General features: G+C 39.8%; 1 protein-coding gene across 1 annotated transcript; it reads right to left on the bottom strand.

Annotated features, from left to right (window-relative positions):
• Positions 1–17,874: 17,874 nt before the first annotated feature.
• Positions 17,875–126,447, bottom strand: LOC140494708 (guanine nucleotide-binding protein G(q) subunit alpha-like). Its single transcript, XM_072594220.1, has 7 exons — positions 125,852–126,447; positions 56,716–56,900; positions 43,315–43,469; positions 33,650–33,778; positions 31,127–31,256; positions 30,634–30,787; positions 17,875–25,448 (listed from the first exon to the last, which is right to left on the bottom strand). The coding sequence occupies exons 1-7, from the start codon at positions 125,985–125,987 to the stop codon at positions 25,258–25,260; spliced, it is 1,080 nt and encodes a 359-aa protein (XP_072450321.1). The 5' UTR covers positions 125,988–126,447; the 3' UTR covers positions 17,875–25,257.
• Between the last annotated feature and the right edge of the window lie 12,079 nt (positions 126,448–138,526).

The raw sequence follows: 138,526 nt of genomic DNA, 5'->3' as shown, positions 1-138,526 counted from the left end.
AAGAGACCTTGGAGTGCAAGTTCATAGCTCCTTGAAAGTGGAGTCGCAGGTAGACAAGATAGTGAAGGCTGCGTTTGGTATACTTTCCTTTATTGGTCAGAGTATTGAGTACAGGAGTTGGGAGGTCATGAACAGGACATTGGTTCGGTCACTGTTGGAATATTGAGTGCAATTCTGGTCTCCTTCCTATTGGAAAGATGTTGTGAAACTTGAAAGGGTTCAGAAAAGATTTACAAGGATGTTACCAGAGTTGGAGGATTTGAGCTATAGGGAGAGGCTGAACAGGCTAGGGCTGTTTACCATGGAACGTCGGACGCTGAGGGGTAACCTTATAGAGGTCTACAAAATTATGAGGGGCATGGATAGGGTAAGTAGGCAAAATCTTTCCCCAGAGGTCAGGGAGTCCAGAACTAGAGGGCATAGGTTTAGGGTGAGGGGGGAAAGATATAAAATAAACCTAAGGGGCAACTTTATCACGGAGAGTGGTAGAGGAAGTGGTGGAGGCTGGTACAATTGCAACATTTAAGCGGCATTTGGATGGGTATATGAATAGGAAGGGTTTGGAGGAATATGGGCCACGTGCTGGAAGGTGGGACTAGATTGGGATATCTGGTCAGCATGGACAGGTTGGACTGAAGGGTCTGTTTCCAAGCTGTACATCTCTATGACTATGTCCTTTTCCACAGTAAATATTGATGTAAAATACTCATTTAGCATCTCCCCCATCTTCTGCGGCTCCAAAGGCTACCTTGTTGATCTTTGAGGGGCCCTATACTCTCCCTAGTTACCCTTCTGTCCTTAATGTATTTGTAAAAACACTTGGGATTCTCCTTAGCTTTGGCAAATAGAGTTTTCTCATGTCCCCTTTTCACCCTTCTGATTTCCCTCAAGTAAACTCCTATTGCCTTCATTCGATCTATCTTGTCTATACCTGACATATGCTTCCATCTTTTTCTTAAACAAACCCTCAATTTCTTTAGTCATCCAGCATTCCTTACAACTGCCAGCCTTTCCTTTCACCCTAACAGAAATATACTGTCTCAGGACTCACATTATCTAATTTCTGAAGGCTTCCCATTTTCCACATCCCTTTACCTATGAACATCTGCCCCCATTCAGTCAATATTAGCCCTCCTCCAATTTAAAACTTCAACTTTTAGTTCTGGTCTATCCTTTTTCATTTTAAAACTAAGAGAATTATGGTCGCTTGCCCCAAAGTGCTCCCCCATTGACACCTCAGTCACCTGCCCTGCTTTATTTCCCAAGAGTAGATCAAGTATTGATAGTGAAAGTCTTTTTCCTCGGAAGATGACGTCAGCTTGTATGAAAGGGCATAAGTACAAATTGAGAAGTGATAGATTTAAGACAGATGTCAGAGGCAGGTTCTTTATGCAGACAGTGGTAAGGGCGTGGAATGCCCTACCTGTTAATGTAGTCAACTCAGCCACATTAAGGCGATTTAAGCAATCCTTGGATCAGCACATGGATGATTTTGGGATAGTGTAGGGGGACGAGCTGAGAATAGTTCATTGATCGGCACAACATTGAGGGCTGAAGGGCCTGTTCTGCGCTGTATTGTTCTACGTTCTATTGCACCTTCTCTCGTAGGTACATCCACATACTGAATCAGAAAGTTTTCTTGTACACACTTAAATTTGTCTCCATCTAAACTCTGAACACTGTGGCAGTCCCAGTCTATGCTTGGAAAATTAAAATCCCCTACCATAACTAATGCATTATTCTTACAGATAACTGAGATCTCCTTACAAATTTGTTTCTCAACTTCCTTCCGACTGTTAGGGTGCCTGTAAAACAATCCCAATAAGGTGATCAACCCTTTCTTATTTCTAGGTTCAACCTAAATAACTTCCCTGGATGTATTTCTGGGAATATCCTCCCTCCGTACAGCTGTAAGGCTATCCCTTATCAAAAATGCCACTCCCCTTCTTCTGTTTCCCCCCTTTCTGTCCTTCCTGAAACATTTGTATCCTGGAACATTAAGCAGCCCATCCTGCCCATTCCTGAGCTACGTTTCTGTAATTGCTATGAAACCCAGTCCCATGTTCCTAACCATGTCCGGAATTCATCTGCCTTCCCTGTTAGGCCTCCTGCATTGAAATAAATGCGGAGTCTAGATTAATGTGGTGCTGGAAAAGCACAGCAGGTCAGGCAGCATCCGAGGAGCAGGAAAGTCGACGCTTTGGGCAAAAGCCCTTCATCAGGAATAAAGGCAGGGAGCCTGCAGGGTGGAGAGATAAATGAGAGGCGGGTGGGGGTGGGGAGAAAGTAGCATAGAGTACAATAGGTGAATGGGGGTGGGGATGGAGGTGATAGGTCCAGGAGGAGGGTGGGGGAAGGTAGCAAAGAGTACAATGGGATAGTGTAGGGGGTCACAGGAACATTTCTCCGTTCCTCTGACTAGAGAGACCCCTCGCACAATTGATCCCTTGAAACGTGACACACCCCTCATAGCATTAGAGCCAATCTCAGTACCAATCTCGTGCTATATTCCCCTGAGAATCCATCACCCTCTACCCTTTTCCAAAACAGCATACTTGTGTGAAATGGGGTAACTACAGAAGACTCCTGCACTACCTGTCTACCTCTCTTACCTTTTCTGGAGTTAATCCATCTATGTGGCCATATCTGTCACTTTTCTCCCTTCCTATTACTGCCATCCATCACATCCCCTTGCTCTTGTAAATTCTTCATTGCCTCGAACTGACTCTCCAACTGATCCATTTGGTCTGATAGGATTTGAAACCAATGGCATTTATTGCAAATACAATTTTCAGTGACACGTAAACTCTTCCCGAACTCCCACATCCGACAAGAGCAGCATCTCACTCTACTAAAGGCTGTTTTTGCTTCTTTCAATCTACTCATCCAGAAAATAGCACAGTCTTTTTCCTCTACAAAATACTGCTCCAGACTAACTTAATACTTATAGCTTATATTTTGAAGTTTAATCAAGAGACATAGCTCAATAAAACAGATAATCAAGAAAGAACCCACTGTACTCATTACTGCAGACTTACTGTAAGACCACACTTAAAAATATTCACTTACCTGTTTCTGTGCTGTGATCACTCCCAAACAGGTTCCTCCAAGATCAGTTGTGAATTTCACTGTTTGGGGATTTTCCCAGACGCACTATATCCAGCGATACATGAATTCAAACAGCAAAGGCAGTAACTGTGCAGGTTCACTGCTGTGTCAGTTAGCAGTGTAGGTTTCTTTTTCTCTTTCTCCTGCACTGACCTGACCATGTGCTGCTTTTGTCTGTTCCTCTCCCTTTTAAAAGTGCTGTTGTTTGACTTTTTTATTCTCCAAAGTTCCAAAACAATGCAACAGCATGTAAAACAGTAAGTGCTGCTCCTGGAATTAGAGGAAATCACCCCCAACACCTGAAATACCTCAAAAAAAAAAAAGGAACAGGCGTTACAGCCAGAAATTCTTCCCATCCTCCAACTTGAAGTGCAGACCCGAACCAATCCATCAATAACACCTTTCAAAAGGATGGTATCTGGCAAATCTGATGACAACCAATAAAAAGCAGAGGCAAAAGTCTTTTAAAATGTCCTTCAAACAGAATTTAGAAATGGAATATTAAAAACAGATCTAACTAAAATAATGAAGCTTGTTAATCAGCAAGAAACTTGAAATAAGTAATTTTGTTGAACCAATGGCCAGAGACTTCTAAAAAAAGTCAGACAATGGAATCTGGGATAAATAATTTATAGAATATCCCATGAATACAGTCACAGATAATGGAGATCAAAAACTACCAAGAACTGGAATGGTTGCAAGAGGAACTCTTAGGCAAGTGGAGATATCATCAACGGGGAATTAATGTTTAAATGAAGTAACAAGTGCTGTGACAGTGGGTGTTCAAGTGAGACCTTTCAGTAACAGCATTCGGAGAGACCTTGCCCCCTCCGCGTGATGCCAGGGGTTGCTCCCGACAGTGGGAGGGATTTTCAGAGCCCACTGGACAGCTATCACATGCCTCAAGTTGGGCAGCCCTCAGCCAGAAAGGTGCCACAATCTGCTATCCTCATTGGGTGCACGGGGATTGGAAATTATCCGAACAGCAGATTGCAATCTGTTGTACCAAGCAACAAAAGAAAACAAGAGATCAGCTCTAAAACTGGGAAATTGGAACATCTGGACAATGATGACCAGACTCTCAGAAAACCTCCAGGACATCAGCAACTCTCGGACATCAGCTGTCATAAGTAACGAGCTCAAAAGACTCAACATGGACATAGCTGCCCTCCGGTAAAATAGGCTGGCAGAGGCAGGCTTACTGAAAAAGGAGGACTACACGTTTTACTGGCTGGGGAGTGGCTCTCATGAGCCCAGAGAGCATGGAGTCGGCTTCGCAATAAAAAACAGCCTGATGAACACAGTAGAACCAGGCAGCAATGACTCAGAGCAACTCATGATTCTTCGCCTCAACACCACTGCAGGCCCAGTCAGCCTTGTCAACATGTATGCCCCGACACTGTCCTCCAAGCCAGGCACAAAGGACAAGTTCTACGACAATCCTGCAACCCTCATTAGCAACATCCCTAGGAAGGAGCAACTTGTTCTTCTAGGCAACTTCAATGCCAGAGTGGGTGTAGACCACTGAGATGACCCCCGCCGTTGAAACCAAACATGTTGCCCTAGCTAAGTACAAGAGGTCAATTAGCAGGAAGAACCTGCAGATTCTCAGGGCTGCCAGGAACAAGACTCAGCAGACTGCCATGCATTGCGCTAACGAGTACTGGACATAGCTAAGCGAGGAAATTCCGACGACCACTATAACGGGGAATATTAGGGGAACATACAAAGGCATCAAGGCGGCACTGGGACCAGCTCAGAGCAAGACAACCCCCTCAAATCCTGTACTGGGGAAGTAATCACAAAGTCCAGCAGATGGAGAGGAGAGTTGAACACTAGTCTGATCTCTACACCAGAGAGCATACAGTATCCACTTCAGCACCTGATGCCATCACTTTCTTGCTGACCATGGATGAGCTAGACGTAGAGTCATGAGTAGAAAAGCTCAGCAAAGCAATTGACAGCCTGGCTTCAGGTAAGGCCCCGGCTAGCGACAGGAATCCTCTTGATCCGATCAAGTGCGGCAAGACTAGCTTACTGCTCATTGCATGAAGTCCTCTGTTAGTGCTGGCAAGAAGGAGCTGTACTGCAGGCCATGATGGATGCCAAGATCATTGTCCTCGACAAGAACAAGGGCGAGAGAAGCAACTACAGAGGCATCTCTCTCCTAAACACTGTCAGCAAAGTATTTGCTCAGGTTACCTTGACTCACCTACAGAAACTGGCAGAATGTGTATACCCAGAGTCACAGTGTGGATTCTGAGCTAAAAGTAGACATTATATTCTCCCTTTGCCAACTGCAGGAGAAGTGCAGAGAACAGAAAGTGCCCCTGCATATCGCTTTCATCGACCTAACCAAGGCTTTCAACCTGGTCAGCAGAAAGGGTCTTTTCAAGGTTCTCCCTAAGGTTGGTTGCCCACCAAAACTGCTGAGCATGATAGAATCCTTCCACAGTAACATGAAGGGAACAGTGCAGTTCAACGGCAGCTCTTCTGAGCCCTTCGACATCTGCAGCAGCATCAAACAAGGCTGCGTCCTCGCTCCCACACTTTTGGATTTTTGTTGTGCTCCTGAAACACGCCTTTGCCACGCAACAGAGGATTTACCTACACAGTAGATCAAATGACAGGCTCTTCAACTTGGCCTGCTCAGAACCAAAACAAAAGTGGGTGTGGCACTCATCAAGAACATGCTGTTTGCTGATGATGCTGCAGTTGCAAGACACACCCAGCAGGAATTCCAGTTACTGAGAGACCACCTTTCGCACACTTTCAAGGATTTTGAGCTATCAGTCTGAAGATGATGAGCATCCTGGGACAGGACACAGTAGCACTGCCAGTCATGACTGTTGAACTATCGACGAATATGAACTCAATGTCATCCATCAGTTAACCTACCTTGTCTGTCCTATCACTGATAACCTCTCCTTGGACACAGATCGACAAGAAAATCAGGAAAGCAGCCTCAACTCTTGCTAGCCTCACAACTGGAGTATGCACAAATCCCAAGCTGACAGTGAAGACAAAAATGTCAGCTTGGGATTTGTTCATTGTTAAAGTTCACTTGAGAATGTAACGTTAAAAAAAAGTTTTGCAATTTACATATGGAAGAACTGAAACTAACATGGTCATTCTAAAAGATGACAGACTTAAACAATCCAGGCCTTTTTCCGATATACAAATTCAGTTAAATCACACTTTAAACTATTGCTATAAATTCCGTCTTACAATCTTATACTCCATAACCACCTGATGAAGGAGCAACACTCTGAAAGCTAGTGCTTCCAAATAAACCTGTCAGACTGTAACCTGGAGTTGTGATTTTTAACTGCATGATAAGCATGCTGCTGTACAGCAGTGAAACGTGGACTACATATGCCGAACAGAAGACAAGACTGATCACCTTACACTTGAGGGGCATCTGCCATATCATGAGCATATCCTGGCAAGACAGTGTCCAGCACAGCGGTCCTATCTTGCACTGGTCTTCCCAGCATGTACACTTTGCTCAGACAGCAGAGACTGATGGCTGGGCCACGTCCACCACATGGAGGAATGGCCACATCCCAAAGGATATCCTCTATGGAGTGCTTGCATCCAGAAAGAGACCCACTGGGCATTCCCAGCTGCACTACAAGGACATCTGCATGAGGGACATGAAGGCGCTTGATATCGTTACAGAGTCCTGGGAAAGGCTTGCATCTGACCACATGAGATGGAGAAGCACCCTGAACCAACACCTCAAAACTGGGGTAAAGAAGCTGATGAGCGCTGCACGAAGGAGTGCCACAGCTCTAGCAGATCGATGACCACATACAGGTATGGCCTCTGCAACCGGGACTGTCACTCCAGCATTGGTCACTTCACTCACAAGTGACGCTTCTTCAGGGAAGCGGAAAGCCAGGACGAGGATGCAACCCACAGTCAGCCATGACCAAAAGGGGCCTCACTCACTCATAGCAAGATTTACAGATTATCTGGTAGTAGAGATAAAAATTGAACACTTGCATTTATATCACAGCTTTTATGAACTAAGGACAGTTCTAAGTGCTTAACAGCTAATGAATCCATAAGACCATAAGACCATAAGACATAGGAGTGGAAGTAAGGCCATTCGGCCCATCGAGTCCACTCCGCCATTCAATCATGGCTGATGCGCATTTCAGCTCCACTTGCCAGCGTTCTCCCCGTAGCCCTTAATTCCTCTAGACAACAAGAACCTATCAATCTCGGCCTTGAAGACATTTAGCGTCCCGGCTTCCACTGCACTCCGTGGCAATGAATTCCACAGGCCCACCACTCTCTGGCTGAAGAAATGTCTCCGCATTTCCGTTCTGAAATGACCCCCTCTAATTCTAAGGCTGCGTCCACGGGTCCTAGTCTCCTCGCCTAACAGAAACAATTTTCTAGCATCCACCTTTTCAAAGCCATGTATTATTTTGTACGTCTCTATTAGATCTCCCCTTAATCTTCTAAACTCCAACGAATACAACCCCAGTATCCTCAGCCGTTCCTCATATGCTAGACCTGTCATTCCAGGGATCATCCGTGTGAATCTCCGCTGGACACGTTCCAGTGCCAGTATGTCCTTCCTGAGGTGTGGGGACCAAAACTGGACACAGTACTCCAAATGGGGCCTAACCAGAGCTTTATAAAGTCTTAGTAGTACATCTCTGCTTTTATATTCCAACCCTCTTGAGATAAGAGACAACATTGCATTCGCTTTCTTAATCACAGACTCAACCTGCATGTTTACCTTTAGAGAATCCTCGACTAGCACTCCCAGATCCCTTTGGGCTTTGGCTTTATTAAGTTTCTCACCATTTAGAAAGTAGTCCATTCCTATATTCTTTTTGCCAAAGTGCAAGACCTCGCACTTGCTCACGTTAAATTCCATCAGCCATTTCCTGGACCACTCTCCCAACCTGTCTAGATCCTTCTGTAGCCTCCCCACTTCCTCAGTACTACCTGCCTGTCTACCTAACTTTGTATCATCGGCAAACTTCGCTAGAATGCCCCCGGTTCCCTCATCCAAATCATTAATATATAATGCGAACAGCTGTGGCCCCAGCACCAAACCCTGCGGGACACCGCTCGTCACCGGCTGCCATTCTGAAAAAGAACCTTTTATCCCAACTCTCTGCCTTCTGTTAGATAGCCAATCCTCAATCCATCCCAGCAGCTCACCTCGAACACCATGGGCCCTCACCTTGCTCAGCAGTCTCCCGTGTGGCACCTTATCAAAGGCCTTTTGAAAGTCCAGATAGACCACATCCACTGGGTTCCCCTGGTCTAACCTACTTGTTACCTCTTCAAAAAATTCCAACAGGTTTGTCAGGCATGACCTCCCTTTACTAAATCCATGTTGACTTGTTCTAATCAGACTCTGCTCTTCCAAGAATTTAGAAACCTCATCCTTAATGATGGATTCTAGAATTTTACCAACAACCGAGGTTAAGCTGATTGGCCTATAATTTTCCATCTTTTGCCTTGATCCTTTCTTGAACAAGGGGGTTACTACAGCCATCTTCCAATCGTCCGGGACCTTTCCTGACTCCAGTGACTCTTGAAAGATCTCACCCAATGCCTCTGCTATTTCCTCAGCAACCTCTCTCAGAACTCTAGGGTGTATCCCATCGGGGCCAGGAGATTTATCAATTTTAAGACTTTTTAACTTTTCTAGCACTATCTCTTTCGTAATGGCAACCATACTCAACTCAGCCCGGTGACACCCTTTAATTTTTGGGATATTACTCCTGTCTTCCACTGTGAAAACTGACGCAAAGTACTTGTTAAGTTCTCCTGCTATTTCCTTATCTCCCATCACTAGGCTCCCTGCATCAGTTTGAAGTGGCCCAATGTCTACTTTTGCCTGTCGTTTGTTTCTTATGTACTGAAAGAAACTTTTACTATTATTTCTAATATTACTGGCTAGCCTACCTTCATATTTGATCCTCTCATTTCTTATTACACTCTTTGTTATCCTCTGTTTGCTTTTGTATCCTTCCCAATCTTCTGATTTCCCACTGTTCTTAGCCACTTTATAGGATCTCTCTTTTTCTTTAATACATTTCCTGACTTCCTTTGTCAGCCAAGGTTGTCTAATCCCTCCCCGGTTAATCTTTCTTTTCTTGGGAATGAACCTCTGTACAGTGTCCTCAATTATACCTACAAACTCCTGCCATTTTTGCTCTAGTGTCTTCCCGGTTAGCCTCTGCTTCCAGTCTATTTTAGTCAGTTCCTCTCTCATGCCCTCATAATTACCTTTATTCAACTGTAACACCATTACATCAGATTTCACCTTCTCCCTTTCAAACTCCAGACTGAACTCTACCATATTATGGTCGCTACTTCCTAAGGGTTCCCTTACTTTAAGATCTTTTATAGAGTCTGGTTCATTGCAAAGCACTAGGTCCAGAATAGCCTGCTCTCTTGTGGGCTCCATGACTAGCTGTTCCAAAAAGCCATCCTGTAAGCATTCCATGAATTCCCTTTCTTTAGATCCACTAGCAACATTATTTACCCAGTCCACCTGCATATTGAAGTCACCCATGATCAATGTAACCTTGCCTTTCTGACATGCCTTCTCTATTTCCCGGTACATGTTGCGTCCCTGGTCCTGACCACTGTTAGGAGGTCTGTACACAACTCCAATTATGGTTTTTTTTGCCTTTGTGGTTCCTCAATTCCACCCACACAGACTCCACATCATCCGACGCTATGTCATTCAATACCATAGATTTAATTTTGTTCTTAACTAACAAGGCAACTCCACCCCCTCTGCCCACCTCTCTGTCTTTTCGATAAGTCGAAAAACCATGGAGGTTTAACTGCCAGTCCTGACCCCCCTGTAACCAAGTCTCTGTGATGCCTACTACATCATAATCATTCACTATTATCTGTGCCATTAATTCATCGGCTTTGTTATGAATGCTACGAGCATTCAGGTAAAGTGCCTTAATGCTAACTTCCTTATTAGAGATGTTGTAAGTCATATGTCCTAAGTTATCCTTGCTTTTTTCTGCATTCTCAGTCTGCCTCAATTTTAAATCCGCCTGGAAACATGCTATCCTGCTGCTTATCTTTCCATTTACCTCCATACTCCCTGTTGCTTTCACTTTCCCTTCCCCCCAACTCAGAAGTTTAAAGTCCTACTGACCACCCTATTTATCCTCTTCGCCAGAACATTGGTACCTGATCGGTTCAGGTGGAGACCGTCCCAACGGTACAGATCCCCCCTGTTCCAAAACTGATGCCAGTGCCCCATGAAGTGGAATCCCTCTTTCCCACACCAATCCCTTAGCCACGTGTTTACTTGCCTAATTTTCTTGTCCCTATGCCAATTGGCACGTGGCTCGGGCAGTAATCCGGAGATTATGACCCTTGAGGACCTGTGCTTCAATTTCCTGCCTAGTGCTTCGTAATGCCCAAACAGGTCCTCCACCCTAGTCTTGCCTATGTTGTTGGTACCAACGTGGACCACAACAACTGGATCCTCCCCCTCCCGCTCCAATATCCTTTCAAGCCGGTCAGAGATGTCTCGCACCCTGGCACCGGGCAGGCAACACACCAATCCCTCTGTAGAGATGTCGTAGTGCAGAAAATGTGGCAGCCAATTTGCAGATAATAAGGTGTCTCAACAGATCATCTGTTCCATTGTGAGCCTATTCCAGACTGAGGAGGAATTGTGGGAATAAGTCAGCCACACCCCACAGGAAATGGAAGACGACTGAGAGGAAGAGGAGCTGCTGAGTGGGTAATGAATTCAGAGTTCTGTGTTGGCATGAGTACCACTGCCGCTGAGCCTGAGTCAAGGACGATGTGATGCTGTTGCTGAGTTTCCTCCAGGTGCTCTTGTTTCCTTCGACAGTCCAAAGATGTGCAGCTTAGGTGGACTAGCCTTGCTAAATTGCCCACAGTATCTGGGTAAGGTGGGTTAGTCATGAAAATGTGGAGATAGGTCAGTGTGGGATATTCTTCTGAAGGTCAGTGCAGGCTCGATGGGCTGGATGACTTCCTTTTGCACCATAGGGATAGTGCTTCGATGCTGGAGATCTGAAGCAAAAATAGCAATTGCAGGTGAATCTCCGCAGATTTGGCAGCTTCTGTGGATAAAAAGCCAAGGTAACATTTTTAGTCTGGCATTCTAATGAAGAGTCACTGGATTTGAAACATTAACTCTGCTTTCTTCCCACAAATGCTGCGATTTCCCATAGAGATTTACCAGTAATTTCAGTTTATGTTTCTGATACTAATTCCTAGCCATGATTCAATTGAAAGCACTCACTTAAGTGAAACCTAACATCATGTCCTGCTCCAGATATGATTGCTATTTAGACTGCTGCTGAAGGAGCACTACTGTGCTCCAAATACCAACGTAGCCAAGATACGTCAGCGAGATGCAGGAGACCGGATGGGACTAGTCAGAGAGAAAATGAAGTTCTCTCCCCAGACCCCTGGCTAATATTTATATTTTCTAATCAATTATACCCCTCTGAAGTAAATGTAACTTAAACGTGGTCCTCCTGGACCAGAGATAGGGACACTACCACTGAACCACATGAAACCAGAGAATGTACAAACTCCACATAGACAATCACCCAAGGTTGGAACTGAACCCAGGTCCCTGGCACTAAAGCTGCAGTGGTAACCACTGAGCCACCATATCACCCCAGAGCTGCAGTTCTTCATTTTATTCTGGCATTTGGTATATTTAGAGCTGAAAATGTGTTGCTGGAAAAGCGCAGCAGGTCAGGCAGCATCCAAGGAACAGGAGAATCGACGTTTCGGGCATAAGCCCTTCTTCAGGAATAAGCTTCTTCGGGCTTATGCCCAAAACGTCGATTCTCCTGCTCCTTGGATGCTGCCTGACCTGCTGCGCTTTTCCAGTAACACATTTTCAGCTCTGATCTCTAGCATCTGCAGTCCTCACTTTCTCCATTTGGTATATTTAGTCTGGAACATAGAATTGCAATTTATCTTTTTGTAGAATTGCAAACCGAGGTATAATGCTGAAGACTGAATTTGAAAGCCCCCAGGATTACAACATGCAATTAAAGTTCATCTACTGATTGAAGCACAGGTAGCATGTCAATGTTTTGATTTCAGCATCTCACCAGTGCTTACCACTATTAGTAGACTGGTTACAATAGCAGGCGGCCAACATGGTAAATGTCTAGCATAGCTCAAAGTCAGTCTGCACTGACTAAACCTCACATGGACTTTATAAAGGAACATGATTTGCAGCTGGTACAGATGCTGGCAGCCATGGAGAAAGTGACAGGATGTTGCACTGTAGGGAGTAATTAAGGTGGGCAGAAGAGAAGAAAGAAGTTTTAATTCAAATGGAGGCAGGTGGCCCTCCAAACATGTTCAGAAGATAGTTGGAGCAACCAACCCTTTAGGACAAGGGTAAGCCTTTTTCACTGGAGCGTAGGAGGTTGAGGGATTTATGAAGTAATGAAGGGCATAGATAAGGTTGACTATCTGAAACCTGAATACAGGCTGAAGTAACTAGTTGTTGTGGGGGACCACTTAATACATGTTCTTGCTAAGTTAGGCAGCAATAAAATGGCTTCTTAATGCAAATAACATGACAAAATAGCTTCCAGGGTGCAAACTGACAATTCTGCTTAAAGTTACATAAAATGGCTTTTAACCCTGCTAAAGCTGCACAATTGACTTGACCACTGTCTGTCTCTACAGAGACTAGCAGACAATGCTTCCTTTACAGCATATAAATAACTAGATAAGACATTACTGGCCATCCTAACGGACTTTCAAGTGTAGGTGCAGAGACTAGGTTCATGAGGTAAGAGTAATTTGGATATTGGAAAACAAGGTTGGTTGCAAGGAAATATTATTGGGCTAAGTTGCTGTCAATAAAACCATTTTGTTAAATTGACAATTGTTTGAATGACCTGTACAATTGTGGCCTGTACCTCTCTAAGAAAAGTATAAAAATGTCTGTTTTAAGCCACGTGTGCAGTTCCTCAGAGGAACACGGAAGTGTTTAACCTTTGTTTCTGGATGATCTGTGTCCAGCCGTATTAAATAAAGTCTGAAATCTTAAAAGGACCAGACCAATTGAGAATGTTTCTTGACCAATCGAGAATGTTTCTTGACCAATCACGGAACACCAATAAATGTTAAGAGGCAACGGTTAAATTATTTCTTTTTAGAGATGGCCACTGCTAAGCATGTGTGGCACAAATGTTACTTGTCAGTCCAACCTTAGTTATTGTCTCGATCTTACTGCATCTGAACATTGCTTCATTATCTGAGTGATGAATGGTACTAAAAATTGTGCAAGCATGGATGAACATCCCCATGAGCTTCTGATGGAGGGAGGTTCATTGATGAAGCAGCTGAAGATGGCTCAGCATAGGACATTACCCTGAGAAACTCCTACAGAGATGTGCTGGAGATGAAATGACTGACAACCAACAACCACAACCATTTTTTTCTATTTGCAAAGTGCGACTCCTGCCAATAGAGAGCTTGCCTAAATTCCCTCCCTTTGAGGAAAAGAAAGCTCTGTCCACTCCTGGTATGGTTACTCCATTGCACATTTGCAATTTGGATAAGAATGGAAAACACCATACATCATACTTCACAGTTTATCACAGGCTCAGTCTGTTTTAGTGAGCCCCTAGTCCTCCCATCATTAATGTACCTTTTGTCCTTGCACTCTGTCAACTCCAGCATGTTTGATCTTTCTCCCATTACCCACCCAATTCATTTATTTATTTAGCCACCTGAGGCTGAGGAATATAGCTTAGTCATGCAGGATCTCTTCCCCCTGCATTGAAATGGTCAATGATCCACCAAACCTTGCCATACTATGGTCTGTTGTTTCCAACCCTTACATGTTGAGCATTCCACCACCCCCCCCCCCCCCCCTTCACTATTATCCTCAATGCATCCCATCATATTGCCTTAAATCTTGTATGATTACCCCAGGACAGCAGCTGTATATGGCCCTGTATGCTCCCTTAAGACTAAGATACAGTCATTTGGGTGAAGCACATTCCGTGTGTTTACCTCATACATTGCTGACACATGGTGTAGGTATGACATTGATTTAACACTGTGCCATACAGCCATCTTTCTGCTCCTTGACTGATCACTGCTGACAACTATGATATGCTGCCTGCATACATGTCTGCACTAAAAGGCAAATCAAGGCACAATGACAGTGAGCCTGTAATTGCAAATGAGGTGGCAAACCACAATACAGCAAGGGAAAGCAGAGATGCTGTCAGAATCCAATTAGGTACAAACTGAGTGCTAAAAAGAACAAGCAGCCCTGAGAAGCAGCCTGGCTCAATTGATGAGTTGGAAACTTGTTCTGGACGTGACATGCAGCTGAAACATTTAAAGAAACTGTATCAGTGTAGCACTGAAGTGGAGAACCACTTGCCAAAGGATGGAGAACTGCCATGATGTGGTGAGACTGGTGCACGCCTGATGCCAATCTTTTGGGAGAGGGGGCAGTTTATGTTTCAGCTGTGAACTTAAGCAGAAGCTTGTGTTTCCCTGATAAGAGGCAAAGGTCATTGACATCCCGCTCTCCTTTGCATTGACACCACTCCCCCACCCCCCACCCATTACAGATGGTGCCTGACCTGCCGTTCCCAGCACTTATTTTCAGGATCTGCAACACTGCTTTTGCATACATACAGCATTAAACTTTTTTTTTTGGCAACATTTTGCTTTTGCATATATACAGCATTAAAATTCTTAAGTTTATATTGCTAAACTTCTTTCAATCCTTAGATAATCTACTTTCAGTATAACTACAACGCTAATATTTTCTTTAAGATCTGGCTCATTGTTTTGTTATCCACAAAAGTTAAATATTTGATTGCATGACAAATTGCTAAAGTTTAGATTTTGCTCTTCTTTCTTTCACAGAAAAACTCCAGTGTTAACTTACGTTTGACTAGCATTCTAGTTGGCTGCGAGGTGTCTCCATCTGTAGCCTGATTTATACTGAACAGTATTACTTGTATAAAGTTGTTCTTTGGATGATCATACATTGCTCATTAAGTCACTACTCTTATGAATGCCTGCATATCACATTTCCTTGCCTATGGCAAATATCCTGGCAGGAAGAATAAAGAAGCACGTTTTAAAAAATGAGATTTCAGAGATTTGAAATGCCAAAGGATCTGAGTGCTGTCATACATTGTAATACATATTTGTATAGTTTTGTTTTTTTTGGACTCTAAACTGAAATGGATATTGGGCTGCTATAATTGGAATACCAGGAATGTTATGCAACTTGAAAATCAAGTGTTGCATATATTGTTGATCTATGCAAAGTATCAGCTGTAATGGGGTGGAAGTGAGTGTGTGTGGTGGGGTGGGGGGGGGGGGGGTGAATCACATTGAAAATCTTTCCAGTTAAGAACATTCAACCAAACAGCCCTCTGGTTCAGCTAGAGATTATTAAAACGCTTCACGTAGAGGTGCTAAGGGAATGGAAGAAACATCCAGAACATATCCATCTGCCCCTCATGTGAAAAAGACGCAAAAAACCAAGAAAGCTTAAAAGTTTAATACAAGAAAAGCTACTTTGATCAACCATTGAAGGATGACTAACTTTACAGACAACAGCATGTCATTAGAAAAAAAAAGGTCTATGACAAACAAGGGGCTGAAAGATTACAGTCATGATCTTATTGGATGATGGAGCAGGGCTGATGGACCAAGTGATCCACTCTTTCTCAAATTCGTATGTACATATTGTGATAGTGCTGGGGTTTTAAGAGGTTATTTCATCGTTGTTCTTAAAAGAAAGGTTTTAAGACAGAAGAATATCCTTGCCAACTTTTATTGGTGCACCATCAAGAGCAATCTGTCTGGATGTATCATTACCTGGTATGGCAACTGTACCATTTAAGATTGGAGACAGTTACAGAGAGTGGTGAACTCAGCACGGACAATCAAAAAGGCAAACTACCAGGCCCGCTGTCAAGGAAAGGCCACCAGCATTCTCAAAGATCCATCCCATCCTGCAATGTTTTTTCTATAACCTCTACCATTGGGGAAAAGGTACAGAAACCTGAACACACACACATCAGTTGGTTTCTAAACAGTTTCTACCCTACTGCTGTTAGAATTACTGAATGGACTCTCAAACTCTTAACATTCACCTACACCTGTTTTTGTTTTTGTCACTGTTTACCTACTATTTACTATTATGATACTTAAACTCTGATCTGCCTGCATTGCTCGCAAGACAAAGCTTTTCACTGTGCCTCGGTACACGTGACAATAAATTCAATTCAATTCAGGTTCGGAGCTGTTCAGGTGGAAAGCCAGTAAACAGCTTGAGGGGCCTTTTTTTAAAAAAAAAGTTGGAACAATAGAAGCAACCAGAATGTGTGGTCATATCCCCACAGAACCAGAGTCTTAAGTTTCTGCAGCAATTGTTGCTGGGATCTCAGCAGGGGTGGAAGGCAGTGACCCTCTTCAGTTTGCTACCCTCTGTTTTCTCTGGGTGCTGTTCCACTTGGGTTGCTGGAGTTGCATGTGAAACAGTTGCGTTTTCAGAATTTACATTTTGCCAAGGGTGAGTATATAGGATGTTATAATATTGGAATAGTTACTATTTTGTCACAACATAATCTATTATTCTGTTAAACTTTCCTAGTTCCTCTTTCTTTTGTTGTATGCTAACTATCATGTTTTAGTAAATTACTTAATGAGGAGTAGTTTGACCAATCAAATTGCATCTGGAACACATTACTTCACATTTACCTTCAAAATTAGTAGTAATTTGGGTCTAGGCTACCTTCTTAACATAATATTTGAGTGGTCTGGTCTGATGCATAATATCTACTCACATGAACTTCACTTTAAGGGCAACAAAGTATCAAGCACAGAAGTACAAGTCTATCCATATTCCCAATTTCATCTTTGGCATTTCACATTAAGATCAATTGTATGACCAAGCTATGAGCAACTGATAAAAACTGACATCTAAAGATTTATCACTTTGTTTTTGGAAATCAAGAGGATGTTGTGAAATGCTGCACCAGAAAATTCAGAACATGTAATATGACTGACAAATGCACCATAGCAGAGAACCTGATTAAAAGCAGGGAGTCAGGCAGACTTGCTAAATCTTTAAACAAGTCCAAACACTCAATGCAGAATAGCAGATGTATACAAAATACGGTCAAAGTTAATGACATCAGTAACTTCCCAATTAAAATGCTTTGTTTAAAAAAAATTGTATGTATATCACATGCTGTAAAGATCAAATGTACAATTTAATTTTACACCTAGAAGAGCTCCGCACTCCTTCAAACAGATATCATTTACTAAATAAAACTAAGTAAATGGAGACAAAACATTTCAAAATAGAAGAGGGAAAAGATATTTCAGAACAGCAAGATGAAATGTTTTAATGAGAACGGGCAAAATGTTCCACGAAACAAAAATCGCTGGGGGGGGGGGGGGGGGGGGGGGGGGGAGGTGGGGTGGGGGTGGTCATTCAAAATAATCAATGTCTACAAACATTTTCCTTTGCATATTAAGGACAAGTTTAATAGGATAAAGTTGCCAGTAAGATAATGATTGTAATAGGGAATAAATAAGTATCCACAACCAATCCTACCTTTCGTGTCCACAAAAACAGTCACCACACTTCATAGCATTGAGATATTTGAAATGTGAAATCTTTTTCTTCTCTATCAGCAAGTATTGGCTTCTAACATTCTATGTAATTGTGCAGTAAAATAATGACAAATTGCAAGCGATATAGGAACAAAGTTTATTCCAATTTCAAACAGAGAATTTCAGGAGAAGGATATGAAAATCAAGTCCATGTTTCCATGAAGGTCAAGCAACAGAGGTCAAATTAAACTATTACAAAATTATGGCCGAAAAATACTGTATTAATAACCAGTAAGACCCTTCTCAGGTAATTATTGTACAAGATTTGTTTTACTTCAAAAACTAGGCCCCTCCAAAACAACAATACATGCATTAAAATGACACAATTTAAAAACAGCAGATATAGCTCTTAAATAGTTTAAAGTTTCCTTTTAACAGGACTTAATATACAAGTCCAACCTAAATTTCCACCACATTGGCACTTGTAGAGAGTCTGGCACTACAAAGAAGGGACTTGGCACACTTTAATTCATTATTCTACATAATTTACATTTGGTTTACTTAAAAAAATCTGTGAAAGATCAGTAATACATATTTTAGTTCAATACACCACTGCTGATGGCTGCCATGCTTCAATTTTCTTCAAAAAGTTACAAGCATAAAAATACACAACAAAAGATGAAGTTTGAAGATTCCACCAAATGAATACTAAAATGTTAACAACCCAGGTTTATGACAGAACATTTACTTTGCATGAAGCCAGGACATTTACAGAGGTATAATATTCATTCTATATACAACCTTACTGAAGCCCATGACAACTTTTCAGCTCAAAATGCATTATTCCCAAATAACTGAACAGGCTTATTTTTCCACATTTAGTTTTTAGTACCTTAAATATAGCAAGGACGCTTCTATGATTCGCTGTGTTTAGGCAAAGTCTTGTCAGATTTTTGTTTCCATAATCTCCCTTCCTGCATATATCTCTGTTGACGATGATGCCCATTAGTGTTACTTGCTGTCTAGGCAATAAGCTGCAAAGAAAGATTTAAATTCTCCTGTCACCCCATTTTGTTGCTTACAAAACGTCCCTATTCAGCAATGCAATTTGGAAACTTAAGACAAAGTAGTTATTTTGTGGCTCTGCAGGAGCTATAGGTACCACTTTCTCCATTAAAAATGGAGAGAGATGATGTACTGCGTGTTTTCTTCCACCAACTCCTTTCCAAATGGCTAACTAAAAATGATACGCAATTGTTTGCTTATCATCATAGCACAAAAACATTCAAATTCACATCTTATTACTAAACTTGTCAGTTAAATTCATCCATATGTTTTGCTTCCTCAAATGCTATGTTTATAATAGTTGCGCCCACTAACACCACCACACTCTACAGCCTCAGTCCGACTTGCTCTTTTACATTTAAACTCTCTCTTTATAGTCTTCAAACATTGCGGAATGTTGCCACATTCACATTTAGTGCTGTTCCCTTTTTAACATTGCAAGGAAAAAATGTGCTATCCTAGCATTCGTAATACAACTATAAAACCAACATTCAAACAATATGGAATTTCTAACGCAAGATCAATCTTAAATGTCCCTGTGAAAACGAGCATAGCCAGGCCCCTAATAATTAATGCTGTAACATCAGTGTACTTAAGCACATGACAATAAACCTAATTCTAATAAGCAGAAGCAAAGGCTAAATCCAATAAAGAGAGAACAGGAATGTAAAGACGACTCTGGAAAATAAGGCTACCACAAATAAAATTAAATTGAAAGACACCAGTTGGTAAACTAGGAGCACAAACTAAATAAATACTCATTCCTCCATTCTTGCCAGGAACTTTAAATTTCTCCCCTTTTTTACATATCTTTTCCATGCAGGACTGTGGACTTCATACTTATTCCAAGATTGCACAAAAATATTCCATTTTGAGACACCAAGTTACATACAGGTCAACCAGATTATTTATTTATTTCACTCTTTCTAATGGGCGAATTCCTCGACCTTCATTTGGGAACTCTTCATAACATGTCATAATAAAATTGAAAAATTCCAGGTACAGGCCAATGTTCCAACACTCAAATGCAGTGCTTTGAACTCTAATCGAAAGTTAGTAACTCCTTTTGCAAAAGGCCATTTGGCACTTCATTAGTAGATACCTTTCAACATAATGTTATACTATAAACATTACAATCTAGTTCACAGCAAAACATTCATCTGTAAGTTACAAGGTGTAAGGACAACTTCACGCACATTAATTAAACATGGTAACTGACTTAAGCTGTTGACATGAATTTGTTGTTCCTCATGGAACAGACAGAGCGGAGGTGAGGGAAACGAGATTGATTAGTACTTTAAAACTGCAAAACAAATGAACTTTTTCAGCAATTATTAATCCACTTTATAAAAATGATTATTTGGCAATTGACAAGGTAACAAAAAAATTATGGTTTTTAAAAATGTTAGCCCAAATAATTGTAAAATAGGTTTTAAGTTGCACCATTTTGTGCTTTTAAAAAAGTCGTTAGTTCAACAAACTGCATACTCGAATTAAGGAACATAAACATTTAATTGATTTTACTTTGTAATAAAGGTTTTCACATATTACAGAAATAATCCCAATCCTCTAATATTTGCCTACTTGTACACAAGCATTGTTTCATATTTAAACAAAATACTCCATCACAATCTAGACATTTCTGATTAACTTGTTCAGGGATGTGACTGTATACCTCTGGAGCAGGTATGACTCGAACACAAGCCTTCTGGCTCAGAGGCACAGATATTACCACTATGTCACGAGAATCCCTAAGCTAAGAAATAAGCAAGCAGTAAAGAACCATAGTACATTCAGTTAACATAGCTACTCAATCCCCAATTTCCCTAAATATTCACAGAATAGTGGCAAAAGCAGAAGCTCGCGATAGTGAAAGTGATGTGGAAAAATAGCCTAGACAGTTTTCATACTGTAGAACAGATAGCCAGGAAGATTACTACAATAATGCAATTACTAATATGCCAGTATATTTTTAAAAATCAAACGTTTTCTTGTTCTCAAATAAAACAAATTAAAATAGGTTTTCTGACAGAAGCTTGGTCCCCTGGTTTAAATACAATACAAAAGAGACATTTCCCATTTAGTTTCCTATATTATGCAAGCATATGCTACATATATTTTATACATTTTTTGCAAATCTGGCTAAAAATTAAAACTACCTATCGCCCTCAATTTGTTAAATTATTTTTCCTTATACAGGGACCCATATTCACAAAAGTAAATGTGCAAAAAGTGTAAATTGGAATCCCAACACTATGCATTCTATGTAATCTTTTCTGACTATGGGCCCATGTTCTCAACAACATGCTTGCAAGTTATGCATAACAACAATATTAAAACTGCACTGAACCCAGGCCAAGTATGGATCACCCAGTTAGTTTAAAACTTGCGTTTATTCTTAAAACTCTTGCATCCAAAGTGAAAGGAATTTTTCCTTGGAAACTCTAGATGACAATAGGTATAAAGTGAATCAAAATATTATTTACACAGGTTGGCTGGCTTTAAAGATAAAACAAGTTACACTTATTTGTCAAATATTAAGAGTGAAAATTAATGCTTTGCTTACATTTGAAAATATTAGACTTTAATTCCAACTGTGACATATATATGCTGACTTCAACTGACTAGCCCTGACTGGAGGTGGGAAACTTATTCAAAAGCTAAATGTTCTGAAACTATCAAATCCACAACTACTGCAAATAAACCTCTTTTTAAAAAAAAGTCAGTTTCTCCTTTCTAAGGGACTTGGGAAGATGTTGGTCAGCTACTTTCAGCTAAAGGTTCACCAACAACCCAGAGAAGATTGCTTAGGATTATTCAAAAATATTTTTTCTGCCCTTTGAGAATAAAACAAAACTGTATGCTCACAAATTCAGCCTCAGAATTTTGCTTTCACTGAAACAAATAGTTAATTTGAAATAAATTATAGAATTGCTAGATATTGAAAATATTAGAACATAATGCGACCGCTGAAAGTCTGCAATAGTAATCTGAAACAATATTATCCACCACAAATTTAAATTTGTTCAATAGCATTCAAACAAAACATGTATACACATTGTACACAAGATGATACTCATTTTTAATTAACTCATTACATCTGAATGGGTGAAAGGATTGCCACCATTTAAAAAAGCACGGTGGGGAAAATAAGCTCCTGCTGCATTAAATTCTGCAAAAGTCAGCTCTAGAAATGTGGACATCGGTAGCATGAGGGCAAATATCTAAAATGTATCCTCAATTATAAGCATGCATATCCCATTATGTGGTATGTTTAGCTGAAACAATCTATTGCATGCTAACAAGTAAAACTTTTACTGTCTGTTAAGATTTTAGACATTTAGATTGCTTGCAGTCAGGATAACTATATTTTATCAGTTTTGAAATTTTATTGAGCAAACCTAGTTTTCCACAAATCGCGATTAAACAGACCCACATCCCTTGGTTAATTAAAATTTCATTATGTTTTGAATTCACTCTTGAATTGCACAAATGTCTTATAGTTAAATGTGATTTTTTGAATTGTTACTAAGTTTAAATATAAGGGGAATAAAAGAGAAATCAGAATAACAATCTTTGTTCTAGCCCTATAGAATAAAACTTCAGGGTGTATATTACTGGCAAAAAAAATCATTTTGGGATTAGGTAAGGCACTCCTCTGCTTTACTTCATTGCCATAAAATTCAACAAAGATAAACACTATCTTATTTCTCCCCAGACAATTTCCACATTTTCATTTTAAGATCATTTTAATTGGGCAAAATTAGGTGTTCACACAGTCTAGTCCTGTCAAAACTTCCAAGGCCTTTCATGTAAACTTAAGAGTAAGGAAACCTCACCAATGCCATGTTACCACACTGGTTTATTAAAACAATGGCATTTAGTTTTTACAGAATAGTTTTGCAGGATATTGGAGTGTTTAGCAATGGTATGTAGTGTACACAATATTTGGCTGTTTTCGCAGTAGTCTAAGTAGACCAGAGACATATAAAACTTAGCAAAAACAATCAGAATTCTCTAACATCAGCCCTCCCTGACAGTAAGGTGTTTTAAATGAAATCAAGTGTTTATGGCAGGTATTATTCCCACATGCAAAAACTCTGGAAACAACTTTTTCAAAAAGCTCTATAAATGTTGCTTTGGCATTTCCAAATTCCTTAGATTTTCTGTGGGTAGGCCCACAAGATCTTACAAGTTAAATGGTACCACATTTATACTCTTATATGCATCTGCTCATGGCATACGTTTAATTTTAGAAGATCCTTTTCAAAAAGGGCACTGGGCTGCATTATGGTGAATGCAAAATCATTATACTCACCAAAAATAAAATCAGTAATATAAACATGGTTGTATTACCTGATTTAACAGTCAAGTACTAATCATATTTTAATAAAAAGGAATTAATATTAAGGGCTGGAATGACAGGTTCTTGCTACCACCTGTTTTCACACAGATCTGCCAATCAAAACCTTTAACACTTATCTGCTCTTCCATGCAATATGAATAAACTATTAAGTAGACATGACAATATTTTGAAACCAAATAACTCTCTCACCATTACATTCCATTATATCAAATTCACAGCTGACAAAATCACAATTTCAACCACATTTGAAATGATGTCTACAATTTGAGATTTATTTAGTTCTGAATCATTAGTCTGGAATTCCATTATTATAAAATAAAACAGAAAATCAATTAGCAAAGATTATATTTTTGAGCAGTGATACTTGAAAAAGCATTTTAGATTATAGTCAAACAGCAAAATGCTGCAACTTTCAACAGTTGATGCTCAAACTCATCCTAATCTCTTTAACATATCCCAGTTGCTTTAGTGTGATTAAAAACTATTTAGTACTAAATCAATTATGATAATTTTGGATATGAAGCCCTTTTTGCAGCCAAATGCCAGGGCACCCCTGCTGAAGTCAGTAGGTACAACGAAAAGGCATCATTAAGGTTTATACACCAAGTATACTGAATAGGTGGCAGCATGATGATTTGAATGCAGGATAAACATGCATCTCCAACTACATTAAAAGAAAAAGAAAAGCACAGATATCAGTTTTTTCTATAGATGCCATCTCTACCAAACCACAGTATTTAAACCACGAGTGTGGGATGTAGCAATTGTACCAGAAAGGCTGCCTACAACTTTTAACATTACAAAGTAGTCCTGATATTTGTTTGGCGAGGTCAAACCTTCTCAACTTAAGGTACAATATATTTATGGCACTGTGCAGCATGTATAAAAGCCATTCTTTCACTTTTTTACAGAGAAATCACACAAATTAAGAGCTGTGTAGTGCAACTTTCTTGCCACCTGCATTCCTATAAAACATAGAGGTCTTCTTTTCAAACAGGCCTGATATCATACCTATGTTTTAAAAAAAAAATCTGTAAAAGTACCTGACCACATTAAAACTAACTTGCTATTAAACACTTTCAAGGTTAAAACCCCTCATCTGAAAAAGAAGCATAAACTTTCAACTTCTGTTTAGCAAGTCACCCAAAAAAAACTCCACAAATTGCCACTGTAGTGTACAGCAGTTTAAAAAAAAAATCAAAGTTTGGCAACAGCTGAGCATCTGTAAACCAACTCATACAGAAACATTCTAATCTGAAATCAAGCCTAAGTATACTGGTCCATAAATTAGATAAATACACTTATTTCTTTATACTAGATTTGGCTTCATTTGTTTGCCAAGTAATCATTATTTCCACATCTCAGGTTTCTAAGTACTTAAGCCAATTCCACCCCCCTCCCAGTTTCCATGATATTTGCTCAACCTGCTAATGCTTAGTGAGCTCCCATCTTTGTAGTCCATGGCTGAAATACAGCAAGTAGCAAACTATATGTATAACATCAATAATTTATTTTTAAAAAAATCAAAAAATAAATCACAGTATCAATACGTTCTCATTGATCAGAAAAAAAACAAATAAACCAGAAACAGTACATCAATTATGCAAGTGATGGCTTGGTTTCTGTCAGACAGAGCCCTGAAACATCACCACTGTGCATCACAGAGCATATCTGTGATCAGACAGCAGAAGGAGCAGAAGGCCAGCAAAACTGAAAGAGCAGAGGGGAGGGGATGGCATTGCATTTTGATTTTGCAAGTGGAATAACACCTGCTATTCTTCATTTGAACAAGCATTAGAGAGATTGTAGCTCAAGCCAACTATCTGTTATACAGCTAGTTATTAAGTGATATTGAAAATATGGAAATGTAGATTGGCACCCAAAAAGATGCACATTAAAAAGGTGTCTCCCTGCCCCTCCCCGATCCTGCATTGAATAAAACCATTTTCTTGTTTTAGAAGAAGCTACAACTCTGTGGACACACACAGACAAGAATCCAGGATGACAATTAGCAGTTTGCAAACTTCACAGATCATAACAATTGCGGTCATTATGGTTTAAATTTTCTTTTCTCCTTTTCTCTGGTCTGGTCAGACCAAATTGTACTCCTTTAGATTCAGCTGCAGAATTGTATCTTTGACAGCTGCAAAGACGAAACGGATGTTCTCTGTATCTGTGGCACATGTGAAGTGAGAGTAGATGATTTTGTCACTATCAGGATTCAGGTCAACAAACATCTTCAGAATGAATTCTCGTGCAGCCTGCGCATCTCTCTGTGGACCTATAAAACATAGACAAAATGGCAATTTTCTTTCCTTTGTCCATAGGTTCAAGAAAATAAGGTAGTACTGTTCTTAAATATTACCTAACATTGTAATGCCTGATACGCAACCAATAGTTTCTTAATAATGCATAGCAATGTCATCTCAACTAAATTACTGCTTTACAATGTTGCAGTTCAAATTTTGGGAGGCTGAGCCTAAAAGGTGAATTCCCACTTATTTTGTAATATGCAGCTTTTCTTTTGATAAACCCCACCTTCAGACATTGCATTCCATGCATGTGGAAACTAACTAGTGAAGATGTAAAAACAGCATTGGCACACACAGCATCATAACATGCATGTTTGACAATGCCAGCAGAGCAGTTTGCCTCCTGGCCCAAAAGTCACGTTGTCAAAAAATACCCAGTTGGAAACAAATCATCTTTGCTGTTGGCAAATAGATTCTGATTGGTTGAGACATTGCCATTTTCTGCTTCATTGCACAAGACAGTCACCTCTCCTCTTGCATTGGAACAGGTGCAGTGCCTGCATGTGCTTTTTTCCTGTCTGCGAAGAACAGTGTGTACATGGAGCTTCCAGTACATTTAAGGAAACCAAACGGAGTCTAAAATTGGTTTTTCAGCATAATGCTTCATGTAGTGTGGGGAAATAGATGGTGACATCTTGAAAAATGCTCATATTACAGAGGTGGTGGTGCTGGATGTCTTGAAAAGCATAAAAGTGGATAAATCCCCAGAACCTGATCAGGTGTATCTGAGAACTCTGTGGGAAGTTAGGGAAGTGATTGCTGGACCCCTTGCTGAGATATTTGTATCAATGATAGTCACAGGTGAGGTGGCGGATCAATGGAGGTTGGCTAATGTGCCGCTACTGTTTAAGAAAGGCAGTAAGGAAAAGTCAGGAAACTGTAGACTGGTGTCCTGAGGGACAGGATTTACATGTATTCAGAAAGGCAAGAATTCCCATGGCTTTGTGTATGGGAAATCACGTCTCACAAACTTGATTGATTTTTTGAAGTAGTAACAAAGAGAATTGATGAGGGCAGAGCAGTAGATGCGATCTATACAGATTTCAGTAATGCATTCGACAAGGTTCCTCATGGTAGACTGGTTAACAATGTTAGACCTCATGGAATACAGGGAGAACTAGCCACTTGGATACAGAACTGGATTTATACAGAAGAGGATTGCCTTTCAAACTGGAGGCCTGCGACCAGCGGTGTGCCATAAGGATTGGTGTTGGGTCCACTGTTTTGTGTTATTTATATAAATGATTTGGATGTGAGCATAGGAGGTAGAGTTAGTCAGTTTGCAGATGACACCAAAATTGGAGGGGTGGTGGACAGCGAAGAAAGCTACCTCAGGAGTACAAGATCTCCACCAGACGGGCCAATAGGTTGAGGAGTGGCGATGGAGTTTAATTTAGATAAATGTGAGGTGCTGCATTTTGGGAAAGCAAGACTTAGCAGGACTTATACACTTAATGGTAAGGTTCTAGCGAGTGTTGCTGAACGACGAGACCTTGGAGTGCAGTTTCATCATTCCTTGAAAGTACAGTCGCAGGCAGATAGGACAGTGAAGGCGCCATTTGGTATGCTTTCCTTTATTGGTCAGAGCATTAAGTACAGGAGTTGGGAGGTTATGTTATGGCTGTACAGGACATTGGTTAGGCCAATGTTGGAATATTGCGTGCAATTCTGGTCTTCTTCCTATCAGAGGATGGTGTGAAACTTGAAAGTGTTCAGAAAGGTTTACAAGGATGTTGCTAGGGTTGGAGGATTTGAGCAATAGCAAGGGGCTGAATAGGCTGTTGCTGTTTTCCCTGGAGAATTGGAGGCCAAGTGGTGTCCTTACAGAGGTTTGTAAAACGTTAGCGAGTTTTAAGAAGATTCGTAGCTCAGGTTGAGGTTCTGGATGTAGTTTGGCCGCTGAGCTGGAAGGTTTGTTTTCAGACATTTTGTCACCATTCTAGGAAACATCGGCAGTGAGCCTCCGGATGAAGCGCTGGTGACATGGTTTGGGTTGGTGATGTAAGATCCAACTGGAACTCTATCAACAGACACACTGACTTGGATCCCAATTATCATCCCCTGAGAAAAAACAGGAAATGACATCACGACAGCAAATGGCATCACCAATCCAAGAAAATCTAAGCACAAATAGAAAGCGGGTCTTGTCACCAATGTTTCATCTGGAGGCTCACTGATATTACTTAGCATGGTGATGAAATGTCTGAAAACAAACCTTCCAGCTCAGCAAGCAAACCTACATCCTGGTTTATAAAATCGTAAGGGGCATGGATAGGTCTTTTCCCTGGGATGGGTGAGTCCAGAACTATAGTGCATAGGTTTTTGGTGAGAAGGGAAAGATTTAAAAGGGACCCAAGGAACAACTTTTTCATACAGAGGGTGGTCTGCGTATGGAATGAACTGCCAGAGGAAGTGGTGAAGACTAGTACAATTATAGCATTTAAAAAACATCTGGATGATTATATGAATAGGAAGGGTTTAGTGGGATATGGGCCATGTCCTGGCCAATAGGACTAGATTAGGTTAGGATATCTGCTCGGCGTGGACCAGTTGGACCGAAGGGTCTGTTTCTGTGCTATACATCGCTATGACTCTACTCAGAATTATGGAACAAATGATGTCCAATTGTAGATTGATATCTATTATTGAACAATGATGAGACTGTTTCCATGATGGGGCTGGTTTTGGTACAATCAACACTTTGCTTGCCCCAGACAGCAAAAGTGATTTACTATTTGATATATGTCTGTCTTTAGAAAGCGTGGCATATGTATCAGGAATCACACCAGCACTGAAAATACTCATTACTAGGCATAATTCCTTGTTGGCTTGACAGTAGCATTCATTAATGGCTAACATCACATGTTATTATGGTAGGAGCTGTTGCTCAAACATTCAAAATAGTTTACCTTTCAGGGTATCTTGAGATAGACTGCACTTATCAGGACTAAAAGTGACAGTTTTAGGCCTATTCATAATTCTGTGCAATACATAGACAGAAATGATCCAATCATAGTGGCCATTATCTCTCAGCATGGCTTTGATTCGCCATATATTACCATAGAACTAACAGCAAACAAATGGCTCAGGTCCAATTTACAAGGTTCCTAATAAAGCCAATGTTATAGCACACTGAACTGTAGGAACCTCAACACCAGTTAAGGTAAGTTTGCGGTAGACAATAGCAAAGAACTTCCTGGCTAATTTCTTAACTAGGACATCAAGGAAATGGAGCTTATTTGACAGCTCCGTTTCAAAGATGAGCTTGAATATACAAGATGGAACCCATTAAAACATGAAGGAAATTCTTAAATGCAGCACTATATTCAAACATAGCAAATCTATTAGAAACATGGAAGAGGTAGGAGATTTGAAGACAATTTTCTCATGGATGTCAAAGGTGTTTGTGCTGGGATCCATGGCAACACCATCTAGTTGACATACCTTGCACTGGTAAAACTGAACTAAGAGTTGCACAAGTTCAAAGATTCTCAAAGGTAGCTGGTTTAGATCACCATGTCACGGTGCTGTGTACAAATGTCTATGGCATCCTTGAGTGATACACTGAGAATAGGCTAACAATGTTAGATGTGCACATGAACAGTGCAATGTTATCAATGAATGTCTTGTATACTCTTGGCAAGTATGAAGGAACCCTTCACTACATATATAGAAAACTGGTTATAGCAATTCACCTAGCCATATGGCCAGTTCATGTTGCACAGAACCAGTCATAAATAAGCTCACTACTCTTACACAAGTCCAGCAAACCTTTTCCTTTTAAGCAAGACTATCTACTTATGCTGAGCAATAGGTAAAATGGATACAAATTTGGACAAGTCATAAAGATTGTATTGATATAGTCACGTCTGTTAAGGATGACATTTTTAAAAAAACAGATTCATTGGGGCATTGCTGGTCAAGTGAGCATTTATTGAGTAGAGGGCAGTTCATTCTCAACTATACTGCTAAGAATCTGGAGTTACATGGTGACCAAACCAGGTAAAGCTGGCAGATTCTCTCTTCCTTCCTCCCCTATCTCCCCCACCCCACGAACATGAGTGAACCAAATGGTTTTTAAGACAATTGACAGTAGTTTAAATGTTGCTATTGTGCTGGTATTTTATTCCAGATTTTTAATTGAACTAAAATGTTACCATCTGCCTAGGTAGTTTTCAGCCTGACATCAGACATACAGCGACATCACAACTATGCTTCCCTCTCTCCTATTCTAGTCCCATTGTCAGGATTTCTAATATGGATATCTGAGTTGACCATGAGGCCTTGCAGTACTGTCAACATTTAAGCTGCATCAGAAAATCAGACAAGTAATCTGAAATCCTGCAGTATGCGCACCTCAGTTCAGCTAAGCATGTTTTCTAGGATTCACCATCTTTAGTGGATAGTGGATGACAGTTACCATGCTGGGACTAGATGAGTTCAAACTCAGTAACAGTGCAATTCTATGTTTGTTCAGCATGTGTCCCAAAGACTGATATATTTTATCAAATAGCACATCCCTTTGGCTATTTGCAACAATCAAGGTACTAACCCACCCAAACAATCCATGTTTATGAAACTTACTGCAAAGTGTTACAGATTGGAAGTGATTCTGCAACTGAGTATTTCTTATATATAATCCTGTGCGCGCGAAGAATTCAAATTGCCAGTCAGACTTACTACGAAACACATGCAAATACTGCAAGCTACATATATTAATACACAAGGCTCTATTCATTTCAGGCAGAATGGACATGCACACACTGCACTTGTTTGAATGGAACAAAAAAGTAGACGAGTCATATTGTGGTTCAGTTCTCAGGGCAATTGCCAAAGTTTGGCCTAATCAAACCTTAAATTAATTATTAATACAAAATTTGCAGTTGAAACACACCGCTCAAAGAATGCAAAACTAAGGCAGATCTAAAACTAGCATTTTTAATATCCTTATATTAATATTTCTATACCTTTGATTCCTCGTTGTCTGAATATACAAAATTACATTATCACTCTGTAGTCATCATACAAGCAGCAAAACACCCGGCTTTAAAAGTCTGATTATGCCATTTCTTGCGAAAGATCAATGCTATTTTTCTCTCCTCCAACTTCTCAAAAATCTCTGAAGGAAATTCACATGCAGGAAACACTACTCACCATCAAACTCAGGGAAGTAGTCAACCAAATGGGAGTACATAATCTTTTCTTCCAAGAGATCCTTCTTATTTAAGAAGAGAATGACTGAGGAGTTTTGAAACCATGGATATGTGATTATCGTCCTAAATAGTGCTTTGCTCTCCTCCATTCGATTCTGGAAATATTGTTACAATAACTGTTGAAAACTACACCAAATGTTGTTCTGATGCATGTATTGTAAACTTCCATTCATAAATTTTCATAAAGATTTTAAGGGACAAGAACGATTCAAGCTTATGTAGTATTTAGTATATCACCACCACCGGAAATTAGTTTCCTTACATTTAAATATTCAAAAAGGTCTAAAATTTATGGGTACCAGACAACAAAAACTATTTTGCCATATTTTCACTTTTAACGCATAATATTTTCAATCTATTAAAGCAGTTTTCACTTCACATTTTAGCATCTAATGCAAAACCGGCTTGAAGACTGTTGTGAAAAACAGATGTACCTCATTATCAGATTCTACAAGAACCTGGTCGTATTCACTAAGTGCCACTAAAAACATGATGGATGTCACGTTTTCAAAGCAATGAATCCATTTTCTTCTTTCCGACCTCTGGCCTCCAACATCCACCATTCTAAAAAAGGCATAATCACAAGTAATATTTAGGAGTACATACAGTATTAAATTATCAACCAATATCCTACAATACATTAAATACAAAGAATTATGCATTCACTCAGTATAAAAAGTGATCGATGAGTTCTTCTTCAAAAAAGGATTTTACACAATATTTCTACGACGAGCTTTCCAAAAAGATCACTTGATAAAGTAAAAAAAAATTAATCGCCACTGATTTATAATGCCTTTATCTAAAACAAAATATTATACATCTATTTTAATTCTTACTAAGTCAGTCAGAGTACTGTCTGCAGCACAGAGCTTCAAATAACAAGGAATAAATACTAAGTCTTTTGAAAATACACATTGAAAATGCTTAGTAAGAGAAAACACGATTATGAAAACTGACTTGAATGACTGGTTCTTATTTTTATTTGTAAAATGCAGATAATTGTGTGACAGGAAAGTGTATAATATCATGATCAGGATGAGACAAGCTAGATGAAGTAAGGCAATTCCAGTGGTTGAGGAGTCAAAAATATGCTGCCATAGATAAAAGATTTAAAAGCAGGGAAAGGAAATAAAACAGTTCTTAAAATGATGGTTCTTATTTAGGTAAGGCAAAAAAGAACACTCAGGATAGAGCAGTAATCCCAAATAACATTTGCAAATACTCCAAAATGGTAGCTTTTACTTTTCCTAACAGCGATAGGAATAACCCTTTCTCTTTCTTCTTCTGACTGAGAAAACCAGCTAAGGCAATCAGTTGCTTCACATCTGCTCTCTGCCTCATACTACAATAATTTTGAGTGATTTGTGAGAAATTATTAACTCCAAATAAGCAAGAAAGTGTAAACATTCAGATTAATATAAAGAAGATGCCATTCCATGTCAGCATTAGTAGCAGATGCAGTCAAAATGGTACTTTTCAATTACCAATGCAGAGCAGGTACAAAGGCATAGACTTTGTGAAAGGAATTACGTTAACACAGTTAAACGTTTTATTTGAATTTAATTACTGCGAACATTAACACAGACTGCAAAATGTAAAATCAAACTTTTAATCCAAGCAGTTAATGTATATAAAATACTTAAAAGTAACAAGTTTGAAATGGTTTTAACAGTCACATTAAACTGTTTATTCATTGTGCAACATCTAACTGGAAGTAACATGAAAAAGAACAAAAATATCTGAGGTCTAACATTTTGAGATGGTTTAAGATGCCAACCCACAAATCTTAAACAGCACAGCCATCTTTTTAACCATGCCAGTATCCAAAAAAAAATGCTTAAATGGGACTGAAATATGTTCTTTCATCTCTTCATCAATAATCTAAATTATAGTGTTGATAATCAATTTCCTATAATTAAAGAGAAATAGTTATATTTGAGGTATTTTATCTCAGTCATAATGACATATTCCATGAAGAATGCATGAATTCAATGGTAGGCAGGAATTTCTTCAAACTAAAATAAAAATGGCACAAAGTTCCACTGATCCTGCAACTTTTATGAAATGAAACTCAAGTATTCAATTATAAATCAATTGAATCTGTTACATTAAAAAGACTAACAAAAGGAGAAATTCATTACCAATTTTTCTTTCAACTTTTTAAGCAGCTGGTGCTTCATATATGGAACATACCGGACAGCAGCAGAAGTTGTTATATGCCCGCAAACAAAACCTGGCACAAGGTCAGGCCCTGCAATTTAAAAATTTCTTGAAGCTCTATTTATGATTAGGTGAAGGACCATTTTATTCTATTTTTACAAAACAATAATGCTGCTCACACATTTTCACCACAAATCGTATTGTGCAAGAGGGTAGGTTAAACTTTCATGACCCTTGCATAAAAGTTTTCAGAAACCAGAACATAAATGAAAATCAACACATCAAAAGTTTTAAGGGCAAAGAACAAGGAAATGTGAATACTAGCTTTCTTATAAAGAAAAGAAAGCTTCTAGGCAGAGTGTCTTTAGTCCCTGGTGTATAGGACATGGCAGCTTACCAGTTTGACAAATGATGCCTTGTAGAGGTAGACTAAAATAACACTACAGTAAACTGAACGACCTAATTTTCTATGGAAACATGTCCTATTTATCCAAAGTACAGACGACTTCTCTTAGTATTTCCAATCTAGTATAAATGTGAACTGTTATTAAATTTTACTTAAGTTCACTTGTTCAAATCAGCTTTACACCAAATAAATCATCTTACAGAAAACAATGAAGAATAAGGCATAAATTCACAGCAATATTTTAGTTTCCTTTTAAAAAAGAAAGGACCAAATTCGTTACAAAAAGTATTAGACAGATTTCAGTAAAAACATCCATTTCCAGAATGAGCATGCATGAAAATGCAATGCGGCAGATAAAATCAATTACGGATTTTCAGGAACCACCTTCTACCTGAAGATGATGCTTTGCAAGTCGAATGGGTATTCAATTATCCCTGTAGTTGGGATTCGAACTCTAAGGACATCCTGCTGAGTGGGCAGATAGGCAGGATCCGATATACGATCCAAATCACTAAGATAGCTATAAATGAAGGAAAAACAAATAAATACAAAAATCATCGCATTAAACACCCAACTATAAATGTGCAAATGAGCTTCCCAATGTGTGTTATGAATATCCCTTAGGGATTATTTTATTTTCTAAGAGAAATGGAGAGGGGTGGACAGAATATTTTTCTTTGGTGACCTCTGTATCTCAGTGAATTTTACAGCTACATCTCATGATACAAGGAGCATGTTCTCAGGACAACCGAGTGACAAATTTTATTTCACCTGCAGCCACAATCTAACAACAGTTGACAGTCACCTTGACAATACAATGCTCAAAGAGAAAAGAAAACTTCCTACGTATGTTTAAAATGTTCTTGCTCATCATCTGCAAAACAAATTTCTGGAAAAATGAGACAGTAACACAAAAACTTCAATGGAAAATTAGCCTTTGGCTGAAACCATTGTGAATTAATGCTAAACAAAATTATGTGGAGACAGATCAACAGTAAAAGGGGAGTGGTGGAGTTATAACTTGGATAAAACATTTAGAACAGCCAAATAGCACAGCAGTTTCCTTCTTTATCCAAGTGATCACAGGACTGAATGAGAATAAATAGGCAAGAAATTGGTTTATTTTTCTTGCATGATCAGCTTCATTAAGTGAAATGTCCTACCTTTCGGTTAATCAAATTACCATCCACATCTCATCCCACAGATAGCTGTCACTGGCAAGATTAGTCTATATTACCCATTAACAGTGAAAGTGGTGGGGATGGGGTCACCTTCACCTGTTGCAGTCCAAATATTGAAGGGTGCTGTCACATGTTTTTATTTCAGGATTTTGACCCAGTGACAATGAAAGAAAATCAGTCCACGCCAGTGTTAACAGAACATGTACAAAGCAGAATTTGGAAGTGCTGTTGTTCTCATGTACCTGTTGCCCTTTTCCTTTAGCGGATAGTGGAGGTTCCCTTTGAGGACATGAAGACCCTTATATTGAAAGGAAATTTACACTGTAAAAACTTGAAGTCACATTTCGTTAATTTCAAAATCTGCAGAAATCACTATTAGTAGTATTTGGGCTTAACAATCAGTGATGTTAAATTATGTCAAATGTGATGGAAGAAGGTTAAAGTCCAATTCAGCCATGTCTATGCATCTGGTGTAAATAGTTAATTAGTTTGCACTAGAATGGTGCCCAGCCCTTGTTATCCAAAGGTCCCAGAATCTGCTCATGATATTTATACATGCAGTGGAACTTTCCAATATGTCGTTTAAAGTTGAGGTGAGTGCGAAAGGCAATGACGAACATGCCACCCCTACCACTCAAACTCAAGCTGCTTAGCGCACAGTAGTTAAAGAGCCGAATGATGAGCTTCTCAGCCCATCACAGGCCTCAACCGGTGTTCAGGTTTCCAGAAGGTGCTGACAAATTAGAGGGCTCAATGGGGGCTCAGCAACAACAAGGCAAGTACTTTATACTTTTCTTTCTAGCTGAGGGTTGAAAGAAGAGTGAGCAAAGATAGCCAAGTGGTGGCTTTCAGAGAACAAACCCTTGTTCTCCATCTGTCTCCAATTGCCTTGTCTGAGCAACTGATGGAATCCCAGACAGCAGACAGGTTGCAATACTTCTGCAGTCAGGAAACTAGCTACCTATCAGTTGTTCAGATAAGACAATTGGAGACAGATGGAGAACATGCAACTCCACACAGTCGCCTGAGGGTGGTATTAAACTCAAGACCCTGGTGCTGTGAGGGAGCAGTGTTAACCATTGAGCTACTACAATGGAAAACAAACCAGTGAGGGAATAAAAGGACCACAACTAATTCAGACACACCACGACTTACACTCAAGACAGGGGTGTCAGCAACTAAATTTCAAAAGACCAAGTTTTGAGCCAATTAATCCATGGTCTTTGTTCACAATGATCAGAGGATCTTCAGAAAAACGTGTACTGGTAGACATCAGAAGGTGGACTTAAACTGGGCGAATACGTATCCCCAATTCCTCCGCCTCTGCCAGATCTGCTCCCAGGAGGACCAGTTCCACCACAGAAGACACCAGATGGCCTCCTTCTTTAAAGACCGCAATTTCCCTTCCCACGTGGTTAAAGATGCCCTCCAACACATCTTGTCTACATCCCGCACCTCCGCCCTCAGACCCCACCCCTCCAACCGTAACAAGGACAGAACGCCCCTGGTGCTCACCTTCCACCCTACCAACCTTCGCATAAACCAAATCATCCGCCGACATTTCCGCCACCTCCAAACAGACCCCACCACCAGGGGATATATTTCCCTCCCCACCCCTTTCCACCTTCCGCAAAGACCGTTCCCTCCGCAACTACCTGGTCAGGTCCACGCCCCCAAACAACCCACCCTCCAATCCTGGCACCTTCCCCTCCCACCGCAGAAACTGTAAAACCTGCGCCCACACCTCCTCCATCACCTCTATTCAAGGCCCTAAAGGAGCCTTCCACATCCAAAGTTTTACTTGCACAACCACTAATATCATTTATTGTATCCGTTGCTCCCGATGCGGTCTCCTCTACATTGGGGAGACTGGGCGGCTCCTAGCAGAGTGCTTTAGGGAACATCTCCGAGACACCCGCACCAATCAACCAAACCGCCCTGTGGCCCAACATTTCAACTCCCCCTCCCACTCTGCCGAGGACATGGAGGTCCTGGGCCTCCTTCACCGCCGCTCCCTCACCGCCAGACGCCTGGAGGAAGAACGCCTCATCTTCTGCCTCGGAACACTTCAACCCCAGGGCATCAATGTGGACTTCAACAGTTTCCTCATTTCCCCTTCCCCCGCCTCACCCTAGTTCTAAACTTCCAGCTCAGTAACTGTCCCCATAACTTGTCCGGACTTGTCCTACCTGCCTATCTTCTTTTCCACCTATCCACTCCACCCTCTCCTCCTTGACCTATCACCTTCATCCCCTCCCCCACTCACCCACTGTACTCGATGCTACTTTCTCCCCACCCCCACCCTCCTCTAGCTTATCTCTCCACGCTTCAGGCTCACTGCCTTTATTCCTGATGAAGGGCTTTTGCCCGAAACGTCGATTTCAAAGCTACTTGGATGCTGCCTGAACTGCTGTGCTCTTCCAGCACCACTAATCCAGAAAAATAGCTTGATATAAAGACAGCACAAGTCAATTTTACCACCCTCCGTTACACGAATTGACAGAACAGTTGCTATGGAGAACATCAAAATTGTACTACGATTTCTACTTACTGTCAGGGGATAAAAACTGAATGTTTCAAGTTTGAACACCATCACAAACCTGTTTTGAGAGTAAAGAATTAAAAAGCTTCTCTTAGAAGTGCTCAGTGTTTAAAGCAAAAAAATAAAATTATGTGGCCTACTGCAATATTTTGTTTGCATGTGTACAATATATGCATGCTACTGGAAGCATGAATTAATTTGACATGTCCTGCAGTATAGAAAGTGAAGTATGATGTAATGCCACTTTACAAGGCTAAGAGGGTGATCGTTTTTAAGTGTAAGATTATCTAAATTTAAAAAAAGATGGACCCAAATAATAACAGAGGAGAACTTCAATCAGAAATAAAGGCTGGAATTTTAAGCATAGACATTTTCTTGCATCAGATTTGAATAAATGAATTAGGAATACAAAAATCTTTGGCGTAAGGAAGTAAGTTTGTTAACAGCAATTTGAATTTTAGCTTGTTTTCAAAACTGAATGTCTATAATTAAACGCATAAAACTGCAGTTTCAAGCTGGACAAGCACCAAAAGGAACCAAGGAAATCTTTTTTTCACAATTACTGAAATTGGAGTCAACTAGTTTCAAGCTCGTTTATAATAAGTTATCTTCAAGTTCAGAATGTTCAGTTTCCACTGCTCTTTGAGATAATCAAAATGACATCACTTGTAGTGAGGGCACTATAAAAGATATGCAAAATTTTATCTTCCCAAAATAAATGGATCTTCAAATTGGAGTGAGGACTTCTTAAAATTTAATCAGAAAGTAGCAAAGCATTCAACATGACAAGGCAACTACCAAGGGCCCAATGGACAGCGTATAAATGATTGGATTCCCACAAATTTAACGTTCAATTCAATTTTAGCAGATCACCTCTGCAAAATAAATCTTGTTTAACAATGTTTAACTCAATTAGTTCACAGAAAGCCAACAAGACGCATGCTGCGAAGCTCAGACACTGAAGCAGACCATATCCAAATGCATCAAGACCTGGACAATGATTCAGACTTAGGCTGGCACATGGCAAGTAACACTTGTGCTACACAAACGTCAAGCAGTGACCACTTCTACCAAGAGAGAATCTAACCATCAGTCTTTGGCATCAGTGTTAGCATCCCTGACTTGCCTCATTAGCAACATACTAGGGTTACCATGGATCACAAACTGAAATGGACTAACTGAACTGGGCGGCACGGTGGCACAGTGGTTAGCACTGCTGCCTCACAGCGCCAGAGACCCGGGTTCAATTCCCGCCTCAGGCAACTGTCTGTGTGGAGTTTGCACATTCTCCCCGTGTCTGCGTGGGTTTCCTCCCACAGTCCAAAGATGTGCAGGTCAGGTGAATTGGCCATGCTAAATTGCCCGTAGTGTTAGGTAAGAGGTAGATGTAGGGGTATGGGTGGGTTGCGCTTCGGCGGGGCGGTGTGGACTTGTTGGGCCGAAGGGCCTGTTTCCACACTAAGTAATCTAATCTAATCTAATCTATACAAAGACTGTGGTTAAAAAACAGGCCGGAAGCTAGAATCCGAGTGAGCAAATCACCTCCTGACTCCCCAAAGCACATATCAGTAGTTTAATGGCAGACTCATTTACCTGAATGAGTATAGCTCAAGAAACTTAATGGGCTGCACAGTGGCTCAGTGGTTAGCACTGCTGCCTCACAGCACCAGAGACTCTGGTTCAATTCCCACCTCAGACAACTGTCTGTGTGGAGTTTGCACATTCTCCCAGTGGCTGCGTGGGTTTCCTCTGGGGCTCCGGTTTCCTCCCACAGTCCAAAAATGTGCAGGTTAGGTGAATTGGCCATGCTAAATTGCCTATTAGGTGAAGGGGTAAATGTAGGGGAATGGGTCTAGGTGGGTTGCTCTTCGGAGGGTCAGTGTGGACTTGTTGGATTGAAGGGCCTGTTTCCACACTACGTAATCTAATCTAATCTGAAAAAAAAGCTTGACCCGAAGCAGAACAAGGCAGCCCACTTAATTGACATCATAATCACCAAGATCCACCACCTCCTCCAGTGATGCTCAGTAGGAGCAGTGTGTACCACCTACAACAACATGTGCTGCAAGACTTTTAGCAGCTAACAAACCTTGGGCCAATTTCATCCAGAAAGTCATGGGCAACAGATATATGGGAATGCCACCAGTGCAAGCTCCCCTACAAGTCACTCGCCATTCTGAGTTGGAAATTTATTGCCATTACTTCAGGCCAATCCTGAAACTCCTTTTCTAATAGCATTGTAGGAATAGCTACAGAAATGCACAGCAGCAGTTTTAGGCAACAATTCACCACCACCATCTCAAGTGAAACTATATGTTGGAAATCAATGCTGGCCCAATCAGCAATACTCACATTCCATGAATAAATATGAATTAAATGCCTTCTCAAACAGTTGTAGAACTGACAGTGCAGTACACCCACAGCACTGTTACAAGGGGGGGAAAAATTGTTTCAGCATTTTGATCCATTAACAGTGAAAGAGCAGCGATATAGTTCCAAGTTATGATCACGTGGCACTTGGAAGGGCACTTGCAGGTGGCAGGACTCCCAAGAATCTGCTGCTCTTGTTTTAAGTGGTACAGGTCACAGGTACTGTCAAGAGTACCTGGGTGAGTCACTACAGTGCCTCTTGTGGATGGCATACTTTGCCTTCTTTGTCCTAATGGTGCCTATTTGGGTATTGCTGGAGCTGCACTCATCCAGGGAGGTGTAGAGTATTACATCACTCTACTGATTTGTATCTTCTGGATGGTGAACAGACATTGTAGTACAAATGCTCCTAAATATTGCAAAATCATTCACAAGCATCCCTAACTCTAACCTATGATGGAGGACAGGTCATTGATGAAACAGCTAAAAATATCTGAACTAAGATACATAAGAATATAAGAACTAGGGCCAGGAGTACACTATCTGGATGTTCAAGCCTGCTCCACCATTCAATAAAATCATTGCTGATCTTTTCGTGGCCTCAGCTTCACTTATTCTCACTTTCACCAAAACCCTTGATTCCTTTACTGTTAAAGAAATTACCTTAGCTTTAAAAGCATTTACTGACAAAACCTCAACTTCTTCACTGGGCAGGAAATTCCATAGATTCACAACCCTCTGGGAACCACCCTGAATAACTCCCACAGTCATACCAGAGGACTACGACTGAACCCCAACCACAACCACCTTGCTTTGTCCCAAGGTTGGCTCCAAGCAGCAAGGAACTTCTCTGCTGATCTCAAATCCTAATGACAGGTTCTGCTTAGGCTCTTGGATACCATACTTAGTCAGATGTTAACTGGATATCAAAGGCAACCTCTGTCACTTCACCTCTGGAGTAAAGCTCTTTAGTCCATATTGCAGACTTGCTTCAAACAAGATCAGAAGGTGATACGCCTTGAGGAACCCATATTAAACAATTTGTTCTCGTCAATAAATGCTACAAATTGTGCTTAATAACACCAATTGACATCTCATTACTTGGTTAATGATTGGGAGTATACGGACGAGATTGTAGTTGGCCAGATTGGATTATTCTTGCACATACGAATATGTTAATTTCTTAAATCTATTTCACTTGTAGTAGCAATGAACAGGTCCAAGTTCTCTGCAAAAGTTGAAAATTTCATAAACGGACAGAATTGGATAGTCAATGCTTTTGGACACGTCACATTTTATTGGCCAAATCTGTTGCTATCACAATCTTTAGTAGAGTGGCTGTCCCTTTATTTTCTTATGTGGAATGAAAATCAGACACAGAAAATACTTCATCCGTGAAATAATTGGAACATTGTTAAGAATATCAAGTATCTGAAATCTCCAAATGGACTATCAATAATAATTTACCAGAATTCAAAACTTTATCCCTTCAAGAGCTAGGATATCTAGTTCAAGAGTGTAATTTGACATTGAGAAAGCAAGAGTCTTATGCTATATCTTTAACTAAGCCCATATATTTTTAATATCCTCTTGAAATACTGATTGACACCAATTTTGATGATTCCACACAGTATTCCCTTATTATCTCTTTCCTATATACTGTACTCCAGAACCTATTTTTCCAAAATATATAAGATAGGTATTACAACTGTCTTGATAAAGTGACTTAGCAAGCGTCATTCTTCACGATTGTATGAACAATTTACTCAATTGTTATTGTCTATTTGAACTGTAATGGCATAGGATTAATGATCTGCCATTTAAGGGAACCCCAACACAAAGGTCATCTCACCTAGGCATTGTTTGGGAATTCAAGATTGGCAACAAACTTGAGGAAATGATTGCAAGTTCTGTGAAGTGCACTTGACAGACAGCTGTTGTTGAGGGTGGAAATAGATCTCTATCAAAATGTAACAAGTCTCTATTTTTCAGTTCTTTTTTGTACCATCACACTTCAGTCTATGTAGAACCTGTAGATTATATTATTTAATAAAACCAAACTGATACTATAGATGCAACCCAAATTCAGTAGAGTTTGCAATATATTGCCTTCTTTTTACCCAAAAAGGCATTGCTGAAAACAAGGCACATTTCGTAACACCTCTTTGGTATTTCATGCAATTGTCCTTATGATTATAAGCCAAAAAGAAACAACACTTACACTGTATTGTCCTGACGAATGCAAGACACAAAAGACTTCAACAAAATGTCTTTCTTTTTAAAAACAATACTCAAGTTTAGTACATCCAATAACTTTGCTTGCAAAGTAGACAGATTAAAAATTGTATAAACAGGTGAAATTTTATGCTACCACATTTTAAAAATAAATAATGCTATATAGAACGCATCACACTACCCAACTTACAAAAGGTGCTATATGACAACACTTCTGATCAATTTCAAAATAATCGAACACAATGGGAAGTAAGGAGTCAAGTAAGGAGTCTAAAGCCAAGTCATACCAAAGAATTCTCAATACAAAATTTGCTTTGTTAGAGACATGAAAGTATCACGTCATTTTAAGAGGTTTACAAACATATCAAATGATTAAATTTGAAGTCTATCACCAGACAGGGAATAGGACACATTGGTTCCAGTGGGTTTCACAAAGTTCTTCAGATTTTGTTATTTAAATCAAAGGAATGAATTCAAAATTTTTATTATAATTATTTGCAGTATATTTTAGCCTCAAGCATTGCATAAAAGGTTAAACTAGGAGTTGTTGCTCATGTTTGAATTTGGACCCTCATCAATTCAGTTTGCTTTCTCAATTTGTTTAGTCATAGAGATGTACAGCATGGAAACAGCCCCTTCGGTCCAACTCGTCCATGCCGACCAGATATCCCAACCCAATCTAGTCCCACCTGCCAGCACCTGGCCCATATCCCTCCAAACCCTTCTTATTCATATACCCATCCAAAAGCCTCTTAAATGTTGCAATTGTACCAGCCTCCACCGCATCCTCTGGCAGCTCATTCCATACATGTACCACCCTCTGCGTGAAAAGGTTGCCCCTTAGGTCTCTTTTATATCTTTCCCCTCTCACCTTAAACCTATGCCTTCTAGTTCTGGACTCCCCGACCCCAGGAAAGACTTCGTCTATTTATCTTATCCATGCCCCTCATAACTTTGTAAACCTCTAAGGTCACCCCTCAGCCTCTGACGCTCCAGGGAAAACAGCCCCAACCTGTTCAGCTTCTCCCTGTAGCTCAGATCCTCCAGCCCTGGCAACATCCTTGTAAATCTTTTCTGAACCCTTTCAAGTTTCACAACATCTTTCCAATAGAAAGGAGACCAGAATTGCACGCAATATTCCAACAGTGGCCTAACCAATGTTCTGTACAGCCGCAACATGACCTCCCAACTCCTGTACTCAATACTCTGACCAAGGAAAGCATACCAGACTCCTTCTTTACTATCCTATCTACCTGCGACTCCACTTTCAAGTAGCTATGAACCTGCACTCCAAGATCTCTGTTCAGCAACACTCCCTAGGACCTTACCATAAGTCCTGCTAAGGCTTGTTTTCCCAAAATGCAGCACCTCGCATTTATCTGAATTAAACTCCATCTGCCACTTCTCTGCCCATTGGCCCATCTGGTCCAGATCCTGTTGTAATCAGAGGTAATCCTCTTCGTTTAAGTGTGAGTCAAGTCTAAAACCAGCTTAGAGAATGCGGTGCTACATTGGATTTCACAATTTGTGGTATGTGGACAACCCGTTAGGAAGTCTACTGAGGTCAAAATGACAATTACATAATGAAAGCAGTTATAAATATATAAGTTTGCAAGAGCTTTGTTTTGTATTCAAAGCATTCAGAGATCATATTCGTTGACTTGAGAAGTCACACAAGTCTCGTATCCTGGTTTCACCCAAGTTGCTCCAAACGAGTCACGTACTTACTATTTAGCAGAGTCTGACAATTGATACTCTCGCCTTCGATCATAGCATTCTTGAATTCCTGGATCATTCCACAGAGTTTTTATTGCACTTGGATATGGGCTATTGAACGATGCTACTTTTTCTACATCAACCTCGCGAATCAATTGTGCATTCGCCTAAAGAACAAAAATGGAAAATATAATTGGTTCTCTACTTGGCTCTTCAACAAAAGGAATTACCATCTACAGAGGAACCTCAATTATCCGAAGGACACGGGCAGGGAATATTTCGGTCAGTTGATCAAATTCTGGATCATCGAATGCCGGATAGCATAGTTTAGCTGAGCATCGGGATCTTGTGATCTTGCCGGATAATCGATATTTGGATAATCGAATGCCAGATAATCGAGGTTCCTCTGTATTGTTATCCATCATCAAGCTAAATACATAAGGTACTGATTATGTAAAAGCAAAAACTAAGCATAAAACCATGAGTGATAAGGACCGCTCCTTTGACTGCAGGATAGGCAGGTATTTACTATCTAACTCCACACCCTGCTCTCTTGGCCTTAAGGGTGAAGACACTTGTATGTCTAACACGTTCTAATCCTGTGTTAAGACCACTTACTCTGAACTCTTACAATCTCAGTCAAGATCACCAAACTTATGTTACCAAGCGGTTAGGGACCAGTATCTTTTTAGGTTTAAAAAAAAGTTAAAGTTTGAGCTCCATCAAGGGAATAAAGTGAATATATAAAATGAACTCTATTAGGTACAGAGTTAGAGGTGTAAAACAACATGCGACTTATGTTCTAATATCCAAAATTAATCAGACAAATGTGTGTCAAAGGCAAACCATCCAGGAAGGTGGAGGCTTGATGGCACATTGCTGGAAAAGTAATCCGAAGACTCAGGAAATGTTTTTAGACCATTGGCTTGAATCTAAACATGGCAGATGGTGGAATTGGAGTCCAATAAAAAAATGTGGTTTTAAAAGTCTAAAGATGACCATGACACCATTGCCGTCCGCTGTAAACACTCAACTGGTGCACTGATGTCCTTTAGGGAAGGAAAACTGCCATCTTCATCTGGTCCAGTCTGTGCGCGATTGCAGGACCACAGCAACGTGGGTGACTCTTGACTGCACTCTGAAATGGCCTAGCAAACCACTCAGTTCAAAGGCAAATAGGGACAGGCAACAAATCACCCACATCCCATGAATTTTATTGTTTGTACAAACAACCACCCATGGATCACTTCAAGTAACATATGTGGTCTCAACGGACTCCATGGATTTCTTTGCAATCTACCCAGATGTTAAGCAACCCGATCTTGGCCTCCTTTACTGGAGATTACAATTCCTCATCTGAAAATCCATCCTTGAATGCTTCAAAGCTGCTGGTCACGGACTGTTTTAACTATTATTCACCTTCCAGTGGTTGAATCTATTTCCCTGTACTCTACTCCTTTGAATTCGAGGCTGCACTCTTTAACACCTACACACAACACTATTCGAACTCTTCGCAAACTACTAGTTTCTTAAAGCTGATGCTGACCTTGCATTTCTGTAAATCCAATATTTGCATGGTTCGAATACCATTTGCAGTCTGCCTTCTCTCCCATTTTTCGCTACTAAATGACTCCTGGGCTTCAATGAGCTCCCCACTCTTCACAGCTCAGCACAACAGTTCGCATTTGTAGTAACACTTCCTTTGGCTGCTCTTTCTCCCTCCAGAACAGATTCAGCGACATTCTGCCATGTCCTCAATTCCTTAGAACATTTCTCAAGCTAACAAGACAGATCTGCTATATGGAGCCTTTTCCTCTTGACTAAGCAACAGCCTGAAGGGAGTGACTTTCGGCTTCGAACACCTGACTAGATTCAACAAACTCTCCCGTGAGGTGCTCCTCAGTACCAAAGTCTCCTCTTTCATTTCAGCCTCCTTAATAGAAATGCACTACTACTTTAACGTGTAGACCCCTCAGTTGTTTAAAGACAAACACACAAAGCACACATAACCTATCATGGTACCACTCTGCATAATGCTAGAATTCATTGCTGGAGCCTGAAGCATTGCAAGTTCTTAACAATTCCATTACCAAAGAAAACGCTTTTCTTTTATTCTAACAAATCCATTATAAACACTTTTTATCCTCCCCTCATCAATCTTGCAAATACAAAACAATACAAGCTAAATTTATACAATCTGCTGCACATTTTTAATATGTGCACCATATCCCTTCCAAGTTAAACCATTTTGCTTAAACTATAATATAAATTCAAGTTACTGTTGAACAGTAGACAGCATTCTTTTCTTTAAGTAAGTAAATCTCTGTGAAAGAATTCCTGTTGACCATTTTGGAACCCTGGATTCAAAATCTAGTATCAAATTCAAAATTCCATGGAATCCTTAAACAAATCTGAAATTAGGGAAAACATGGTAACAAGCATTCACCAAACAATCAGTACTTTTAGCCATATGGACATTCCTTCTCTACTTGAAGACATTTTTCAACATAACTTCAAACAGTGTACATCTGTGATTTAAACTCATGAATATTAGGCCTCACTTTCTTTATCGCACCAGCATCGGAGTTTGAAAACTCAAGGACATGATATATTTTCATTATAGAACAAAAAGTTGCTATCTTTTAAAAGGTGGATGCCATTGACCTTGTCAAGAGTATTGCAGAAATTCAATTAAACTATACACCTAAAGAACATATTTTTAATGTTACAGGGAATCAACGACTAACATTGTTCCTTTTAGAGGTGTTTCATGAAATTGAGTTATTAGAACCAGAAATGTTACCAAGTATCATGATTTATACTAATCCAATTTACTGCAATAACGAAACTGACCAAAATGGGGTAATTTGGCAGTGACCACTCCCTCTCTGACATGCAAACTTTCCCTATGGTGCATCACTGCCTCAGGTCTTCACCAGGATTTCCCCGCTCATCAGCCTCCACACTGTCCTGCAAAAAACACTGTCACCCATTCAGCCAAGATGCTACGTAGGATGCAGGAGGGACCCCACCCAGACACTATTGTGCTACCTCTCCAGCATGCAAGGTACTGGCTATTGTTGAGTTTGGCGAGGCATCCCCCACCAGGGCACTGGTTTCACCTGTGCTCAGCAGCCCCACCCTCTCCCTGCCCACAGGGAACTGGACAGGTCAGTGCTTGGCAGGTGCACCTCCTGCCTTGAGGTGGTGGTCTACAACCAATAGAATGAACAAGAGCCACCAAACTCCATCTAGACCAAGTAGCTATCATTCCAAAACCCAGACAACTCCTCCATGTTTCCCCATGAGCTGTGTGTCATCATCCCAAGGCAGGAACCTTAGCCTTGTGACACTGGCCAACACAGAAGGAGAGAGAAATAAATGCTAGTAAATCCAACCACGACCAAGAAGTGAGAAGGGAGAGGACGGGGCAATAACTGCAGCCAGCCAAGAAGCACAGCCACACTGAGGAGAACAAGGTGGCAACTGTCAAGGGGCACTGCAGACCCTAATAAGTTACCAAAGAACAAATAATGGCCATAGCAGCTGGTCCAGAGTCCAACGAACAAGAATAAACCCCTTTAGTGCAGACCACAGATAGTCAAACCACCACCCTGGCTCCACTCAGAAGGTTTACTACAAGGGGCACATTAAGTAGAAGTTTTCTTTACTATTTTTAAACATAGTTTATTTTAACTGTTACTTCATTTAGCAACGTAGAAATTGAGTTGTTTAAGGCATGGGTGGTTGTGCATTTCAAAGTAAGTGCACCAGTGTATTTTAAAAGCATTCTAAGGAAGATCTTGAAGAACCTCAACTCTGGTTTTAACATTAATCTCTATGGAAACCAATGCTTCACTTAAAGCCTTTTCAATTAAAATTTAAATTTTCAGGAACGCAACTGATTTTAAATGTGGACTCCCTGTACAAAAGTAGTAATTTCTAGTTTAAACAGGCAGATGTAGACCAAATACTAGGTCTCGGTGATACTTAGTTGCGAAGCAGACGGGCTTGGCAATGAACTTGATTGAAAACAGATGGAATTCAAGATCAAAAGAACTCGCACTTTCAAGCTGGAAATATACAAAACAATAACATTTAGTAAATGTTACCTCTGTTATGGGAAAATTGCCAGACAGTGATGAGAAAAAACAGTACACCCCTTGCAAAAAATAATTTAAAAAGAGGAATTAGTCTTGATTCTGAAAGCAGGCTTAGTCTCAAATGATATGATCAATTTTTAAAGGATAATTTGGCAATTTCTTGCTATGAGGAACTAAACTGACAGGTAAAACAGGTTGAAGAACTAAGAGATTAGCAATGATTCTCTAATTTACACTCCCTTGAAATTTAACTCCCAGCTCTGCATTCAGGATCAATACTTGGAATGTTTTAACACCATTAATATCACTATTGTTACTACTGTATTAATAAATCTAATAACGTTTTACAGGTCGACTCAAATTACCTCTTAAATACAGTTGACTCAGTAATTGCCTGGTGGAACCACTTAACCTCACCTCCTCTCAATAAATAGTAAACTCTCAAACAGGGATAAATTGTGGTTTTCTCACAAAGATTTTTGCTAGATCGACTCTATATAGTAATTAGTAGTAGTTAGTAGTTATAGTAATTATCAGGTCTCGACAACTAAGTTTTGGAAAGCTTTGGACTTGTGGAGATCTATTAACTAACATACAAATTACAAGAAAAATCATTAAACCAGACATCTTTAGAGCAAGAATGAAAGATTATCTTCCAGCCAACTTGATGAATTTTCCTTCACTTTAGTGCATGATTTATGTAATGCCCTCATATCCTTACAATATACTGATCTGAAGTGGATTGACAAATTCCCACAGAGAAAAGCTATCCAGAGTGCCTCACGAAGTAGCATCAGTAGACAACGAGTAAAGTGGCTGCCGTCAGGCACAGCCCATGTATGCAAGGTATCTGAGTAGGTCAGTAGCAATCCAATAAATGTAGGGGAGCTAAACCCTTATGCTCAAATGCAAGTGAATGTACGCTGCTTTTCATTATTACCTAAAACTCAACGAATGTGAAGAAAAATAACCTGTCAATTTGTTAAGATGATATTAAAGCAGGCATTTAATTAGTATTGGTGATGACCTTAATGCCAAACATTAGTAAAAAAAATTTTTAAAAAGTCAGAAGTTGAACATTATTTGAAATGAAGAAATACTTGGAATTTTTGCTCCTGAATACAGCTACTTACTGAGTTTTAAAAAATGGTTAGTGTCTCTACACACAGACAGTACAATGACAAGCAGTCAAACCTCATTTCTGAAGAGAGCATTATACAAACCTGTACATTCTTAAAACTTTGCATACTTGTGCAACTGTGACGTACTTATGAATATATTTCACAGGAGGGATAAAGAGCAAAATACTGCTGGCTTATAACAAATTCCTTAATTTCTGAATATTTGTTTCAGACTCAAATGCATCAGTACAACTTTTTCCAAGTTGGTCATCCAACTCTCAATATTCAGGTCACTTATCTATTGGATGGACTATAAGCCAGAGAGATTGGACAGGGAAGAACATCAGGCTATCCATTTATTGGAAGTACAAATTTTTAAGAATAAAATTATTGCAGTTAGATGGTGGCTGTTTTACAATTATGACAGGAATTGGCTGGAGAGGCCGGAAAGAACAATGACTGAAAGCATGAAAACACCATCTGGCAGCACCAAACATAAAACATTGATGAATTTGTTCTAATTGTACTACAATAAAAATGTTTTAGTGTTCTGGTCAAATTTATTAGTTCAGCTGAATAGATAGGTTTATCACAAATGAGGTACAACTTGGAGATTTCAAAACACTTGCACCTCTCTCCACTTTTTAATTATTATTAATTTTACACTTGGTAGAGTGCAAGGATGGTGAAGCAAAGCAAGGCCTGGTGTTAATATTAGCATTTGGCATAACTTTAGAAAAGCAAAACATCCCTGATAATATTGAAATAACAGTGTTCAAAGTCAAAACCAAAAGTCCTTTCAATTGGATTAAGAATAATTAAGAAATAAGGTGTAGTTACATTTGAACAACATGAAATCATTAAGGTGTTTAAGGAGAATAAGTGACTCAGGGTTGGTAAGGAGAAACTGAATTTCTGGGCCTTGTGGCAGACTTCTACCACTCCAGAATCAGATTGTTCACCCAAACATAGTGCAGATAATCATATCGGACTTCAGTAAAGTTCTGAGTCTGCATTCTCATCATCTCTCAAATGGAAAGATGCTAACTGGAAGTAAATGTGTGAATGTGTCTTAGCTGCAGTATCTCCAAAGCTTAGATAGCCTTTGGAGACTCTTTGCTTAATTTCATGCAAGAAAGGTCAGTTAAACAGAGGATACTCATCTGGGGCTGTACTGCATTAAACAAATACGAAAATTCTACCAATATATCATAGAGTTCACGAAACAAATCCTTTAAACAGTGCAACCTGAAACTGGTTTTACATATCGAACATTGCCAAGGGTTGAAACAAGAATAGGAACACAATCAAATCTCAAACTGGGGATTAATCTTAACAGACTGCAATTTTTACATTATTAGAATTCAAATCCTTATATTCTATCCTCAATAAATCTGAGGTCATCCAAAAGACTAATGCTCATATCTTAACTCTCAGCAACTCTTGTACTCCAAATCAGCTTCTGGACCTGTAGTGGCTCCCAAAGAAGCAACGTCTTGATTTTAAAATCTGCATTCTCATTTTCACATTTCTCCATGACCATGCCCCGTCTTTACATTCTCCTCTAATCCACAACCCTCAAAGATAGCTGAAATTTTCAAATTCTGGAGTCTTGTGCAGTACCAATTACAATTGCTTCACCTTGGTTAGCCATGTCTTCAGAAGCCTAAGCTCAAAGCTCTGGAATTGCCTTCCTATATTGCCCGACCTCTCTCCCATGCTCAACCTGTGAAGAGAAGAGATGGCATAATAGGAATGACACTGCTGTAATAATTCACAGGCCCAGACTCTGGAAATGAGTTCAAATTCCACCATGACAGCTGGTGCGATTTGAATTCAATTAAGATATCTGGAAATGAAATGGTGTCATGAAAAACGGAGATTGTTGTACAAACCCATGTGGTTCATTAATTGCTAGATTTGAGATTTACTCTCAACTGCCCTGTGAAATAATTGAAAAAGCTACACTGAATTGGCAATGGTTAACAAATGCTGAACTTGACAGCAACATCCACATCCCACAAAAGAACTGATCAACTACTCTTTAAGCAAGCTTTAGATCTGATATAATTTCTTCAAATGTGTCTTCGTGTACAAGACGCCAGTCAGAAGTCCCATGACACCAGTTTATAGTCCAACAGTCAGAAGTCATATGACACCAGCTTATAGTCCAACAAGTTTATTTGAAATCACAAACTTTCAGAGCACTTCATCTGATGGCGCTTCACTTGACGAAGCAGCAGTGCTCTGAAAGCTTGCGATTTCAAATTAACCTGTTAGACTATAACCTGGTGTCGTATGACTTCTGACTGTGTCCAGCCCATTCCAACACCATCAGCTCCACGTCAGAGGACAGAGATCTGTGGATACTTATTTGAAAGCGATGCAAAATCAGGTGTCAACCAGTACCCTTTGTTTTCTGCCGCTGAGCAAGTTTTGAACATTTAGCAAACACACTGCATCCTGCTACAAATAAGGGGTTCATCCAATGCCATTCAATTTCATAATTAAACTCTATGCTCGAACTTGATCACAACCTCGGCTGACACCAGATGGCGTCATCTCTATGTCTGCTTGCTCCAGTGGTTCAGATAAACATTTAAAGTACATATTACACTGTTTAAACAGGGGCTCATCTCATAGTCTAGCTAATATCTTTTCCTCAGCCAATAACACCAACCATTTACTGCTGTTAACAGGACCTTACAGAATAAGTTGCCAGAGGACTGTATAGCTGCTCTTATAGAGAGAAAACTGATGGAAGTTTAACCTGAGGGTCACCAATCCTCAGGTGAGCGGAAAGGATGAGAAGCAGGAATCTTCATGGTAACCTCAACTGACATGGGAATTAAAGCCATTCCAGCAGCATCGCTACATTACGAACCAGCTGAGGGGCCAAATGTTTAATTATTCAGATTAAGTGCTACAAGATATGAAGACCCAATAGTTATGTTAGGGATTTCACAAATCCATAAAAGCGAGGGATTGAGTTTCAGAGCCACGAAGTCATGCTGCAGCTGTACAAGACACTGGTAAGGCCGCACCTGGAGTACTGCGTGCAGTTCTGGTCACCGCATTATAGAATGTGGAAGCTTTGGAAAGGGTCCAGAGGAGATTGACTAGGATGTTGCCTGGTATGGAAAAAAGGTCTTACGAGGAAAGGCTGAGGGAACGGAGGCTGTTTCCATTGGACAGAAGGTTGAGAGGTGACTTAATTGAGACATATAAAATAATCAGAGGGTTTGAGAGGGTGGACAGTGAGAGCCTTTTTCCTTGGATGGTGAAGGCTAACATGAAGTGACATAGCTTTAAATTGAGGGGTGATAGACTCAGGACAGATATGAGGGGGGCCTTCTTTTCTTAGGGGCACGGAACGGCCTGCCTACAACAGTAGTAGATCCACCGACTTTAAGGGCATTTAAATGAGCATTGGACCTACATATGGATAGTAATGGAACAATGCAGGTTAGATGGGCATCAGATTAATTTCAAAAGTCGGCGCAACATCAAGGGCCGAACATCAAGCGCTGTAACGTTCTATTTTAAATCCCACTAACACAGTTGAAAAGTTTGAATTCAATTTGAAAAACTTGCAAATAATACTAATCAGGAAATTCTTGAACTTTTGCAAATAGTCATATGATTTGCTATTGGCCTTTATGAAGTTAAAAACCACACAACACCAGGTTATAGTACAACAGGTTTATCTGGAAGCACTAGCTTTCAGAGTGCTGCTCCTTGATCAGGTGGTTGTGTAAGACAGAATTCAGAACAAAAGTTTACTGTAATGCAACTGAAATGATATATTGAAAAATACTTGGATTGTTTATTAAGTCTCTCACCTTTTGGAATGACCATGTTAATTTCAATTCTTTCATATGTAAATCCCAGAATTTTTTTAAAGTTACATTCTCAAGTACTTTAACAATGGGTGCCATGTCAGCTCAGACAATGCATTGAAGGTTTCAAGTTAAAGTCTGTGTCCCAATGTTCAAACTAAATGTCTCTAAAAAAGGGATTTACACAATCTTACATGGATTCGTGCAGTTTTTCAGCAAAATAAAATGTAATTCTGCAAGTACAAATTCACCCCACAAATGTACATGTGCACGCGCACGGGGAGGTGTGTCTATGAGTGTGCATGCTTGTGCCTGAGTGTAAAGGAGTAAAAGTCTGTGAGAGGGTGCGTGAGAGGCGGTGTGAATGTGAGCTTGTATGAAACACAGTCTGAGACTGTGTAGGTCTGCACTGCAGGTGAGAGGGGGAAAGTGCATGAGAGAGCGAGTGCAAGAGTGTGTGCATGAGAGAGTATGCGTGCGTGCGTGCGCCTGTGCGCGTGAGCGTGTGAATCAGTGAGTGAGTGCTTGTGAATGTGTGTGTGTAGCACAGTGGGGTCAGCTCAGAGTGACATGAACCCAAAGATCTGGTTGAGGCCATCCCCATGGGTACCAAACTTTGCCATCAGCCTCTGCTCGGCCACTTTGCTTTGTTGTCTGTCCCAAAGTCCACCTTGGAGGATGGTCACCCGAAGGTCCAAGGCTGAATGTCCCGAACCGCTGAAGTGTTCCCCGACTGGGAGGGAACACTCCTAGCTGCTGATTGTTGTGCCGTGTCCATTCAGCCGTTGCCGTAGCCTCTGCTTGGTCGCACCAATGTACCGTGCCTCAGGGCACCCTTACCTGCAGCTTATGAGATAGACAACATTGGCCGAGTTATAGTACCTGCCGCGTACATAGTGGGTAGTGTTCCCACATGTAATAGTGGTATCCATTTCGAAACTCTGGCATGACTTGCAGCATCCACAGTGACAGGGTTGTATGTTGTCCTGAAGGCCGGGCAGTTAGGAAGGCCTTTAGGAAAGAAAGCTTGGTATTCTCACCCATTAAAAGATAGCTATGGCACACACCAAGGATGACACCTACAATCAAAGGCTTTGCTAGATGACTTCAGGCAGTAATATCAACATGCCAAGGGAGAAAATCAAGAAAAAGACCACTGCCATGTCATAAAGGAAACTACAGATGGGCAACAAAAGCCAGCCCTGTCAGCAACGATAACATCCAAAAATGGATGAAAATAATCCACACCAAAATGACATGATTCATTCACAAGGAAACAAAGCCAATTCAAACATTAGCTAAAAAGTTATTACAACCTCACTCCACATGGACAGGTCTGGTAGTGACCCTGCCCATGCTCGGAGACCGGAGTTCAATCTCGACTGCTCCAGGTGTGTAATAAGGCCCATGAACAGGCTAATTAAAAATATCAACACTGTGGTGATGCCTTCATGACTAACTGGGGCCATATACTGCAATGAATCACAGAATAATTACAGTACAGAAGGAGGCCATTCAGCCAATAATGTCTTCAGACTTCCAAATGAGTACAGTCCCTTCTGCTATAACGTATGTTTCTTCGACATGATTGAAGAATTTAGACTGTTACTTGTCAAACATGAGCTTACCTTACTTGGATTGGCTATAATGCAATTCTGGCCCCATTACTTTAAATAGCATGGCCATTACGCACTTTTCTTATTTTGAGAGATCAAGAAAGAACAGAATTATCACATGATATCAGAACCCACTACATTTGGCATAGAGTCAGAGATGTACAGCATAGATACAGACCCTTTGGTCCAACTCGTCTATACCAACCAGATATCCTAGATTGATTTAGTATCATCTGTAAGCACTTGGCCTATATCCTTCTAAATGCTTCCTATTCATATACCCATCCAAATACCTTATAAAATGTTTTAATTGCACAGCCTCCACCACTTCCTCTGGCAGCTCATTCCATACACGTATCACCCTGTGCATGAAAAAGTTGCTCCTTTGGTCAGTTTTAAATTTTCCCTTCTCACTCTAAACTTATGCCCTCTAGTTCTGGACTTCCCCATCCCTGGGAAAAGACTTTGCCTATTTACCCTATCCATACCAGTCATGATTTTATAAACCTCTAAGATCACCCTTCAACCTTCAAAGGTCCAGGGAAAACAGCCCCAGTCTATTCAGCCACTCCCTATAACTCAAATTCTCCAAACCTGATAACATCCTTGTAAATCTTTTCTGGACCCTTTCAAGTTTCACAACATCCTTCCGATAGGAAGGAGACCAGAACTGCATACAATATTCCAGAAGTGGCTGAACCAATGTCCTGATCAGCCACAACATGACCTCCCAACTCCTGTACTCAAGACTCTGAGCAATGAAGGAAAGCATACCAAATGCCTTCTTCACTATTCTATCTAACTGCGATTCTAGATTCAAGGAGCTATGAACCTGTACTCCAAGGTCTCTTCGTTCAGCAGCACACCCCAGATCTTTCCCATTAAGTGTCCAAGTCTTGCTCTGATTTGCCTTTGCAAAATGCAGCATGTCACATTTATCTACATTAAACTCCATCTGGCACTCCTCAGCCCATTGGCCCATCTGATCAAGATCTCATTGTACTCTGAGGTAACCATCTTTGCTGATGAATACACCTCCAACTTTGCAGTCATCTGCAAACTTACTAACTATACCTCCTATGTTCATATCCAAATCATTCAAATCAAAGACTTGGCGTCATTCTCCTTCCATTTCCCCATATCTCTGCACATTAAATGATTCCATGAACAGAAACAATGTCTCTCAAGTATCTGGATTTGCCTGCCTCCACCATTGTTGCAGACAATGCATTCCAGACCCTAATACTTGCTGTGTGAAACAGCTTCTTGCATGAAATCACTAAATCTGTTCCCTCTCATTCTTGATCCTTTACAAGTGTCAATCGTTCCTCCTGTCTTCACTGACAAGACTACTCAGAATTTTGTAAGTTTCCATCAAATCTTCTCTTCGCCTTCTCTCTAATGAAAACAGTCCCAACACTTCCAATTTATTCTCATAACCAAAGTTTCTCATCCTTGGAATATTTCTTGTAAGCTTGTCTTAAAATCTCTCCAATGCATTCACATTCTTCCTACAGTGTGGTGCTCAGAAGTGCACACGATATTCTGGATTTAGTCACAAGTTCAGCATAACATTTACATTCTCTTGCATACTCTTTCTTTTCCCGGCGTTGGACTCAGTGCAGACCCAGTGCACTGGCCACCTGGATCGACGTGGCGGTCTCTCAGCCCAGCATGGTCTCAGTATGGACTTCCAATCTCGAGGTGATTCCTTGATGTGTAGTCCAACAGTGGCTAAGTACTTAAGAATACTGTATTGTTTGCACTTTACAGCTTTTGTTTGTTCATTTGCTTAAAACTAAGAAGATGATACTGTATTACAATTACTGCAATCTTTGATTTTTCTACCTTCTTAAGATTCTATATGCACCTTTCCTTGTACTTATGTATTTTTGTTTTTAATTCAGTACACATGACAATAAAACCAAAATCAAAAACTTATCCTACCACTTTTTATTAACTTCCATGTGCATATATTCAAGTCTCTGCTCCTGCACACAATTTACAGCTATATAGTTTAGTTCATAATGTATCTCATGTGCTTCCTACATAACTGTATCATCTCATACTTCTCTGCATTGAACTTCAATTGCCACAACCTGCCCATTCCACTATCGTTTCAAAATCCTTTTGAAGATCGACATTGCTTTTCCCAGTGTGCAATGCTTCCAAATTGCATCCCTAGTGATAATACATTGGTCAATCAATGCCTGACATCATCTGATTTTAATTCTACTTACCAGTTCGAATGATTACTGTTCAGAGATAAATGCAAACTGCATAAATTCAAAAATCTCTATTACCATGCTCATTTGAATTATTCGTCACATGGATCAATTCTTGATGAAACAGGTTTCTGATTTCAGTAATATTGACGCATTAAGGCATCAGGTTAAGGTGATGCAAAGTGTCACTTTCCTACTGTAGGAAGGGGAGCAGATTATTCAAATAAATGTCCAATCTAATTTTGTGCAGTTCCTAGCATTTATAAATAATATTAGCAACAACGTGGGTAAAGGTTTGCTATCTGCCAGGAATAACAAAGACAAAAGGGAACTTTATTTTCATCATCAAGAGGAAGAATCATTAAAGAAAACAATTGACCAAAGTGAAAGTCAGTGCGGTGGGCGAGCTTCGAGATTGTTCTTTTTATGGCAAAAAGTGCAGTTTGCAGACATTGACAGTTGAATATAAATTACTGCAACAAGTGCTCTACCTGCTTTTAGAAATTTACCTTATTCTGTTCATATTTGTATTGGATTTTAAGAGTTTCCATGGCTCTGATCATGGATTGCATGGCAGTGAATATATTCTGGTAGACTAACTTCGTATAGCTCCGTTTGTCTTCATCCGAATAGCCACTCCCATGTATAATTCGCATCTGTTTAATGAATGTACTCTTGCCACTTTCACCAGTACCTAGGAAAGAACAATTGCACAACATCAGCAAACAGACTGAAAATTTGAATATATCACCATATCATCTTTACTTCAAACCCTGTGGCATGCTGATTACATTTATTAAAATCCATTCCATAATGAAGACATCTTCACTAAAACATTTAAATGAAGAGAAAATTAGAAACGTAAGAAAGTAATGGGTTGAAATTAATTTTAGTTTACCATGCAGCATTGGTGAAAATGTTTGGGGGGGGGGGGGGGGGGGGGGGGGGGAGAAGAGAGGACAGATGATGCAATGGAGAACATGCGGTGTTTAAGGGGTAAAAATTAAATCAACTCTGGCATATTTATTTCCTCCTGAACTAACTGCTCAGCTGCCTCAGAGACATAGGATCCTGACTTTTCTTCTAGAAAATACATTAATATATTAAAAGCATATTAAAGACAACCAAGAACAAATTCAGTGAGCTAAGACGTTCAAATAGTAAGATGTTTTGGTTAGTTTTATTGTACAGTAATAAACCAAGATGGTGTATATTCATAAGATTCCAGAAGAACAAATTTCTGTTACCACAGTACACTAATCACTCAAATTTTGAGCATTGAAAAAAAATCAACTGGCTTTGCAAACACCACAAATTCTGTTTCCCAGCATGCCCTGGAATAAGGCAAATATACCAACTCAGTGACAATGTAACATGAAAGCTTACTAGAAATAAAGTTTAAATGCCCTTTGTACAAAGGAGAAAAGTATTTTTTTAAGCACCTACATGTGAAAAAAAATAAATCAAACTATTTTGCCCAGATACCCATTTGCTTTCTGTTAGTTTTGATTTACTACTGCCACAAATTCAATTAAACTACATTTATACACAATGATACCTTTGATTGGGATTTTGTGCTAGTGAGAACACTGGCAAAATTCTAACTGTACATTTTGGACGCTTGAAAATCTGAAGAGCTACAAACTGAAATATTCTATTTTGAATTACAAGAGGCATTGGAGAGGGGTTGACTAATTAAGGTAGGGTGAATGGTGACAATATTAAAAGGTCGACAGCATTTGCAATAGACAGGGTCATGGATTAGCAACTCAGTGTAGGGTCAAGTGGATTACTAACAATCTTCATAGTTTATTCTTTTGTATAGAATGTGGACATCATATACAAGATTAATTGTTATATCTCATCCCTTGAACTGAGTGGCTTGTTGGGCCATTTTAGAACCATGAAGAATCAACGACAACTGTCGATTTGGAAGATCCCAGCTGATGGCAGTACTGAGTAAGTCAGAGAATGAAACCTGGATCGATAAATCACAATTTTTGCAATTTGGTTTCTGTGGAGATCAGTCACTCATTCACACAAGTCTGTGAATGGGCTCAAAATAAAACAGCTTCATTACACAAAGAAAAAAATGAGATAATTTAGAAAGATCTTAAACAGCAAAAAGAAAAAGGTAACCCTTTTCCCAGCATTATCCTTCACAGACAATCAACTCAGTGAAGTATCACTCTCATCTTCATGCTTTCATTCATAGTCAGAGTCATACAGCATGGAAACAGACCCTCTAGTTAAACCAGTCCATGCTGACCATTATCCCAAAGTGAACTAGTCCCATCTGCCTAGTCCTGGCCCATATCCCCCAAACCTTTCCTATTCATGTACTTAAACATTGGAACTGCACTCACATCATCCACTTCCTCAAAGTTCATTTCACATGTACTATCCTGTTTTTTAAAAAAATGCTCCTTATGCACTTTTTAAAATCTCTCTCTCCTCGCACCTTCAAAATGTGCTTGTCTTCAAATCCCCCATCCTAGAGAAAAGACAATTACCAATAACTCTGTCTATGTCCCTCATTATTTTGAGGTTGTTTCTCAACCTCCAATGCTTCAGTGAAAAACATTCCAGCCTTTCTTTATAACACAAACCTTTCATACCTGGCAACATCGTGGTAAATCTCTTTTGAACCCTCTCCAGCTTAATAATATCCTACTTATAACTGGGTGACCAGAACTGGGCGACCAGAACTGGGCACAGTATTCCAGAAAAGGCCTCACCACTGTCCTGTACAATCTCAACAGCACTTCCCAATTCTTCTACTCAAAGGACTGAGCAATGAAGTTAGGTATGCCAAACACCTTTTTAACCGTCATAGAAACTTCAAAGAATTATGTGTCTCTGCCCCAGGTTCCTTTATTCTACAACACTACTCAAAGCCCTACCATTAATTTCTTAGCTAAATTAAAGTTGCAAGCACCATAAGACCATAAAACACAGGAGCAGAAGTAGGTCATTTTTTTTCAAATCAGGTCTACTTCACTATTCGTTCAGGTCATGGCTAATCTGATTCTCCTTAATACCACTTTCCTGCACTATTCCCATAAATCTTGATTCTCTTACTGATTAAAAATCCATCTATTTCAACCTTTAATAGACTTATGATGCAATCTCAACACCACACTGCTGTGAAGAATTCCATATATTCACTAGCTTAAGAAATTCTCTCATTTCTGCCTAAATGGGTGACACTCTACTCTGAAATTAAGATCTCTGATGCTCTCTGCATCTACCTTATCAAGCCCACTATTCCATCTGCCAAATCTTCAAGTCACTTAACCTGTCAATATGCTGGGTGACTGTCATCCTTGCTCATTGCCTATCCACAAACTTGGCTATAACCTATTCACTTCCCTCATCCAAGTCATTAACATATACTGTAAATAATTTGGTTCCAGTGCTGATCCCCATAGCACTTCACTAGTTGCAGATTGCAATCTTCAAAATGCCCCCTTATTCTAATGCTTTTCTATTCATCAGCCAATTCTCTACCCATGTTCAAGTATTACCTCCAGCACCATATGCTCTTAGCCTATTAAGTACCCCAACATGCAGTGCCTTATCAAACAGTTTCAGAAAATCCAAATATATTTTACCCTCACTGCTTCCCTTTATCCTGCCTATTCCTCCCTCAAAAAAGTTCTAATAAATTTATCAGGCATGTTTTCCTAATCATGAAGCAATGCTGCTGCTTGGTTATATTAGATTTTTCTAAATGCTCAACTATAAAATTTCCTTTCATTGAACAACATTTTCCAAACAACAGATCACTATGGTTAGCTTTTTTTTAATCTTCTTTCCTTTTTGAAAAAAGATGCTACTTTGGCAAATTTTTCTATCATCCAGTACTTTTCCAGAAACGAAGAATTCTTGCAAGATTTTCACCAGTGAAGCCACTTTCTTTGTAGCTTCTTTTAATATGTAAGGATGCAACTCTCAGATCCAAGAGACTTAAGTGTTTAGCCCCATTAGCTCCCCAATACTTTTTCTCGTGATAGAAAATAAATACAAAACTTTTTTTTTGCTATTTGATTTTTCATTTTTGGAATGAGAATAGTGCATTCCATTGTGAAAACATAAGCAAAGCACTTAATAATTCTTCTGCCATTTCCTAGTTCCCCGTTGTTTCCCCAGCCTCATTTTCCAAAGGGATCTAGGTTCACTCTGGCCTTGGCCCCATCATAATTATAACAGTTCTTCACGTGCGCCTTGAGATTATTCATAAACTTATTCTTAAACTTTGTCGGTTTTCTCAGTTGTTGTTTCTCCTTGTGATTCCCAAACACTAGATAATTCACTGATGTTCCTAACTGCACTTTAAAGTCCTATCTACTTAAATGACAGGAAAAGGTTTAAAGATTTCCTTCTTCCTATGAAAGCCTAGACCACCACAAACTAAACTACTTTTCTGTTGGTGGTATAAAACAGTTCTACTTGAAAGAAACCAGATTATGGCCCTTGGCCTGTTGTTCTGTACATCAGAGACTTTCGACTTGGTAAGCGTCATGAATCAACTCTCCAGGTAGTTTATCCAGTCAGTGAACTTAACACATGCTTTCTTGAAAATTATCTTCCAACAGCATTCATAAAGTTATTCTAAACAGTGAGCTCAAAGAAATAAGTCACCTTCACAGAACTAAAACAAAAAATCTATTTACTTTTCCTCTACATTAGAATCCAAGTTTCCAAATAATAATATTCTACAAAAACCTAGACCACAAGCGAAGGGTGGGCCGGATCAGGTGAAGATAGCAAATCTCCCTTCCTGAAGGGCTTTATTCCAACAGCTGTGATTTCTTTAAAAAAAAACCATCAAAAATAATGTTGATGTACCATTATTAAGACTAGCCTTCCATTTCAAATTTATTGATTGAACTATTAATTGTTTTTATTATTTCAATTTCACCAGTTTTGTCATGCTACTTGACATACCCAAGAGCATTATTCGGACCCTCTAGATTATTAATCCAGTGGTGTTACCACTATTCCTACATTATCATAGTTACTGCACTTCAGAAGTATTCCATTAGCTGTGAAGCCCCAAGTATGTGAAACTTCTATATAGAGGCAATTTTGTTTCCGGAGATTGTAAACTGCTTCAGGTCAAAATGAACAAATTTTTTCACTCAAATTCTGATCTAATGGATTTTTACAAAATTATGCATGAGATTTTCATGTCTCTATTAATTAAGGACATTGCCTATCCTTACTTGCCTTTGAGAAGCTTGAACTTTGCAATTCACGTAAGGTAGGTGCACCCACAGTGCAGGGAGGAACAAAGTTTCAGGTTTTATACAAAGTGGCAATGAAGGAACAGTGAAATTGTTAAATTCTTGGGAGATGGTGGCACAGTAGTAATGTCATTAAACTCAACGGTGGCTACAAAATTACCTGATTGTTGTCAAAATCAATCTAGTCCACCAATAACCTTTTGGGAAAGCAATGTACGGTTCATCTCAGTCTGACATACATGTGACTCCAGACCACAACAATGTGGCTGACTCATAACTCTCCTTTAGAAAGTCACTCCATTGTAACAGATTGTACATGTCAAAAATGAGTAAAATCATGCAGACTGCCTGCATTCAATCCAGGCACAGGAAATAGTAACAGCATGCACTATGCTGCAAATTCCTTCCTATTAACATCTGGAGGTTGTGCCAAAATGGGGGAGAGTGTCCCATGGTCAAGTAATATCCCTACACAGTCGTAATCACCCAAAAGTCAATAGCCGGAGGAAATTCAGATGGTAGAAGCATAGCAAAAGGTAGGACCAATGTGTCTTGGCTGCAAATGAGGGGAAGGAGGAAACAATAATAGTCAAAAGACACCTACAGTGGGTTAATGCCTTTTGCAGATGAGTGGAATCAGCTGAAATCTATGCCTGGGCTCAAAATGTGCGTGGAGTATAGGTAGTTCTAGGAACACAGTCTTAAGGGAGAGTATTAGTGGGTGCCTTAATGGCTCACATTTTCCAACGAAGAGCTAGGGGAATTGACCTCAAGCACACATTTATCCAGGACCAGCAGAAATTGTGGAATGGCCTTAGCAACAAGTAAAGAGCATCAAAGGATTCAACAGTGGAATAGATGGGATACTGGCAAAAAGCAGCAAAGCATATCATCCTGTCGCAGCAAAGAAGAATTCACAGCAGAGTTGGAACTAGGAGGGACAGATCAGCAATATCATAGCAAACATTGGCCTACTACTCCTATCTTTCAGCCCCTCTGACCTGTTCTGCCATTCAATGAGATCAAGGCTGATCTATAGTCTAACTCCATATACCTGCCTTTGATCAATATTCTTTAACTTATTCACTGAACAAAATTATATCTACCTCAAATTTAAAAATTAACTGATCAAACGTGCTGCAGTTATGGAAGAGAGCTCTAAATAACTACCAGTCTTTGTGTATACAAGTGCAAAACGAAAAATTCGCAGGAGCAAAATGGAAGAAAGAAGGTGACCAGATACTGCACTCAAATTTGCTCAAAGAATACAATTTCTGATGAAAACAGCAGAAATGGTAGAGATCACAGCAGTGGCACAGAACAGAGCAACGGATTTCCCAGGAAAAAGTGTCCAGGTCCCAATCAACCATAAAATAAAGCATAGAATCAACAGCAAACTAAAGTAGTCATAACCTCAGCAGGTTAGCAATAGACTCTCAGGTAAAACTCTTAAAATTTATAATGGCTGAAGAAGCGGGGCAAAGAGTAGCTGATTCCAACTCCCACCCTGACGACAATTTCTGGATTTCTGTACCAAGTCAAATTTTGAATATAATTTCAGATGTTACAGCATAACCAGGGAGAGTTAAGATGAGCTGTGTGGTCTACAGCGTTACTATTAAAGCTGTAGCTCCTACTGATAATTGGACTAAAACACAATTATTTCAATGGTGGTTAAAGCAGCACAATGCGGTGAACAAGAAAGGGAAATGATATCTATTGCTAAGAGGCAAGGAAATGGTAGCTATTCCTACGAGTCAAAGAAATACGGGTCTCAGCAAGAGATTTGAGCATTCAATACACAGGTCACTGAAACCTAGTGAACAGGTACAGATAATCTAAAGGGCTAACACAATTCTAGCATTTAGCTAAAAATAGTTACAATACAAATGAGGAAATAATGCTTCATTAGCACACAGCCTTGGTCAAACCACATCAGGACTACTGCATTTAATTCTAGACATCAAATTTTAGGATTAATACCCGGAAAGGGATAAAGAGCTGATTCATTAGAATCACCAGGGTTTAAAAAGGGTAAATCTTTTAGGAAAGGTTATATAAAATGAACTTACAAACTTGAATTGAATGTTTGAAGAGTGATTGAATAAGATATTTTAAAAGGGATGCAACAGGTCACAGACAAATCGAGGAACTTCCAGTGGGCAAAACAAGGGTGCATAAAACTAAGACACTTGAGCTGAGCCACTTCCAAGTGAAATCAGGAAGCATTTTTCTCCCTACAGGGGAACCTTGATTATTCGAATGAGATGGCCGGATGCTATTACATTCAGATACTCGATTATTCGGTTATCCTCTGGGACTCTTGAGTTTTTAAAGTCTGCTCCCCGTTCAGGAGACTGCAGCAGCACACGGCGCGCGAGCCCCTGCCACCAACACTGCCCTGCACAACACAACACGCAAGACCCACCCCCTCCCACCCCCCAACCCCGCCTACCGGCCCCAACCAATAGTGTGCACCCCAACCCCTCTCCAGGGTAGCCGGACTGTACACCAACAAGACTGCTGCTGCTTTGTGGGCGCGCACACACTTTTTACTGCAACGTTTTGACAGGTTCTATGTTTGCCCTGTACAGGAAGGACAATTTTGGAGAGATTATCTGGGGAGGGCGGGGTTGGGGTACACCCCTCTGTGTAGAGGTAGAGGGAGAGAGGGAGGGAGAGGGGGAAGAGAGAGGGGGAGGGAGAGGGGGAGAGAGAGTGTGAGAGAGTGAGAGTTAGAGGTAGAGAGAGAGAGAGAGAGGGAGAGAGAGAGAGGGCAGGAGGTTAGTCATTTCAAGACGGCACCTGTTTAATCACTATAAACAAAAGACGCGGTCACTGTTGGAAATGTGTTTGATACAAGGTTTCTATCGGGACCACTAGATCTCCTTCTGATAATCCGACTTTCAGATAATTGGTATTCAGATAATCGAGGTTCCTGTGTATAGGGCTAGGGATCTCTGATCTCGTGGATAAACAAAGTTGAACTGCAGATCAACCAGGATAAATAGCAGAAAGAATTAAGGAGCTGAATGGCCTATTATAATCTGGCTGAGACCTGCAACGCTTTCTTTGGACATCCACAACCACAGATATTTACTTAGAGAATAAAGCCACAAGGTCCACTGCTTCAAGCAAAAAATCTTTATTGTGCTAAAATGGAATAGCTCGAATAATAATGATACTATACTCAAAGAGTCAGTTACATTAAAGATAGTACAGCATAATAAATATAATTACATGAAATCTATATTGAATTTAAATTAAACTTCTTTCTGAACCTATTTGTCTTACACTTGCAAAAAGCTCGTCAAATACTTATTAGAAGTTGAAGATTATCCACTTGATCAGTCACGCTTCAGAAGATTTGCAGAATAATTGGGAATTACTGAACCTTCTACAGCATCTGGCAATGTTGCCTCAAAATCTCCACCTCTTATTGCCCTCAGACACAAGAAAAGGCAAGGAATAGGAAGATACAAATTACATGAAGGCAGATGGGATTAGTTTAGAATGGCATCATAGTCAGCACAGACACTGTAGGCCAAAGGGCCTGGTTTCTGTGCTGTATTGAAGAGGAGTCACCAGACTCTAAATATTAACTCTTCTTCTGACAGATGTTGCTAACTGGAGTTTCTCCAGCAATTTCTCTTTTTCTCCTGTGCTGTACTATTGTATCCAAGGCTCGTATACTCCCAATTCAACCAGTTGTTGATCGCATCTTTAAGCGCACCTATTCCAAGTCACAACGCTTGTTCCAACATGTCTTAAATTTGGAGTCTTGCATCTTGCAAAGCTGCCTGTCTCTTTTCTCAACTTGGCTAGCCCAGAAGTCCCACTCAATGCGCAGAATCCTTTAGTTATTAAGAAGTTATCAACAGTCAAAATTTGAACTGAATTCTAATATAAAAAGAGATGCTCCCTGTATCCAGCTTGACATCAATTAAACAGCATGAAAACACAAGTCCTCACAGGAATCTATACACAAGTAATTATCTTCTGGCACCCTTGGATTTTTTTTTAACACCTCCCATGCAGTTTGATTTTACAAGAGATCTTCAAGAAAAACTTATTAATCTAAGGAACCAACACCCCAATATAAAATAACGCTTTTTAAAAAAAAACACGCATCATCACGCCACGTCTAATCGTGCAATCTATGCAAAAGTCTTATAGAAATCCCAGAAAGCTATGCAAAATTCCTTTTCTCAAGAAAGCAGATGTAAGCTTTGGGCACAGAATGAACTAAATCTGTTACAACTGCTGATTTGTTAGAGTGAACTGAGCTTTAATAGTACAATGGCTCTCAGCAAGTGCAGTTGAAGATTTTAGTTTGGTGAAAAATTCAAAGAAAACAATTCAGGATCAAGGACAATATTGTAAACCTAGAGGCTTACATTCTGAAAACAACTTATCTTTTACCTCATTATAACAAATATCCGTTGTATCTCAAAACAAGTGATACTTATTTTAGCTTTACTGCATTTTATTCCAAAAGTATTTTGGTGTAGCAAGTTCCACATTTTTAATTCAATGGTAAAACACTAAATGCACACATTAAAGTGACTGAGAAAGTCAGCAAACTTTGAATGATTATAATCCAATATTATAATGGCTGCTCATTTAATGAGATTTTTAATCATAATCCTCACTTTACCCAATTTACTTGCTGTTTAGTTATTCTGCACGCTGCCTCATTGTTTACAGCACATTTGTTATGCATTTCAAGCTAACTTGAGCATCAGAGACACTTAAATAAAGACAGAAAATTGTGGAAACACACAGGAGGTCTGGCAACATCTGCAAAGAATGAATAACTGAAGGAAGGTAACTAACTGAAACATCAACCCTACCTCTCTCACCACAAATTTATAGCACTGTCTTGTTATCATTATTCCACAATCTGCAATATTTTGCTTTTGTGTTAAAAGTACCTTAAGACTTAAGCAACCCTGGAAGTGAATGAAAACTGGCTGTATTAGGGCTCTCAGGCTGAATGCCCAGAAGGAACAGGGCTGTTTCCATACTTCTTTTTAACTTTGAGAGCAAATTGATATCAATCACATTTAATTACTGTGTCATACATTTACACCATTACTTGGTTTAGTGTGAATTTGTCCATTATTTTTGAGCAAATCTAAACTTTAGAAGATTAGAACTTTTGCTTATTTTTGACAATAATGAAAAAGTAAAATTTAATTCTCAGCAAATTATAGGCTATACAACTGCTAGAAAACCAATGACTTTTGGATTAACACAGTAACAACTTGAATTAAACAAGAATATTTCACACACTACAAAATGAAGAACAGAGAATGCTTTTTTTAAAAATCCTAAAGAGAAACAGCATCTGCACAGAAAACACATTTTAGAATGTGAACTCTTGTTCAGAATTACCTTAAAACTTTGCACAAAAGCCAAACGCTTGCCTGATAGCAAAACCAAAGAATGCACAAGGAAGTCAGTGCGATTTTGGAGTCAATTTACATGAAAGATGTGACCTAGATTTTCAAATATATATGCAATACTCAAACTTCACATTAGTCCCTAAACATCACATTCACGATTGAATTTGATAACTTTTGTTTCAATGGCTGAAACCTCCAGTTAAAGCTGGATACCCACAAAAATGGGAGGTGGGGTGTAAGTGGAGAGATGGGAGGTGCTTTCACTAACCCGCAATAGTCTTTTTCATTTTCCTGTTTGGTAGCCAAAAATCATAAGTTGGGCAAGCTAGCATCCATGGACACATAACTGAGTTTCCAATTTTATATATTAGCTGTTCTGCAAACTCCTTCTGAAATTACTAACAGGTCATTTCTGTTTCTGTATTCAAATATACTTGAGCAGATAACATTGGAAGTTCAAACGATTTATAGCTACCAGAAAAATATTCAAGTAATCAGTAAAAAAAAGTTGTCAATAATAGTTGAATATTAATAAAATAGCTGCATATATTACATTTGTTTCACTTGTATTATCAATGCAAAGCTAATCTTGAAGTCATACAAAACTTATGTAAATAACTTACAGCATGTTTAAAATACAACCAACTGCCTGCACAAAACCTAGATACACAAACTTACTGAAAATTATCCACTTCATGATGTAAACATAGAGAAAATGCTTCACTCACAAAATGCAAACTTCTTATTCAGACCTGTTTAGCAGAGTTTCCACGTAAATAAAACTGTTTCTGGCCTTTGCAGAACAAACCTTGGTCATGTTTACAGACACACACACACACACACACACACACACACAATTATTTCAATATATTTGAAGCCGTGCACTTATAGCCATATAGTTGTTTTGCAGTATTAATCTGCAAAGCCTGTGGGTCAGTCTGAACTCAAGCATCATTGCATTTGATTAGATTATTCATCCCAAATAATCAAGTGCAGCTTGATTAATCAGGTCAAAATAAACCAAGAGCAACAGAATATTGTGGAGGTCCTGAAATGTATGCATCCTTTCAATCAAAATTGAGGAAACAGAGTATATTTGGTGCTTCTTGGCATCACAAGTTGCTCTAAAGCACTTCATAACTAATGAAATAGATTTGAAGCGCTGTCATTATTGTAATGTGGTTAATAGTTAAATGATGCACTGAAGCTCCTACAAACAGCAATTAAATAGCTAAAATAATTTATTTTCGATGTTGACCAAGAACAAACATTAGCTTCTGAGCCAGTAGAACATTGTTACTGTTCTTTGTAATTTACTATGGGATTCTTTTATATGTAATTTTAAACATACATCTGAAAGGTAGTACCTCAGAAGGAACATTCCATCAGCACTGCAGCGAGGTGCCAGCTGATCACATATGCTCAGGTATCTGGAGTGTGGTTTGAAATCACAATTTTCTCACTTAAGAAGCGAATATGCTACTATTGAGTGAAGGTTAACTATTGTTTATTTCAATTGTGTCTTCAAGAATCAGTTTTCTATTTTGTCAGCCAAGCATAAAACCTCTGCTCTGTTGCTGAAATGGCTCAATTTTTATTTCCTTTCATTTGAATAGAAATTTCCCCAAACTGAATATTGGTAGAACCAAAGCCACCATTCACTGACTTCTCAACCATTAAAAACAATATTATCTTGTCACCAATTACATGATTTTCCCAGAGCATGGTATCTGGTTGAAGCAAACTGTGCTGAGACTAAGCTGAGATTTTGACTACGTAAGCTCACCATTACAAAACTGCTGACACTCATCTCTGCAGCACTGCTTGTGCCTATGCCTGCATCAGCAGTGCTGAAACCTCCTGTCCATGTTTTGGCTACCTGCAGGCTAAAGCTCTGCTGACCTGACTTCCTCCTTCCATCCTGCAAAACTACATTAATTCAAAACCTCACTATTCCCATCTTGGTGAGCGTAAACATAACTCAATCCTTTACCTTTGACTGTGACACTGAATGACCTACATTAGCTCCAGATTCTTAATGTCTTCAATTTAAAATCAGTCTGCTGTTCAAATGCTTCCATGGCCTCATACCTCCCAAATGTTGTACACTCCTCTAATATAACCCAACAGGACCTAAATAATCCACCAGTTATGGCCTCATCAACAGCAGTAGCTTATTTTGCCCTATCATCAAAACAGTTGGACCTCTAGGATCATAGAATCATGCAGTACAGAAAAGGCCCTTCAAGACTGCATCAATAAAAACTACTCTAAATCTACACTAGTCCCACTTTCAAGCACATGGTCCATAGCCTTGACTATTACAACATTTTAGGTCATCATCCAAGTACTTTTTTTAATATAAAAAAGGTTTGAGATTTCCTGTCTCAACTACCCCACCAAGTTGTGCATTTCAGATTCCCATCACCCTCCAGGTGAAAGCAATATTCCCAAAATCCTCTCTAAACTTCTGCATCTCACCTTCAAATTATGGCTCTTCAAAGGGGGCACCTGCAATTTCCTCCCTTATTTTTCATAATAGCCAGGATACACACCCAGGTTTAGATGAGTTTTGCCCACTTTTAAGCACACCAACATCTTTAATATCGCCTCACTCCTATCATAAGACCATTAGATATAGGCCTAGAATTACACCATTCAGCCCAGAGTCTGCTGCAATATTCACTCATGGCTGATGTGTTTTTCAACCCCATTCTTCTGCCTTTCCTCCAGAATCCTTGATCCCCTCACAAATTCAGACTCAATCTCAATTCAAAGTCCACTGACTGACTTGGTCTCCACAACCTTGTCCAGCAATGAGATCCACAAATTAACTACACTGACTGAAGAAATTCCTCATTTCAGATCTAAAGGATTGCCAGTTCACGCTGAAGCTGTGCCCTTGGATCCTCGTCTTTCCTTGTAGTGGAAACATCTCCACATCCACTCTATCCAGGCCCCTCAGCATTCTGCAAGTTTCAATTAGATCCCCCTTCCCACATCCATCTAAACTCCATCAACTACAAGCTGGGAGTACTCAACCGCTTCTCATATGACAAGCCCTTCTTCACAAGATCATTCTTATAAACCACCTACGGACTTCCTCCAATGCCAGCACATCTAACCTGAGGTACAGGCACCAGAATTACTCACTTACAATATTCCAAAAGCAGTCTGACCAGAGCCTTATACAGCATCAACAGAACATCCCCGCTCTTGTATTCTTGGCCTCTCAAAACAAACATTCACCACATGCAGAGACCTATTATTCCACCTGTTAATGCTCGACTCACATCAACTGTAACATTTTTTGATCTCGCTGGTTATAAAGCCCTGAATTTGGGTGCTCTCTCCACTTCACCTGACGAAGGAGCAGTGCTTAGAAAGCTTGAGATTTTACAAATTTGTTGGACTATAACCTGGTGTCGTGTGACTTGTGACCTTGCCCATTCCAGTCCACGACTGGCATCTCCACATTCTCTTGAAATGAATGTTAACATTACATTTGTCTTCCTAACTGCCAACTGATCCTGCATATTAACTCTCAGAGAATCCTGAACAAAGTCTCTTTATGTTTCAGATTTCCAAAGCCTTTCCTTATAATGAAATTGGTCTACATTTCTACTCTTCCGAACCCAGTTCATAGAATACAATGTGGGGGAGTGTGAGGCTATCTGCCACTTCTTTGTCCATTTTCTTAGCCAGTCTAAGTCCTTCTTCAGCATCCCCACTTCCTCAACACCTATCTGTCCATCTATCTTTGCACTGCTTGCAAACTTAGCAACAATGCTTTTAGTCCCTTTGTCCAGATCACTAATGTATAACATGAATAGCTGTGGTCCCAACAAAGACTGCTGTGGAACTGCCAGCCTGTAAAAGACTCCTTTATCCCTGAACTCTACATTCTGCCAGTCAGCCAATCTTCTATCTATGCCAACACTTCACCCCTAATAAGTAACTTATTTTGCACTCTGCTGGGCAACAGCTTGTCAAAGGCCTTTTGAAAATCCAAATGGATCATGCCACTGATGGGCATGTGAATACAAAGGGTGTTGAGGGATATGGGCCAAATGCTGGCAAATGGGACTACAGGAGATTGGGATGTCTGATCGGCATGGATGAGTTGGGCTGAAGGGTCTGTTGCTATGCTGTCTGACTATGTCCACTGGCAAACTTGCTTGTGACCACCTCAAAGAATTCCAACAGATCTGGAAGGCAAGACTCTGACCACACACTTCGCAAACTCTTCCTTAATTATGGATTCGAAGATCTTACTAACAAGAAATGCCAGGCTAACTGTCCGATGGGTTTCCTGTCCTCTGCCTCTCTCCCTTTTTAAACAGGGGTGTTACATCAACCATTTTTCAGTCCTCTGGGTCACTCCTTGACTCCAGTGATTTCAGAAAGATCACCACCACTGCCTATACAATCTCAACTAGCTTTTCCAGAAGCCTGGGGTGTAGTCCACCTGGTCCAGGTGAATCATCCATCTGCAGACCTTTCAGCTTCCCCAGTTCCTCCACCACTTCTTTCTTCCCCGTTACTACTTATCTAACCTCATTTTCCAACAGTCCAATGCCCACTATTGTCTCTCTTACTTTTGAAGATAGCTAAATAAACAAAAACTCTTGCAATCTTCTGTCATATTAGCTAACTTAGCCTCATAGTTAATCTCCTTACCATTTTTTCAGTCATCCACTGCTGGCTCTTAACGATTACACAATCCTCTAGTTTCCCCACTTATCTTCAACACATTGTATATGTTATGTTTTGCTTTTATACTGCCCCTGACTTTGCTTGTTAGCCGTGGTTGCCTCAGCCTCCCCTTATTGCATTTCTTCTTCCCTGCCTTCTGAACTATCCCCAGAAACTCCTGCCATTGCTGCTCGACCATGCTCTCACCTTTCCTCCTTCGTGTCTTTGTTGTTACCGTTACTCAATTGTAATACCATTACATCTGATTCCAGCTTTTCTCCCTTGAGTTGCAGGATACTTTTTATCATATTATGGACATATATGCACACATTTTAAAGAGCGGTCCTTCACCTTAAGCTCCCTAATCAAATATGCTTCAATACGCTTCACGAAATCCATTTCTGCCTATTCCTTTGTGGGCTTGACCACATGCTGTTCCAAAATAAATCTCGTACATATTCTGCAAATTCCTTTCCTTACGATTTGCTTCTAACCTGGCTTTCCCAGTCCACCTACATACTGAAGCCCCCTACAATTGTTATAATAATGTCTTTCTTAGATTCTTCTTGTATCTCCTGATTTATTTTTTGCCCCACATCCTGGCTATTACTAGGAGACCTGTTTACTATCCCCATCTAGGTCTTTTTCCCTTTGCAGATCCTCAATTATATCCGTATAGATTCTATGCTTTCCAACTTTATGTAACTTCTCACTATCAATTTAATTTCATTTCTTACAAATAAAGACAGGCAGAGTTGAGGTGCCTTAACTCCATAGGACATGCATCCTTGGATATTCAGTTCCCAACCCTCATCCCCTTACAGCCACATCTTTGTGATACCCATAACACTGTACCTGCCAATTTTAAGATTTAAGCTCACTTACCTCATTTCATATACTACATGCATTTATAAGTACAACACCCTTTGTCCAGCACTGACTGCCCCCACCCCTTCTCATAGTGGTCCTTTCACCTGCTGTCCTTGAAGTTAGATTCCTGATCCTTTCCATACTCGTTCCTATTATTTGTTCTGGAAACTTTAGTAACCTGCGACCTCACTTCAATGTTTTCCATAATCTTTCATGCAACTGAATATGCCCCACCACATATTCGGATGGAGAGAGTCACTAGACTCTAAATGTAAACTCTACTTTCTCTCCACAGATGCTGCCAGACCTGCATAGCTTCTCCAGCAATTTCTCTTGTTTTACCCAAATCTACTCAAAAGGGAATTTTCTCAACATTGAGTCTTTAGAATTGTAGTTAACTTTTCAGTCACTACAGTTGAAATTGTATCAGCTAATACAAAGGGAGAGACCTTCCCTGTCATACCTTCACAGCCTCAAGATCAGTATCATATAAGTGCAACAGGTTGGTAGTTAAGCGATAGCTTTCTCTTTCGAACTGTGACATTCAATGCTGTGTCACACAGAAGAATAGAACATACCAATACATCCTTGGCCCAGTAATCTTTAGGATTGTGGAAATGCATTCCAGAATATTTACTAATGTTTATGATTTTGTTAAAAGTGAGAGATCTTATGCACCATACTGCAATTTAACATTTTGTATTTTAATAAATCATAGACAAACATTGTGGATTTTTACACTGCACACAATGCTCATCCCTTTAACAATAAATTTCCATCAACATTTGGATTTTTGCAACCTTTAAAAGGAACATTTTCATGATTATCTTGACAGGCATTTATTTTCTCTTTTGAGGCGGAAAAAGTTGAAAACAATTCCAGGAAACAGAGGGTAAGTAGAAATTTGCTAGATGAGGAGATTATGTCATGTTAATTATATTGATAATAAAAAATCCAGCTCGCTTGCAAAATATAGACACTAAGTATTAAAACAATCAACTGCATAATATTTTTGAACAGGAAAACCTCAAACATCGGAAATGAAACTGCGGTTTATTCAAAATGTAACTACATACTTCCTTATTCAACCATGGTTGAAAACCACACATTTAATAGGAGTATTCAGCAATCCTACCACTAAAGTCAATTGATAGCAAAGAAAAATCATGCACAAAATCATCTGAAATAGTGTAGCACATGCTACTCACTGGGAATAAACAGAAAAGACTTGACATGTTAAAATTATGCTGCTTATTGCTCATTTTACTTTGTCACTTAGAATATCTATCACACAGAACACTTCCAGGTCAAAGAACTTATCAATATAGTAGTCAACTTTGCCCTGTAAAACCGTTCCAACATCCAATTAATTCACAACTGGCTTGTATCTCTGCTCTTTGTAGTATGGTCATTTATTTCATAAAATGAAAAACGTTCTGCACAGAGGTTAACATTTTTGATTACAGATGTAATGAACATTGCATTGAACCACACTTTTCTCTGCCAAGTTTCTCTTTGCAGCACAGCTCTTGATACTCACTGAATAAGTATCCACTGATCCTGATCCAGAAAGTTCCAAGTGATTCAGCCTTTTGAGAAAGTTGCAGATCACCACAATCTTGCTGGGTGAAGTTTGTTTTCCAATTTAACTTTAAATGCCTCAGCTCCAATTTTTAAGTTAGTTTTTTATCCTACACCCTAAAAGGAACTACCCATCCACTCCAGAAGCAAATTGCTGTCAGATCAACAGAACCATAAAGGGAGCAAAGACCTCATTATATATACCCTACATAATTGTGCTATGATTTTCAAAATCACAATTAGATTATCCCTTAATTTTGAAGTTCAAAATTGCCGCCATCTTTTGAGACCCGATATAATTGCAGTGACTCTGTTGGAGCTCCCAAACACAGTGATAAATTTGTACCAACATGGATAAGATCTACTACCTCAAGGAAAATAACTAAACACAAAGAATCAAATCAGAAATCTTTATTATTCTGTAACAGAACAGCTCACATGAATCATGAATAGTTAAAGTTACTGCTTTCACACCTCTACCATGTGGTCCAGATAATAGGTGTGGTACTCATGAAGTTAATGGGAGCCTTTAACACATGAAGTTCACTTAAAGTACAGTTGGTCAACTGCCAAAGTCTTTGCTCCCTTTATGGTTCTGTTGATCTGACAGCAATTTGCTTCTAGAGTGGATGGGTAGCTCCTTTTAGGGTGTAGCATAAAAAACTAACTTAAAGATTGTTCCACTAAGGGCAACATTTTTCTGCAAATGCTCCTAGCCCCATAAAAATCACCATTCTTTTTTCCTTTCTCATGTCATTGGATCTCTGTCAGCATTTATTTATTCCCCTGGTCAATATGTTTCCTTGAAAGTCATTCAGTTAGTTACTTCCTGTACAAATGAATTGCAGCTCCTCTTCAACTTCACTTACTGACATTCATTTCAGAGGCAAGTTTGTTGATACTTCTTTTTCCAATAGAATCAAAGAGATGTACAGCACAGAAACAGACCTTCCGGTCCAATTCATCCATGCTGCCCACATATCTTAAATTAATCTTGTCCCGATGAATCTTGCAGCATTTGGCCCAAAGTTGCCTCAGGAAGTTTAAATCTTTCTCCTCTGGCCTTAAAATCTATGCAGATTCCTCATTCCTGAAAAAGGGCTCATGCCCGAAACGTCGATTCTCCTGCTCCTTGGATGCTGCCTGACCTGCTGCGCTTTTCCAGCAACACTTTCAGCAGTTAAAATCTATGCACCCTAGTTTTGGATTCCTTGACTATTCACCCTATCCATGGCCCCCATGATTTTATAATCATCTACAAGATCATCCCTCAGCCTTCAATATTCCAGGGACAAAAAAAGAGCCACAGCTTACTCAGCTGCTCCCTTCAACTCAAACTCTCCAATCTCAGCAATATCCTTGTAAACCTTTTCTGAACCCATTCTTATAGCAGGGAGACCAGAATTGAACACAGTATTCTTAAAGTGGCCATATCAATGTCTTGTATAGCTGCAACTTGACATCTTAACTTCTGCACTGAATGCGCTGACCAATGAAGACATGCATGTCAAATGCCTTCTTCACCACCTGTTTATCTGCAACGCCAATTTCAAGGAATATACACCTGCACCCCTAGGTCTCTCTGCTCGGCAGCACTGTCTACTATTAACTATACAAGTCCTGCCATGGTGCGCCTTACCAAAATTCAACATTTCTCAGTTATCTGACTTAAACACAATCTGTCAGTCCGCGGCCCACTAGCCCATCTGATCAAGATCTCATTGTACTCGGAGGGAACTTTCTGCACTGTCCACTACACCTCCAGTTTTGGCGTCATCTGTAAACTTACTAACCATACCTCCTAAATTCACATCCAAATTACTTACATAAATATCAGCAAGCAGTGGATCACTGGTCACAGACCTCCTGTTCAAGGAGCGATCCTCTGCTATCACTCTGTCTCCTACCTTCAACTGGCTAGTTCGCTCTTAATTCCATGCGAGCTAACCGTGCTAACCAGGCTACCATGCGAAACCTTGTCAAGTGCCTTGAAATAGTCTGTATAGACAACGTCCGTTCTGACTTCAACCTTGCCACTTCGTCAAAAAAGAACCTCAATCAAGTTAATGAGACACAATGTCCCATGCAAAGCCACGTTGCCTACTCCTGATCAGTCCTTTCCTTTCCAAATGCACGTAACATCCTGTCCCTCGGAATCCCCTACAACAACTTACCCATCGCTGATGTCAGGTTCACTGGTCTACAATTTCCAGTCTTTTTCTTACCACCTTTCTCAAACAATGGCAGCAGATTAGCAACCCTCCAGTCTTCTGCCACCTCACACATGACTTCATGATACAAATATCGCAGCAAGGGGCTCAGCAATCTCTTTCCTAGCTTCCCACAAAGTATAAGTAAAATAATTATTGAATTAATTGTTACAATACCTTCCAACTTCAACGGTGGCCTATAGAAAGGGGGGTGTGTCAGTTACTGGAGTCAATTCTATTGTATTACAATATACTTCACCTTCATTACCTATCTGCCTCAATACCCCTTTAGTAAAGGGACTTAACACACAAGCCCAGAATTCACTGCCTTTTGGAGGAAAGGATCCACTGCACTGCAGAAATAAATTCCAATTTGACTCCTGAAAGGCCGAGTTAGACCATTAAAAAAAAGTAGTAAAATTAGGCCATTCGGTTCATTAAGTCTACACTATTATTCGACCGTGGCTGTATGTTTCTCAACCCATTTGCCTGCTTTTTCCCTGTAATCCTTAATCTCTAAACCAACCAAGAATCAAATCACTATCTTAAAGATGCTCAGTGACTTGGCGATCGTGGTAATGAATTCCACAGATTCACCACTCACTGGCTGAAGAAATTCCTCACTTCAGTTCCAAAGTGTCATCAGTTCACTGAGCCTGTGCGCTCAGATCCTAGCCTTTCCTACCAATGAAAACATCTTCTCCACATCCATTCTAGCCAGGCCTCTTAATTTTCTGTTTAAGCAATAGAACTCATCCTTCTAAACTCCCTCAAGTCCAGAGCTCTCAAATGCTCTTCAAATAACAAGCCCTTCATCTGCAGAATCATTCTTGTAAACCACCCCTCAATGTCCTTCAATACCAGCACATCCTTCCTTAGATAAGTGATCCAAAACTGCTTACAATATTCCAAATGACCAGAACCATATAAAGCCTCAGTAAGACATCTCTTCTTTTGTATTCTGTACTTTAGATGGTGCCATCTTGTCTGGAATCCCCTATTGCAAGGGAGTCATAGCTCAACTGCAACTCTCTCAATCTGTGTACCTGCCTCCAGCCGTTATTCTTGGTGATTCATCTGTTTATCATCTTTGCATAATCCTATCCTCAGTGAGCATACTCTGAAACCCTCTACAAGTAATGCAATACCATGGAATATAATCTGCATTATCATAGAGACACTTTGCCCATAGTATGCTTAACTATCAATTATTTTTTAGTGTTGCTCATTGAATAAGTTACCAGGTCAACTTCTCAGCTTTACTCCAATGCTAAGTACTTGAATAAGCCATGACTGGCTCTCAGTTGAACTTCTTAGTTAACAATAATTTGCAAAAGGTCAGTCATCATGCTGGCAATGGCTTTTGTTTATTTTTAAATTAATGCCCATACTAAGGTATTAAGAATGGAACATAGAAGTTACTTTTACAAGGTCCATAAATAGATGTCCTATTTTTTCTTGGCACAATTTCACTGTTTGGTAGATAACAAATGGTTCTATGTGCTCTTTTCACTGAAACTGCTTTCTTAGAAAAATCAAGGTCAACTATCTCTCTAAAGACACCCACAGTTCAGTCAAGGTAATGAAATTTGGGAGTACCTTGATCTTTAATACAAAATAATGCAACTGTTTTAAAGTAGGCCCATCCTATGTTTATAAAATTCATTGCAACAGAAGGCGGAGGAGACCAGATCATTGAGTACATTTAAGATAGATAGCTTCTTGATTGTTATAGGGATCAAAGGTTATGGGGAGAAGGCAAAAAGAACAGGGTTGAGAAACTATCAGCCATGATTGAATGGTGGAGCAGACTTGATGGGCTGAATGGCCCAATTTCTGCTCCTGTGTTTTATGGTCTATGTACATTTTTTCTGTGATGCTGACATTCAGCAATGAGATGGTATTTCTCTTCCATTAGGCTATTTGTTGCTTGAGATCTTTGTCAAATTTCAGATAATTTATCATAGTGGCTTAGTAAACTTTTATCTACAGACAGGAGTCGGTATTAAATGAATTAATGCAATAAGTTAATGGAAGCAATTTATTTTTGCATTTCATGCATCAATTGACGTTATATTAATCTTACTGATCAGTCTTACTCACCAACTAAAGTAGAAATTCTGCACAACTCATTAGTAAAAATAATTTCCTCCCCTTTGCTGCAGATTTTGGGATATATCCCATCTCTGAAACATTCCTGATGAACCATGAGTTTTTCAAGCAATTTCTGGTACTGTCCTCTGTAATTTTATTTCCAATTAAAAATTTTCTACACCAAGCTCTTCCTCACTGTGAATGTAAATCATTTGCTTCAGACAGAATTTTGAAACACAAGTTGGCCGAATTGCAGGAAACAAGGCATCGCAAAGACTGTTTGCATATGTTCTAAAATTACATCCTACTGAGGTCAAATTATTTTAATGCTGGCACCTGAAGGTGACAGATGAGGAGTAAATCCAGATGAAGGCAGATTCTCTGGTTGGCAACAGATTGGGAAAGCAGGAGGTACAACAAGACCTGGGTGCCCTTCGAAACCAGTTGCTGGAAATAAGCATGCAAAAGGCAAATGTTGGCCTTTATAGGAAGAGAAATTGAACACAAGAGAAGGCATGTTTTAGTGGTGGTGTTTGGTGACTGTGCATGGCCAGAACCTCACTTGGGGTCATATCACAAGGTTACAAATGGTCTGGGTGAGCAATAGGAATGGAGCTCATGACTAGAGAACAGAGTCCATTGTGGTATGACTGCACTTGACCTTGCTTGTGGTTAAATTAATGATATTTCTACTCATCCAGAAGTCAGATAAGTAGTCGGACAATTTAGCTGCAATGCACGAGTTGAAAGAGATGGTGGAGATATAAAAATTCCCACTTGGCTAAATGAAATAAAGAGGTGGCTGGCATGGTCAAAGGCTACTGACAAGATGAAAAGAACGATGAGGAAGAGTAACTTACTTTTGTCACTGTTACACTGTGTAATTTGTGACTTACGCCATCGTGAATTCAGTACTGTAACAAGATATGAAATAAAACTGAAGGGTTTCAAAAAGGGAGTTCTGTTAAAGTTGGAAAATGGATTTTGGAAGCAACAAGTAAATTTGGAGTGCAGCTAGCAGGATGAGTGGGTCAAAGGGCTTTTATTTGGAGGAAGGGTGAACACAGAATTAGACAGATGAATGCTACCTGAAAAATAATGCTTCTAACAGTATTACGCAACGTAGGGCACAAATAGAAAAGTTAGATAATTAACAGCTTATTGGGAATGGAATTGAGAGCAGGAAATGAGTTTGTGAACAGGAGCTTTGAGTGAACAGGAGATCAGAGAGAAAACAAAAAGAGTTAGGGCAGAGGACAGCTTGCAATGTTTGTTTGGCTAATGGAATAAGGAAAGCAGCAAAGACAGCTGGTTGGACGTTTTAAGTTTAGTGACAAAGATATCCACGAACACCTTGTACTTTGGTTTTGAGTGCAAGAGGGATTTAAGAAGTTTTCTGTTTTAAAAAAAGCCTGGGATTATCCTTGCATTCCCAAATATTCGAGTAGCAGCAAGCTGTTCTAGCAGACCAGAACAGAATCCTGTAATCCTTTGTGTTGCAGTCAGACCTGGCAGTGTGTGTCAAAGGAAGTTGTCCACTATACCCATTCAAGCCTGCCTTCCTTGGATTTAAGGGTGTGGACAAGAGGTTGTTCCAAGGGAATGGCCAAGGCGAGACAGACCAGTGCATTTACTGGGGCTTAAGCATAAAAATGTGGAAATGAATGGGGAGTTGAACAAATGCAAAACAAGGTAAGTCTGCAGACATATGCCTGCAATGTTTTCCAACCCCTCTCTTAGGCCCAAAGTAGAACTGCAAAAGCTCAAAACAGGAGAAAATTTGAAGAGCAGCAGTGCGACCATGCTGTGATTTGGTATGAACAGCCACACTGCCATCAGAGTCTTGGTACGACAACTGTGAGAAGTAAAGCCAAATAGGGATGCTTTACATTTATGGTCTTGTTTCCATGGAAATAGACAATCTGGGAGACTTGCAGAAAAGGGTGCTGAGAGTTGATCCAGTGATCAACAGAGCCAGAGTGGGAAGTTGAGAGGAAACAAAATTATAATTTTGAGATATTGGAAGTCAATGCGAATCAGTGGACAGTGGTGAGTCAGTATTAGTATGAGACAGGGTATAAACACTAACATTTTTCATAAGGTAAGATTTAGAGGATGAAAGATAGTAGCAGTTCAGAATTGACATGACAAAAGCAGTGACAAGAGCTTAATCAAAAGAGGAGTTGACATATTGTTCATGGAGAAGCTGCACATTGAGAGTATTATTACAGTATGATGACAAAACAGTTCAAGTCTGAATTGTTTGGCACATTCCAATACTGATATTCATCTTATACAAACCAAACTTTAAGAAACAGTGACCTTCTGCAGCACTTTGTAACCAGTTTTCCTTCTGTTCCATTTTCTGAACTTTGAACTGAGAATTGGTTCCTTTCTCCACCACTTAACATTTCCGACTGCTAACAGAACAGCCATCTTTCTAGTTTTAAATGTTCTGAGACATAGGAGCAGAAATAGGCCATTCAAACCACAGTCTGCTCTGTCATTCAGTGAGATTGCAGCTGATTGGACAATTCAGAACTGCTTTCCTGGCTTTTGTCCCATACCCTTTACTCCATTTTTAAAAGTCATTTTATTTCAGCCTTGAATACACTTAATGACTCAACCTCTACAGCCCAATGTTGTGAAGAATCCCACAGGTTCACAACTCTCAAATGAACTTCCTCTCCACCTGTCTTAAGTGTAGAGTTTCTTATTAAGATTTTGCCCTTTATTGAACTCTTTCTTCCCTCTTCCGTATTTCTGAATCTCATTTTAAAGACAATTGCTCATGAAAAATCACTGACTAGTCACAGATGTGACAGCAAGGCTGCTTTCCCCAAGGTGGGAGAGTTCAAAACTAGAGGGCATATTTTTAAGATGAGGGGAGAGAGTTTTAAAAAGATCATGAGGGGCAACCTTTTTAGAGTGGTTAGTGCGTGGAATGAACTACCAGAGCAAGTGGTAGATGCAGATAAAGTTACAACATTTAAAAGACATTTGGCTAAGTACATGAATAGGTCATAAGCATCAAATTTCATCAGAAAATTCCTTAAATACATTTAGAAAAGACAAGTGAACATACTGCACGTGTATTTTACTTAACATCTACCACCAATCAACACCAAATAAATAAAGCACAGTGGTCAAAAAGTTGTTGCACATAGTTTTCTACCTTGCCATTTTTCCGTCACATACACCAAGTATACATGTGCAATCTATGGAGAGTACAGAAATCACTTAGCCAATGAAAACATTTTGAAAATTATTTAATTATGAACAAGAAATATAATTAACTACCTTTGATCCTCAGGTGTTGGTAATTAATGAACTAGACAACAGTTTCTGGTAAATTCACAATAAGTTAAGTTTAGCTCTGTTACCATGCAACATTTATGTTCAGTGACAAACTTCAGAGATCCTTAGTGCTCAGTCAGTTCAAATAACTGCTGGGAAAGCACTTTGGGGCAAGCATCCATAATTCTATAGTTTAATATGGCGATGGAAAAGGATAGATCTACAACCTATTATCGACAAATTGAAGTTCTAAATTGGAGGAAGGTCATTTTGACCTTGGGCAAGAACTTTCAAAAGTTGATTGGGGGCAGCTAAAGGGACGGCTGGAAAATGGGAAGTCTTCAAAAATGAGATAACAAGAGTCCAGAGACAGCATATTCTTGGTAGGGTGAAAGGCAAGGTTGGTAGGTGTACAGAATGCTGGATGAATAGAGAAATTGAGGTTTTGGTTAAGAAAATGAAGGAAGCACATGTCAGGTATAAACAGCAAAGATCGAGCAAATTCTTATAAACACTGTAAAAGTATACTTAAGCAGGAAATCAGTTGGTCAAAAATGAGACATAAGATAGCTTCAGCAAATAGGATTAAGGAAAATACAAGGGGATTTTATAAATACAGTACATTAAGAAAAAAGGATAACTAGGGAGAGAATGGGACCCCTTGAAGATCAGCAAGGTAGCCTCTGTGTGGAGCCTCAGGAGATAGGAGAGATACTAAACGAGTACTTTGCATCAGTGTTTACTGTGGAAAAGAACATGGAAGTATCGAATGAGCAGAAGTAGATGGTGACATCTTGAACTATGTCCATATTACAGAGCTGGTGGTGCTGGATGTCTTAAAAATGCATAAAAGTGGATAAATCTCCAGGACCTGATCAGGTGTACCCTAGAACTCTGTGGGAAGCTAAGGAAGGGATTACTGGGCACCTTGAAGTATTTGAATCGAAAAGTCACAGGTGATGACTAACATGATGTCACTATTTAAGAAATGTAGTAAGGAAAAGTTAGGGAACCGGTGAGCCTGACATGGATGATGGACAAGTTGTCAGAGAGAATTCTGGGGAACAGGATTTATATGTATTTTGAAAGGCAAGGAATGGCCAACATGGCTTTGTGCATAGTAAATCATGCCTCATCAACTTGATTGAGTTTTTTGAAGCAGTAACAAAGAGGAATGATGAGGGCAGAGCTGTGGGCATAATCTACACGGACTTCAGTAAGGCATTCAACAAAGTTCCTCATGGTAGACTGGTCAGCAAGGTTAGTTCTCATTGAATACAGGGAGAACTAGCCATTTGGATACAGAACTGGTTCAAAGGTGGAAGACAGAGGGTGGGGGTTGTGGGTTGCCTTTCAGTCTGGAGGCCTGTGACCAGTTGTGTGCCACAAGGATCAGTGCTAGGTCCACTGCTTTTCGTCATTTATGTAAATGAACATAGGAGGTAATAGTTACTAAGTTTGCAGGTGACAAAAAAATTGGAGGGCTACTGGACAGCAAAGAAAGGTACTTCAGTATGACAAGATCTTGATCAGATGCCCAATGGGCTGCAGAGTGGCAGCTGGAGTTTAATACAGATAAATAGGAGGTACTGCATTTGGAAAGGCAAATCAGAGCAGAACTTATACACTTAATTGTGAGGCTCCAAACGAAGACCTCGGTGCAGGTTCATAGTTCCTTGAAAGTGGAATTGCAAGTAGATAGGATAGTGAAGGCAGCGTTTGGTATGCTTTTCTTTACTGGTCAGAGTATTGAGTACAGGAATTGGGAGGTCATGCTGTGACTGTAGAGGACATTGGTTAGGCCACTTTTGGAATAGTGTGTGCAATTCTGGTCTCCTTCCGATCAGAAGAATGTTGTGAAATTTCAAAAAGTGTTCAGAAAAGATTTAAGGACCTTGTCAGGATTGGTGGATTTCAAAGTTGAGGTCACAACATTTTTCACTGGTGGTTGAGGGGCCACCTTACAAGGTCATGAAGGGCAAAGAAAAGGCGAATAACAGGGCCTTTTCTGTAAACTGGGGGAGTTCAAAACTAGGGGGCATAATTTTAAGGTGAGAAGAGAAAGATTTAAAAAGGACATGAGGGACATAGGTGGTTTGTATGTGGAATAAACTGCCCAAGGAAGTGGTAGATGCAGGTCTACAGTTGCAACATTTAAAAGACATGTGGATAGGTACATGAGTAATAGAAAGATTGAGGGGGATTTGGACCAAACACAGACAAATAGGACCAATTTATTTTGAGTAACTAGGTCAGCATTTGACTGAAGGGTCCGTTTCTGCACTGTATGATTATAATATTACATAATATAGACTGTCCGGTCACAATCATATTGAGAGAGTTTGCTTTGCGTACAGCTGCTGCTTTTCCTACATTACAAGTGACTTAGAACAGTTTAGACAAGAACTTAGCTGAATCAAGAGTACATTGGAGGTGCTCAGCAGCCATATAGAGCACTATGTAAATGCATTTGTTTTCTCTTCGAGATGAAACAAGACAACATTTTGTCTTTAGAACAGAAGCTTTAGCTTTTATCAATGTAGCTGCAAACATAGCAAGTACTGCATCACAAATTGTGTTCAAAAAAACTATTTTCTAATCAAACTGTTCAAAGATGTTATTTCACACCTCTGCAATAGGTAAGATTTGAACCGAAGCCTCCTGGCTCAAAGGTAAGAATACTACCAATGTACCACAATAGCCCTGGAAAATGCTGCCTCAACTAACTTCCCAAAGAGGTCCAATACATTTTACTTATGTTGGAGTGGGATCTTGCAATAGTCCCAGCACAAGAACTCAATGGAAACTAGTAGCTGTTGTAAATGGATCTGATGGGGTTAATATGAGGAATGTCTTATGCACCACCCACTACAATATCATATGGACTTGTGGAAAGAACTGCTTGGAATCTCAAAGGAGTGAGATCGAGCATCTGATTCTCATTTTTTGTAACAGTGTCAATCATATCAATGTGACTTGTAACTAGTTACCACCATAGGATAACCTATGCCTCGCTAGCTTGTTAGGCCAAGAAGTGGCTTCCTCTAGCTTGCTGGACGAAGCAGGCCTGGTGAGGGCCTTGAGGGTGGTGGATGCAGGCTCTCTCATGAGTAACAACTTGCACAGCGTAAGGAGTTGGCAAGCCCATATACCGTATACGTGTGTGTATAGGTCGATCTCATATATAAGTCAACCCCTTCTTTTGGCCAAAAAAATCTTGTATTTTTCATAAGTCAACCCTAGTTTTTCAGGGCTCTTTCTGACCATATATGCAGCCTGAAAGGGCATGATTTGCACATTTATGATTCAAATGCAATACCTGCATCATCATATGTTACATGCACCAGTATACATTTGCGCATTATTTTCAAATCATTAAATTGAATGTTGATAACTAAAATACTGCTGAATTTTATACTTATATATTTACATTCAAATATTTGACTTGCATATGCAAATATCTACCTTATTCCAGTGCTAGACCTAGTCTTCCCGCTGTTGCCTCAGTTTCTTAGAAGTAGTGTTGCATACAGTTGTGCTCTGTACTTACTGTAAAACTCTCCAAACTACTTCTGACAAAATGGCATCATGAAGAAACAGGTATACATCATAATTTAATCTAAAAGTTATTAAAGTTGCAGGGAACAACAATAGCGTAGCTGCAAGGGAGTTCTGTGTTTCTGAAAAACTTGTTTGAGATTGGAGGAAAAAAGTCACACAGTTAAAGGCAATCCCAAAACTGAGAAAAGCTGAACAAGCGGCCAAAACTGGAAGATTGTTGACTGGGTAATTCAGTGTCGTCAGAATGGAAGCATTGAGACTCGACAATGTATAAGAATACACACTAAAAACGAAGCAAAAAAAAAGATGGATTCAGTGATTTCAAAACCAGTGCTGGATGGTGCAGTGGGTTTATAAAAAGTTTTGATTTAGTACCAAGATTGCCCAACATCTACCAGAACTACAGGTTTAATTGAGTTCCATTGCTTTGTAATCAGAAGTTGGAAGATAAACGAGTACAGGCTCTCATATATCAGCAATATGGACAAAACCCAAATGAACTTTGAAATGCCAGGGAACAGAACTGTGGACAAGACTGGAGCAAGAACAGTTTTGGTTAAGACTACTGGCCATGAAATGAGTTGATTCACTCTGGTACTTGGTTGTAAGGCAAATGGAACAAAATTAAAGCCTATGGTGATTTTTAAGCAGAAAACTCTGCCCAAACAGAAATTTCCAAAAGGCGTTGTTATCCTCATCCACAAAAAAGGATGGATGGATGAAGGTGGCTGCAAGAATTGGATTAGGGAGGTCTGGAATATGGATTTAAAAAGGAAAAAAAGCTTACTGGTTTGGAATATGTTCAGATCACAGAGAGCCAAGTGTTATCAGTGAACTTTGAGCTAACAATACTAACATTGCAATAATTCCTGGAAGCCTTACGAGCCTGGTGCAGCAACTGGATGCTAGCATCAATAAACCTTTTAAGGACTAAGTACGGAAGAAATGGGACACTTAGATGCAAGAAGGGTAAAAAAGCTTCACAAAGGGGTGGCAACATGAGTGCTCCATTACTTGCAACAGTATATGAGTGGATTGTTGAGACCTGGAAGGAGATGAAAACTGAAATTGTGAAAGCCTTCAAAAAAATGTGGAATTTCTAACGCTTTAGATGGTATGGAAGATGACTTCATGGTTAGGTGGAGTGATGACAAATCAATTGGCGACCCCCTTGAGATTGGACATGAAGGTGATCCATACAACGATATGCTTGACCTGGCCGACTGAAATAAAGTATTCAGTACTGCAAGTAATGAGGACAGTGAATTTGAAGGATTCTAATGGACTTTCGCTTGTAATTTTTGTTTTCAGAAGCCATATCATATTTGAGATATATGGTGAGAGGAGTTTTTTGCTGTGAATATCAGTTTTTTGATGTAAAGTGTTTACTGTATACTGTATTAAGTTTTATACAGTTTTTTGAAAATACTATCAAACTTTATTTTTGTTTTTACTGCTTCACTTCTTTTAATGTCATGAATTGTGTCTTGTACAAATACCTCCAGTAGATGGCCTGACCACCTGCTGGTATGCCTATTAACTATTGTACATATGTGTAGACCTGTATGCATTTTATGTTATTGGTAACTGGAATACAGTACGACAGTACTGTTCTACCATAGCAGGCAGAATGGAGACAGTTATTTTGGAGATAAATAGTCCATAATGGCCATAAGTTTTTTTCCTTTTGTTGTTTATTATTTTGTAAAAAGATCTGGCTTGTTTGTCGAAGCAAGAATTTCATCCTCTTGAAAACAATACGTATATTAGGCAACCCCCTAATTGTAGCTTTAAAAGAAGGCCTTCAAAATTCAACCTATACACGAGTACACACTGCAACAGTGCCCTCTTTTTCAGCCTTATCAACTTGTGATAATGTCTCAATCATCCATCAGTTTAACATGAAAAAACAAGATAGACTTGACTACAAAAGGACTAATGAAAACTTGAAGCAGCAAATATAAATGGTATTTGATCGCCTCTTATAGATAATCAAATAACATCCCTAAAATAAGCCATTTAGAAATTAAAAATAGGCACCATTTAAAAGATAAAACTTTGCTGAACTAACGCAAACTTGACTTCATTACTTCATTAGCTATGAATGGTTTATAAATGGAAAAACAAAGTGAATGATCTGAAATTGTAATCCATGTTCTGCAAGTACAATGGAAATTGCACAGTACAAACTGTACTGATGTAAAACAAGCATCATGTTAACCACTATTTGAGCTTGAAATTTAAGGGCCTTTTCTTGATTCAGTGTCAAACTGTACCAGGTTTTGACAATATGTACCTAAAAATCTATTCCTTCAATGTCTCTTTTTAATACCCAAATTGGTGTGCATTTATTTTCTGCTCAGATGACAACATGGATACAAGACACATACCCAATAGCAAGTGCATGCTATTTTGAAAATACCCAGTTATCTACTTGCAAAAATCAGACCATGCCAGATGGAATACCATCAATAATTTTTTGAATAACTGCCTCTCTTCTTCTAGAAAACAAACCATAACTGTGTTTCTGACAGTGTCAGATTATCAAATTAGTGGACAATCCATCTAATTATGGTGGTGTTTATTTTTAGTGCAAGGAACAGCCTGATCAGACAAACAAAAATTCATCCCAATCCAATGGAATACATGCGGCTGGAATTTGCAGTTTAATAATGGTAAAACTCAGCATGTCATCATTTGAGCTGTGAAAATGAAAACCAGACATGCACATTCCATTGCTGAAATCCAAACACTGATGTTGGTGTTTCCCGGATCCTTCAGAACGCATGCTGAATTTTGCACTAATGGAAACTTTGGACATAGCGTTAACTGACACAAATTTCCACTTTAACATTGAGCTTTGCTGTAAACTGTGGAAAAATTACAACTTTTGTTGAAAGCAGTGTAACTGGGTTTTAACTCAGGAATAGGGCAGGCATTTGGAACTCAGCCGTTGAGAACATTCAAGACAGAAATCAATAGGTTTTCATTAGTAAATGGCATCAAGAAAATTGGAGATAGTGAGTACAAGTGGTACTGAGGTGAATTAGATTAGATTAGATTCCCTACAATGTGGAAATAGGCCCTTTGACCCAACTAGTCCACACCGACTCTGAAGAGTAACCCACCCAGACCCATTTCCCTCTGACTAATGCACCTAACACTAAGGGCAATTTAACATGGCCAATTCACCTAACCTGCACACCTTTGGACTGTAGGAGGAAACCGACGCAGACACGGGGAGAATGTGCAAACTCCACACAGTTATCCAAGGCTGGAGTAAAACCTGTGACCCTGGTGCTGTGAGGTAGCAGTGCTAACCACTGAGCCAATGATCCAAATCTAATTGAATAGTCTTGATGAGCTGAATGGTCCCCTCTTGTTTCAATGTTTCTATCTAAAAGAAATTAATCTTCTTCTAAATTTCACTTTGCTTACTAAATAAAATTTCATTAGATTTTGTGTCAGTTAAATTTTATTATAGCGGTCTAGTTTGGGAAACAATGAACAAGACATTTTTAAATCTCAAAAAGTTGTGTGTATGAAAACACTTCATAACACGTAATGCCACTCAGCAATATTATGGAAGGAGTCATCAGTAGCACTTACTCAACAATAACTTGCTCCCGAATGCACAACACCGCTTCCTTTTTAATCGCAGCTTGCCTTAGAAATTCGACACTCCCTTCCCAGAGATCATCCCCACCAATTCCTTCTCTTTGGCGAATACCAAATCACAATATTAGTTTAAAGCCTCACTTACCTCTCCTGGCTCCTCACAGATTCCCTCCTTTGTCCTTATGTAGGCCAACCCTTTCTCTGGCTACCCTCTTGCTTTTTATATACACATGTAAAAAGCCTTGGGATGCTCCTTAATGCTGTTTGCTAATGATTTTTCATGACCTCTTTTAGCTGTTCTAATTCCTTGCTTAAGTTCTTTCGTACTTTCTTTGTATACTTCAAGGGCTTCATCTGTTCCCATCCTCCCAGATCTTATGTACGCTTCCTTTTTCTTTTTGACCAAGATATTAATATCATCCCCACCCCCCAACACCTTACCTCCCTTCCTATCACACCTGAAACATCTAAATTCTGGGACATTCAGCTGCCACTCCTGTCACTCTCTTAGCCAAGTCTCTGTAATTGCAATAATGACAGTTTCAAGTACCAACCAAAACTTTAAGTTCATCCACAACTTCTCACATTGAAAAACATGCATTTCAGACCACCTCCCCTGCTCTTTTCAGCTGTGTTTCCATTTGTTCTTGTTCTTAGTCATGTTTATCTTGGTTTCTACCATTCTCAATTTCTGTATCTACAACCCTACTCCTCTGGTTCCTATCATCTGCCACACTAGTTTAAACTCTCCCCAACCACTCTACTCTGCTGCTGTTATTCCAAGGGGCCATTTCCCTCAACACTATCCAAACGGCATTTCTGTTTTGCAGGGAAATAGCCACATGAGACTCCTGCTCTGCCTGCTTAGCCCTCATGCTCTGTCTGCTGGTCACCCATTCTCTTCCTGCCTGTGGAGTCTGAGTCTGAAATGTGACCACCTCTCTATAATGTACTATCCACGACACACTTCGCCTTGCAAATGCTCCAGTGTCCCCAGATGCCGCTCCAACTCCGAAACTTGGGCTTCCAGAAGCTGCAGCTGGAGACACGTTTTGCACACATGCAAGTCCTGGGCACTGAAAATGTGCCCAGGTTCCCTCATCCAGCAAGAGCAGCAGACTACAATTTGGAGCTCTCCTGCAATGTCTTACCCCTGTAAGTTATAGAGTCATAGAGTCACAGAGATGTATAGCATGAAAACAGACCCTTCAGTCCAACTCGTCCATGCCAACCAGACATCCCAATCCCATCTAGTCCCACCTGCCCACACCTGGAACATATCCCTCCAAACCCTTCCTATTCATTTACCCATCAGGATGTCTTTTAAATGTTACAATTGTACCAGCCTCCACCACTTCCTCTGGCAGTTCATTCTGTACACATACCACCCTCTGCGTGAAAAAGTTGCCCCATAAGTCTCTTTTATATCTTTCTCCTCTCATCCTAAACCTATGTCCTCTAGATATGGACTCCCCAACCCCAGGGAAAAGACTTTGTCTATTTATCCTATCCATGCCCCTCATAATTTTGTAAACCTCTATAAGGTCACCCCTCAGCCTCCGACGCTCCAGGGAAAACAGCCCCAGCCTATTGAACTTCACCCTATAGCTCAATTCCTCCAACCTTGGCAATATCCTTGTGAAACTTGAAAGGATTCAGAAAAGATTTACGACATCTTTCCGATAGGAAGGAGACCAGAATTAGATGCAATATTCCACAAGTGGCCTAACCCAATGTTCTGTACAGCTGCAGTATGACCTCCCAACTCCTGTACTCAATACTCTGACCAATAAAGGAAAGCATACCAAAACGCTGCCTTCACTAACCTATTTATCTGCGACTCAACTTTCAAGGAGCTATGAACCTTTACTTGAAGGTCTCTTTGTTCAACAACAGTCCCTAGGACTTAGCGTTAAGTGTACAAGTCCTGTTAAGATTTGCTTTCCCAAAATGCAGCACCTCACATTTATCTAAATTAAACTCCATCTACCACTTGTTAGCCCACTGGCCCATTTGATCAAGGTCCTGTTGTAATCAGAGGTAACCTTCTTCGCTATCCACTACACCTCCAATTTTGGTGTCATCTGCAAACTTACTAACTATACCTTCTATGTTCACATCCAAATCATTTATATAAATTAATAAAAGCAGCAGACCCAGCACCAGTCCTTGTGGCACTCCACTGGTTACATACAGGCCTCCAGTCTGAAAAACAACCCTCCACCACCACCCTCTTAAGTTACTTAAACCTGACCGTGTTAAATACTTTTAATACTAAGTTAAAGCTTCTGATGCTCTCTGCTCCAATAACAATTTCTCAAAACCTACCTATCACTCATTAACAACAGTTTCAAGACACAATTTAGGCTCGTGCTCCTTTACCTGCTGGAACTGTCACTATTTACCTTCCTCTCGCAATGTTCTGTCTCCTCTGAACCTTGCCTCTTCCCTTTTATTTGGTTAGAGGAAGGAAGGATGGAAACAGTCATGTAATATTTGGGGCAAAGTGTTCCTTAACAGCAGGTTCTTCCAGGATACTTTTCACAACTACCCTGATTGCATTCCCAGAATGCAAACGAGCGACAACTCAGCACCCTCTGGTTGGATCTACCAAGCTTTGCCATAATACATTGTTAGGTGATATATAGAAGTGGTGTTTAACCCCATGAAACAATTGACTACCATTATCTACTCAAATTTCGTACATTTTTTTGGTATAAGAAATTGAAAGATTGTTCTCAGCAGTGGAATCACTGGGAATAGTGATCACCAAAAGGGGAAGTGTGCAAGGAATAAGTGAGGTTTTAGAGACACTGACGCATTTGATTTATGATTCAGCTGATCAGGTTAGCATATATTTACATTGTAAACACTTTCAATTTGGCTTTTACCCAAATTTGCAAGAAGAGCAGAAGAGTCAGCATTTTGCGTATAAGCCCTTCATCAGGAATGTTAGTTTGAATGCAGTCTGGAGTCCATAGGGGATGAGTCAATTGCACATGCAGGTGCTGAGGAAGGAGATGTGGCTGTAACAGCAGGCCTGTTTTAGGATGTGGATGAAGAGCTTAGGTGCAGAGGAGATTATCTGGGGAGTTTGGTGGGAGAGATACTGGCTGAGGTAGTTATGGAGGGAAGAGGAGAACTTCAAGTTGGACATCCTTGGAAGAGGTTTCACAGTTAGGTTTTCAATAACTAGGAGAAAGTGACGACTGCAGATGCTGGAGAAGTCAGAGTCGAAAATGTGGTGCTGGAAAAGCACAGCATCTGATGAGCAGGGCAGTTGACCTTTCGGGCATAAGCCCTTCATCAGGACATTCCTGACCTGCTGCACCCTTTCAGCACCACCCTTTTCAACAACGTTAATTCTGTATAACACAAACTCAAACATGCATCTCATTTGTCCAGTTTTTAAAATTATTTTGATGCATGTGGCATCACTGGCTGGCCAACATGAATTACCTGCCCCTAGTTGCACTGAGGAAGGTGGTGAGCTGGCTTCTTGAACCACTGCAACCCACCGGCTGTGGGCTAACGTTAGGGAGGAAATTCCAGCATTTTGACCCAACAACAATGAAGGAATACATTTCTAAGTCAGGATGGTAAATAGCTTGGAGGGAACATGAAGGTGGTGGTGAATTTCTGCAATGCCTCTCATGGACAATACACATTACTGCTTCTGAGCATCGGTGGAGGAGGGAGTGGATGCTTGTGGATATGGTGCCAATCAAGCAGGCTGCTTTGTCTTGGATGGTGTCAAGCTTGTTCAGTGTTGTTGGGGCTGCACTCATTTAGGCAAGTGGGGAGTATTCCATCACACTCCTGACTTGTGCCTCGTAGATGATACTCACCGTGTTATTCCTAGCCTCTAACCTGCTCTTGTAGGCATTACATTTGTGTGTCGAATCCAGTTGAATTTCTGATCAATGATAATTCCCAGAATATTGCTAGTAGGGAATTCAGTGATGGTAACACCACTGAATGTCAAGGGGCAGTGGTTAGTTTGACTCTTATAAGTAACAGTCATAGCCTAGCATTTGTGTTGCGTGAATGTTACTTGTCACCCCAAGTCTGGATATTAGGAGAAAGTGAGAATCACAAATGCTGGAGATCAGAGTCAATAAGTGTGGTGCTGGTAAAGCACAGCTGGTCAGGCAGCATCGGAGGAGCAAAAGAATCAACATTGAGCATAAGCTCTTCAGGAATTCCTGATGAAGAGCTTATGTTTGAAACACCAACATTCCTGCTCCTCGGATGCTGCCTGACCGGCTGTGCTTTTCCAGCACCAGTTTTTTACTCAAGTCTGAATGTTGTGCAGATATATTGCATTTGGACGTTAACCACATTATGCAATCATCAGTGAACATCCCCACTTCAGACCTGGTGATGGAGGGATGGTCATTGATGAAGCAGCTGAAGAAGATATCAAAAAGATGATAAATCAAAAAGTCTTGTTCACTCAATGCAAAATGTATTGATTAAAACATCTGAATTCTTGCCAGAAACAGTAGAAGAAAATCCAACAGCAAACTACATGTTGCCTCACGAAAAATACAGCAATAGTATACTGTGTAATGCAGCATTCCTCATTTTGCTGTAAAATAATAAACAGTCAAGGCTTTACAAATTATTAGTTATTTCATAATATTCACTTTGGAAACATCTTATATTGGAAGTCGAGGAATGTGAAACCTACTTGTAAAATAGTAATACTGAACAAGTTGGGCCAAAACATTTTTTAAAAAGTCCAAAATTTAAGCAATAGGTTTCTAGGAACACAATCAAAAAAATTAAATTCAAGTGATGACAATTTAAACCAAAGCAGAGCATCAAGTTAGGTGAATTTTTAAATCAGTTCAGGTTTTGCTTTGCACTAGAAGCAGCTGACATCAATGACACTAAATGCTAATATGCTCGGCATCACTGACAAGAGACAATCACACTACAAGTTTAATGAGCATGACATCAATAGTAAGTGTCATATAGATTAGGAGATCCTCCACTGAAATTTCAATCTCCCACATTGATAGTTGAGAAAATATTGAAAATTTCATCAGACATGCAAAAGAAAACAAATAGATACCATGTCACTATGCAAAGTCTCAGTACTCTTCCTCATCAAATCATCAGGAACAGAGAACATAGCACACAAAATTGACAAGAGCTCAAAGATTAAAAACGCAGGGTAAATAGTATTGTAGGTGCAGTTCTAACTTTTCTTCCTGCAGGTTGAAGTCAAGTTTAAGTCCAGTCTGGTACAGCTGGAGAACCTGAACCTCTGAGTGCATTTTGACTTGAAGTCTTAGTCCAGAAGTTGAGTACATAATCCAATGAGGGAGTACTGCACTGTCAGGGGGTTGTGTCTTTGGGATCATAGAAGTTTACAGTACAGGGGAGGACATTTGAGCCATCAAGTCTGCACCAGCTCCTGCAAGAGATGCCCAGCTAGTTCCATTCTCCAGCCCTATCTCAGCACCCTCTCAATTCATTACTTTAAAGTACAATTCCGACTCTTTTGAAAATGACAAAATCCACCTCCACCACTCTCCCAGGCAGTTCATTCTAAACCCGAATAACTCTCAGTAAAGAAGTTTCATTAATTAAAAAAAATTTAAATATTGTCTCCAAACACCATTCATCCTCAACCAATACTGCTGAAATGTATCATCTGGACATCTGCCTTACTGCCACTTAAGGGAGAGTGCCATATACAAATGGGCAATAAGTGGACTGCAAAAGCATTTTGGCACTCTACAGGGGTAACCTAAATGCACACGTTCTTCTCACTCATACAGCCTAAATCTTGATAATGATAAGCACAGGAAGAGAAAAGAATGAAATTATGAAAATAAAAGCATATTCATGAACAGCAGGGCAGTTTCACAGACTTAGAAGTATCACGATGCAGAAGGTGGCCATTTGACTCACCATGCCTGCACCAGCCCCTTGAGTGATTACCAAATACCAATTCCCTGCTTTCCCCCATACTCTTGCATATTACTTTGATTCAAATAATTGCTTAATGCCCTCTTAACTTCCTTAATTGAGAGTCCACCACTGTTCCAAGACTGCATTCCACACCCCAATCCACTGACCGAATGAAAAACTGTCTCCTCACTTCACTCTTCCTTATTTTGCAGATCACTTGAAGTCTATATCCTCTTACTCCTTTTACAAAAGCAAACAGTTTCTCCCAGTCTCCTTTATCCTGCCCACTCAAGTTTGGAAACTTCCATCAGATCTCCTCTTAGCCTTCTTCTGTCCAAACTCTCTTCAAAATTTATTCAATCTATTCTCATTGCTAAAGCTACTCATCAACAGACTGTCATGAAACTCTCTCCAATTCATCCACATCCCCAATAAAATGGCGCCCAGAACTGCAATTAATAGCTGACTCCAACTGAGGTGTAACAAGTATCACATACAACTTCAACAGCACCTCCTTGCTTTTATACTGCATAGGGCAGCACAGTGGCTCAGTGGTTAGCACTGCTGCCTCACAGCACCAGGGTCCCAGGTTTGAATCTAGCCTTAGGTGACTGCCTGTGTGGAGTTCGCACTTTTTCCTACCAAAATGATACCTCACACTTCTTGGCATTGAAAACCTGCAACATAACTATTTAATCTAGCAACTTGCCCAGATCTTTCTGAATTTCAGTGCTGTCATCCTCAGTTCACAATTAGAGTCATACAGACGTACGGCACAGAAACAGACCAATTCGGTCCAACTCATCCATGCCAACGAGATATCTTAACCTAAGCTAGTCCCACTTGTCAGCACTTAGCCCATATCCCACTAAACCCTTGCTGCACATGTACCCATTCAGATGCCTTTTAAATGTTGCAATTCTACCAGCCTCCACCATTTCCTCTAGCAGCTCATTCCATACACACACCATGCTCTGCATGAAAGGTTGTCCCTTAGATCCCTTTTAATTTTTCCCCCTTCACCCGAAACCTATGCCCTCTGGATCTGGACTCCCCAACCCCAATCCATGCCCTCATGATGTTATAAAATTCTCTAAAGGTCATCCCTCAGCTTCCGATGTTCTAGGGAAAACAGCCCCAGCCTATTCAGCCTCCCCATACAGCTGAAATCTTCCAACCCTGGCAACATCCTTATAAATCTTTTCTGAACCCTTTCAAGTTTCACAACACCTTTCGATAGGAGGGAGACCAGAACTGCACACAAGATTGCAGAAGTGGCCAAAACAATGCCTTGTACAGCTGCAACATGACCTCCCAACTCCTAAACTGAATACTCTGAACAATAAAGGAAAGCATACCAAACACCACCTTCACCATCCTATCTACCTGCAACTCCACTTTCAAGGAACTACAAACCTACATCCCAAGGTCTTCGTTTGGCAACACTCCCCAGGACCTTACCATTAAGTACATAAGTCCTGCTAAGATTTGCCTTTCCAAAATTCAGCACCTCACATTTATCTAAATTAAACTCCATCTGCCACTCCTCAGCCCGTTGGTCCATTTGATCAAGATCCCATTGTAATCAGAGGTAACCTTCTTTGCTGTCCACTACACCGACAATGTTGGTGACATTTGCAAACTTACTAACTACACCTCCTATGTTCAAATCATTTATATAAATGATGAAAAGCAGTAGACCCAACAACGATCCTTGTGGCACTCCACTGGTCACAGGCCTCCAGTCTGAAAGGCAACCCGCCACCATCTCTGTCTTCTGCCTTCGAGCCAGTTCTATATCTAACTGGCTAGTTCTCTCCACATTCCATGAGATCTAACCTTGCGAACCAGTCTACCAAGAGGAACCTTGTCGAATGCATTACTGAAATCCATATAAATCACATCCATCACTCTGCCCTCATCAATTCTCTCGGTTATTTCTTCAAACAAAATCAAGTTTGTGAGACATGATTCCTCCGCACAAAGCTATGTTGACTTTCCATAATCAGTCCTTGCCTTTCCAAATACATATAATTCCTGTTCCTCAGGATTCCTTCCAACAACTTGCCAACCACCGATGTCAGGCTCACCAGTCTATACTGCCTTGGCTTTTCCTTACCATCTTTCCGAAATAGTGGCATCATGTTAGCTAACCTCTAGGCTTCCGACAACTCACCTATAACTATTGATGATACAAGTACCTCAAAGGACCTAGCAATCACTCCCTAGTTTCCCACACAGTGCAAGTATACATCTGATCAGGTCCTTGGGATTTATGCACCTTTATGCCTTTCAAGACATCCAGCAACTTTGCCTCTGTAATATGGACATTTTTCAGTATTACCATCTATTTCCTCATATTCTGTATCTCCCATGTCCTTCGCCACAGTAAATACTAATGCAAAATACTCGCTTAGTTTCTCCCCCATCTCCTGCAGCTCCACACATAGGCTGCCTTGCTAATCTTAGAGGGGCCCTATTCTCTTCTTAGTTACCCTTTTCTTCTTCAATGTATTTATAAAATTACTTTGGATTCTCCTTAACAGTATTTGCCAAAGCTACTGTCCCCTTTTTGCCCTCCTGATTTCCCTCTTAAGTATACTCATAACTCCTTTAAACTTTTAAGGATTCACTCAATCTCTGCTGTCAATACCGGACATATGCTTCCTTCCTTTTTTTAATTCAAACCCTCAATTTCTCTATTTATCCAGCATTCTAAGCCCCATACCAGACTTTACTTTCATCCGAACAGGAATACATTATCTCTGGATTCTCGTTATCTCATTTCTGAAGGCTTCCCATTTTCCAGCCGTCCCTTTATCTGCAAACATCTACCTCCAATCAGCTTTCAAAAGTTCTTGCCTAATACCGTCAAAATTGGCCTTCTTCCAATTTATAACTTCAACTTTTAGATCCGGCCTCTCCTTTTCCAACACCATGTTAAAACTAATAGATTTATGGTTGTTGAATTTCTTCCAAGTTTCAGGTCATCGGAAATTTGGAAACTGCCACCTACACACCAAGATCCACATCATCCTTATATAACATGACTACTGCTTTTCCAAAGGACCTCCACTACAAAAACTGCTGCAGCTCCCCCAAAAAAATCCATTGAACCTTCTGTTCACTATCACTCAGCCAGTTGTGTCCAGGTTACCACTGATCCTTTTATTCTTATATATCCTCACAAACTTTATTATGTGGCACTGTATCAAAGACTTGATACACACCAACAGTGCTGAGATTTTATTACAACTTCAAAAAAATGCCATCAAGTTACTTAAACATGATTACCCATGTAGAGTTTTATGCTAACTCTTCCTAAACAACAATCTCATCCATCTAATAATTCTATCGCGAATAACTATCTTCAGAATCTTCCCCATCACTGAAGATAAACAGACGATCTGTCATTCCTGGGTATATCCTTACAAATTTTCTTGAGCAAGGCCATATTGTTGCATTTTTCAAGTCTTCTGACATCTTCCCTAAGCCTAGAGGAAGACCTAAAGTTTGTGCACAGTGTCTCCACGTCCACTCTCACTTCCACAAAATCCTTGGACACATCCCAACACCTTAGCATCTTTAAATACCAACTGTCTGTCCAACACTTCTGCCTTATCAATTTTGTACTCATGGTGTCTGTAGCATCTCTCTTTGGTAAAAACAGATGCAAAGTATTCATGTAACAACTCAGCCATACCCCCTTCCTCATCAAATTGACCCTACTCCTCTTTTTACTCCTATTTTACTATGACCATAGAAGACTCTGGGACACCTGTATGATGGCAGCCAGTATATTTTTCATAATTCCACTTTGCTTCTCTTATTTGCTTTCTCACCTTGCCTCAACCTTCGATATTCCTTTTAGTTCTTAATTTTACTCTCTAGCTGACACATATCAAAAGCACATTTTCATTTTTATGTTTAGCTCTTTTGCCATCCAGACAGCGCTGGATGTTTCTTTGACTTGTCGCATTGAGGGAATATACCTTGAGTACAGCCAAACATCTTAAGGCACTTCATCACTGTTAAGTTTTTCCTACCAACCACTCAGTCTAGTCAGCCTGCCTAGCCCTTTTCTTGCCCTACTGAAGTGTGCTCTCTACGAAGTGATTTTCTTTTATAATTTAATGGCAATCTCATGCAAAGTTTTTCCACATTTAAAAACAATTTTTAAAAATTGTTAAAAAAAAACTTATGCCTTATTCTTTGTTTGTTGAATATTTTGGTGATCTCCACTGCAGACTATGCTATTTTATTTGACTTAGAGGAGTCACTAACCACAAAAGTGCAAGCTTTGTAAGGCACCTTTCAATGGGCACCCTAATCACAAAACCTATTACTAAAATTATCTTCCTTGCTTATACTCGAAAAACCTCATGTTAGATTAAGTGCTTACTAGCTGCTTTAACTAAACTTTTGTTTTAAGAGGAGGACACCAGGATAAGAATCTGTTTACTATACACATTCCAAAGTCATGACAAGCACAATGATGACAGTGAAAAATACTTCAGCAGAAAATTGGATGCAGATTTGAAGTGTGCAGTGTTCTCAGTCCGATAACCTGTTCCACAAAAATATCCATAGGTATATCATAATATTTCAAATTCTCCAAGCAAAGCTTAATACTTGTACAAAGGAAACACAGATTATTGGATATATTGAAACTTGCTATAGCATTAGAAATTGCCCCACTGGAGATTTAATGTGTTTCAATTACTGATCATGATCAAGTGTCAGCCTGAGAGTATGTGAAGGACAGAAAGGAAGAACAAATCAAATTTTGTTTAGCCCATTATGGAAACGAGAACAGAGGGACAATATATAACCTGAAAACATAACATCCTCAGCTCAACCGAGAAGCTGTTCTCAGAGTAAAGATAAAAAGTTCTGAAATCTGAAAGGCTTATGGGAAAAAATATTAAAAAGAGGAAAATTTGCTGAAGTTATTTTTTTAGTTGCTTTAAATACAAAGGCTAGAAAGTCCTGATCAATCATAACAAATAATTTTGAAATTTTTAATCTTTGCAGTATGAAAAAAAGTCAGATAAACTGAATATGGGCTCATATTCCCACTGTTCAGTCAACTATTGACAAGGTAACAAACTCAAAAATGCTCAAGAGATCTGGCAACATTCATGAATGGAGAGCGAGCTTAATTTTAATGCACTAGTTAAAACTTGCATTAGCCAAGATATAAAAACAATTAAAAATTTTAAAAAGCCAAATTCAAAACTAATTAAATAAGGATAGAGAGTCAGGTGATATGTTGTTGTTGCATGTTGTGGAAGCCAGTGCACCCTACTGACTCCCAGTGACCACGTTTGCAGTAAATGTTGGTTGCTGGAAGAACTCTGGCTCAACGTTGATGAGCTGGTGTCTAACCTTCAAATATTGCGGCACATCAGGGAGGGATCGAGTTACCTGGATGCTGTGTTTCAGGAGACAGTCACACACCCCTTAGATTAACTAACTTGAATTTGGCTAGTGGTCAGGGACAGGAAGGTGTGGCTGAGTGAGGCAGGTAGAGGGATCCAGGAGGTAGAGTTCCAGGAGCCTCAGTCCTTGCCCTTGTCCAACAGGTTCAAGAGTTTTGCTCTGTGTGGATGGGAATGGGGACTGCCAACTGACCGCAGCACCTTCAAATGGGAGGGAGAGAAGAGAAAAGTTGTTGTAATTGGGGATGGTATAGTTAGAGGTATAGACAGTGTTCTGTGACCAGGATTGGGAGTTCCAAAGGCTGTGTTACCTGCCTGGTGCCCAGGTTCGGGATCTCTCATTCAGGCTGCAGAAGAACTTGCAAGTGTGATAGTAAAGATCCAGTGGTCGTGGCCCACATAGGTACCAACATGCATACAACTAGGGCAGAGGTCCTGCTAAGGAAGTATGAACAACTAAAAGCTAAAATAAAAAATAGAACCAAAAAAAAAAGGTAATAATCTCTGGATTACTACTTGAGCCAAGAGCTCAGTGGTCAATTACTTGCCAGTTTTCACAGTTGAAGACACGCGTAATATCCCAAAAATTCAAGAGTGAGGGAGCAGAGTATAATGGATATCAACAAGGAAAAGGTGTCATCAAAACTGAATGGCCTGAAGGTGGATAAATCATCTGGACCAGATGGACTACACCCCAGAGTTTTAAAGGAGATAGCTGAAGAGATCATGGAGATGTCAGTGGTGATCTTTAGCAATCCGAGAATGAGCGAGGGTCTCAGAGACTGGAAAATTGCTAACTTGACACACCTTTTTGAAAAAGTAGTAAGGCAAAACATGGAAAATTACAGACCAATTCGCATAAGCTTGATTGTGGTTAAGATCCTGGAAACCATCATGAAGGATTAGATTTCTGAATACTTGGAAGAGTATGGTAAGAGAGAAAAGTCAGCATGGTTTCATCAAGGGGAGGTCTTACCTGACAAATCTGCTAGACTTCTTTGAGGAAGTAACGAGCAGGTTAGACCAAGTAGAGCAAATGGATGTTATCTAACCGTACTTCAAGAAGGCCTTTGACAAGGAGCCACAGGAGGCGGAGTAAGATAAGGGCGCAAGGCAATGCTAGCACAGATAGAAAGTCAAGAGTGGGAATGGAACAGTCCGTCTCCGGATGATAGCCGGTGACAAGGGTGTTCCGCAAGGCTCAGTGCTGGAAACAGATCTTTTTACTTTATACATTTATGAATTAGATGAAGGAACTGGAGGCATTCTGGTTATGTTTGCAGATGACACGAAGATCAGTAGAGGTACAGCGAGCCCTAAGGAGGCAGGGAGGATGGAGAAGGATTTGGACAGGTTAGGATAGTGGGTAAAGTAGTGGCAGATGGAATACAAGGTGGGAAAAAGTGTGAGGTCATGCACTTTAGTAGAAAGAACAGACTAGACTGGATTGAGATTGACAAGGAGGGGATGTTAGCAATTCTGGCAAGTGTGTAAATAGATATGTTCCTTGGGCTGGATGGGATTTATCCTAGGATTCTCTGGGAAGCCCAGGAGGAGATTGCAGAGCCTTTGGCTTTGATCTTTAATGTCGTCAATGTCTACAGGTGTAGTGCCAGAAGACTGGAGGACAACAAACGTTGTTCCCTTGTTCAAGGAAGGGAGTAAACACAACCCTGGTAATTATCGATCAGCGAACCTTACTTTGGTTATGGGTAAAGTGTTAGAAAAGGTTATAAGAGATAGGCTTTATCATCTAGAGAGGAAAAAGTTGATTATAGATAGTCAACACAGTTTTGTGAAAGGTTTATCGTGCCTCACAAAGCTTATTGAGTTCTTCAAGACGGTGACCAAACAGGTAGATGAGGATAAAGTGGTTGATGTGGTGTATATGGATTTCAGTAAGGCGTTTGATAAGGTTCCCTACAGTAGGCTATTGCACAAAATATGGAGGCATGGGATTGAGGGTGATTTAGCAGTTTGGATCAGAAACTGGCTAGCTGAAAGATGACAGAGGGCAGTGGTTGATGGGAAATGTTCATCCTGGAGTTCAGTTATCAGTGGTGTACTGCAAGGATCTGGTCTGGGTCCACTGCTGTTTGTCATTTTTACAAACAACCGGAATGAGAGCGTAGAAGGATGGGTTAGCAAATTTGTGGATGACACCAAGGTCAATGGAGTTGTGGATAATGCCAAAGGATGTTGCAGGTTACAGAGGAACATAGATAAGCTGCAGAGCTAAGCTGAAAGGTGGCAAATGGAGTTTAATGCAGAAAAGTGTGAGGTGATTCACTTTGGAAGGAGCAACAGAAATAAAGAGTACTGGGCTAATGTTAATATTCTTGGCAGTGTAGATGAGCAGAGAAATCTTGGTGTCCATGTACATAGATCTCTGAAAGTTGCCACCCAGGTTGACATGGTTGTTAAGGCGGCATACAGTGTGTTAACTTTTATGGATTTTTGAAATCCCTATTCATTTAGCAATTGAATTTCAGAGCCATGAGGTCATGCTGCAGCTGTACAAACCTCTGGTGCAGCTGCACTTTGAGTAGGGTGTACAGTTGCGGTCACTGCATTATAGACATGACGTGGAAGCTTAGGAAAGGGATCACAGGAGATTTACTAGGATGTTGCCTGTTACAGAGGAAAGGTCTTATGAGGAAAGGTGGAGGGACTTGAGGCTGTTTTCATTAGAGAGAAGGTGGTTGAGAGGTGACTTCATTGAGACATAAGATAATCAGAGGGTTAGATAGGGTGGACAGCAAAAGCCTTTTTCCTCGGACAGTGATGGTGAGCACGAGGAGACATAGCTTTAAATTGAGGGATGATGGATATATACCAGATGTCAGAGGTAGTTTCTTTACTCAGTAGTAGGGGCATGGACTGCACTGCCTGCAAAAGTAGTAGACTCGCCAACTTTAATGTACTTCAGAGGCTCTAAAAAACTTTGGTCAGATCACATTTGGAGTACTGTGCGCAGGTTTGGGCCCTGTATCTCAAAGAATGTACTGGCCCTGGAGCATGTTCAGAGGAGGTTCACAAGAATGGTCCCAGGAATGAAAAGCTTAACATAAAAGGAATGTTTGAGGACTGTGGGTTTATACTCTATGGAGTTTAGAAGGATGACAGGTGATCTAATTGAAACATTACGAATACTGAATGGTCTGGACAGAGATGATGTTGGAAGATGTTCCATTCGTAGGAGAGATGAGGACCCAAGGGTACAGCCTTCGAGTAAAGGTAAGAGAAAGAACCAACCACAAAGAAAATTATAGCACAGAAACAGGCCCTTCAAGCATGTGCCAAACCAGATTCTCTGTCTAAACCTGCCGTCTATTTTCTAAGAACCTGTATCCCTCTGCTACCTGCCATTCATGTAACTATCCAGATACACCTTAAATGACGCTATCGCGCCCGCCTCTACTACCTCTGCTTGCAACGCTTTCCAGGCACCCACCACCCTCTGCGTAAAGAACTTTCCATGCACATCTCCCTTCATCTTTTCCCCTCTCAACTTGAATTTGTGACCCTGAGTAATTGAGTCCTCCACTCCACTAGAACCCTCCATACCAGGCAAAACCCTAGTGAACCTCCTATGTACCCTTTCCAAAGCATCCACCTTCTTTTGGCAGTGTGGCAAACAGAACAGTACACAGTATTCCAAATGAGGCCAAACCAAAGTCTTATACAACTGTAATATGATCCGTTAACTGTTATACTCAATACCCTGTCTGATGAAGGAAAGCGTACTTTATGCCTTCTTGACCACTCTATCAACCTGCAGTGCCACCTTCAGGGTACAATGGACTTGAACACCCAGATCTCTCTTTATGTCAATTTTCCCCAGGACTTTTCCATTTACCGTATCGTCCGCTCTTGAAATAGATCTTCCAAAATGCATCACCTCACATTTGCCCAGACTGAACTCCATCTGCCAATTCTGTGCACAACTCTCCAAACTATCCATATTCTGCTGTATTCTCTGACAGTCCCCTTCACTATCTGCTACTCCACCAATCTTAGTGTCATCTGCAAACTTGCTAATCAGACCACCTATTCCTTCATCCAAATCATTTGTGTATATCACAAACAAAACTGGTCCCAACATGGATTCCTGTGGGACACCACTGGTAACAGGTCTCCATTTTGAGAAGTTCCCTTCCACTACTACGCAGTCTCCTGCTGCCCAGCCAATTCTCTATCCATCTAGCTAGTACACCCTGGACCCCATGCGACCTCACTTTCTCCATCAGCCTACCATGGGGAACCTTGTCAAATGCTTTACTGAAGTCCACGCATATGACATCTCCAGCTCTTCCCTAATCGATCAACTTTGTCACTTCCTTAATTTGGTAATACACAACCTTCCTTGCACAAAATCAAGATGCCTATCACATAAGCACATTTTCTTCCAAATGTAAAGAAATCCTATCCCTTAGTATCTTCTCCAGCAACTTCCCTACCACTGACATGAGACTCACCTTTCTATAATTATCTGAATTATCCCTGCTAGTCTTCTTACACAAGGGGACATTAGCAATTCTTCAGTCCTCCAGATCCTCACCCATGCTCAAGGATGCTGCAAAGATATCTGCTCATGCCCAGCTATTTCCTCGCTCGCTTCTCTCAATAACCTGGGATAGATCCCATCCAGACCTGGGGACTTGCCCACCTAAATGCCTTTTAGAATACCCAACACTTCGGCCCTACTTATGCCGACTTGACAGAGTCTAATCAAACATCTATCCCAAACCTCAACATCCGTTATTTCCCCCTCCTTCATGAATACCGACGTATGGTACTTTATTTTCCTGACTCTACACGCAACTTCTCTCCTTTGTCCTTGAGTGGGCTAACCCTTTCTCTAGTTACCCTCTTGCTCCTTATATATGAATAAAAGGCTTTGGGGTTTTCCTTAACTCTGTTTGCTAAAGATATTTCATGACCAGTTTTAGCTCTCTTAATTCCTGGTTTCTTACTGGTCCTACTTTCCCGATATTCCACTAAAGCTTTGTGTTTTCAGTATCGCGACCTTTGTGCAGGCTTCCTTATTCCTCTTAAGTGGTCCCACAATTTCACCACGGTTCCTTAATCTTGCCATTTCGATCGCTCATTTTCACAGGGACAGGTCTGTCCTGCACTCTAATCAACCTCTCTTTAAAAAGCCGCCTACATATCAAATGTAGATTTACTTTCAAACAGCTGCTCCCAATCCACATTTCCAGTTCTTACCAAATTTTGCTACAGTTGGCCTTTCTCCCAATTTAGTACACGTCCTTTGGACCACTTCCTCTTTATCCACGAGTATTCTAAAATTTATGCAATTGTGATCACTATTCACAAAATAATTTCCTTCAGAAGCTTCAACCACCTGGCCAGGCTCATTCCCCAACACCATGTCGAGTATGGCCCTTTGCTAAAGTTGGACTATTTACATACTGCTTTGTAAAACCCGCCTGGATGCTCCTTACAAATTCTGCTCCATCTAGAGCTCTAGCACTAAGTGAATCCCAGTCAATGTTGGGCAACTTAAAAATTATCACCACCATCCTGTTGCTCCTATATCTTTCCATAAGCTGTTTGCATATGTGTAGCTCTCTCTCATGCTCGTTGTTAACAGGCCTGTAGTACAGCCCCAACATTGTTACCACACCCGTCCTGTTTCTGAGATCTGCCCATATTGCCTCTCTGCTAGAGTCCTCCATTGTGCCCTCCTTCAGCATAGCTGTGATATTTTCTCTGACAAGTAATGCAACTTCTCCACCCCTGTTACCTCCTCTCTATGCAGGGATATTTAAATTGCCAATCATGCCCTTCCTTCAATCAAGTCTCAGTAATAGCAATATCATACTCCCAGGTACTAATCCAAGACCTAAGTTCATTTGTCTTACCTATTACACATCTCTCATTCAAACAAATGCACCTTAGACCACCTGTCCCTTTGTGGTCATCATCTGCTCCCTGCCTACTCTTCCCGGTAGTCACACTGACTCCATTAGAACTTTTAGAATGGAGATAAGGAGAAACTGCTTCAGCCACAGACCGCGCAACATTTAATTGTAAAAATCAGTGATTCAACTATCATTGCACACATACAGGCATATACTTCTTTGGTTTGCATACTTGCACAGCAGTCCCGTGAGATCGGGGACATGCTAAAAGTGGACAAAGTTAGCCTACAGATTTCAGTTTGGTCTGCAGCACTAATTTTCAAATTATCTGTGCTATTATTTTACCCAAATGATTCAGAATTACCATATATATATATATATATATATATATATAAAATATACAGGTCAAGTTTTGTGGACTTTAAGCTGAAATTAGGGGATCGACTTATACACAAGGTATTGTTTTTGAGGGGATAAAATTCATGCTTGGCCTGAGTTAAGAAATGGACGAACAAGAGCCAGATCATTACATAAAATAATCAATAAATGAAAAAAAGTGTTATGGCCATTATTGAATATTTATCTACAAAATAACTGTCTCCATTCTCCCTGCTATGGTAGAAATGTACTATCATACTGTATTCCAGTAACAATTAACATAAAGTGCATGCAGGTCTGCATATATGAACACAAGTCAATAGGCAAACCAGCAGGTGGTCAGGCTATCTACTGGGGCTATTTGTACAACACACAATTCATGAAGTTAAAAACAGAGGAGTAGTAAAAAAAATAAAAAGACTGATAATGTTTTATTAAAATGGACTGCATGAACTTGTTAACATACAATAAATACTTTACATCAAAAAAACTAATTTTCACAGCAAAAAACTTCAGACCATATATCACAAATATTATGGGATAGTCAGGAAGAGAACCCTGAAAACTAGGATCTACTTATACATGAGGTATATGAAAAATACCAGAATTTTTGGCCAAAATAAGGCATCAACTTATATAGGAGATCGACCTATATAAAAGTATATATGGTAATATACATATCACAGCAAATTCACACAAATTGGCAGTGTAACACCAATGCTTTGGTTAGAAAGGGGAACTAAGAACTCAGTATTTTGATACAGCATTGCTGAAATTATTTTCCAGAAGGTACTCAGTTATGTTAATTTTTCATATATATGTGTTGTTTACTTCAATTTTACTCCGTTTCAAACCATGCAAACACATTAGAACCTTCAACACAAGCCAGCCAGTATGTATTAGCAGAATATGACACTATTCAAATTTAGTATCCTATGCAAACATCATTAGGTTGCAATTTTGTCAAGTACATCAGCACAAATATCTGAAAACTATATGCCATAATGCAAGTGTACTTTTTATTTATAAACATTATATCAAGAAAACAAAGAAATGACAATGCTCATGAATGTTTGCATATGTTTGTCAGCCAGACAACTACAGCTCAAATTCTGTATTGGTTGTCAAATATATGTTTGACAAAGTAAAATAATTTTAGGAACTTCTACCAACCCTTACTTTTGTTTCATGAATAACTTGGAGAGAGGTAGAACAAAGCACAAGTTATCAGAATTCATTTTGGATGAATTTCAAGATGTAATTCAAATCAATTATCTTCTAAAAAAAATCAAGCGGTAAAATATCTTTCACCATTTATGTACTTCAATCTGCCCAATGTGCTCAACACAGCTGGACTAAATGAGCTTGATCCAACTGAACAAGACTAAAGCTTGGAAAAGGCAAAGTAAAAGGTGAGGTTCCAGTTTGGTAAAATGACCGCTGGCTAAAAAACTGAAGCTGTGCCTGTCAACAAGTACTGAAGTGCAGTTTTGGTGTCCAGGGGAGTGTTGAACTGGGAAAGAAGGGTGATCAACTAGAACAGGAGCAGTCTTTACACAGTCAAAGTGGAAGAACACCCAAGACTGAGTTTCAAGATCATATGAGCAGTGTGAATTGTGGTCCCTTGTGAAACTGAGATATTTGATAATCTCTCACTTAATGTATGGAGGGAGGGGATTTATTATGAAATCTAATGGATCTGTTTGACGTGCACTGTGGAATGTCAGTATCCACGTTATGCGTAGGAACAACAAATTAATTCTGTGTTAAAAACAAATACCAAAAGAACTGCAGTTGCTGGAAATGTTGAAACAAATATAGAATTGTTGGAAAAACTCAATGTCTGACAGCATTCATGGAGAGAAATCAGATTTAACATTTCAGATCCAGTGATCCTTCTTCAGAATTTGGTATGCTTACCTTTATTGGTCAGTGCAATGAGTATAGGAGTTGGGAGGTCATGTTGCAACTGTAGAGGGCATTAATTAGGCTAGTATTGGAATACGGCATGCAATTCTGGTCTCCTTCCTTTCAGAAAGATGTTGTAAAACTTGAAAGGGTTCAGAAAAGATTTCCAAGGATGTTGCCAGGGTTGGAACGTTTGAGCTGTAGGGAGAGGCAGAATAGGCTGGGGATGTTTTCTCCTGGAGCGGCAGAGGTTGAGGGGTGACTTTATAGACGTTTATAAAATCATGAGGGGCATGGATAAGTTAAATAGACATGGTCTATTGGGGAAGTCCCCAACTAGAGGGGACTTTAAGATGAGAGGGGAAAGATTTAAAAGGGACCCAAAGGGGAAACATTTTCACACAGAGGGTGCTGTGTGTGTGGATTGAGTTCCTAGAAGAAGTGGCGGGGATGGGTACTATTACAACCTTTGAAAGACATTTGGAAAGAGAATTTGGAGAAGATTTGTAGCTAAGATTGAGGTTCTGGATAAAAATGTTTGCTTACTGAACTGGAAGGTTTGTTTTCAGATGTTTTGTTAGCAAACAGGGTAACATCATCAGTGAGCCTCCGATGAAACACTGGTGTTGTGACCCATTTTCTACTTGCGTTCAGGTTTCCTTGGGTTTGTGATGTCACTTTGTGATGTCATTTCATGTTGTTTTTCTCAGAGGGTGGCAAATGGGGTCTAAATTGGATGTGTTTGTTGGTAATGTAAAAAGACCCTATACAGACAACAAGCAAAACTAATGTAAATCACAAAACACATTGCAACTGTAACAAACACTACATTGGACAAACAGGCAGAAAACTAGCCACCAGGATGCATGAATATCAACTAGCCACAAAAAGACACGATGGGTTTTTGCCCCAAAACGTCGATTTTCCTGATCCTCGGATGCTGCCTGACCTGCTGTGCTTTTCCAGCACCACTCTAATCTAAACAAAAAGATATGACCCTCTCTCAATAGTATCCTGACATACAGATGACAAAGGACACCATTTTGACTGGGACAACACACCAACCTATGGACAAGCCAAACAGACACATGCACAAAAATTTCTAGAAGCATGGCATTCTAATTGGAACTCCATCAACAGACATATCGACGGATCCCATTTACCACCCTCTGAGAAAAAGAATAGAAAACAATATCACTACAGGGAGTGATATCACCAACCCAAGGAAACCTAAACACAAATAGAAAGCAGATCACTAACACCAGTGCTTCACCGGAGGCTCAGTGTTTATGTGACCTAGTATGGTGACAAAACGTCTGAAAATGAACCTTCCAGCTCAGTAAGCAAACTTATATCCAACATCTGAATAGGTATACAAGGAGGAAAGTTTGAGGAACATGGGCTAAATGCCAGCAAATGGGAATAGGTGAATTTAGGATCCCTGCTTGGCCTGGATAAGTTGGACCTAAGGGTCTGTTTCTGGGATGTATATCTCGGACTCTAAATAATTCTGAAACTAAAGTTTCTCGCCACAGATGTTATCAGAGATTTTTCAGCAATTGCTGTGTGTGTTAGAATACAAGTTGTACATGTAATGCAGTTTGCACTACCATTTAACACTGTACTGCAAAGTTTGTTTGTTTGTTCAACACCATGAATCTTGGATCTCTCACTTTGCCTATATTGAAAAATCAAATTTTACAAGTTCCTAACCAGGCTGCAACAAATTTGGAGTCTGGTTGGGATCATAACACTCAAGTAAACACTATCAATAAGAAAGCAAACTGCTTCACAGGCATCCCATCCACCACCTGCAAAACAGTGACAAAGTTTGTATCATCCATAATCTGTAAAGTGTGACGGATGCTGGAACATAGATTTAAATCTAAGAAGATGGACAGATATTTAATTAGTAATGACTTTAAGGGTTTATGAAGCGTGGGCAACAAAGTGGAGTTGAGGCCAAGGTAAGATCAGGCAGGGTCATATCAAATGACAGAACATACAAGGGGCTGAATTGTCTACTCATGCTTCTTATTTTTCGGTTCTTAAAGTTATTATAATACACAATGCAACAACTCATTAACACTACAATAGTTCCTCTCCTAAACGGAAAGAATAACAACTAGCACCACCATGTGCAAATCAACTCTCAATTGTAAGTCACTTTGAGTTGAAAGTTTGTCACTATCCTTTCATCAATACTGGGTGAAAATACTCATCTCCTTACCCCAATAGTACTGCGGACCTATATTTACTACACAGAGTACAGTGTTCTCATGGGCAAATTGGGGCCCCCAATATAAATGCTGCCCAGAATATTCACCCCATTACTCAATGTTTTAATGTTGTTATTTTCACCTCTTCAAATAGCTGGAGAAAAAGAAAAACCATACCTTTCAACCCATCTGTGCCACATTCTCAAAAACACCAAATTATCATTATAAATGTGCTTAAAACAAAGATTATGCATAAAAATCCAAGTTAATTTTCTGGATGTCCAACACCATAAACTAGGCATCCTCAATCCGATTACGATTGGAAGTGCAGCAGACAGGTCACTTATGAAATTTGTTTGAAAACCAAAAGAACTGCAGAGGCTATAAATCAAAAATGAAAACAAATCGCTAGAAAAGTTCAGCAGGTCTAGCAGCATCTATGGAGAGAAAACAAAGTTAACGTTTTGTGGGCGATGACCCGAAGTTCTGAGGAAGATTCACTTGACCCAACACATTAACACGGATTTCTCTTCACGGATGCTGCCAGACCTGCTGAGCTTTCCCAGCAACTTCTGCTTTTGCTGATGAAGTTTGTTTAGCTATAATAGACTAACTTGTCGCTGTAGAGCCCATCTGGTATAAAATAAATTGAAATTAACTTCACATAATTGCAAAAAAACACAGTATTTAAACACAAAACTCTGCAGATTAGAATTGTACATTTCATTATACATTGATATTCTAATTAACTCATCTTTCCTCACAACTTGGGCGTTACTTATTTAAATAGGTCAGTTAACAGCTAATTCCTCAAAGAAAGCAACACTATATTACAGCCCATGAATTCTTCAGTAATTTACATGATATTGGATTTTCTGCTTATTTTCATTCTCAATGCAGAAGGCTTCAGGTTCTTGATGTGAAATGGTCACTCAAGCATCAATTGTTCTTTAACCTTGTTCATGAGGCCACTGTGAATCTTGGTTATCAACACATACTGTTACAGACCTCAAAGACAGTACCATTCTAGGGTAGCTGCAACTTCTTAATCACTTCAGATTAGTGAATGCGGCGTGGGCTAGAAGGCAAACTTTCTGACTGATGGATTAGCATTGATGAAATTGTGCCATCAACACAACGGTTCTGCCTATTTAAGTATTCTCACATAACCATAGTGACATTTTCATGACTACATTATGGTCTCCTTTCTCCATATCTGCAGAATGCTCCATCTTTAGGCCTGGGTCATACAGAGATTTCTATTTTGTTTCTCAAGTATAGTTTATCAAAACCGATGCTAGCACAACCTCAACTATGATCATAGTAACATCACACTTAATCAATCTTTACGTCAGCTAAAATTCTCAATTGCATCCACTCAAAGACCAAGGTTTCCCACATCATATCGAAAGGTGAGAGTGAACGCCCTTGGAGGTCAAGGCAGCATTTGACCAAGTGTGGCATGAAGGAGCCTGAGCAAAACTGGAATCAATGGGCAAACTCTCCACTAACTGGAGTCATACCTGGTACTTAGGAAGATTGTTGTGGTTGCTGGAAGTCAGTCAATCATCTCAACTCCAAAACATGTCTCGAGCTCCTCAGGCTAGTGGCCTAGGCCCAACTATCTTCAGCTACTTCATCAATGATTCTCCCTCCATCATAAAGGTCATGTGGGGATGTTTGCCAATGATTCTACAATGTTCAGCACCATTTGTGACTTCAGATACTGAAGCAGTTCAAATGCAACAAAATTTGGACAATATCCAGTGTTGAGCTGACAAGTGGGAACTAACCTTCACGCCACACAAATGCCAAGCTGAATTGCAGAGTGTGAGCATCATTAGCATTTTATTACTTATTCTACACATCCTTGAAAAAAGTGTGATAGAGGGGCATCTTTAGCAGCTGCACACCAAATGACAACAGTACCTTCACAATTCTGTTTGAGCAGAAATCCTCAAAATCCCAAAGAATTAGGAACTGTGATATATGTCCACTGGAAAATGGAGTGTAACATGAATGAGAGATGATAGCACCACTATGCATCGACTGCCTTTTTACTTCCATAGTCACTGCCTCATGAATTGTTACCAAGAAAACTCAAAAATGATAATGTATATATATTATGTGCCACAATCATGGTATACTGGTGGAGGGAGCAGAGAATGTTTAAGCATGTGTTTTGCTAAGGTTGGTGTCAAGCTTCTCAACTGTTGCAACTTCTCGATGGTTCCAGGTATAGCATTCTTGACGTGCCTTGCAGACCAAAATTCTTTTGGAATTAGGGATAACCCTGACAAATACTGAATAACTTGCCTCTTACTTGCTTTAGTGGCCACTAACTTGCCCAGGTCGGTTTCTCATCAATGCTGAAATCTATCATGTCTCCAATCATATTTACAACTTCAATCCCTTAAATAGTCAGGAAAAAAGGAATCAAAGAGAAATCAAAAGCCAGCTTTTCCAAGAAATTCAGATAATAGGATAAGCAATGAGTAAATGTGATCCTTTTGTCCCCACAGATTAGATTATTGTTTTGAATTTGATCCCTGATTTCTTATTTGCTATTCATGCTTTTCACCATATGGAGCGAGATACTTATCCTGCTTGCATCAGAACCTGCGAAGTGATGCAATCATTTTACATATGAAGACTGAGCATTGAAAAAGTGAGCAAAATCTTCTGACCTGGGTTGGAAACCACATCTCAGATCCAGGTCAAACTAAACATTACCCACTGCATAAACTTCTGAGCGGAAGCACAGCAGAATTCAAGAAACCTGGCAACCAATAGCAGAATGGATTGGCGCTGAAAAGACAGAGGGAGGCTTCAGATGGGCTTGTGGGCAAGATCACATTGGCTGTGTGGGTGAACCAGGGTGGTCAGTCAAGGGGTTCAATTTTATAACTAGCCAGGAATTAAGTTGGTTTCAGTTTCTCTGACAATTGCTAATTAATTAGTCAACTCAGCGCCAGAAGTCCCAAACAGATTAATAGAGGATCAGGGATAGGGTATAAATAAAATGAGCTTAAGTAAATAACCAGTAATGTGGAGATTAATGGAACTGAAGAGTGACAAACCCCCAGGACTTTATTTGGAGAATCTGGTGTTGGATTGGGGTGTACAAAGTTAAAAAAAAAATCAACCACCACCAGGTTCTAGTCCAACAGATTTATTTGAAGTACTAGTTTTCAGAGCACTGCTCCTTCATCAGGCGATTGTCACAATCAACTGTTAAAGAAGCATCGCTCCGAAGGCTAGTGCTTCCAAATAAACCTATTGGACTATACCCTAGTGTTGTGAGATTTTTAATCCAGGATTTGATGGTTTCTATCTACAGGTATTAAAAAGAGGACATAGTAAAGCACATTGCCAATGCCCTAATCTTTCAGAGGTCCTGCATTCAGGAGTTGAACCTATGAATTGGAAATCTGCTCATGACACTCTGCTCTTTAAGAAGGGCGACAGAGCGAAACCAGGGAATTACAGACCAGTTAGCCTGATATGAACTGTTGCAATCTATAGTCAAGGATATGGTAACTGATAAAGTTGAAACATTTCAGTTAATCAGAAACAGCAAGCAAGGATTTATGAACAGTCGGTCATGTCTGACAAACCTCTTTTTGTTTTGAAGAGATGACAAAGGTAATGAATGGAGCTAGGTTGAGTGAGGTTTTTTTTAAATGTGGACTTCCAGAAGGCTTTTGATGAAGTCCCACGAGTCTGTTAGCTGAGATGGAAGCCAATGGAATTAAGCTTAAATTACTGACAAGAGGAGGAAATTGGTTGAGTAACTGCAAATGGAGTTGGAATAATGGGCAATTACTGATATTGGCAGGACACAACTAGCAATGTTTTGGGGATTCAGGTGCACAGCTCAAAGGTGATGAACAGGTACAGAAAATAGTCAAGATAATTAATAGAATACTGGCCTTTGTATCTAAGGGGCTGGAGTACAACGATTCTTATGTAATGCTACAGTTACACAAAATCCTTCTGAGTAGTGGCAGCAAATGTAGGCATCATATTTAAGCAGTTTTATAAGGACTCTGGATTTTAGGGGTTAAATTGAGGAGAGTGTAAACAAATTAGGCTTTTATTCTCCTGAATTTAAAAATGCTAAGGGTTGATCTAATTGAGATCTTCAAGTCGTAACGAAGATAAACTATTTCCACGGGTTAAAGATTCTAGAATGGATTGACACAATATAAGAATTAGAGCCAGGCCATTCAGGAGAGATGTTAGAAATCACTGTTACATGCAAAGAGTAATGGTGATGTGGAACTCTTCCTTAAATGGCCATTAATGTTAATTCAATTGTTAAATTTAAATCGGAGATAGACACATTTTTATTAAGCAAGAGCATCAAGGCATAGCTCATGGCAGGCATATGGAGTTCAGGGACAGATCAGCCATAATCTTATTAAATGAGACAGTAGGCTCAAGGAGGTGAATGGCCCATTCCTGTTCCTATGTTCCTCAGGGAGTTGCAACAATCCAAGGTTTCAATTAAATTTTGGGAAAATTTTTGGAAGGTTCCAGATCAGGTCATGGTGCAATTTTCAACCTTCCAGGTAATTACCATGGAATCAGCCATATTGGGCTTCCATGTGGACCTGACCCGCAATTCCCATCTGCAACACTGAAACAACCATCTGCCCATCAGAAACATGGACAACTGCATGACTCAAGTATATCCATAGGAAATTCAGCTGATTTACCAGAAAATTATACAAAGGGTGTAGTCTTAAAAACAGTGCAATATTAACAATATAAAAACAAATTTCAGTCATGAGATTAACAATGCAGAACAAACAAAGCCCTTTGGGAGGGTGAAGAAAAATATTCACCCCATGCCTGTGTCTAGCACTCAGATTAACACCTTTCAAACAAAAACAGAAATTTTGGTTAAACGCAGGTGGTCTGGCAGTATCTGTGAGGAGAAAGTATCACTGAAAAGTCACAGAATTCAAAACATGATCTCTGCTTTCTTCCCACAGATGCTGGCAGACCTGCTGAATTTCACCAGAAATTTCTGTTTTGGTTTAAAATCTCCAGCATCCATTGTTCTTTGTTTTATTACTGCTTTCATTGATTTGCTTGCTTTCATTTTTAGGTCCACACTTTTCTGATTTTCTGCTTTTCCTTCTCCTGCTGATGCGGTATTTTACAACTTCTCATCAAATTCAAAACATTGTGGACTCAGGTATCAATTCCACTAACAGCCAAGTAAGCAGAAATTGCATAGCCATTCACATGACAAAGATAGATTTTAAACATTTTGTTGCGTAGTCACTTAAGAAAATATATGTTTTATTGAAATGTTCTGGAGTCATCCTTAGTATAAGTATTAGATAGCTACTGAATTTTTTTTTTAGAAAGTGGTCCTCTATTTAAAGAATTTGGACGTGTTAAATGCATTAATATCACCGTAGACAAACTAAGTTTTCCATGTCTTCTTCAACTTCCAGAACAGCACCTGTCTTTCATCATCATGAAATGTTGCTTAAAGATTAGTCCACATTTTTATGACCTGAAGGTTCATTTTCTACAGGACTATCCTCATCAGCCTCATTCATCTTAAACAAATCCCCAACTAACACATCATATACTATCCCACACCTCAACTCTTCAGTACCAACCAGTTAGTTATGCAATCAGTACAAGGATTTTAAGATGCAATTCCTCCTCTTCAAATCTCTTCAGTCAATGCTCGATTCCAGGTCTACAATTTCATGCAGCCTTAGGCCAACATTTTTACTATTTCATTATCCAGTAAATGCAGATATCTAATTTCTCCAATACTGATGGAAAAACCTTCTGCCACCATTACCCTTCCATTTTTGGAATTCTTTTCATTGAATTACATCTCTCTTCATCTTCAAAAAGCCACTTCAAAATTCACCTTTTATTATTTCTTCAGTGACATCTCCAATTTTCTGCACTCATGAAGATCTGCTCAAATGCAAAATGTCCAACATAAATGTGAGTTATTGCTGTCAGGCTTAACTCAAAAAAGCTGAACACTTGGCTTAAATAAAGCTTCTTTCATGATATCAATGACCCTTCTGAATGCTCTGTTCCACCTCCTGACAAATTCATAAACCATTCATGTAGAAAACAAAAATTATGATACAGAAAGGATTATTTCTATATGATACGATCAAGCTACTGTTTACGTTTTTAAAGTGACCCTTAAGCCTAATATTGATACTAAATGTAATTAAATATGTAAATCAATCTAGAAGCACATTTTAACATATCAAGCTCAACCACAATGTGGCAGCAAGTTGGTTAGAAAATGTCAGATGTGCTGCTCTTTCTTCCTCCTAAACTTATATTAATATAAGTTAAAGCGTGGTTTAATTACATGAAAGTCAATTTATCCTTTACAAGTGAATAATGGTAGGTTAATCATGTTTGCAGGAAACCACTATTTTAAATTGACAATAATAGTTGTGGAATTTCTGTCTTCAACTATAGTAAAGAGAGTCCACCTGTACAAATTTACACTATTTAAAATTATTTAAATCTACAGGTTTCAGCCAACACCGAACACTATTCAGAGTAGTGGAAAACACTAATTCTCGAATCAGATTTTTTTTCTGTGCAAAGTTAAATAATATTTATCTGTGGGCCAAAACAAGTCAAAGTACTCAAAATTTTACATGTAATTGGCATAGCTCCAAAATTAAAAATTAGTCTGCAATGCAACTTATCTACAACGACCAGATTTTTGAACTCTAGTACTTTCTATCTAAGTCAAAGTTGATTTTATTTGAAACATTTGCCCCATACATGGACTGGTATCACAATACGACTTTGCTGGACAATGTTATGCTCTCATTTAAGAGAAAATTCCAAACTCAAACCCACAGACTGAATTTACAGATGTCAACTGCATTAACTAGCAAGATAAGATTCTGATATTCCTCTCTTAACCAAAATGAATATTTTACTTTTATGTATTTATTTTAAAATATATCTAAAAGTTGAGAAATACTTCAAAAAATTATGCATAGAGGGTTAGTAGGTTTGCTTTCATCTTCACACACACTTTCCCAACCTTACAGGACATATTGGCAGAGAGGTTGGAGCATTAGCCATACCAATTATCAAGCTGTTTGAACATGAACGTTCCTTCTGCTGCCAATGAGCTATGGAATGGGACTTGAACCCACAACTTTTGGCTGTGAGGGATATTGCCACTGAGCCAATGGCCTTGGAAAAAAAAAGTACAAGCGAGTCGTCAAAGTAGATTTCACTGTAATCACTGAGGAAAGCTGCATCAATTTCTGATTTGATTCGATTTACAAGGCGTTCTACTCTAATACACATTTTGTCAATGTGAATTGGCTGTAACATGATTGACGAATAGGGGATGGTGTTTCTAAAGCGCAAACTTTAAAAACGTGTGTTGGCTATAACGCGATTGCATTGCCAACACTTTAAATGCTATTTTTATTGTGCGATTTTTATATAGCACGGGGTTGCACAAGAACGCAACAATTGCGTTTTAGAAGAAATGCCTGTATTGTTGTCATGTCTATCTAGGTACAGTCAAAAGTTTTGTTTTGTATGTAGTACAGGCAGATCATACCAACGTGCATAAAGGTAGTAGAACTGAGTAGGGTATACAATGTTACGGCTGCACAAAGAGAGAGATGAACATTAAATTTGAAATTTGTAAGGTCCATTCAGAAGTCTAATAATGGCAGTGAAGCAGTTCTTGAATCTTTGATCCGTGTGTTTAAGCTTCTGTATCTTCTGCCTGACAGGAGAGGTTGGAGCAGATTACAACCAGAGTGAGAGGTGTCTTTGAATATGCTGACTGCCTTTCCAAAGCAGCAAGTATAGATGGAATCAATGGATGGAAGGTTGGCTTGCATGGTGGACTGGGCTGTGTTCGCAACTCTGGGCAGAGCAATTGTCATTATCAACCCATGATGCATCTGGAATGAATATTTTCTATGGTGCATCTATAAAAATTGCCAACAGTCTTTATGGACATGCTGAATTTCCTTAGCCTGCTGAGGAAAGAGGTGGTGCTGTGCTTCCTTGAGATTTTTGACGATTGCTCTCTATCATGCCCACCTCAGCTTCATTGATGCAGATAGGAATATGGACTCCACCCTGCTTCCTGAAGTCAATGACCAGCTCCTTCATTCTGCTGTGTTGAAGGAGAGGTTTTATCTCCACAACACGCCAACATGGACTCTCTTTCCTGCATTCTGTCTCGCCATTGTTTAAAATCTATTCTACAATGGAGGTGTTGTCAGCAAACTTGTAGATGGAGTTAGGATGAAATTTGGCCACACAGTCACAAGGGTACAGAGAGTACAGCAGGGGCTGAGCATGTAATCTTGCAGGGTGCCAGTGTTGATGATTGTCATTAATTAGGTACTGTTGCCCATTCTTACTGATTGCAGTCTGTGGATCAGGAAATTGAGGATCCAGTTGCAGAGGCACAGTAGAGACCTATGTCTTGGATTTGATGAGGACAGGAGAATTGGCACGGATTTGAAACAAGGAGAAAAGACTTAAAAATATGAAATTGGAGACGAATGGGTTAACTGGTAATTCATCATGACCATTCTTACATCCACAAATTCGTCTTCAAAACAAGTTGTGTCATTGATTCGTCTTATGGGAGACCACTACTTTTGGGAATTAGTGCTTACTGTAGGAATGTACAAGTTTCGATCTTTTCACATTGAAGCCTCATTTAAAAAAAGTACTAACTGACAATCTAAGCAAGATATCAACTTCAGCTTAGTGTAAAAAAACTTAACCTCAGAATCCACAACAAAGCCTACCAGCTAACCACAAAGCAGCATTAATGAAGTTGTTCATAGTTCAAATCTATTCTGGAACCAACGTTCACAGTATGCATTATAGAAGCTTCCCAAACTAGTATAACTATTTATTAAAAATCTAATTCATCTGGGAACAAAAGTTTTGTATTCTTGAGATAACCTGTTTTTCCAGTGAGCAAAATCCAAAAGAATTCGTAAATATACTAAATATAAAAGACTAAAATCTTTCAGCAGGTCAAACAAGGGATAAAACAGTTGAGGCAGAAAATAGACTTGCAAGTAGCCTTTGGGGAGGGGAAATAAATAGTTTATGAAGCAAAGGGAACTAAAATTATGTTGTTAAATAAAACCATTTACAAGAAAACATTTACTTGAATTTGCTGAATTCTGTGCATACCATAACTTTTACAGTCACCATAGTCTCAAAGGACCATAGGGCTACTCTCACAACAGTGAGAGATAATTGGTGGTGATTTAACTTGACTGTCACCACATCTCAGGCTAGGAGTGAGGTTGAGAAGGCCAGTGACCTCAGCCAGTACAGAAACTGAAGCCATGCTACTGGCGTCACTGCATCAGCCATCCAGCCGACCGAATTAACTGACTCCAAATAAGAGGTGATCATTCCCTTCACAGGCAGGGGGGAAAACACTGTCTCACTAAAATCAGCTGAAGTGGACTACAAAATAGATAATGCCATAAGTCACTGTGGATGCTGACAACTAACATTAAATTACTTAGTTCTAACATTCTGCCGATAGTACTGAAAGTGCACGTATAGTAATAATAGCACGAAAAAGCCCACCAGTCTTAAAGCAAAGACCCAATTGCTTAAATTTTTCTTATTTTACTTACTCATACAGAAGTTATTCCAAATATTAGAGAAGTATTTTATAGAACAGAAACAGGGTATTCAGTCAACACTTCCATGTCAGCATTTATATTCTGTATGAGCATTCTCCTACCCTTTTTTATGTAATCCCAAATTCTGACAGCATAATCCATACAAGCAAGAAATATTGTATTCCACATATATAGATCAAGGTCTGATATTGCTACTACATGCTGTATAATTAACATTTAATTCATTTGCACAGACTTAGTCGATTTGAAGTTATTTACTTAAAACTACAAAAGTGCTACATTTTGGCAGCATCCAATTCATTTCATTCATCATGAATTATTTTTTGAAATGCACTCATATACTCTCCAAACAATGCGACATTCCTACTGGAAGAACTTCACATTTACAGACACAATGTCTACAAATTCATCTCCTCAAACTGCTTTCTATACTTAAAACACAGTACCATCTGCAAAATTTCTGCATAATATTTGGTGTACCTTCAGTTATCCATGATTATTAACTTTCAAATGAGAAAATTATCCACCACACATTTAAAATAGTCATCCAGCAAATGGAAAACAGTATACACACAGTGACAGTAGAAAACTAGAAAATGCATTTTTTTAAAAATTCAATACCAAGATACGAAATGGAAAATTGTAACTATGAATTTATGCCAATCCACTATCCTGGGACTTTTACCAAACTGTCTTTTGTTTCAATTTGTAAATGATATCTATATACAAAGATATAATCATATTTCATGGTAATCTGAAAAATCTCAAGCACTTTCCCCAACTGTGTGTATTTCAGTCAAAATACAAACACAATGCACAGTAAGATACTTTTCATTACAGCAACTAAATTGATGCATACACGAAATTAATCCTCAATACCAAGGAACTACAACTATAATGGAACACCCGTTCAGCACAATTTATTAAAGACAGTTCTCAACAAATCTTAAGTACACAAGTGTTTCACTATACACAAGTTCACCAAAAGGTACATCTGCTGTATAGTGCAAAATAATTGCACTCATGAAAGACAATTACAGGGTCCATATCACTCCATCAATGTCAAGGACGCAGAAAATGTTATTCTACAATTCTTTGGTCTCCAGTGACTTCCTACTCCCCCAATGCCTTTATCATATTTCTAAATTCTCATTCAAGGTTACAGAATTCTCTATAGCTTCATTCAACCATTGATTTTGGCTTTCCCTCAAGTCACCCATTCAGTCTGCCATTTTTACACTCTAAATGTCTCCCCAAAATCCTCAATTTTAGCACATCTTGTTCTATTTTCAAAGGCTTCCATACACATTGCATTTTTATTCATGGTTTTGACAATTTCTCCTTTCCTTCCCTCAGATTGGATTCCCACTTAAACACCTCATAATTTTGCCTCAGCTCATCTGCTGCTGAAACTGGACTTTGCTACCCTGAACTACTGCATCATATCATTGACCAACATCCAACAAAACCTTACTCAGGATTCCAATTATTCAAGACTCTGTCCATAACCCAACTCATACTAGGTTCTGTGCAGCTACCATCATTCTACGCAAAGATCTTCATTAGTCCACAATAAAGCAACACCTACTTTAAAATTTTCGTCTTTGTTTTCCAAGCCATGGCCTCCTGGAGCCCAACAACCTTCCACTGGACTCTTCTCCAATTTTGGTTTTGAACATAGTCAATTTTAATTGTGGCACCATTGGTGGCCATGCCTTCAGCTCTTAGGGTCCTAAAGCTCTAGAAATCCCTCCATTTCACCTTCATTGTTTAAATATTCAGCTTTAAAGATATGCCTTCAATTAAACCTTTGGTCATCAGTCCTCAATTCATGCAGCTCAGTGATTTTTTTTATGGAATCCTTGGACATTCTAATACATTTGAGCTGCAAAAAAATGCCATTGCTCTTGTTTGTTCCACCAGGCACTGTATCAATACAGTCTCTCCCTTCCCAAAATTATCCAATCACTTCATTACTGCAAAACTTCTTTTGTTGCACAGTGGAACAAAGTACATATTATTGCTACCTTATGCCTTAATTTTAACCCTAACCCTGTTTGTTCACTTGGCATTTATACCATGCAGGACATTTAAAATATTAAACATTTATTGGGTGCAATCCTGAGCATATCTGCAAATGACTTTATGATGAAACACGTATTATTCCGGAGACTGCCCCAAAAATTAGTAAATAAGCTCAATATAAAACATCCATAGATGTTCCATCTAAACAGTACTTCAAATTTTAAACCTCAAATTTAAAAACTCTGACCTTTCTCAAACATATGCTTGCTTAAAAGGGCTTCAAATCAATATTAGAGCAGGGACATTGTATCACTTCTAACCCAAAATGTGTACACACATTCCAACCCACCTATAATATATTTTGATACATATTTTGTTGTCTGTTACACTTTTTAAAAATGTGAATACAATAATATGAAAATATTGAATTTAAATTCAAATTTTCATTGCAGTAGTTGTGACAATGCCCAAAACACTTGGCAAAAAAGAAACTTATTTCACAAGCGAAACAAACCTCAAAGCCCAATTATAATTTTTAAAATAATACTTTAGAACACCAAATTTATGCCATTAGGTGATCAAACACAACCTCCCAAAACACAATTTGTTTACACAGATCTTCCCAACTGAAGATTTAGTTTTTAAAGTTTGCGAAAATACTTTGTTGTTATGAACTCAAATTATTAAACTACAAAAAAAATCTAAAAGACTTAAATATGTGCCAAAGTTCAAGTTTTCCATGATACTTCAATTTCTCATTTCAAACTATTCTACCATAATCACAAACGAACAGTAATCATCTGTATTTCATTGTGTTATAATGTACAAAATGGAATTTCCAGACAACATTCAGAAGAAAAAAATCTAACTGGGATACTGATTTCATTCTAGTAAGGAGGAACTGTATGAGAATTTCCCAACAAATTAGAATGATGAGAAACGACCCATTTAAATATCAATATTTTTACATTAATGGCGTAATTTCACACAGTAAATATATTTAACTTTTGATTCAGCATTTATTTTTGACATGCCACATGTTACTGCTAGGAATTAAATGGAATTTTTTTGACATTTTTCACAAATCAGGGAGTGCATGATCAGTTGGAGTGTAAAACTCCCATTGCACAGTTCAACAACATGCCTCGAACTCAGCTTAAAATCATCTCAACATACTAAATAAAAAGACTTCCCACAACAGCTCTGTAGTTTAAGAGTGTCCAGTTACTGGAACACTGAGCAATGCAATATCTTGTAGTGGACAGATTCGATCGGCTGAATGGCCCACTTCTGCTCCTACAACTTATAACTCCTGTATCTCAGACATAACATGATTGAAACATGTCCCCTATGGATCTGTCATCACTCACTTGTCTGGAATTTCATACTAAATTCTGAACATCTGAGTTGAAAGCACAAACATTTCACCAATCACAACATAAATCTATCTCCCTTCTCTTCTATGAAGGCCAAAAGGCAGCACTTGTACCTCTTCATTCCCCAAAATACATAATTGTAGTTGTGTTCTGAAATATACAACTACATATAATTTACAATAAACATTACTCATTTACAATTTGCAAACTTCAAGTTACAACCATTCTTTTATATTGGTTCATTGAGTACTGAACCTAATAACATTCAAAATGTATTTTCTGTTTAGCAAAATGACAGTTAAAACTAAATAAAATGCCAATCAACTTCTATGATTAGAAATTACTTAATGCAGTTTCTAAAACAATATGTTTAAAAAAGAAAGAGAAATAGAACATGATGCGCCAGAGAGTGGGGTTTGTAGCTTTTCATTCAGTTCGATGCACATTCATGTCATTAACTGAAAGACAGGCACTAAACATTTCTGGTTGGGGGAAATTCAGACAGCATCATTCCCACACAACTATATTTGGGTCCACCTCCAGTCACACTGACAGAAGCCCAAAAGCAAGCTGCATGCGCATCCTCTTCCTGGAACAAACTGTAATCTGCATCAAGACAAACTGCAAGGGAAGAAATATAAAGTTAAACCTAGAAAACAAAAAATACTGAACTGATTTTTCTTAATTAGTGCCACAGATCAACACAGTCTGGAGTCACAAGAAAGATAATGAAAATGCAGCTCCTGTTCAAAATTGATTAATGACAAGGAATGGGCTTTAACGTCTCATATTTACATAAACTGAAATATATATGTTTGTAATACTGAATTCACTGGGAGCATCTGGTAATGCTATCAGTTGAGTGTTGAAGGAAGGCAGTATTCCTCACACTTTCGATATCTATCACGAAAAGCAATCTCAACTTTAGTCACTTTTCTTGTTAAAGTCAATCTTTCTGATCACCAGACATACAAGGGTAGCCTGATTTATTAGACCTCTTCATAAAGGCAAGCTAAATAACTGTTTCTAATTCCTCTAACTGCTGTACAAAGATCATCACTTGAAAGGAGTCTCACTTAGTTGATGCTTTAGAATGTGATGCCCTTTTTTGCACCTGTATATCTAAAAACACTGGTATGGCAATAGTGCAGTATTGTAGGGATCATCAGTATTATGAAAACATTGCTCTCCTTGGATTTTCACATTTTCAAACATTAGGCTAGAACATTGGAGAATAACATTTCCAAGTCTTGTTTGAATTAACTGATTTAATAGCTAAATTTAAAGTCTTAAGGTGCAATCATGATAAGTTTAGTAAGACTTTGAGTGTGTCATTGGAAAGCAAAACCTACAGTCTTCCTTCAAAAAATTTAAACCACACATGCCCAACCAAAAAGAGTCTTGCAAAGACTTTAAACCTTTAGTATTTTAAGTTGCATAACAACAAATTGATCCCACACTATTACAAATCTCAAAACATCTGGAAAAAGCCTTCATCTAGATTTTTTCTATTCCAGCATGTCAAAACCACAACGTAACAGGTTTACAGAAATAGTGAATGCCCCAACATAAAAATGGCAGAGCTCACTACACAAAAATACATCCCAAAGAATTCAAGTGCAAATTACATAATCAGCTAAAAATATATATTAATTTAACTTCAAGCAAAAGAAAATTAACTTGACAAGTAAAATAATTAAACATTAAGCAGCTCAATTAAAATTAAATTTTATTCCCAAAACACTTTAGAAATGAACAAAATTGATGACATTTTAAAATATAATTATCTTAAATTGAAACAAAAAGAAACAAGCTAGGTATCTGTAAACTGATGGCATTGAAAACCCCAGGCCTTTCCTAGGCCTTTCAATGACTTATTACCAATCCCCTCGGCTGCTGCAGGAGTGCTAACAGTTACAAACACCAAGACGGAGTGAGATGAAATTAAATGTCAAAAAAATCCTTGTTAAAAAAAAAAGATGGAAGCCACCCTCGATTTACTAATTTTGAGGGATGTGGGTTAATTCCCAAACTGAAAAATGAAACCAGGACGATGATAAGGAAAGGAGGTGGGGGCGGCGGTAGGTGGACTGAAATCATGGGGAATACTAGCAACAAACAAAAATAAAGATGCAACATAACATGAAGGAATCAATGAAGGCACTCCCTCCCCCCCCTCTTTACAATCCCCTCCACACCTTATTCCTCATGGCTTTTCTTACCCAAGAGTAGCAGTTTCAGCTCCCTGCGTGCATCCCGCTTATCCCTGCGAAGCTGCCTTTCTATCTCGGCGTTAATTCTCTTGGATTCTTTCGCCTCTTCACTAAGGCAGCACGCCATGATAGAGTCGAGAGTCATGAAGCCTGAGGTATTTTGGGGATGATTTTCTCCTCACAGAAAGGCAAACATGAAGGGAAGAGGGGAAAGGGGAGGAGGAAGGAATTCCAAAAAAAACACTTCACAAAAGACCCCCGGGTTATTTTTTTTCACTGTGGAGACATAACCCTCCTCCGTCAAATATTTTTCCCTCTCAAACTCTTGACCACCTCCTCTTTTCCCTTGATGTTTTTTCTTCAGATTTTTTTTTTAAATCGTCTTTTCCTCTAATTGTCCACACATTTTTTTTAAAAAAGCAAAACAATAATAAAATGTCTTCCCCCTCCTCCTCCTCCACAACGGACTCTTACTCTCTCACACATACATACACCCCCACCCGCTCGAGCCAACTTGACGGCCGGAAGCGAAGGCTAATGGAGTGGGTGGGGGGAAGACAGGACAATGCGCAGGCGCGCCGTTCACCCTGAGCGGGAATGTGGGCGGAGAAAGGGAATGCTGTGGGTAAAAGGAAGTGGGGGGAAACGAGTGAGTGTCTGAGTCTGCGGAGGGTGGGGTGAGAGGAGGCGGGGAAACTGTATTTGACTGACGTTGCCTTCCAACCAATGGCGCCGAGGATAGGCCGGCGCCCACCGACCAATCGGGAAGAGGTAGGCGGTATGTCCACCCGCGAGCTCCGACCGTTGCTGTTTGGCGCATGCGTCTTGGGTGGAGGCGAGTCGTTTTAGGTACGGGCTGAGAGGAGAGCTCAGTGTAGATAGCGTCGAAGGGGTTTTTGTGATCTTCTGGTAGTATTTGGACCAGGAGTTCCTTGGTATCAAGTCCTAGCCTATTCCCAAGGTGTGTAGTAATATAAAACAATGAATTTCGGACGCTGGTAATCTGATACAAAAGCAGAAACTGCTGGCGAAATTTATCAATTCTTAGGAGTCACTGTATCTGGAATGTTAAGTCTGTTTCTGTCTTTTTATATGCTGCCAGACTGGCTACGTTTTTCTTTGTGTGTATCTGGGCCAGTGAATATAAGAACAAAAAGTTATGCTGCAGCCTCCCTTGTAACTTGTTTTGCAGACAACGTGTCTGCATAGTTTTTTGTTTGCAAGCCTGAAGAATGTTCTTTGAGATTATCCCTGACCAACTGTGTCTTGACTCACCTGTAATATGTTGACCAATAAATGCTACCCATGTCTCTAATTTGCTCTGAGTAAAGGTGAGGTCACCCTCCCTTGTCTTCACTTTTCATCCCACCAACCTCCACATTGAAAGGATCATTCTTCACCATTTCAGACAACTCCAGCAGAATGCGGCCATCAAACACATCTTCCCCTTATTCCCCTTGTGTGCATTTTGCAGGGATTCTTCCCTCTGGGACACCCTAGTCCATTCCACAGCCACCAACACACACGCATGTGTGCACACACACACTTCCAAAGCCATATAACCTGTCCTTTCGCCACCTCCCTACTCACTGTTTAGATTCTCTACGGTGTGGAAACAGGCTTTTGGCCCAACAAGTCCACACTGCCCCTCCAAAGAGAAACCCACACAAACCCATTCCCCTACCCTACATTTACTCCTGACAAACACACCTAACACTGTGGGTAATTTAGCATAGAAGTTTCTCCTTATGATTAGATTCCCTACAGTGTGGAAATGCCCTTCGACCCAACCTCCATGCCAACCCTCCGAAGAGCAACCCACCCAGACCCATTCCCCTACATTCACCCTGACTAATGTGCCTAACATTATGAGCAATTTAGTATGGCCAATTCACCTGGCCTGCACATCTTTGGATTGTGGGACGAAACCAGAGTACCCGGAGAAACCCACACAGGGAGAATGTGCAAACTCCACACAGACAGGTGGGAGTCGAACCCAGGACCCTGGTGCTATGAGACAGCAGTGCTAACCACTGGCCACTGTGCTGGCCGTTGAAGCACCTAAACAGTCTTTCCAGGTCAAGCAGCATTTTTGCTGTACCTCCTCCAATCATATGTTTTGTATTTGCTGTACCCAATGTGATCTACTCTACATTGGAGAAACCAAATGCAAACTGCGTGACCGCTTTGCAGAACACATCTGGCCTGTGTGGACTCTGATTATACTTGATGGAGTCTAGAAGGATGAGGGGGGATCTGATTGAAACTTACAGAATAATACTGAACAGCCTGGACAGAGTGGATGTTGGGAAGATGTCTCCATTGGCAGGAGAGACAAGGGCCCGACGGCACAGCCTTAGTGTGAAGAGAAGACCTTTTAGAATGGAGATAGGCTCAGTAGTTAGCACTGCTGCCTCACAGTGCCAGAGACCCGGGTTCAATTCCCTCCTTGGGCAACTTTTTTCCCATGTTTGCACATTCCCCCCATGTCTACGTGGGTTTCCTCCGGGTGCTCCAGTTTCCTCCCACAATCCAAAGATGTACAGGTCAGGTGAATTGGCCATACTAAGCTGCCCGTAATGTTAGGTGCATTAGTCAGGGTGAATGTAGGGGAATGGGTCTGGGTGGGTTGCTCTTCGGAGGGTTGATATGGACTTGTTGGGCCGAACGGCCTGTTTCCACACTGTAGGGAATCTAATCATAAGGCGAAACTTCTTTAGCCAGGAGTGATGAATCTGTAGAATTCATTGCCACAGAAGGATGTGGAGGCCCGGTCACTAAATATATTTAAAACAGGTAAGTTCTTGATTGCCAATGGCACCACAGATTATGGGGGTAAAGGGGGGAAAACTGAGTTGAAAAACCTATCAGCCATGATTGAATCTGCTCCACCAATGGACCCAATGGTTTAATTTCTGCCCCGATGTCTTATGGTCTGAAGCAGGTCCCCATCCTTCCTGTAGTCAGTCAATTTAACACCGCATCCTGCCCACATGTCTGTCTCTGCATACTGTAGTGTTCCAGTGAATCACAGCACAAACTGGAAAAACAACATCTCTTCAGACTAGATGAAGATGAGCATTGAGTTCAATGTGTTTTAATTGTAAACCAATTCCCATTTCTTCTTTTTCTTTTAGCCTATTGTCATATCCTCTCCTCCCCCTTTCCCCCTCACCCCCCATTCCACTTACTGTCCTTTCAAGTCTGGCAGGAGACACCATTGTTCTACCATTCTCACATTCCAATCACTTAAACTGATCAATCAACATCTTTTCTGCATCAGCACTTTGCATGTGATAACCCCACCCCTATCTCTCCCAAACTATAGCATAAACCGTGTTCCCTCGGCACTTCACTTGAACTCTGATAAAGAGCCATCTGGACTCAAAACATTAGCGTTCTCTCTCTCTCTATCTCTCTCTCTGTGGTTGCTATTTGACCTGCTGTGATCTCCAGGATTTACTTTCAGTGAAGTCACCAGAGTCCCAGCAGACCAGAGGGAGATGACTGGTAGTGGTTTAACCTGTAGGTCACCACACCTCAGGTGAGAAGGAGAGTCCTGAAGAAGGATTACATTTGAAACGTTGACTTCTCCACCTCCAGATGCTGCCTGGTTTGCTGTGTTTTTCCAGCCTCCTGTCTGTCAACTTTGGATTCCAGGATCTGCAGTTGTTTTGTTTCTCTCCCCATCCCCACACCACCTCTCTCCTTTCCCCCACCCCCCCCCCCCCCAAATCATAATAGCCTCAGCTAATGTGGAAATTGAATCCATTCTTCGACATAACATACCAGCCACCCATTATGTGTAGGAATCTGTTAAATGTCATGGAGTTTTCACAGCATCTGAAAAGGCTGTTCAGCCCTTCATGTTCATGCCAGTCATTAAATATCCATCTATTCCAATCATGTTTTCTCGTACCTGATCTCTCTCCTTCTGTGCTATGGTGATTCAAGTGTTCATCAAAATAGTTCTTAAATGCCTCTACCTCTTTTAGGCAGTGAATTCCAGAAACCTGCAACATGCTGAGTGATTTTTCTTTTTCCCCTCATCTCCAATAAACCACTTGCTGCTTGCCTTCAAACTGAGCCCCTGGTTATTGACCCATCGACAATGGGGATAAATTTCTCCCTCGCTTTCCAGTCGATGCCCTTCAGAATTTCATACACGTGAGATTTTGTACACATACTGAGCAATAGTGTTTCTTAACTGTTGGACTCATCTGTAATATGAGAGAAAGTGAGGGCTGCAGATGCTGGAGATCAGAGTTGAAAAGTGTGGCACTGGAAAAGTGCAGCAGGTCAGGCAGCATCCGAGGAGCAGAAGAGTTGACGTTTCGTGCATAAGACTTTCATCAGGAATGTGGCGGTTGGGGCGGGGAGGGGAGGTGCGGGTGATGTGGAAGAGGGCTGAGAGATAAATAGGAGGGTGGTCATGAGGAGAAGGTAGCTGGTAAGGCAATAGGTAGATGCAGATGGGGGTGTGATGGTGATAGGTTGGAGGAGTGGGGAGGATGGAGTGGATAGGTGGGAAGGAAGATGGACAGTTAGGACAGTTCAAGACGGTGGCGTTGAGTCAGAGGTTTGGTAATATGCCTACCAATAACTCTCCTCTGATTTGCTCAGTGTTTCAATCAATGAGATTGCATGCTCTGGATCTCCACAGAATTTATTTTGTTTCATCCAAGTTTTTCATGGTTTGTGTAGAGATGTCAACTTTCATGAGTTAATAAAATTTCTATAGTCCTCAGGTACTTAGTCAGAGATCTCCCAATAAAGACAATCCTAAGTTCTCCGTGGAACATCAGAACCAGAAGAAAGAACATACCTTAGCAATCTTTTTAAACCAACTTTCAACTAAACTGTGCTGAGAACACTGCTGTTGACATTATGCCGTATTAAGTCATGAGCAGCACACCTTCCCATTCAGGTTGTCTTGTTGACTCAATATTATGGAGTTTTCTCGCATTTCAAACTGCTTTGATTGGATACAAAAATTAAACTGCTGGAATATCAGTTGTGAAGAAGGGCCACTGGACCTGAATTTTAACTTTGATTTTTGTTCACAGATGCTGCTTTGTTTCAGATTTCCAGCATTCGCAATTCTTTTGGTTTTTGGCTCCAATTAAGTATTTGCTTCTTTTATTTCTTTGATCACATCTGTAAATTTCCCCTTAGCTGCTGAAAATGTGCCAGCAGTTAGTGAAGCATTTATGAACAACTTTTCAAGCCCTTCGTAATGGACGTGAGCAGCATACTACTAATTAGGACTGCTCGGTAGTCATTCAGTCTGCCAAGCTTGTGTCAAAAGGAGAGCAAGCATTTAGTCAAGCGCTACCTGTTGAAAATATGCTATTTCTATTTCACTGCTTGCACACGTAAGAGGACTTTGAACGGACATTCATGCTGTCATCATTACAAGCCCATAGATGCTACAATCAATGTTTCTTCTCACTGTTATTCCAACAAAATCTTGATGCATTGAGTTGCTAACTCTCAACGTATCGCTTGCTTTATACGTCAGTTTCTGAGATGCACTGTTTGTTCTACTGAGATTTCCTCTTGACTGTAATTGAAATGTCATGGGCCTATCTACGTTTTTAATCTGCTCATCATTTTTGCTTACTTCGTAGTAAGACAGCATTCCTTTTGCACTCATCTTGCATTCAGTCATTTCCATGTTTAGCAAAATTAACTATCTACACAGTGACCACAGTCAGATACATCTTCTGCTTTCAGTTTTCTAATGATGTACTCAATCCAGACTAACCTGTTCAAACTTCCATTCTGGTAGCCAACACCCACTCTAACTGAACGTACTGTACATTTCATTTACTTCTTTCTATGCTATTGCCCACAGCCCTAAACATAGTCAGTCTGAATTAGGTACAAATTTTCCAATGTATTTCTCTATTTCCTCCATATTCACAGTATATTTTGCTGACTTATATACTGGTGGGATTGAAAGCATAAAGTGATTTATCTGCAAACATAACTCAGACTTGCCTGTGATTTAACCATTCTTCCTGTTGCCACATCTAAATTTCCATTATTAGTTTGAGCGACTTGTTTGATCCAAATGCAACATAGACTTTCAAAAACAGTCATAAATATCAAACCTCAAAGTTATAGCTTAGGAGGCTTGTTAGATAAGTTGATGGATTCTGAGTGTATAGTTTGAAACTTCCTGACTTTCCTGCTCCCCAGAAGCTGTCTGACCCGCTGTGCTTTTCCAGCTTCACATCTACTGACTTCCAGCATCTGCAGTCCTTACTGTCTCCAAATCAAGAAAATGAAATTGAATCCCCGTAAAGGAGGGGCTAGCTCCTTACCCTGCAACGTTGTAAAATCATGGCATACACTATTGCTCAGTAAACCTAAATAACCAGGTAAAATGATTACCTGGAGACAAGTAGTCATGGTATGGACATTGTTTCTTCTGAAGGTGTTGCATTCAATTTTATACAGTACCACTCTGTGGCATTTTCTCGCCAATTCTTTTCCATAACATTCACATCAGCTGGCATCCACTGGAGTGCAAGTCATTTTTTGCCATGCTGTTACAGTTCATCGATATAATTGAAATTATCTTTCATATCATTCATAACTTTTCTATCCTTTCCAGACTTTGATAAAACTATGCAGTGCTCATTAAATACTTGGAATATTTGAAACAAAAACAGAAATTGCGAAACTTGATAGGTCTGGCAGCATCTGTGGAAAGAAAGCAGAGTTAACATTTCAAATCCGGTGACTCTTCAGAACTGAAATGGAAAAAGTTGAATGAGAAAGAAAAAGAGAAAAAGTAGAGAAATGGAAAAGTTGACATGCAAAGAAAAGAGTAATGGAATGGGAAGAGAAAGGAAAAGAGCTGAAAATAAAACTTCGATTGGAAAGAGAGGAGTTAGGAAAGCAAAATGAAATAGACAGAGGTAAACAAAATGGGAAGTAAAACAGAATTAAAATGCTCCATCACAAGGAGGAAAGTCAGACAGTGTAACTTAGCTCAAGAAAAATTTACAGTAAAGAAAAAAAAGTAATATTTGAGGGGAGCATTCTGATTCCAACTAAGGATTAAATTGAGCTAGATTTTTTAGTTGTGTTAGTAATAAGTCAACGAGTTCTTATGCAGTGTAAAATAGTTGATGTTCTTTTTCCTTTGTATCGAATACACTTTGAAGTTCCCTCTCTCTAAATGCACTTTGACAGACTCTTAGAAATGTGTTCAAAGGTTGATTAACCTGGTGATCAAATTGGAAAAAATCAGATTTGTAATTAATCAAGTCAGGTTGCAGCCTTGGATCTGATTTGTCCATCAGCTGGAATTATAACAGTTCTCTACAACACTGAGGGGATGCCTGTCCTTTTAGATTCTGACAGAGGGTGCATCCTTAAAACATTTTCTTCAGTTTTTGAAAAGATTAACTTATATCCAGAATTTCAGGTTGTGACTCATGTGGGGACAGGCATGTTCAGTCGTGACTGCATCATCACTTCAACATTCGGGAAACTCACTGAATCAAGCTCCAATTATTTGTAAGGAGCTGACGAATGAACTTCTTAGCCAATCATTGGCCTCAACTGTGGAGACAGGTCTTGTTAGAAGTTTCAGTTCAATCAGAGGATGGCAGTTTCTGGTTCCTAAAGATGACAGCAAGGCCTGAAGGTGGCAGCTGCCTGCTAATTCTTGACCATCTGTCACTCATGTTACCAGGGCACCAGGGTAAATAGAACACGCTTCAGGTTTTGATGAACAAGGTCATGACTGGATGAGAGTTCGAAGTCAGTGATACACAAGAAGGTGGATGGATGAGGGTTAGAGGACAGTGATACATGAGGGGTTGAGGTCAGTGATATAGGAGGGACAGTGGATGAGGGGTAGAGGTCAGCAATACACGAAGTGTGGGAAGATGAAGGTTAGAAGTGTTACATGAGGAAGTGGTGGATGTGGGTGTGGTTACAACATTTAAAAGCTACTTAGATAAGTACATGAATAAGAAATGTTTGGAGGGATATGGGCCATGAGCAGGCAGGTGGGACTAGTTTAATTTGGCATTTTGGTCGCCATGGACTGGTTGGACCAAATGGTCTGTTTCCATGCTCTTGGGCTATGGATCAACGAATGGCGCAAGAGATATTAACCCATTTAAAAGAACATTCCGATACTTGGACCAGGGTAGATCCATTCTAGTGTTTTCTCAGAATATGAATACAAAGGTAATGTTGTCCAAAGTTACAATCCATTGCAACTAATACAAAGGCGAAGCAAAAGATAGTATACTACGTTCTTAGGACTAAATATACAATAGTTCGACACCTCAATGATTTTTGGAAATGACACCTTCAGAAGGATGCAAAAATGAATACTGAGATGAGCTGTTAAAAGGCAATCAAAAGTTGAACCACTTAAAGAGCCAGCCAACCTCTAGCAGATCACTTAAATAAGTCCTTGCATTGTCTTCAGTTTAACTTATTTAAATTGTGCTGGATCACAATTAAAAATCCACTTAGTTTTTAGCTTTAACTTTTGAGTTATATTTTAATGTAGGAATATAGAAAGGAAAATGCATCCTGTCTAGGAGTACCAAGAAGCCTTTCAACCTCCTTGAGCCTGTTCCTTCACTTTAGTTAAACTGTGGCTGATCACTGTCTTGACGTCTGTCACTCTGAATGGAATTTAGTCTGTTTCAGTTTTGACTCATTCAGTTTATGCCCCGAAAAGCTGAGATAGTGGCAGATGGATTCTCTATTTTAGCTAAACAGAAAGGAAGGACAGCATGGTGGCAAGGTGATTAGCACTGCTGCCTCACAGGTGCCTGGGTTCGATTCCACCCTCTGGTGACTGTGCGGAGTTTGCATGTTCTCCTTGAGGCTACGTGGGTTTCCTCCAGACGCTCTGGTTTCCCCCCACCCTATCAAAAGATATGCAGGTTAGGTGGATTGACCATGCTAAGTTGCCCTGTAGTGTCCAGGGATGTGCAGGCTAGATAGCTTAGCCATGGGATTACATGGGATAGGATTAGGTCTGGCTGGGATGCTTTTCAGAAGGTTGGTGTGGACTCGAAGGACCTGCTTCCGCACCGTAGGGATTCTGTAATTCATGAGATTACGTTGCCTTCGTGTCTTGAGTACTTTGTTACTTGTGATGTGCAAGGTTACCCTTGTTCATTCACATCATCATTGGTGGACCAGCCGATGTTGCTCAATGCTGCTTGTCATTTAAATGTGAGCTTAACTGAGTAGGAGGGTACTTGTTGGCAGCATCCCTGAATTATGTAGGAGTAGACTTTAAGGTTATGCCCCTTTGTTCCTGGCTCTAGCTACAAAAGCAGAATGTTGCAAATGCTGAAAATCTGAAATAACCACTGAATACACAAGTCTTTTCCCTGGGGTGGTGGAGTCCATAACTAGAGGGCATAGGTTTAGGGTGAGAGGGGAAAGATGTAAAAGAGACCTAAGAGGCAACTTTTTCACACAGAGGATGGTACGTGTATGGAATGAGCTGCCAGAGGAAGTGGTGAAGGCTGGTACAATTACAGCATTTAAAAAGCACCTGGATGGGTATATGAATAGGAAGAGTTTGGGCCGGATGCTGGCAGGTGGGACTAGATTGGGTTGGGATATCTGGTCGGCATGGACGAGTTGGATTGAAGGGTCTGTTTCCGTGCTGTACATCTCTGTGACTCTATGACTCTGGTCACCATGGTTACCTCGGCAGGATACCCTTTCCTAACCTGGTCCAATGGTGAGTTAAGGATTTTAACTGGCTATTAATACCACTTAGGGGTTTCAATAGCTGAAGAATGAAGAAAGTCCCCAGTGGACCTTCTTTCTAGCACTTAATTATTGACGTGGTGGAGAGATGTCAGACATCTCTCCAGAGCAAACTTAACCAATTAATTACCCTTCTTGCTACCTTCCTTGTCACTTTCAGAGAGAGGGAATGTGCCCCCAATATTTACAAATTCTCGTGAGGTTTGTAGGTTGCTATCTCTGACACCTTTTACAGTGATGCCTTGAATGATCAGATGATTGGAGAGGGACACTGTTTTGATGAGTGAAAGGTAATGTTGTGAGAGTACATCAGTGATGATGCTTTTTGAATAGTCATACAGACACAGCTGGATTGGAAACACTAACATTTATAATGCAGTAAAAGTCAATTGTAGAAAAAGTAGATTTAATTTCTCCAACTAATAACAAACTGAAGTAAATTTTCTGACACTGGAGTAATTGTTTTTCCCTGTAAGATTGCTGGTTAAGCTCAAGGTGGGTTCGTTTTTTTTTCGTACTTAATATGTGTACTTGAAATTTCTTGTGCTACGCTTAATTCAATTAAGTCCCTTAACATGATTTCAGAATAGGTCATCCTCCAGTAATTAGTAGCAAGCCACTGTCTAAAATGTTGTTCACAATTTCTGTTAATGCCATGCATTTTAAGACAGTGTCTCATTACTTTGTAATATGTAGCTACGTTTTCAGCGTAAAGTTTTTGCATGAAATCTGAGCTTGCAACCATAAAATTGTTTTTTTCCCTGTTTTCACTAAACTTATTGAAATGTTTCTTACTTGTATAGGTTTTTTTCTTAGTTCTTGACCAAATAAATTATTGTACTTTTTTTGTTTTTATCTACAGTGTAAGATTTTAGGTTAATTTAGATTAGATTAGATTCCCTACAGTGTGGAAACAGGCCCTTCGGCCCAACAAGTCCACACCAACCCCCCAAAGAGTAACCCATCCAGACCCATTCCCCTACATTGACCCCTGACTAATGCACCTAACAGTATGGACAATTTAGCAGAGCCAATTCACCTAACCTGCACATCTTTGGATTTGGGAGGAAAATGGAGCACTCGGAGGAAACCCACGCAGACACCAGGAGAATGTGCAAACTCCACACGGACAGTTGTCTGAGGCAGCAATCGAACCCGGGACCCTGGCGCTGTGAAGCAGCAGTGCTAACCACTGAGCCACCGTGCCACCCATAATTTGAAGTAAACTTACTACGTGCATATATCATTAACTTTCAATAATTCCTTTAATAATCCTTCTTGAATCATGTACATTTTATTTTGATCTGGTATCACTATATCTTCTATGTACCTATTTACTTGCAATAGTTATCAGTTGTGCTTTAATTTTATTTAAGATCTTACAGATGGCTAAACTTGCTTGTTCAATCTTAATTATGTTTAGACATTGCTTCTGAATGGGAAATCAAAAATGTTCTGTTCCTTGACCAAAATGTAGAAATGGATCTTTATTCAGATTAGTCAACTGATCTAAATTTCTAACGACTGAATTGTTGTCAATAGCAATGTAAATAGCAACTTTTTAGATCAAGTTAAGTATCTGTCGATGTACACATCTGGCTACATATCAGCAAGCAAACCCATTTTTCTTGATTCATTTAGTTCAGAAATCCTGTCAATAAAACTGTGCAGTAGAATGATTCTGATGAAAGGTATGAAACATTAACTTTTCATTCTTGACAGTTGCTATCTGACTTTGCTGAGGATTTCCAGCATTTTCTTTTTCTATCTCTTATATCCAGCATCTTCAGTTGTTTGCTTGGAAGAATTACGTTATGCATCCAAGTCAAGACAGTGTGTTGCTTGGAAGGGAGTTTGGAGGTGACTGCATTCTATGACATTTCTGCTCTTGACCTTCTCTCCAGTGTAAGGGAAAAGAGATTCTGTCAAAATAACTGTAGTGAATTTCTATAACGTACCCTGTTGAAGATATTTAGTGTGGTCACTGTTGCCAGTCATGTAGAAGGTGAATATTGACTTCACTGATAAGAAGTTGATCAAGAGAACAGATCTGTCCTGAATGCAATTTGGCTTAATATAGAACATAGAACATTATAGCATAGTACAGGCCCTTTGGCCCTCGATGTTGCGCCGACCTGTCATACCAATCTGAAGCCCATCTAACCTACACTATTCCATATACATCCATATGCTTGTCCAATGACGACTTAAATGTACTTAAAGTTGGCGAATCTACTACCGTTGCAGGCAAAGCACTCCATACCCTTACTACTCTCTGAGTAAAGAAACTACCTCTGAAATCTGTCCTATATCTAGCACCCCTCAATTTAAAGCTATGCCCCCTCGTGCTCGCCGTCACCATACTTGGAAAAAGTCTCTCCCTGTCCACCCTATCTAACCCTCTGATTAACTTATATGTCTCTAATTAAGTCACCTCTCAACCTTCGTATCTCTAACAAAAACAGCCTCAAGTCCCTCAACCTTTCCTCGTAAGACCTTCCCTCCATACCAGGCAACATCCTAGAAAATCTCCTCTGCACCCTTTCCAAAGCTTCCACATTCTCCTTATAATGCGGTGACCAGAACTGTACACAATACTCCAAATGCGGCCGCACCAGAGTTTTGTACAGGTTCTGTTAATCAAAGCTAAAACACTGTATGCCTTCTTAACAACCCTGTCAACCTGGGTGGCAACTTTCAAGGATCTGTGTACCTGGACACCGAGATCTCTCTGCTTATCTACACTACCAAGAATCTTACCATTAGCCCAGTACTTTGCATTCCGCTCACTCCGACCAAAGTGAATCACCTCACACTTGTCCGCATTAAACTCCTTTTGCCACCTCTCAGCCCAGCTCTGCAGCTTATCTACGTCTCTCTGTAACCTACGACATCCTTCGTCACTATCCACAA

The sequence above is a fragment of the Chiloscyllium punctatum genome, chromosome 24 (assembly GCF_047496795.1).
Source record: "Chiloscyllium punctatum isolate Juve2018m chromosome 24, sChiPun1.3, whole genome shotgun sequence".
In the NCBI taxonomy this organism is placed as follows: domain Eukaryota; kingdom Metazoa; phylum Chordata; class Chondrichthyes; order Orectolobiformes; family Hemiscylliidae; genus Chiloscyllium; species Chiloscyllium punctatum.
Note: the sequence above shows the minus strand (reverse complement) of the source record. Positions and strands in the feature narration are given on the sequence as shown.

Bases quoted from the DNA above. Each gene is read 5' to 3' on its own strand.
- LOC140494708 (XM_072594220.1), bottom strand. From the start codon at position 125,987: ATGACTCTCGACTCTATCATGGCGTGCTGCCTTAGTGAAGAGGCGAAA. The intron at 31,257-33,649 runs GTAGAAGGTGGT...TGCCTTTTTTAG, and splicing joins TTGCAAAGCATCATCTTCAG to AATGGTGGATGTTGGAGGCC. The intron at 30,788-31,126 runs GTACATCTGTTT...CAATATTTCCAG, and splicing joins TTGTAGAATCTGATAATGAG to AATCGAATGGAGGAGAGCAA.